At 49.0% G+C, this 121,896-nt stretch overlaps 6 protein-coding genes and 2 pseudogenes across 6 annotated transcripts; 7 read left to right on the forward strand and 1 right to left on the reverse strand.

The window, feature by feature from the left end:
- Positions 1-1,361: 1,361 nt before the first annotated feature.
- On the forward strand, positions 1,362-2,246 carry LOC136157693 (vomeronasal type-1 receptor 1-like). Its single transcript, XM_065919498.1, has one exon. The coding sequence runs from the start codon at positions 1,362-1,364 to the stop codon at positions 2,244-2,246; it is 885 nt and encodes a 294-aa protein (XP_065775570.1).
- A 7,400-nt stretch (positions 2,247-9,646) lies between these two features.
- Positions 9,647-10,555, forward strand: LOC136158983 (vomeronasal type-1 receptor 4-like). Its single transcript, XM_065920827.1, has one exon. The coding sequence runs from the start codon at positions 9,647-9,649 to the stop codon at positions 10,553-10,555; it is 909 nt and encodes a 302-aa protein (XP_065776899.1).
- A 10,483-nt stretch (positions 10,556-21,038) lies between these two features.
- On the forward strand, positions 21,039-21,884 carry LOC136158977 (vomeronasal type-1 receptor 3-like; annotated as a pseudogene).
- Positions 21,885-29,044: 7,160 nt separating this feature from the next.
- LOC136157694 (vomeronasal type-1 receptor 4-like) lies at positions 29,045-30,246 on the forward strand. Its single transcript, XM_065919499.1, has 2 exons — positions 29,045-29,072; positions 29,297-30,246. Exons 1-2 carry the CDS (start codon positions 29,045-29,047, stop codon positions 30,244-30,246), a joined length of 978 nt encoding a protein of 325 aa, XP_065775571.1.
- Positions 30,247-37,790: 7,544 nt separating this feature from the next.
- LOC136157695 (vomeronasal type-1 receptor 4-like) lies at positions 37,791-38,702 on the forward strand (annotated as a pseudogene).
- Positions 38,703-44,955: 6,253 nt separating this feature from the next.
- Positions 44,956-75,675, reverse strand: NLRP13 (NLR family pyrin domain containing 13). Its single transcript, XM_065919500.1, has 10 exons — positions 75,608-75,675; positions 70,474-70,814; positions 60,652-60,849; positions 55,351-56,938; positions 52,910-53,077; positions 50,714-50,881; positions 48,217-48,387; positions 47,006-47,176; positions 46,021-46,191; positions 44,956-45,130 (listed from the first exon to the last, which is right to left on the reverse strand). Exons 1-10 carry the CDS (start codon positions 75,673-75,675, stop codon positions 44,956-44,958), a joined length of 3,219 nt encoding a protein of 1,072 aa, XP_065775572.1.
- A 7,206-nt stretch (positions 75,676-82,881) lies between these two features.
- NLRP8 (NLR family pyrin domain containing 8) lies at positions 82,882-105,046 on the forward strand. The gene is made up of 13 exons (XM_065919501.1): positions 82,882-83,236; positions 83,900-83,974; positions 84,465-86,052; positions 88,153-88,323; positions 88,677-88,844; positions 90,432-90,587; positions 90,954-91,019; positions 92,303-92,473; positions 93,281-93,451; positions 96,521-96,691; positions 99,194-99,341; positions 104,178-104,364; positions 105,000-105,046. Exons 1-13 carry the CDS (start codon positions 82,882-82,884, stop codon positions 105,044-105,046), a joined length of 3,474 nt encoding a protein of 1,157 aa, XP_065775573.1.
- An 848-nt stretch (positions 105,047-105,894) lies between these two features.
- On the forward strand, positions 105,895-120,180 carry NLRP5 (NLR family pyrin domain containing 5). Its single transcript, XM_065920823.1, has 11 exons — positions 105,895-106,201; positions 108,450-108,527; positions 109,427-111,035; positions 112,777-112,944; positions 114,106-114,273; positions 115,411-115,581; positions 115,985-116,155; positions 117,227-117,397; positions 117,611-117,778; positions 119,358-119,528; positions 120,048-120,180. Exons 1-11 carry the CDS (start codon positions 105,913-105,915, stop codon positions 120,178-120,180), a joined length of 3,297 nt encoding a protein of 1,098 aa, XP_065776895.1. The 5' UTR covers positions 105,895-105,912.
- The last annotated feature ends 1,716 nt before the right edge of the window (positions 120,181-121,896 follow it).

A 121,896-nucleotide genomic window follows, 5' to 3' on the forward strand; every position in this document is an offset into this window, starting at 1 on the left:
AAAGAGACACATGTACCCTAATGTTTATCGCAGCACTGTTTACAATAGGTAGGACATGGAAGCAACCTAGATGTCCACTGGCAGATGAATGGATAAGAAAGTTGTGGGACAGACACAGAATAGAATGTTATTCAGCTATTAAAAAGAAAGCATTTGAATCAGTTCTAATGAGGTGGGTGAAACTGGAGCCTGTTACACAGAGTGAAGCAAGTCAGAAAGAAAAACACCAATACAGTATATTAACGCATATATATGGAATTTAGAAAGATGGTAATGATAACCCTACATGCAAGACAGCAAAAGAGACAGAGATATAAAGAACAGACTTTTGGACTCTGTGGGAGAAGGCAAGGATGGGATGATTTGAAAGAATAGCATTGAAACATGTATATGACCATATGTGAAACAGACGACCAGTCCAAGTTCAATGCACGAAACAGGGCACTCAAAGCCGGTGCACTGGGACAACCCAGAGGGATGGAGTGGGGAGGGACGTAGGATGGGGTTCAGGATGGGGGACACATGTACACCCGTAGCAGATTCATGTCAGTGTATGGCAAAAAAAACCCACCACAATATCGTAAAGTAATTAGCCTCCAATAAAAATAAATTAATAAAAAAAGTTAGGGTGCTGGTATGAGGTTCAGATCCTTGACAGAGAAGCAAGGCATTGGGGGTTTCATTGTGATTGGAAGGCACTGTGCTGGGGGTGGGGTTCATGGTGAGCAGGTGTCCCAGAATTTCCCACCCATTTTGACATGGGGATTTCTAACTCAGCTGATGTGTGCAAGTCATTCAATGTACAAGTCATTCTGCATTTCTCTCAAAGGAACTGATCCATGTGTGAGTCTTTTCGTTGTGTCCATGGGAGGAAGGAGCCTCCTGTGTTGCCAATTTGGTGACATCACCAAGACATCACCCGATGCATTCTTGTAATAAGCAAGATGATTGTGAATTCTAAAGGGGAAAAGTTTGTCTTTATCTCCTGTCACTTATTCATATACTTGTTATATATTTTAAAAATTATTATGGGTCAACAATGTTGTTGAACAAGACAGACATGGTCCCTACGTTCATGGACCTTACTCACACGCGTGTGGAGAACAGGAATACACGAATCAATAGGAGTAAATAAAAGTTTATGATGGTGAAAGGTATAGCTAATGTCAAATGTATGTTCTCTAGGTGAAACCATTTCTCTGGAGCATGACGGTGTCTTTTCTTCTCAAGAGAGCTGAAGAGTGAGACTCCCTTTCCTAGCTGGTTCTGTAAGAGGACTGCTGATGTCACCACAGCACAGCCTCTCCTCTGCTCCAGGCCCCTCTGACAGCCACTCTGCGTCTTTTGAGAAAGATGTCCATATGACCGCAAGCCAGGCAGCTCTGAAAACCATGTATCTTTTACAGATGGGAGTTGGGTCTCTGGCCAATGTCATCCCTTTTTTCTACCACATCTCTCCTATATTGTTTGGACATAAGAAGAGACCCACGGACACGATTCTCACGCACACGGCTGTGGCCAACCTTCTGGTTGTTCTCTCCTCGGGCATCCCCCATACGATGGCAGCTTTCACGTCAAGGAAGCCCCTGTCTACTCTCGGCTGCAAATTTGTGTACTATTTACAGAGGGTGGCTCACAGCACCACCCTGTGCTCCACCTGTGTCTTGAGCATCTACCAGTCCTTCATGCTCACCCCTGCAAGAGAAGGGAGGTCACTGCTCAGGGGAGGAGCCCCCAGGGTCACAGGCTCTTTCTGCTGCACCTGTTGGGTATTCAGTGTTTTAATGTACATCTATGTTCCTGTGAAAATCACTGCTTCACCGAACAGGCACAATTATATGGATATGCAGGGCAATTGGTTCTGCTCATCCTCAAGTCCCAGTGCAGGGATTGTCATCCTGTGGTCCTCCTCAGATGTCGTGTTTATTGGCCTCATGGTCTGGTCCAGTGGCTCCATGGTGCTTCTCCTGCACAGACACCACCAGCGAGTGCAGTATATTCACACCCGCACTGGGCACCGCAGATGCCCCTCGGAGACCAGAGCCGCCCACACCATCCTGATGCTGGTGGTCACCTTTGTCATCTTCTACGTGGCGACTTCTATTCTTGTTTTTTATATTACTGCCTTTTTCGATTTTCGACAATGGTTGATACAGACCTCTGATGTCTTGGTTTCCTGTTTTCCCACCATTTCTCCCTTCCTGTTGCTCCTCAGGGATCCTAGAACTGCTTGGATCTGCTCTTGAGTTGTTAGCAGGTGTGACTAAAGCTCTCACTTTAAATTTATTGTATTTAGCAGACAGCTTGAATTATAACAGAAATTATCCTGTAACTAATCAGTACCAAGTTTTTTAATTGAGTCATAATGAATAAGTAGCGTTACATTAGTCATAATGAATAAGTAATATTACACCATATAGATACTTGTATATGTTGCAAAATGATCACCACAATTCTCCTTACCAACTCTGCATCCCTCCCTACACATGGTAAAAACGCTTTCTTCTGATGAGAACTTAAAAGTTGAATCCCTCAGCATTTTCCAACAACGCAATGCAGTGTAATCAACTATAGTCACCATCCTGGACATCCCATTCCCATGACTTAATTATTTTGTAACTAGCTATAGATGCTTGTTGATATTTGTACGTAAAATTCAATGAACAAAGAAGGTTAATTTAATGCAGGTGCTAACTTGGGTATTTGAAAGTCAATCCATGAAATCTGCTCAGAAAAGACACAGGTTATTATTGAGGAAGCCATTCACCCTTGACTATGGCAACTTTCTGAAAGAACACTTCTTTCTTGTGGATCATTTCAAGAATTTCCACAAACTTTATCTCCATTAGTTGGGGGTAATACGTGGCATACATTGGCCCATGATTCAGCTATTGGTCTCATTAAATATTAATCCATGATGTGTGGAGATGTTATTTCATAGTGAAACAAGAAATCTGAAAAGTGAAGAAGGTCTTTTTCTACATTACCTTCTGCTTTAAACCTGGATTTTTTTTACATAGACAACCATCATTAAATTTTATTGTTTAGGCAGACACAATAATTGCAAGGACAGATTTGAGGCTTTCCTCTTCCTATTTGTCACCTGAATATTTCATTTTCATCCTTGCAAACAGCAACTTGGGATTTATTTTCTGTTTGTCCTATCTTACTATTCCTGTGTTTTATTTTGTCTTTTCTTTGGACATTGTGGTATTTGGTCTGTTCATATTTTCTATTTCTTCCTGGTTCAGTCTTGGAAAGTTGTACCTTTCAAAGGGTTTGTCCATTTCTTCCATGTTTTCCATTTTATAGACCTAAGTGGTTTCTTAAGATTTTTTTTTTATTTCTGGGGTGTTGGTTGTACTCTCTCATTTTTCTTTTTGGATTTTATTGATTGAGATCTCTCCCTTTTTTTCTTAACGAGTCTGGCTAAAGGTTAATCAATTTTGTTTTTCTTTTCAAGGAACCAGCTTTTAGGTTCATTGATCTCCTCTATCACTTATTTTCTCTCCATTTTATTTATTTCTGCTGTGATCTTTATGATTTCTTTCTTTTTAACTTTGGGTTTTGCTGTCCTTCTTTCTCAAGTTGCTTTAGGTGTAATACTAGGTTGCTTAGTTGTTGTTGTTTTTTTCTAGTTTTGTGGCTTGTATCTGTATAAACTTCCCTCTTAGAACTGCTTTTGCTGCATCCCATAGGTTTTGAATCATCATGCTTTCATTTTCATTTGTCTCTAGGATTTTTTATTTCTTCCTTGATTTCTTCAGCAAACCATTGGTTTTTCAGTAGCATGTTGTTTAGTCTCCACATGTTTGCTGTTATTTTTTTCAGGTTTTTCCTTTTAGTTGATTCTCGTCTCATAGCATTACAATTGGAAAAGACTTCTGAGATCATTTCAATTTTCTTAACTTTACTGAGGCTTGCTTTATGACCCAGCTTGTGAACCTCCTGTAGAACAACCTATGTGCCATTTAAGACATTGTGTATTCTGCTGCTTTTGTATGGATGCTCACTATTTATCAACTATAGACACTAAGGTCTAACGTGTTCCTTTCAGTCTGTGTTTTCTCCTTCATTTTCTGCCTGGGTGATCTATTTACTGATGTAAGTGGAAAGTTGAAATCCTCTCCTATGATTGTGTTTCTGTTGATTTCTTCTTTTATGTCTATCAATATTTGACTTATACTTTGCAGTGCTCCTGGGAAGAACTGATGCTCAAATTGTGGTGCTGGAGAAGACTCTTGAGAGTCCCTCTGACATCAGAGAGTGCAAACCAGTCAATCCTAAAGGAAATCAACCCTGAATATTCATCAGAAGGACTGATGCTGAAGCTGAAGGTACAATACTTTGTCCTCCTGATGGGAAGAGCCAACTCAATGGAAAAGACCCTGATGCTGCAAAAGATTGAGGGCAGGAGGAGAAGGGGACAACAGAGGATGAGACGACTGGATGACATCATCAACTCAATGGACATGAATTTGAGCAAACTCTGGGAGATATCAAAGGACAAGGAAGCCTGGTGTGCTGTAGTTCATAGGGTCGCAAAGAGTCAAACACTACTTAGCAACTGAACAACAACAAATGTTGGTGCATATATATTTAAAATTATTATATCTTTTTATTTAATTGGTTGCTTGTTCCTTGTTCATTGTGTGTGTTCTTCTTTGTCTCTTGACAAAGTCTATTTTATCTTCTATGCAACTCAAATGGCTCAGAACCTAGAGACAGGCTGGTGGTCCAATGAGAATCTCTAGGAGGGGGATCCATGGGTGACTTAGAACAAATTATAATCTCCTTCTAGAGTCACGTGGACGCGAGGGAGACTTGAGGACTGTGAGGAGGGAAACACTGGCTTCAAAGAAATTATTTTCCAGATTAAACAGACCAAGATCATATATAGAAAGTGTTGTGAAACTTAAATTCAGGGAAAAGACCAGCCTCCAGATCATGTGCAGACGATCAGTGAGAAAACACTTTGGAACAGTCTAGAAAAGTAAGACCATGAAGGAAAATGCCCAGCAGGAAACAGTGAAGGGAGCCCTGGTGCACTGTGAGTGTCCCTCCCCGTTATGACTTTCACTGTAAACTTGGGTTCTCCCACAGGGAACACAGAAAACTCTCCCTGCCCTCTGCTCAGCTGCCCATGTAGACCTTCTCAGTAATTGCCAGGAGTCGTCACTAGTCCCCAGACGTGGGTGAGGGTGATGAGCACTGGGGGTAAGATCTGCTCCTCCCTGGAGATGCCCCAGACTCTCCATGCAGACAGAGTCACCTCCACTCCAGATGACATGATAATGGCTCCTCTGTGGGGAGATCGGGCCCAGGGACCCTGTCCCTATAACTGGGGCCCGTCCTGACTGACACTTCCCTGCACAGAGTGTGGAGCCAAGTGCAGGCAGGTGAGTGCGCCCTTGTGTTCGGTCTCAGGGCAGGAAACGGGAGAGCACGCTCTCCAGCAGGAGAGGCGCTCAGAGCTGTGCTGTCAGCACCTTGGACAGGACAGGTGCTCCCCGGCCTCGTCCTGAGCTGCCCCGTCCGTGCCCTGGGTTGCAGGTGGAAGGTGGGAATGTGCTGGGGTTGTATCTGAGTGGGAGCAGAGTCACGGCAAATCCTGTGTCCTGGGGCCCCTGAGAATGAGGGGAAGAGGCAGAGGGTCACTGTGGAATCTGTGCCAAGTCCTGTGTGACCAGAGCCCCGGGCTTCTCAATCTTGTATAAAAGGTTCTAGTGACCTCCTCGAACCTAATTGATTAGTATTGGATGTGAGTAAGGTGAGATAAACTGATGTACAGAGTTTGGGTTAGAACTTGAAAGTCCTGAAATAAGATCCAGTGACAGACACATATACATACAAACAAACACAGAGAGAAAGGCTGTCCTGTAACAACCACCTTCACATTTTCCTTCACTGGATGCAGTCGGCTCAGGAGCTTCTGCCATGATATTTCACCGCGATTCTCTCTGCATTTGTGTCATGTATGCCAGCGCTGCTCACGTTTTCCTCTATCTAACTGAATGGCAAATGCCCTCAACCTTTTTAACTTGAGCAGCTGCTGTTACTGTTTAGTCGCTCAGTTGGGTCTGACTCGTTGCGACCCCATGGACTGCAGCCCGCCACGTTCCTCCATCCATGGGATTTCCCAGCAAAAATACTGCAGTGGGTTGCCATTTCCTTCTCCAACCCTGTGTATAAAATGACAAGGAGTGAGAAGCTTCTGAGAGCACAGGGAACTGTACTCAGTGCTCTGTGGTGGCCACACGGGGGGGGAATCTGATAGGAGTGGGTGAGTGTGTATGTAGAGCTGACGCACCCTGCCGTACAGGAGAAAGGAACTCGACATTATAAGGCAACAGAACTGGAATAAACACATATTCCACCGTGTAACGCACCACAGCTTCCTTATCAGCTCTTCCATCGGTAGACCCGTGGGTTTTTTCCATGTCTCGGCTGCTGTAATAATGTACCAGTGAACATGGAGGGCAGGTATCTCTTCCTGATCTTGATTTCCTTTCCTAGGATCTATCCTAGAAGCACGACTTCTGGCTGGTATGGTAGTTCTGGTTTTAACTTCTGAAGACTTTCCATAACGTCTTCCACGAGGATGTACCAGTTTGCATTCCCAACAGTGTGTAAAGTGCTTCTTTCTCTCAACCTCCTCACCAGCGTGTTGCCTCTTGGTTTTTGGAGAACAGACAGACTAACAGGTGAGAGATGCTATCTCACTGTAATTTTGATCTGATGACTAGAGATGCTGAACTCCTGTCCAAGTACCTTTTAACTCTTTGTATGTTTTCTTTGGAAAAATGTCTGTTCAGGTCCTTTGCCCATTTTTGGGGGGGCGGGGTGGGTGGATAGAGGAATTTTAATTCTTTTGTACTGACATTTGTACAATGATAATATATTCTATAATTAAACAATTTTTTAATTAAAAAAAAACTAACATATTTCCCACCCTTGCCCCAGCTATATTTCTTATGTCTGCCATCTTAGTGGTTGATGCCACCATCCCTCTAGCCTGGATTCTGGACCCCACACTTTGACTACTCATACGCCCTCATGCTCCCATCCAGTCTCCATGTCCCGCCCTTTCTACCTTCTGAAGGCATTCTTAGTCCATTTTTTTATACTGAGGAATACCTGATACATAACTGTGTTAGTTTCAAGTATACAACATAATAATTCAATACTTGTCCATGTTATGAAATGATCACTGCATAAGCCTAGTTAATATCTGTCACCATATACAATTACAAATTTTTTTTCTTCTGATGAGGATTTTGAAATCTACTTTCTCAGCAACCTTCAAATATGCAAAACAGTATTATTAACTATAGTCATCACGCTGTATATCACATCCCCCAGATTCAGTCCATCCTTTATCCCCATGTCTCTGCCACTGCTCTGGTAAGGACCACAGCTGCCTCCTGCCTCGTGGTTCCAGCATCTCCCCAGGTATCTCTGCCTCCCCACTCACCACCCACGTAGTCCCAAGTTCATGCTTTCCAATGTAGTATCTGATTGTGGCACTCCCTATGCCAGTAGAATTAAATTCCAGTCCTCGGAGCTCTTCATACTCTGCTCTTGGTGACTTCTTAAAATTTTCTCTCCCGTTCAGCCATCAACCAGACCCCTTTACATTTTCTTTAACCCTTCAAAAATATCTCCCAAAAAGAAAAGAAAAAAAAGATATAAAAATATCTTCCAAGAACTGACAGAAAAAAAGTAACTGGAAAGCTATAAATTCAATCTGAGATACTGTTAAAAAAAAAACCAAAAAAGTCCAGTTCTTAAAAGCATGTTTGAAGGCCTTGCTGTTAAAAAAAAAAAAAATCCATTCCATTCAACTGAGGTATTTAACTGAGGAAAAACTTAATTTATGGGCTTCATCAAATGGGAAAGTGTCCACATAAGAGAATGGGTGTCAGTGGTTTGACGTATAACCCTGGGGACAATAATGGAGCCCTTTTTAATTTTTAAAAATATTTGCTTATTCCTTTATTTCTGGCTGCACTGGGTCTTCGTTGCGGCATGCAGGCTTTCTCTAGCTGTGAGTGGGGGCGAGGCTACTCTCTAATTGCAGTGCCCAGGCTTCTCACTGCGGTGGCTTCTCTTGGTGCGGAGCGCGGGCTCTAGGGCGTGCGGGCTTTGGTAGTTCAGGCTCCTGGCTCTAGAGTGTGGGCTCAGAGTTGTGGCACTCGGGCTTAGTTGCCCCGGGGCATGTGGGATCCTCCTGAACCAGGGATCAAACCCTGCATTGTCAGGCAGATTCTTAACCGCTAGACCACCAAGGAAGTTTCATGGAGCACTCTTAAGAAAAGCCATGTCCCAAATGATCCCACGGGGATCCTCTGTCCATGTTTCGAGGCAAGAGTACTGGAGTGGGTTGCCCTTTCCTCCTCCAGGGGATCTTCCCGCACCAGGGATCGAAACTGTCTCCTGCAGCTCCTGCATTGCAGGTGAATTCTTTGCTGGTGAGCCATTAAATGACTACCGGGTGTAAACTCTGAGCCTTTAACCCTCCTTTGCCTGTTTTAAACTGGATTATTTGGGGATCTGCCCAAATTGGATAGTCACTCATTACCAGGTATGTGGTTTGCTAATATTGTCTATTGCGTAGCTGCCTTTTCATGATTTCCTTTGCTCTGAAGAGGCTCTTACATGGTACACTTCCGCTCCTTTACCTTTGTTTTTGTTGTCAAATCCAAACAATTATGACCAAGACCAATGTCAGGGAGCTTACTTCTTTCCTCTAGGAATTTCATGGTTTCAGATCTTACAACCAAATCTTAATCCAGTTCAGATCATTTTTGTGTGTGGTGTAAAATAGCGTCCAGCTTCTTTTTCAGTTTTTGAAATTGAGATGTAATTGACATGACGTTATGTCAGTTTTATGGGTACAAAATAATGATTCACTGTTTGTATATATTGCAGTTGATCACAGTGTGTCTCATTAACATCTATTATGTACAGAGTTACAATGTTTTTCTTCTGCTCAGAATTGCAAGGTCTAGTCTCTCACTTTTAATCTTCAGGTGTGGATTTCCAGTTTTCCAAACACCACTTATTAAAGAAACTATCCTTTTACAATTATATATCCTTAGTGCCTTTGTGAAAACTGATTAACCAGAGGCACATAGATTTATTTCTGCACTCTCTATTCTGTCGCATTGATCTGTTTTTATGCCTATACCATACTGCTTCTGTTACCATAGATTTGACATATAGTTTAAAGTGAGGGAGCTCGATGCTTTGTTCTCCTTTCACAAGATGTTTAGAGTATTTGAGAGTATTTTATGGTCGCATACAATTTTGGGATTTTTTTTTCTACTTATGTGAATAGTGACAAAAATGGGTGAACTAGACCAACAATGCTGTTGAGCATAATAAATGTAACCGTCACTTTGTAGACCCTGAATGGAGCTCGAACAGCAAGATGTAAAAGTAAATACAAAGCAAAACCGAATAAATAATGGTGGATGCTTTAACTGGTGTCTGGATTATGTTATCCTGGTAGAGTCATTCTCTAGACTGTGAGACTCTTCTTTTTCAGGACAAATAAAATGTGGGAATGCTTGTCCAGTGTTGGTTCTGTAAGAAGACAGCTGACGTCTTCTCTCTGCTCCAGTACACTCTTGACGTCCTCTCCATGTTTTTTCACAAAGATGCCCTGAGAACCACATGTCAGGCTGCTCTGAAAATCACATATCTTATACAGATAGTGACAGGGTCCCTGGTCAATGTCATCCTTTTCTTCCATAGCATCTCTCCAGTCTTGCTTGGCCACAGCCGGAGATCCACAGACATGATTCATACCCACATGGCGGTGGCCCATCTCTTGGTTCTTCTGGCCCCTGGGGTTCCCCACACAATGGCAGCTTTTATTCCAAGGAATCCCCTGTCCAGTCTTGGGTGTAAAATTGTGCATTATTTACAGAGGGTGGCTCACAACACCACCCTGTGCTCCACCTGTGTCCTGAGCACCTATCAGGCCTTCACTCTCACCCCCAGGAGAGCAGAGGGGGTGATGATCAGAGGAAGGGCCCCCACGGTCACTGGTCCTTCCTGCTGCACCTGTTGGATGCTCAGTCTCTTAATGTCCATCCTTGCTCCTCTGAAAATCACTGGTCCTCAGGACACACACAACTATACTGATACTTGGGGCAAGTGGTTCTGCTCAGTCTCAGGTAATGTCACAGGCTTAGGCTACTTGTGGTCCATCTCTGATGCTATGTTTCTTATCCTCATGGTCTGGTCCAGTGGCTCCATGGTGCTTCTCCTGCTCAGACACCACCAGAGGGTTCAGTATATTCACACCCGCTCTGGGCACCATGGATGCTCCCCGGAGACCAGAGCCGCCCGCACCGTCCTGATGCTGGTGGTCACCTTCGTCACCTTCTACTTGCTAAATTCTGTTCTGTCTTTTTATATTACAGCCTTCTTTGATATTCGTCTATGTTTGATACAGATCTCTAATGTATTGGGTTCCTGTTTTCCAACCATTTCCCCTTTCCTGCTGCTTCTTAGAGATCCTAGAACTCCTAGGTTCTGCTCTTGACTTGTTAGAATGTATGGTTAAAGTGCTAAATATCTAGTAGACACCTTCAATAATAATAACCATAATTATTCTGTAAGTACTCAGTATCCACTTTTTTGAGGTATGATTAACACCTAACCTTGCATTAGTTTCAGATAGACAACACAATAAATGGGCACTTGTTTATGTTGCAGAATGATCATAGTAAGTCTAGTCATGATCCCTGCACCTTCACAGACGATACAAATTTCTTTCTTGTGATATGAACTTTGCCATGCTTACTGATGTTATTCAGTTAGTTTTTGTTATTATTTGGCTGTGGGGCACGTGGGATCTTAGTTCCAAAACCAAGGATCAAATCAGCACCCCCTGCAGTGGAAGATCCTAACCACCAGGGAAGTCCCTGTGATGAGAACTTTGAAGGTTGACTCTCTTGCTGTTCTTCAGTCACTAAGTTGTATCCAACTCTTTGCAACCCCATGGCCTGCAGCACACCTGGCTCCCCTCTCCTTCACTATCTCCCAGAGTTTGCCCAATGTCCATTGAGTGCGATGCTATTAAACCATTGCATTCTCCATCACTCCTTCTCGTTTGCCTTCAGTCTTTCCCAGCATCAAGGTCTTTTCCAGTGAGTTGGCTCCTTGCATCAGGTACCAAAGTATTGGAGCTTCAGCTTCAATATCAGTCCTCCCAATGAATACTCAGGGTTGATTTCCTTTAGGATTGAATAATTAGATCCCCTTGCAGTTCAAGGGACTCTCAAGGGTCTTCTCCAACACCACAGTTCAAAAGCATCAATTCTTCATCCCTCAGCCTTCTTTTTGGTCTAACTCTCACATCCATACATGACCACTGGAAAAACCATAGTTTTCACTATCTGAACCTTTGTGAGCAAAGTGATGTGTCTGCTTTTTAATATACTCTCTAGACTTGTCATAGCTTTTCATCCAGTCTTTTCATTTCATGGCTGCAGTCACCATCCACAGTGATTTCAGAGCCCAAGAAAATAAAATCTGTCACTGTTTCCACTTTTCCCCTTCTATTTGCCATGAAGTGATGAAACCAGATGCCATGTTCTTAGTTTTTTGTAGTGTTTGACTCTCACACATGCCGGGCTCCCCAGGTGGTGCTATGGGTAAAGAACCCACCTGCCAATGCAGGAGACGTGGGATCAATCCCTGGGTCAGGAATATCCCCTGGAAGAGGGCACAGAAACCCAGTCCGGTATTCTTGCCTGAAGAATTAGAAGGACAGAGGAGCCTGGTAGGCTATGGTCCACAGGGTCACAAAGAGTTAGACATGACTGAAGTGACATATGCAATGAAATATAACTGATTATATTCACCATGTGTTTCATCACATCCCCTTGACTTGCTTATTTTATAACTAGAAGTTGATACCTTTTGATGCCTGTACTCAACACCAAATTTCTACATAATTTCCAATGAGCTGAGAAGGTTCATTTAATTCCAGAGATGCCTTAGGAGATCTGAAAGTCAATCCATGAATTATCAGCTTGAGAAATGTACAAACCATTACTAAGGAAACCATTTCACCATTGACCAACGCAGCTGTCTGAAGAAAATCTTTCTTTGTGAACATTTCAAGAGTCTTACCAAATTTTATCCCTGTGTGTTGCAGCTAATACTGGACACACACTGGCACATAATGCAATATTGATCTCCATAAATATGATTCTTGTGTGGGTGGAGATTTCATTTCTGAGATAAAGGTAACACACATGAAAATGGAGAATATGTTTTTCTATATTACCATGTAACTTTATTTCACTTCTATTTCTCCAATATACTGTAGTGTTACACAGAAAATCAGTGCTGTTCAACGGCTTGCTTCTCCTTTAAACCTGGATGGTTTACATGGTAGACCCTCAATAAATTTAGTCGATTAGATGGATGGTGTGAGCTGAAGGAAAGACTAGTATCTGCCTTTTTTATTTGTCACTTGAATATATAGTTTTCACGATTGCATTTTGTAAATGTTGAGATTTGTTTCTATTTGTCCAATTTTTTTCCTTTTTTTTTTTGCCTTCCTGTTAGTGTGTTATTTATAAAGTTCCATTTTAAAATTTAAGGTGTTAAAGTATAACTATCTTTCAGTGATAGTTTGGTCATCATGTAAGGATCCCCAAATAGTGTACCTATATACATTATTACTGACAAGTAATGCTATGGTTTTAGCTGTCATGAGATAGTTGTGCCTTATACAAAATAAGAAATGAAGAGAAAGTAGAGTTTATGCATGTGTCAATATGATTGCCTTTTCCAATGCTTGTAGTTCTTTTTTGTAAGTGTTTTTTCCTTAGGTACAATTTGTCTTCTGGGTGAAGAATTCCCTTTAACTTTTAAGGAGTTAGTTCTACTATGAGTGGATTGTTTCAATATCTATGTATCTAAAAATATCATAATTTTACTTCTTATTTTTCCTATTAAAGTGTATAAAAGGTAATAAAATGTGATCAATACAAGTATATTTAGTGATAGACTACCTCCTCTTAAACAATAAGGAATTAACTGCCTATGAATTATTTTTATCTTTAAAATAATTGAATACAAGTAACTTCAACTCTACTTCATTTTTCACACTACTATATATAAACCAGGTAACCTACTATGTGGCACAGAACTGGTGGCCCTCCTGCTTGTCGGGTACAGTAAGAATGGGGGTCTCTACAAGTGCTCGGGGCTGGTGCACTGGGAAGACCCAGAGGGATTGGGTGGAGAGGGAGGTGGGAGGGGGGCTCGGGATGGGGAATACATGTAAATCCGTGGTTGAATTCATGTCAATGTATGGCAAAAACCACTACAATACTGTAAAGTAATGAGCCTCCAACTAATAAAAATAAATGGAAAAAAATGGGGGTCTCTAAGGTGAGTCAGTTGAACTGAGGTGGATGAACCTAGAACTTGTTATACAGAGTGAAGTAAATCAGAAAGAGAACAACAAATATCATATATTAACGCACATATATGGAATGGAGAAAAATGGCATATGAACCTATTTGCCAGGAAGGCATAGAGACGCAGAGGTAGAGAACAGACTCACGGACACAGCGGGGGGAAGGCGAGCATGGGATGAAATGAAAGGGCAGCCCTGAAATACACACAACACCCTGCGTAAAACAGACAGCTAGTGGGAAGCTGCTACATACACAGGGAAGTCAACTCGGCGCTGTCTGAGGACCTAGAGGGGCGGGTGGGGTGGGCAGGGAGGCTCCAGACAGACGGGATGTATATAGACATACAGCTGATTCACCTTGTCATATGGCAGAAACCAACACAACATTTTTAAGCAATTATCCTCCAATTAAAAAATTTAAAAAATATTAATAATAAAAAGAGATGGCGGTCCAAGGGAAGGCCAGGCCAGGGCGTCTAGTGCACAAGAAGACCTGCACTACCGGTGCCTTTACACAAGCCAGCTTGGATGACAAGGCCGCTTCGGCTGAGCTGGTGGAAGCTGCCAGCACCTATTACAACAACAGATACCATGAGACCCACCATCACTGGGGAGGCCGTGTCCTGGCTCCCAAATCAGAGGCTCCCGTTGCCAAGGTAGAAAAGGCGATGGTCAAAGAACAGGCCACCAAACTGGGCTAAATGTACACTACTGAGCTTTCTGTACATGAGAGTAATAAATACTTTTTATACCAGAAAAAAATTTCTTTCGGCTGTTTGACATGTAGGAACTTGGTTCCCCAATCAGGGATCAAAACTGCACCCTCTGCATTAGAAGTGTGGAGTCCTAACCACTGGGCCTCCAAGGAGGGCACCCAAAATTTCTTAAATAAAGTCATAAGAATAATAGACTCGGGATTCCAGTGATGACGCTCATTATTTTTGAGACATGAAAATGCATTGAGTGTTATGTGGGAGGCTGAATGGGAGGGGAGTTTGGAGGAGAAGGGATACATATTCATGTACGGCTGAGTTCCTTTCCTGTCCACCCAGAAGAGTCACAACATTGTGAATTGGCTATAGTCCAATATAAAATATATAGTTTAATTGTAAGAATCTGAAAAAAGAAGAAAATAAAGGATTTGGGCTGCTTTCCAGGTTGATGAAAATTTCCTAAAATGAGTGTGGTAAAGACCACAGCAGGCTTCCTGGGCGGCACAGTGGTAAGGAATCCACCTGCTAAAGTAGGAGACATGGATTTATTCCTGGGTGGGGAAGATCCCCTGGAGAAGGAAATGGCAACCCACTCCAGGATTCTTGTCTGGGAAATCCCATGGACAGAAAGGCCTGGAGGGTTACAGCCAGTGGGGTGGCAAAGAGTCCAACAAGACGTAGAGACTAAACAACAGCAACAAAGACTGCTCTCTGAATAAAGTAAGATCTCTGAGTGGGACACTTTAAACGGGTGAGTTATATGGTATGTGAACTAAATCTCAAAGACACTGTGACCAAAACAGAATTGGTAAACACCTGCCTACATATAAAGAAAATACCTTGAGGAATAAGCCCAATTGGAAGTGTGGTAAAAGAAAAAAAAGCTCGATGCACCTTCAAGCGATAATATAGTACCTGATGACAACTTTGATTCTGAACTACCGTTTTCCACAGGGAATTCAGAAAAAGTTTTCTGCCAGCTATTTGGCTGCCCATTCGGATCTTTTCACTGACTGCCAAAAGGTGTCCTTACTCACCAAAGGAGGAAAATGATGATTTACACTGGGGATAAAATTTACTCCTCACTGGAAACGCCCCGGACTCCCCATGCAGTCAGTGTCACCCACACAGCAGGTGACATGATAATGGAATCTCTGCGGAGAGACCAAGGCTAGAAATACCGTCCTTGTAACCACGACCTCAGGTGCTCGGGGCTCATCCTGAGTGACACGTCCCTGCACAGAGCTCTGAAGCAAAGACCAGACAGGTGAGTGCTTCCTTCTGTTCAATCTCAGGGCAAAGACTGGGAGAGAGAGACGCTGCCTCCAGCAGGAGAGGGACTTAAGACTTAACTCACACTGGGCGGGACAGGGGCAACACCTGAGCATCCACATCCATGACCTGCTGGGCGGAGGGTGGCTGTGTGCCCGGGGGCATCTCAGGCAGGGAGCAGAGGCGGGTGGTCCACCACAGATCCCTGTGCCCTGGAGTCTCTAAGGATGAGAGAGGAGGGGTGGGGTCTCTGGAATGTGTGCCAAGCCTTGGATGATCCAGTCACTGAGCTCCTCCCTGTTGTTAACAAGGACTCCGCTCGTTGTAGCAGACCTCACAGATCTATGCTTGCAGGGGAAGGAGTCCCTCTGCCCCCTTTCTCAGTGTATCTCCACCCGGGACCTTATTCCAGGCTCCTTTAGTCCCGTTGCCCACAGCTCATGACGATGCCTGTAAGCAACTCATTCTCAGCATTCCCTCAGCACTGGGCTACACACCCCCTCTGATTTCAGGGCTCACAGGGGATGAGTTACACATTCCTGTCAACACAACAGAATTAACTCCTGCTGCTTCCACTGTATTGTAAGCATTTTTACTGACAGAAGTTAAAGAAAAAACCAAACGATACGAGAAAGCTAGTGTAGCAAGAAGTGCTCAGGAGCAAAAGAGAGACAGAACTGCCTTTAATGGTGTTTCATGAAAGAAGAGCCCTGCCAGCAGCTGCTGTGAGTTCGTTTCTGACTCTGGCTGTGGTGGTGCCCCCGTGTGTGACCGTGTGGGGCTGGGGGTCATGGACTGTGTGGGGGCAGGTGTGTCCTTCTGACCGTGACTGTGGATGTAAGGGAGGCACCTCACCTGTGAGGCTGATTTCTGTGTCTCCCAGGATATGTACATCCGGTAGGTTTGACCACATCTCCCAAGCTCCAGTAAATACCCAGCCTCACAGGAAGGTCATGGGCCATGTGTGTGGGAGGAGAGGTGCAAGAGGATGAGGGGACCGGCATGAACAGGAGTCACTGGGAGCCGTGGTGTAGGGAGACATGAGGGGGGGTTTCGGAGGATCCTATGAGGAGTTACTGTGCCTGAGATTCATGTCAGAGCGTCTGCGGATACAGTTCCATCGGATTCATGGAGCAGCCGCATTAGGAGGGCCAGGCTTAGGGCACCCCCAGGATGGGCCACCGCAGCCTGATGGAGGCTAGACAGGGCACAGCGCAGGTAGAAGTCGCCGTAGAGTCATGCAGGGCAGGACTCACAGTCCACTCACCTTTCCGGGGCCTTTCCTCAGGGGCTGCCCAGAGATCAGGGGAACACGTCCATCTCCTAGCCGCAGGAGCTACCGCGAGATCAGAGGTATCTGAACAGGCCTGTGCCTCTGGAACTGTCGCGAGAGTTGGAGCACGTGTCCAGGTCCTCTTTCCAGGAGCTGTCGCGAGAGCAGCGGTAAGAGTCTAGGAAATGTCGCGAGGGCAGGGGTAGGTGTCTAGGTCCTCGTTACGGTGAACTCTCGCGAGATCAGAGGTGGTGCCTGGAGATAGCAGCTCCAGCGGGACGAACTACTGCTGAGGGCGAGGCAGGCCAGGAGCCTCGGTGCTAGACGGGCGGCCGCTACTTTTGCCTGGAGAGTATTTCTTGTTTCTGAGAGTTCTCGATTTATCAGGAAGAGAGAGCAGAAAGGAGGAAATGAACAAAAAAGGTATAAATTTCATCTTGAGGTGAAGAGAGAGAGTCAGTCATGGTGACTGAGGGGGCTCCTGAGGTGATTCTGAGCAGGTGGAGCCAAGAGGCTGAGCCTGAAGGACGAGACTGTTGAAGTGGCGGGAAGAGGGGCTCTAGGAAGAGGGGCGACTAGGAGCTGGGAGGTGAGTCCAGGACGGGTGTCCTGCTTTGAGGGGAAGGAATGCCACTCTGGTGGGAATAGGAGCGAGGGCGGCCGTGGGGTTCGAAACGCCTTAGGTGTCCGACGTCGCTGTTCCCTCCTCACGTTCCTGCCGGTGCTCAGTGACAAGGGGAATGTTCATCTTTACAAATGCCAGCTCGTGGTTTCCTTGGTATTTTCTATTGTTTTTCTGGTCTTTATTTTATTTATTTTCACTCTGTTCTTTTTTATTTCCTTGTATCCATTAACTTTTCCTTTGTTTTGGGTTTGGTTTTGGGGGGCGGGGGAGGGGCTGGTGGTGGTATTTTGGTGGTTTTTTGGTTGCTATTGATCCTTGTGGTAAAAAGTTAGCTTGATTACTAGAATCTTTGTTCTTAATGTAGGCTTCTGTTGTGAAAACATCCCTCTTGGAGCAACTTGTGCTGAATCCTATAACCTTCTGTTTGCTATGTTTCCACTCACTCTTGTCTCAAGGTCTTTTATTTCCTTTTGGATTTTTCTTAGACCACTGTTTGCTCTAGAGGTGGTTGTTCATCTCCACATATCTGTGAATTTTCCGATTTTCCTGCAGTTATCGGCATCTAGTTTGAAGCAACTTAGCAGCAGCAGTTTCATATCATGGATGTTAGAAAAGATACTTCTTGGGATTTCAGTCTTAAATCTGTTAAGACTTGTTTGCGGGACTTTGCTGGTGATCCAGTTCAGATCATTTTTGTATAAGATAGTGTCCAACTTTTGTTTTTGCAGTTCGTAAAATTGGAATATAACTGATATAACATTATGTCAGTTTCATGGGTAATATAATGATTCAGTACTTGTGAGTAATACTATTAGTTTGACATGTGTACACTACGATGTGTAAAATAGATAACTAATGAGAACCTACTGTATAGCACAGGGAACTCTACTCAATGCTCAGTGGTGACCTAAAGGTGAAGAAAAGAGGGGCTAAGTATACATATAAGTGAATCATTTTGCTGTACAGCAGAAACCAAATAATATTGTAAAGCACACAGTGCAACACAACTATACTCCAATAAAAACATGTGTTACACCATTATAACACAACTATCCTCCAATGAGAAACAGCCCATTGTATAATACACCACAGCTTCTTTATCTATTTATTTATCAGTGGGCACTTAGATTATTTCCAGGTCTTGGATGGTGTAATAATTCAACAACAGTGTATCTGAGTGGGACCAAGGTGCTGAGTTCACTGCCAATCCCCATGCCCTGGGTTCCCTGACAATGAGGGAAAGGGAAGGGAGTCACTGTGGAATCTGTGTCAAGTTTGCATGACCAGAGCCACTGAGCTTCTCAACCATGTGTAAAGGGGTCTAGTGACTTCTCAGGACCTAACAAATTAGACTGTGGGCTATAATTTCTGCTAAGACATTCTGTCAGAGTTCTGGGTGTTTTTAAGTTGTGTGTATAGATATTGCTCATATTTATGTCTCTCTGATTGAATGGGAAAATGCCCCCCCTACTTTATTCTGGAGCAGAAGGAGAAAGGAAAAAAGACTTTGTAGTGAGATGAATCTAATGAATGTTCAACTCTGTGAAAACTGTGCAAATGCTAGAAAATAAGCAATGTATGCCCTTTTTAAAGAATTGGAAGTACTAAAATGGAAAACCAACAAATGATCTCCTGTATAGCACAGTGAACTCTGCTCAATTTGATCTGGCAGCCAGGATGGGAGGGGAGTTTGGTGGAGAATGGATACCTGTATATGTATAGCTGAGGCCCTTCACTGTTCAGCTGAAACCATCATAGCCTGGTCAATCGGCTATACCTCAATACAAAATAAAATATTTTTTTTAAATTGGTGATAGGATTAGAATAATACTGCCTGTAATAATTCAGTGCTGAATTTAATATTTTCAAATACAGTGAAATGTACCTGGAACCATGGGATTGAGTATTTCTGTCCCCAAATTCATATATTGATATCATAACCCCAAACATGATGGTGTTAGGATGTGGGCCTTTGGGCAGGTGGAGACCTCATGAACTATTTAAGTGCCCTTATCAAAGAGACCTCAGAGAGCTCCATGACTCTTTCCATCACCTGAGGACACAGTAAGAGGCACCAGTCACGAATCAATAGCACAGCTCTCCCTGGACGGGGACCATGCTGCAGCCTTGATCTTGGACTTCTAACCTCCAGAACTGTAAGCAGTAAATTTCTGCTGTTTATAATCCTCTGAGTGGGTGATGTTTTCTTGTAGTAGTTCAGACATTGTAAAGCCAGTATTGACAAGGACCCCAGGTGGTCGTCGTGGCTAAGACTGAGTGCCATCAGAGGCAATCTGTGAGAAAAGTCATAGTGATTCTGCACTGGACGCAACCTGCTCCACCTTCCCCAGTTTCCTGTGTCCCTCTGTCCACGGCCGAGGTCCCAACTCCTCTGTCCATGGTCCTGGACACATGACGAACTCTCTTAGCAGGACTTTCTCGTTCTCTTAGGAGGCCTGCACAGACCAGCCCTGACTTCTGTGCTGACCTGGGGTGAGGTGAGTTACACACTCCTCTGCTGATTCAGCGTCGCATTAATTATTGCTGCTTCCATTGGATTGTGTGCATGTTTAGTCACTGCAGATATAGAACGCCAAATGATCTGGTGGATTTCGCTGATATTAACTGAGGGAAATATCACCAGACTCACAGAACTGTGGGATGAGTGGTCCTCCTGGAGATTCTGTCGAATTCCTACATACCAAGTCCCCATCAATCCATAGATTATGATGCAGGATTTCCTATCCAGGGCTTGTTCCAGAGGGGTTTCTGCTTATGAATCTCTGCTCCAATATAATCTTGGTTTCTTCTCTTCACCTGCTGTCCCTTCCCTTGTGGAGGCAGTGATGTCCCCTGTCTCTCCCCTCTCTCACTGATTCAAGAATTTTCAGTCTATTTGGTGTTCTCCTTGTTAGGACAGAGAGGTGACTCCCAAGCTCCTTACATGAGGAACTAGAAAGTGGAGGTCCACAACTGATTTTTTAAGTTACACTGTGCATTCTAGTTCTGAAGAAATATGATTTTTAAGTGTGGATAACTGACTGTCTTGAAACTATATTAAAATCAGCTGGGCAGTCTTATAAGTTCACCAATACTTTTGCAATTTGCTATTTTTTTCTTACTGAATTCTTAAAATAGGCAGCAATGTCTCTAAGAGGTTTAGTGTATCTGCTTTTCTGTCTCCGGTCACATAGTCATATACACAGTACATATTTTGTAGTATCTATTATGCATCGACCATGTTGGTAAACAAAGATAAATGTGGTCATTTTAAAAAAATATGTATTTATCTATTTGGCTGCCTTGGGTCTTAGGTGCAGCATGCAGGCTTACTTGCTCCTCGGTATGTGGAACCTTGGTTCCCTGATACGTGTTTGATCCTCTGTCCTTGCATTGCAAGCCAGTTTCTTAACCCCTGGACCCCAGGGAAGTCCAGATGTAGTTCTTAACTTCATGGAACTTACATGCTGGTGGAGAATAAGAATATGCCAAATAGTAGAAATAAATATACTAATAGTGAAAAGTATAACTGATGTCATGCATGTGTCCTACAGGTTGAGCCCCACATGGGGAGTATGACAGTGTCTCCCTTCTCAGGAGAGGAAAAGATCAAGAATTCTTTCCCAATGTTGGTTCTGTAGGACAACTGCTGATGTCATCACCTGCACAGCCTCCTTTTACCTCCAGGACACTGATATCCTCTCCATGTCTGTTCACAGAGATGCCCTGAGAAACCCAGGGGAGGTGGTTCTGAAAACCATTTCTCTGTTACAGGTGGTGGTTGGGTCTCTGGGTGATGTCATCCTTTTCTTCCACAGCAGCTCTTCAATCTTGTTTGGCTGGAAAAAGAGACGCACACACATGATTCTCACACACTTGGCCCTGGCCAGTCTCCTAATCATTCTCTTCTCTGGGATTCCCCTTATAATGGCAGTTTTTGTTTTGAGAAACCCTCTGAACAGTCTTGGGTGTGAGTTTGTTTATTACATACAGAGAGTGGCTCGTGGCACCGCCCGGTGCTCCACCTGTGTCCTGAGCACCTGTCAGTCCTTCACTCTCACCCCCAGGAGAGCGGAGTGGGTGATGCTCAGAGGAAGGGCCCCCAGGGTCACTGGTCCTTCCCATTGCATCTGCTGGATGCTCAGTCTCTTAATGAATATCTGTGTTCCTTTGATTACTGGTCCAGAGAACGCAAGAAATGAACTGACAATCAAGGGAAGTGGTTCTGCTCACCCACAGCTCCTTACTCAGTGGCTCCATGGTGCTTCTCCTGCACAGACACCACCAGAGGATGCAGTATATTCACACCCGCACTGGGCACCACAGATGCCCCCCGGAGACCAGAGCCGCCCACACCATCCTGATGCTGGTGCTCACCGTTGTCATCTTCTATGTGCTGAATTCTATCTTTTTTTTTTTATATATCACTGCCTTTTTAGAGCTTGTCTATGGTTTATACAGACCTCTAGTGTCTTGGCTGCATGTTTTCCCACTGTTTCCCCCTTCCTGTTGCTCCTGAGGGATCCTAGAACTCCTAGGATCTACTCTTGAATTGTTAGAAAAAATGGTTAAATAGCTAAATATGTAATGCATCCATGTTCAATCTCTCAGTCTCATCTGACCCTTTGCAACCCCAGGCTCCTCTGTCCCTAGAATTTTCTAGGCAAGAATATTGGAGCAGGTTGCCATTTTCTCCTCTGGGGGATTTCCCTAAACCAGGGCTCTACCCATGTCTCCTTCATCCCCTGCATTGGCAGGCGGGGTCTACCACTGTGTCCCTGGAAAGCCCCTTAGATACGTAGTAGACAGCTTCAATAATAGCCAATTCCTTTCTTCTGTAATTATATTTTATACCCACTTTTACTGAAGCATAATTAATGTGACATTATATCACTTCAGGTCTTACAAGATTATGATTGAATATTTGTATATGTTACAGATGATCAGTCAAATAAGTCTAGTTAATATCTAGTGAATATCCAGTTCATATCTATCTACCTCCACATTGTTGTCAACGTTGTCATGTCCGATTCTTCACAATCACGTGAACTGCAGCATACCAGGCTTCCCTGTCCTTTACCATCTCCTGGAGTTTGCTCAAACACATGTCCATTGAGTTGGTGATGGCATCTAGTCATCTCATCTTCTGTTGCCCTCTTCTCCTCCTGCCCTCAGTCTCTGTCAGCATCAGGGTCTTTTCCAGTGAGTCAGTTCTTCAAATCGGGTGGTCAAAGCGTTTGAACTACAGCATCAGTCCTTCCAATGACTATTCAGGGTTGATTTCCTTTAGGATTGACGGGTTTCATCTCCTTGCTGTCGAAGAGACTCTCAAGAGGCTTCTCCAGCACCACAGTTTGAAGGCATCAGTTCTTCAGCACTCAGCCTTCATTACGGTCGAACTCTCACATCCATATATGACTACTGGAAAAACCATAGCTTTGATTATATGGACCTTTGTTGGCAAAGTGATGTTCTCTGCTTTTTAATACACTGTCTAGATTTGTCATAGCTTTTCATCCAAGGAGCAAGCGTATTTTAATTTCCTGGTTGCAATCACCGTCCGCAGTGCCTTTGGAGCCCAAAAAATAAAATCTGTCTCCATTTCCACCTCTTACGTACTACAAAAATTTTCTTGTGACAAGAACTTTGAAGGTTGACTCTCTTACCACTTTTTATTATGCAGTACAGTATTGTTAACTACTGTCTCCATGCTGTATGTTTATATACCCATGACTAATTTATTTTATAATTAGAAGTTGGTACCATTGATGTTTGTGCTCAATACAAATTTTTACCTGAAATCCAAACAACTTTGAAGGTCAAATAGATAAGTGCTTTTGCTGCCTTGGGAGGTCTGAAAGTGAATCCATGAGATTATCAACTTGAAAAAGATTCCAGCCATTACTGAGGAAACCAGTTTTCCCCTTGGCCAGTGCAGCTGCCTGAAAGAAACCTCCTTTCTTCAGGAACGTCTGAAGTGTTTTCACAAAGTTTATCTCCCTGTGGTGTAGCTCATAACCGATATACGCTTACACATAATCCAGTATTGCTCTACATTATGTTACTCCAGAGGGGGTGGAGGTTTTATTTTGTAGGTGAGGATAAGAATCCTGGGAAATGGAGAAGGTGTTATGTTTTTGTGTTGTTGTTTTTCACTCATATTTCTCTGATGTGCTGTAGTGTTACACAAAAATCAATGTTATTCAATGGGTTGTATCATTTTTCACATTGGATTTTCTTTACATGATTCAGTTCAGTCGCTCAGTCATGTCCAACTCTTTATGACCCTATGGACTGCAGCACGCCAGGCTTCCCTGTCCATCACCAACTCCCGGAGTTTGCTGAAACTCATATCCATTGAGTCAGTGATGCCATCCAACCATCTCATCCTCTCTTGTGCCCTTTTCCTCCTGCCTTCAATCTTTCCCAGCTTCAAAATCTTTTCCAGTGAGTCAGTTCTCTGTATCAGGTGGTCAAAGTATTGGAGTTTCAGCTTCAGCATCAGTCTTTCCAATGACTATTCAGGACTGATTTCCTTTAGGATGGACTGGTTTGATCTCCTTGCAGTCCGAGGGACTCTCAAGAATCTTCTTTAGCACCACAGTTCAAAAGCATCAATTCTTCGGTGCTCAGCTTTCTTTATAGTCCAAATCTCACATCCATACCTGACTACCGGAAAAACCATAGCTTTGACTGGATGAACTTTTGTCGGCAAAGTTATATCTCTGCTTTTTAATATGCTGTCTAGGTTGGTCATGGTTGACCATCAGTAAATTTGATTGATGAGACAGATGAAGTCATGATGGAGGGAAGAGAAGCTTCCCTTTCCATATTTTTCACTTAAACGTTTAGTCTTCGTCACCGAAACACAGAATATTGAGCCTTAGTTTTATATTTTATCCTAATCGCTGTTTTCTGTGTTGCTTTGTCATAATATGTTTTTCTGGGAAAATGTGGCACTTTTAATATTCCATTATAGAACTTAGTAGTGTTAATGTATAATTAATTGTATTTATTGCTGTACCCATTACATACGAGTTTCCAACTTTTCTTATATCCTCCTTAGAATTATTATGACTGTTTCAAATAATATGTCAGAATTGAAATGCTCCAACCAAAGGACACAGACAGGCTGATTAGGTAAACAGACCCATATACCTACTATTTACAAAACACTTTCCATCTAGAGACACACATAGGATGAAAGTGATGGAATGGAAAAGGTTATTCCACAGAAATCAAAACAAAGTCAGAGAAATACTTATTCAGACAAAATTGACGTGAACATAAAGATTGTTACAGGAGACAATAGCACTACATATTGACTGAAGGATCAATCCACGAAGATGTAACAATTGTAAATATATATGCACCCAACATAGGAGCACCTCAGTACAGAAGGCAGATCCAGTGTGTGTGTGACACCCTAGCCCCTCTCAGTCCAGATGAGCCCCTGTCAGGAGCTCATTGGCACCCTGGGACTGGTGCTTCCACACTGGACGGCTCAGAGCTGAATGCTTTCACCAGTTCAGCCACAAGTCTGGGGATGAGTCGTGGGTTTCAGATATCAAAACCTGAAGTGTTAGTGATTCTCTTTGTATCTTCATTACCTAGTTGAGGAATGGCACATAGTAGGTCCAAACTGTCTCTGTGTGTGTGTTGTGCAATGTCCGCATAGTGAATAATCATTCAATATATTAAAACCTTTATGCACATTGTCCCAGACAGAGGCCATGAATGTACAACTTTATAGGAGCAGTAGGACTTCCCTGGTGGTCCAGGGGTTAAGAATCCGCTTGCCAGTGCAGGGGACATGGTTCCATCTCTGGTCTGGGAGGATTCCACATGCCACAGAGCAGCTAAGCTTGTGCCCACAACTGCTGACCGCTGTGCCCTAGAGCCCGAGCTCTGCAGTAAGAGAAGTCCCAGTGAGAAGCCCAGGCACCGCAACTAGAGAGTCGCCCCCGCTCTCCACCATTAGAGGAAGGCTGTGCAGGGCCCCAGAAGCCTCCTGCAGCCAAAATAAATGCATTGTTAAAAGAAACGGTAGATGTTCCATCTACCAGGGTTATCTTGGAAACCTTGTTTATGAAATGCGGGCGTGTCTGCTGCCTTCATGCCCCAGTTCTCCAAAGAAGGCGCCTGATGGGGAGGGTGTATGGTGTCCCTTCTGTTCCGTGGCCCCCAGGAGAAACACCAGGCCGACTGCGCACCTAATGGATCAGGTTTCAAACGTCCAGTTATCAAGTTAAACTTCCAACTAGCAATTGATCATCCATGGATCGATTGAAAGAATTCTAACATTTTCTGCCTAATATAATTTTGATAAATTCTTTTCCCCAACCCCTGTCTGCATGTCCCGGAGTGCATCTTGCCAGGGCTAATGGACTGTAATGCAAGGGCAGGCTGGTGATCCAGTGACAGACTCAAAGAGGTGGTCTGTGGGTGACATGGAGCAAATGACAGAGTCCTTGCAGAGTCAGGCAGACACAAAGGAGACCTGAGGATTCTGGGGAGGGAGCTCCTGGCTTCAAAGGGGGAATTTCCAGATTAAACAGACCTGAGGTCATAAATAGAAAGGGTCTTGGAACTTAAACTGAGGAGAAAGACCAGCCTCTAGATACATGCTGATGATCAGTGTGAACACACTTTGGGAAACTTTGGAAAAGTGAGACCATGAAGGCAAATGCCCAGCAGGAAACAGTGAAGGGAGCCCTGGTGCACTGTGAGTGTCCCTCCCCGTTATGACTTTCACTCTAAACTTGGGATCTCCCACGGGGAACACAGAGAACTCTGCCTGCCCTCTGCTCAGCTGCCCTTGTGGACCTTCTCAGTAATTGCCAGGAGTCGTCACTAGTCCCCACGCGTGGGTGAGGGTGATGAGCACTGGGGGTAAGATCTGCTCCTCCCTGGAGACGCCCCAGACTCTCCATGCAGACAGTGTCACCTCCACTCCAGATGACATGATAATGGCCCCTCTGTGGGGAGATCGGGCCCAGGGACCCCGTCCCTATAACTGGGGCCCGTCCTGACTGACACTTCCCTGCACAGAGCGTGGAGCCAAGTGCAGGCAGGTGAGTGCACCCTTGTGTTCAGTCTCAGGGCAGGAAACGGGAGAGCAGGCTCTCCAGCAGGAGAGGCGCTCAGAGCTGTGCTGTCAGCACCTTGGACAGAACAGGTGCCCCCGGCCTCGCCCTGAGCTGCCCCGTCCGTGCCCTGGAAGGACGGGTGGGAGGTGGGAATGTGCTGGGGTGTGTATCTGAGTGGGACCAGAGCCGTGAGTTCACTGCAGACCCCTGGGCCTGGGGGTCCCTGACACTGAGGGGAAGAGGGAGGGGTGACTGTGGAATCTGTGCCAAGTCCTGTGTGACCAGAGCCACTGAGACCTTCAACCATGTTGAAAGGAAGTCTGTTGATATTCTCAGACCTAATAGATTAGGGTTGGTATGAATATATGCGGACATATTTTTGTGCTGAGTTCATTAGAGCTGAAAAACCCTACAGCATGAAGTAAACCCTGATGACGCAGACCCACACAGAAATACACAGAGAGAATTACACTGCTTAGTAATGACAGATACATTTTTCCTATTTTCAGTCCCTCTTCAGTTGGATGAAGGTTTTCACTAATTTCGGCAAAGATACTCTCTCCATTCTGTGTGGGTTTTGTGTTGTGTGTGATCCACATATTTTTCTCAAGAATATGGAAAAAATCCCAACTGTCCTTCCTTAACCTGAGGCATTATGGAAAGGGGAAAAAATTTGCAGTGAGATGAAATTCAGGTAATTTTCAAGTCTGCCAAGAGATGTGAGTGATGGAAAATAACCAATGTACACTTTTTTTTTTTTTTACTTAGAAATTAGAATATGACTGGCTTTTGTAACTTACAAAAGTGGGTGATACTTTTTTTTTTATTTAATAACACCTCATGCAGTCTAAAACAGGTGAATACAGAGAAGGACCCCAGGCGGCAGTCCTGGCTAAGACTGAGGACTTCCATCGAGGGGAGCTCTGAGACGAAGCTGAATGATTCTGCACTGGACGCGGCCTGCTCCGCCCTCCCCCGCTCCCCGTGTCCCTCTGTGCAGGGCCGAGCTCCCAACTCCTCTGTCCATGGCCCTGGGCACACGATGCACTCTCTTAGCAGGGCTTTCTTGTTCTCTTAGGAGGCCTGCATAGACCAGCCCCGATTTCTGTGCTGACCTGGGGTGAGGTGAGTCAAATTCTCCTCTGAAGGCTCAGCATCGCGTTAGCTCCCGCTGCTTCCACTGGCTTGCGTGTGCCTAGTCACAGCACATACGAAGTCCAGACAGTTTGATCATTCGCTCATTCCTGCCATGTCTGAATCTAAAGTTTGCTCTGTGTCTCCAAATTGTTCTCTGCCTTATAGTATGCCTAGGAGTTTTCCCTTGACACCTGGACATGATGTTCTGGGTAAAAGGAACTGTTAACCTTCAGTGATGTGGTGGTGAGGTGAGGGGAGAGGGGAGATCCTACATCCTACGATGAGGTCCCAGTCTCTCCGAGAGCCTGTGCCTCTGGACTGTGAACCTCACCAGCGTCTCTGCTTTTTTTCTCCTCAGTCAATTGGGCAGGATGGCTAGTGTGGGCTGGATGCTGGCTATTTCCCTTCCCAGGTCAGTCAGGCTCTGAGAAGACCCCGGTTAACAAACTCTAGTTAACAAACCTCTCCTAAAGGCAGATTAAGAAGAACCTCATGCTCTGATGTATTTCAAAATGGCTCTTCCCCTTCCAACCCCCACTGAAAGCACAAAGAGATTTTTCCACTGATTTTTTTTCGACTGATTTTTCCTCAAAGAAATATCACAAAACTCAGAACTGTAGGGATCTCCCTATGCCTTGGTCTTCCTGGAGTTTCTAATTACCAGACTTCTCCACATGGGGCCTCCAGCAACCCATGGAGCCTACATAAATCCATCGTAAATCCATTATAGTGCAGGGTTTTCTGCCCTGGGTCCGAGGTGTTTCCCTCATGAACCTGTGCTCCAAGAACCTCGATCCCCTCTATTCACTGTCCATCTCTCCAATCTTGGAAGCAGAGATTTCCCCTCTGTTCTCGCCTGTCTTAGGAATCCAAGAATTTACAGAGTATTCTGTGTTTTAGTTGTTGTTAGGACAGATTGTTGCCTTCCATGAGAGAGCAGAAGCCAAAACTGCATGACTGATGTTTTATTGTTCTTTTGTATTTCTGATGAGCTGTGAGTTCTCAAACGTGGACAACTGGTTCAGTGACAACTGTATTAAATTTAGTCAGACTCTCCTGTAATCTCAGTAATACTGTTTCATTTTTCAAAGTTAATATGTTACTATAATAGAATGATCATACATTCTAAAGGGGAAGAGTATATCACTGTTTTTCTCTGTCACCTGTAATACGTATATTCAGGACATATTATTTAACACCAATTATTGGTCAACCAGGGCTTCCCCAGTGGTGCTATTTGGTTAAAAAAAAAAAAAAAACCCACCTGCAATGCAGGAGACATAAGAGACTCGAGTTCGATCTCTGGGTCGGGAAGATCCACTGGGGAGGGCATGGCAACCCACTCCCAGTATTTTTCATGCAGAATCCCATGGACAGAGGAGCCCAGTTGACTACAGTCCACGGGGTCACTAAGAGTTGGATGCAGCTGAAACCTGGTGTGCACGGACGCGTGCATTGGTCAGTCATGTTATTGATCAGAGAGACATGGTTCTCAAGTTCCTGGACCTCACAGGCTAGTGGACCTTCAACTTATACAAATGAACAGAGATAAATACAAAATAGTAAGCGGGAAATTGTAACTGACACCATGCATATGTTCTCTAGGTTGAGACCCTCCTGTGGAGCATGACAATGTCTCCCTTCTCAGGAGACAGAAAATGCAAGAATCCTTTTGCACTTTGATTGTGTAAGAAAACTTCTGATATCATCACCAGCTCAGCCCCCTTTCCACTCCAGGACACTCTGACATCCTCTCCATGTCTGTTCACAGAGATGACCTGAGAAAGCCAGGGGAGGTGGTTCTGGAAATGATCTCTCTGTTACAGATGGTGGTTGGGGCTCTGGGTAATGTCATCCTTTTCTTCCACAGCATCTGGCCGATCTTGCTTGGCCGCAAGACGAGACCAACAGAAGTGATTCTCGCCCACATGGTTGTGGCCAACCTTTTGATTATTTTCTCTCCTGGGATTCCCCACATAATGGCTGCTTTTGTTTTGAGGAAGCCCCTGTCCGACCTTGGGTGTAAGTTTGTGTATTACATCCAGAGGGTGGCTCGCAGCACCACCCTATGCTCCACCTGCGTCCTGAGCACCTATCAGGCCTTCACTCTCACCCCCAGGAGAGCGGAGTGGGTGATGCTCAGAGGAGGGGCCCCCAAGGTCATTGGTCCTTCCTGCTGCACCTGCTGGATGTTCAGTTTCCTAATGAATATCTATGTTCCTGTGACAGTCACTGGTCCACAGGACACAAACAACTACACTGATAACCACGGCAAGTGGTTCTGCTCATCCTCAGCTGCTAAAGCATGCTTTCTGTACTTGTGGTCCGTCTCTGATGCCGTGTTTATCGGCCTCATGGCCTGGTCCAGTGGCTCCATGGTGCTTCTCCTGCTCAGACACCACCAGAGGGTGCAGTACATCCACACCCCCACTGGGCACCACAGATGCCCCCCGGAGACCAGAGCCGCCCGCACCGTCCTGATGCTGGTGGTCACCTTCGTCACCTTCTACGTGCTGGATTGCATTTTTGCTTTTCGCATTGCTGCATTTTTAGATTTTCATCTATCGTTACTTCATACTGCTAACATTTTGGCTTCATGTTTCCCCACTTTTTGCCCCCTACTGCTGCTCCTTAGGGATCCTAAAACTTACAGGTCCTGCCCTTGGGTTTTTAGGCGTCATGGCTGAAATAGTAAATGTGAAGAAGTTTAAATATTAGCTCCAAGTTCTCTATTTTATAACTGTTTACTGAGCACTATTTATTTTGAAGTATAATTAGCACACACCATTACAGAAGTTTTGGTTGTACAACAGAATAATACAGTATTTGTGTGTTGTAGTTCAGTTGCTAAATTGTATCTGACTCTTTGCAACCCTATGGACTGCTATGGAAGCATGCCAGGCTTCCCTGTCCTCCACTATCTCCCAGAGTTTGCTCAAATTCATGTCCATTGAATCGGTGATGGCATCCAATCATCTCATCCTCTGCCACCTTCTCCTTTTGCCTTCAATATTTCCCAGGATCAAGGTCTTTCTCAGTGAGTCGGCTCTTCACATCAGGTGCCCAAAGTACTGGAGCTTCAGTTTGAGCATCAGTCCTTCCAGTGAATGTCCAGGGTTGATTTCCTTTAGGATGGACAGGTTTGATTTCCTCACAGTTCAAGGGAGGAGACTCTCAAGAGGCTTCTCCAACACCACAATTCAAAAGCATTAATTCTTCGGTGCTCAGCCTTTTGCATGCTCCAACTCTCACGTCCGTGCATGACTACTGGAACAGCCATAGCTTTGACTATACGGTCCTTTGCTAGCAAAGTGATGTCTTTGCTTTTTAATATGCTGATCACGTTTGTCATTGCTTTTCTTCCCAGAAGAAAGCTGCAGTCCGTGGCTGCAGTCACCATCTGCAGTGATTTTGGAGCCCAAGAAAACAAAACCTGCTGCTGCTTCTACTTTTCCTCCTTCTAGTTGCCCTGAAGTGATGGGACTGGATGCCATGATTTTCATTTTCTGAATGTTGAGTTTTAGCCAGCTTTTTCACTCTCCTCTTTCACCCTCATCGAGAGGCCTTTTAGTTCCTCTTCACTTTCTGCCATTAGAGTGGTGTCATCTGCATATCTGAGACTGCTGATATTTCTCCCAGCAGTCCTGATACCAGCTTGTGACTCATCCAGCCCATCATTTCGCATGATGTTCTCTGCATATAAGTTAAATAAGCAGGGTGATAATATAGTCGTGACATACTTCTTTCCCAGTTTTGAACCAGGCTATTGTTCCTTGTAAGGTTCTAACTGTTGCACCTTGACATTCATACAGGTTTCTCAGGAGGCAGGTAAGGTGGTTTGGTATTCCCATCCCTTTAAGAATTTTCCAGTTTATTGTGATATAGCATAGTCAATAAAGCAGAAGCAGATGTTTTTCTGGAATTCCCTTGCTTTTTCTGTGATTCAGCAGACGTTGGCGATTTAATCTCTGGTTCCTCTGCCTTTTCTAAACCCTGCTTGTACATCTGGAAATTCTTGGTTCACATACTGCTGAAGCCTGACTTGAAGGATTTTGAATATAACCTTACCAGTGTGGGAAAAGAGCATAGTTGTCCAGTAGTGTGAGCATTCTTTGGCATTGCCCTTCTTTGGGTATTTGTATAGAATGCAAAACATCACAAGTCTAGTTAATATCATATCTGCATATAGTTAGGTTCGTCTTGTGGTGACAGCTTTTAAGATTGCTGTCTTAGCGACGTTCAGATATGCAATAGAGTATTGTTGTCACATCTTGTATACCACCTCTGCATAATTATTATTATTTATAAAGCAAAGTTTGTACCTTTTTTCTATTTACTAATTCTTTCCTTTCTTTTTAAAATTTTGAGCATGCGTGCAGGATCTAGTCCCTGACCAGGGATTAAACTTGTGCCCTGAGCAGTGAGAGCACCAGGTCCCCACCAGCGGGCAGCCAGCGAATTCCCTCTGCCTTCTGACATGTGTACTCTGTGCCGGATTTCTACATAAAATCCCATCAGCTTAGAAGGCAAATCAGCGTTGGCACTGCCTTGAGAGATCTGAAAGTCAAACCATGAAATAACAGCTCAAGGACTATTCGCAGAAACGTTGAGGAAATAAATCAGTTACCCTCTCGGACAGTGTAAGTCTCTGAAAGAACTGTCCTTTAATCGGTATCATTTGAAGTGTGTCCACACACTTGATTTCCATATTAGTTTGACTAACACCTGATGTACGTTGATTGGCACTTATTCCAATATTGGTCCCAATAAATATCACTCCTGAGTGGTGGGGAGATTTTATTTCATGATGATGCTATGAAACCTGGAAAATGGAGGTGATTTTCTACACTCTTTTGTGTCTTTGTTTCACTTATATTTCTTTAATATGCTGTAATGCCACACATAATTATCAATATTGTACAATGGATCGTTTTACCTTTAAACCTGGACTTTCTTTCTATATTTGACCCTCAGTAAATATCACTGATTTGATGGATGGAGTAACAGGAAGGAATAGTAGAAGGTGCCCACGCCTCTTTGTCACATAAACGTTTAGTTTTCATCACTGTTGTGCAGAATCTTCGGGCTTTGTTTTATGCTAATCGCTATTTTCTGAGTTCCTTTTCTCTAATACTGTCTTTTAGGGATGTGGCATATTTATTATTACATTTTTAAAATAGGTAGTCTTAATGTGTAACTCTTTGTATAGAATGCTCTAGTCATTACATAAAGGTTCACAAATTCTTATATTCTAGTTAGAACTACTGTGGTCATTTCAAAGAATGTGTAAGAATTGAAATGCTCCAACCATAATGGATAAAGAAACATACCATACACATGCTGTACAAAGCACTCACTTTCGATCTAAAGACACACAGACTGAAAGTAACAGGGTGGAAAGAGATATTCCTCACAAAGGAAAATCAAGAGAAAGTCAGAGTAGCAATACTTATTAAGACAAAATAGACTTTAAAATAAGGTTGTTATAAGAGACTAGGAAGGACACTGCATAATGACCAGAGGATCAGTCCAAGAAGAAGATGGAACAGTCGTAAATATATATGCACCCAACAGAAGCACCTCAGTACAGAAGGGAGATCCAGTGTGTGTGTGACACCCGAGCCTCTCTCAGTCTGGATGAGCCCATGTCAGCAGCTCAGTGGCCCCCTGGGACTGGAGCGTCCACCCTGGACGGCTCAGATCTGGATGCTTCCACCAGCTCAGCCAGAAGTCTGCTGATGAGTCGTGGGTTTCAAACATCAGGATCCAGGGTATTAGTAATTCTCTTTGTATCTTCATTACCTAGTCGAGGAATGGCACATAGTAGGTCCAAACTATCTCTACGTGTTTGTCTCAAGCAACATCCCCATGGTGAGTAGTCATTCAGCATGCTAGAATGATTATCAAGCACTCTGTCCCAGACAGGGGCCATGAATGTACAACTGTATAGAAGCAGTAGATGTCCTGTCTACCTGGGCTATCCTGGAAAACCCATGTTTCTGAAACGTGGACGTGTCTGCTGCCTTCATGCACCTATTCTCCACAGAAGGAGCCTGATGCAGAGCGTTGTGGTGCTCCTTCTCCTCCGTGCTCCCTCGGGAGAATGATCCCAGGCCTGCTGCGCATCTAACGGAGCAGGTTTCAAGGATCCAGATGCCAGTTTAAACTTTCAACTAGCAACTGATCATTACAGTGATCAATTCAAATAATTCTAAAGTCTAATATTGTCCTAATAAGTTCATCTTGCTAACCCCTGTGTGCACGTCTAGGAACGCATGTTACCAGGCTCATGGACTAGAACACAGGGACAGGCTGGACATTCAATTACAGACTCAAGGAGGGTGGTCTGTGGGTGACTTGAAACAAATGACAGAGTCCTTGCAGAGTCATGTGGATATGAGAGAGACCTGAGGATTCTGAGGAGGGAAACCCTGGCTTCAAAGGGGGCATTTTTCATATTAAACAGACCTGAGACCATAAATAGAAAGGGCTGTGGAACTTAAACTGAGGAGAAAGCCCAGCCTCCAGATCACATCCTGATGATCAGTGTGAACACACTTGGAACAGTTTGGAAAAGTGAGACCATGAAGGAAAATGGCCAACAGGAAACAGGGAAGGGAGCCCTGGTGCACTGTGAGTGTCCCTCCCCGTTATGACTTTCACTCTAAACTTGGGATCTCCCACAGGGAACACAGAAAACTCTCCCTGCCCTCTGCTCAGCTGCCCTTGTGGACCTTCTCAATAGTTGCCAGGAGTCGTCACTAGTCCCCAGACGTGGGTGAGGGTGATGAGCACTGGGGGTAAGATCTGCTCCTCCCTGGAGACGCCCCAGACTCTCCATGCAGACAGTGTCACCTCCACTCCAGATGACATGATAATGGCTCCTCTGTGGGGAGATCGGGCCCAGGGACCCCGTCCCTATAACTGGGGCCCGGCCTGACTGACACTTCCCTGCACAGAGCGTGGAGCCAAATGCAGGCAGGTGAGTGCGCCCTTGTGTTCAGTCTCAGGGCAGGAAACGGGAGAGCAGGCTCTCCAGCAGGAGAGGAGTTTGAAACTGAGACTGTGCAGGATACAGGCGGACTCTGCCTCACTCTGAGCGTCCACACCCAGGGTTGCAAACAGGTGGACACGACTGAAGCTTGGCACGCACGCAGGCAGCGTTGTTTCTCAAACCAGCGCAGCTGAGCACAGGCAACAGGGCGCAAAGGTCAGAGCCAAAGGAAGAGCTCCAATACGAGGTTAGGTCTGTTCTCTGTTACGACCGGGTCCATGGTGAAACGTAGCTTTCTAGGCAGGCCATGGAAGTTGCAGGTAATCATAACTCAAAGCAGAGATCAGAATCCATACGTCTTGTATTTCCTCCTCCTGTTGTTGGAGATGCTGTGGAATAGCAGCAGCTGATGCCCACGGGATGTTTAGTGTCCAGACACTGTGGGCAGAGAATCTATTAGTCAGCAAGGTGAGCCGTACTTGTTCCCGTACAACTCTCAGCGTATTGAAAGAGAAACTGTTGGTTGCTCAGTCGCGTCCGACTCTTTGCAACCCCATGGACTGTAGCCCACCGGGCTTCTCTGCCCATGGGATTCTACAGGCAAGAAGAGTGGGTTGCTACTCCCTTCTCCAGGGAATCTTCCTGACCCAGGGACTGACCACGAGTCTCCTGCATTGCAGGCAGATTCTTTACCATCAGAGCCACCAGAGAAGCCCAAAGAGAGAGGTGGAGTAAAAACAAAAGCAAAGAAAAAAGAAAACAAAACATAGATTTAGGGTTGTTGTTGTTTTTTTTTTTTAGTAAATGACATTTTATTATTCAAATTCTCTGATGTCAGTGTACAACAGGAAAATCACTTCCTCCTCATAGAGTGACTTTCATTTCAGCAGCAGCATCAGTGGGAGGTAGGTATAGGAACAGTGGAATGTTAAAGAAAGTTCATCTTCTTTCCAATGGAGCAAGAATTTCAGCTTCTTTCCCAAGGTAACATCTGCATTTACATCAATGATCTTAACCAGATTTGCTTCTTCTAGTATCTGAACTTCTCTTTCAAGTTTTCTTTTTGTTTGTTTATTATGTATTTTTTAATTGGAGGCTAATTACTTTACAACATTGTAGTGGTTTTTGTTATACATTGACATGAAGCAGCCATAGGTGTACATGCGTCCCCCATCCTGAACCCCTCTCCCACCTCCCTCCCCATCTCATCTTGAGACTGAGATAGCAAATCAGAAACTTTCATAGAGGATTATCATCAGGTGACTGTGAGCAAGTGAAACCAAGTGGACTGGAGTCTGAAGAAGCAAGACAGTTGAAGTAGTGGGAAGAAGGGAATTCCAGGAAAATGGAAGGATGTGAATTGTTGTGATAAAAGGAAAATGTGTTTCTTTTTTATTTTTTTAAGGGAAGTAAATTCAGCTGGACTCAGGACAAGAAACACTAGTACGATGGGAAATGCCTTATGCGCCTGACCTTGAATGTTATAATCATCCCTCACATTCCTACCGGGTGGAGAGTTTATCTTTTCAAAAAACCAGCTCTCTTCTTTGCTGATCTTTTATTTCTCTGGTCTGTATTTCATTTACTTCTGCTCTGGTTTTTGTTAATTCTTTCCTTCTGGTGGCATTGGGCTTAGTATTTTTTTTTTTCTTTTAGTTCCTGGATGTATACAGTTACATTGTTCCTTAAAATCTCTCTTTGGGGACTTGCCTGGCGGTCCAGTGGTTAAGACTTCCAATGCAGGGGGTACAGGATCCATCCCTGGTCCTGGAGCTAAGGCATCCCACATGCCTTGAGGTCAAAAAACCAAAACATAAAAACAGAAACAATTGTAACTAATTCAATAAAGACTTTAAAAATGGTCCACATCAAAAAAAAAAAAAAAAAAAACCTTAACAAAAAAAGACTAGTTATCATATTTGTTTCCAAGTTTAGCAGGATTCTCATTTTTACAAAAACAAAAACTAATGAAGATGTAAAGCAATCTGTCTGTGCATTGGGTCTAACAACCAAAGTATTTTATTAGCTTTCTGGTGACATAACTGACAAGCAAAAATTGTACTTATTGAAGGTGTACACCTGGATGTTTTGACTGAAGTGTTTATGTTTACATACGGCCTGAGGCAAGCTGGAGACTGCTCTGGAAAAATCTCTCCACAAATCTCTCCACTCTCCAGCAAGTCAAGACCTGCAAAATTATTAATGATTAAAATTCTTTGCAAACTAAGGTTATTTTCCATACTAAATAGATTATCTGAGGGACTGTCAGCAGCCTGTATAGTCAGAGTGCTACCAATTTTATGATGGGTGTTTTGTATGCTATCACATCAATGTAAAATTTAGATTTCTCCACCGTTGAAACTATATTCTCTGAAAGTCTTAATAAGTTCTGTAACCCTGTAATATGTATATTATTTTGCCTTTGTTTAATTTTCTTCATGCATGATAATGGTAGGGAGGATGAAAATGAATTATAAATATCATGCAGGCACAGACTCAACGGACATGAGTTTGAGCAAACTCTGGGAGACAGTGAAGGACAGGGAAGCCTGGCGTGCTTCAGTCCATGGGGTCAAAAGGGCCAGACGTGACTGAGCGACTGAAGAACAACAATGTATTTTTATTCTTGTCTCCATTCACTTATTTACCAACTACACGTTTATTAAATTTAATGTATTATTATGTGTCAATCATATATACATATTTTTTTTTTACCAACATAGGCATGGCTTCTAAACTCATGGGTTTTACATCTGTGTAGGGAGTCAGAATATAAAAGTAAACAGAAAGAAATACAAAGTAATAATGATAAAATGTGAAATAGGTGTCAATGGTATACTTCTGCAGGTTAAGTCCCTTCTGTGGAGTATGATAGTGTCTCTCTTTTCAGAATAGAAGGTGTAGGACCCGCGTACAAGGTCATATAAGAGTCCCCATGTCTGCACTAGCAAATCCTGCTCTTCACGCCAGGCTGCTCTGAAGCCCTCTCCGCGTGTGCTCAGAAGGATGTGAGAAAGCAAAAGTGCTAGCTGCTCGGTCGTGTCCGACTCTTTGTGACCCTGTGGGCTGTAGCCCACCAGGCTCCTCTGTCCATGGGATTCTCCAGGCAAGAATACTGGAGTGGGTTGCCATTCCCCTCTCCAGGGGATCTTCCCGACTCAGGGATCGAACCTGTGTGTCCTGCATTGCAGGCGGACTCTTTACTATCTGAGCCCAGAGAAACCCACGTTCAAAAAGATGCTACCCGCCCCCCCCCCCCCCCAGAAAGAATCAGGGGAAACATTTCTGAAAGCCCTGCTTCTGCTCCAGGTTGGTACCGGGGCTCTGGCCAACATCATTGTCTTCTTCTGTAACGTCTCCCCAGTCTTGCTTGGCCACAAACAGAGACCCCCGCAGACAGCTGTCACCCACTTGGCCATGGCCAACCTCCTTGGTTCTTCTCCCCGCTGGGGTTCCCCACACAATGACTGCTTTTGTTTTGAGGAAGCCCCTGTCCGACCTTGGGTGTAAGTTTGTGTATTACATCCAGAGGGTGGCTCGCGGCACCACCCTGTGCTCCACATGTGTCCTGAGCACCTATCAGGCCTTCACTCTCACCCCCAGGAGAGCGGAGTGGGTGATGATCAGAGGAGGGGCCCCCATGGTCACTGGTCCTTCCTGTTGGGTCTGCTGGATGCTCAGTCTCTTAATGAATTTCTGGATTCCTGTGAGCATCTCTGGTCCACAGGACGAGCACAACTATACTGATGCCCAAGGCAAGTGGTTCTGCTCACCCCCGGCTTCTAAAGCAGGGTTGGTCTACCTGTGGTCCATCTCTGATGCTATGTTTCTTACCCTCATGGTCTGGTCCAGTGGCTCCATGGTGCTTCTCCTGCTCAGACACCACCAGAGGGTGCAGTACATCCACACCCCACTGGGCACCACAGATGCCCCCCGGAGACCAGAGCCACCCGCACCATCCTGATGCTGGTGGTCACCTTCGTCATCTTCTACCTGCTGAATTCTGTTTTCACTTTGTATATCAGGGCCCGTGATGATTTTCACCTGTGGCTGATGCAGGTCTCAGATGTCTTGGCTTCATGTTTTCCCACTGTTTCCCCCTTCCTGTTGCTCCTTAGGGATCCTAGAACCCCCAGGTTCTGCTCCTGAATCTTGGCAAATATTTGGGGAAACAATGGAAACAGTGACAGACTTTTATTTTGGGGGGCTCCAAAGTCACTGCAGATGGTGACTACAGCCATGAAATTATAACACGCTTGCTCCTTGGAAGAAAAGCTATGACCAATCTAGACAGCATATTAAAAAGCAGAGACATTATTTGGTGAACAAAGGTCCATCTAGTCAAAGCTATGGTTTGTCCAGTAGTCGTGTATGGATGTGAGAGTTGGACCATAAAGAAAGTTGAATGCTGAAGAATTGATGCTTTTAAACTGTAGTTTTGAAGGAGACTCTTGAAAGACCCTTGGACTGCAAGGAGATCCAACCAGTCCATCCTAAGGGAAATCAGTCCTGAATATTCATTGGAAGGACTGATGCTGAAGCTGAAACTCCAATACTTTGGCCACCTGATGCAAAGAACTGACTCATTGGAAAAGGGCCTGATGATGGGAAAGACTGAAGGCGGGAGGAGAAGAGGACGACAGAGGATGAGATGGTTGGATGGCATCACCGATTCAATGGAGATGACTTTGAGCAAGCTCCAGGAGATAGTGAAGGACGATGTAGTCAAGGGAAGCCTGGCGTGCTGCAGTCCATGGGGTCACAGAGTTGGACACAACTGAACAAGAACTGCAATTAGTGAATATGTAGGGGTCAATAAAAGAAGAAACCACCGGCTGGACAGAAGATATATTTGTCTTCATCAGTAAACCTCCAAAAGGATATTTCCCTATTGATACTCTACTCATCCCAAGAAATCCGGCTTGAAACATCCAAGTCTAGCAACACCGATGTTCAATCAATCACTGTGTCCATTAAGCAGATCACTCTCCTGCTCCTGGACTTCTCCTTCCTTCCAACCCACTGCTTTCAGGACACAGAGCTTCTGTTTCACGGTTCCAGGGAGCCTGAAGTTTATCAAGCTTTGAGTAGACTATGGCATGGGACCAGATTTTGAGTCTGTAGTAAAGGGTCATGCAAATCCCTTTGATCCCATCACTTCTTTTCCTGAATCACCACTCATTCTCCAGGTAGGTAAACCTGCTTTTGATTCCCCAAGTCCAGATCATTAGAAATAACAGGTCCCAGCCCTCCCAGACTTCAGACACTACTACAAAGCTACAGCAATCAAAACAGCGTGGCACTGGCACAAAAGCAGAATCCGGATCAATGGAACAGAATGGAGCCCAGAAATAAGCCCATACACCTAGGTCAGTTCATCTTCAACAAAGGAAGCAAAAATATACAGTGGAGAAAATACAGGTGCTTCAGCATGTGGTGTTGGGAAAGCTAGACAGCCATGTATAAATCGATGAAGTTAGAACATTCTCTCACACAACACTCAATAATAAACTCAAAATGGCTTAAAGGCTTATAGAGATAAGACACCATAAATGCTTAGAAGATAGACAAAACGCTAACAACATAAATCGTACCAATGGTCTTTTAGGTCATTCTCCCAACGATAGAAATAAGAGCAGAAATAAATGGGACTGCATCAAACTTAACAAGCTTTTGCGCAGCAAAGAAAACCATAAACAAAAATACAAGCTACAGAGTGGGAGAAAATATCTGCAAATGACAGGACTGATAAGGACTGGACTTCTAAAGTATACAATTAACTCATACAATTCAGTAACAAAACACCCAATCAAAAAGTGGCAGAAGAGCTAAAGAAACATTTCTCCAAAAGAAGACACCAAGATGGCCAATAGGCACATGAAAAGATGCTCATCATCACTAATAATTAGAGAAATGCAAATCAAAACTACAATGAAGTACCACCACACATTTATCAGAATGACCACCACAAAAAGTCTACAATAATGCTGGAGAGGGTGTGGAAAAAAGGGAACCCTCCTACACTGTTGGTGGGCCTGCAAATTGGCCCAGCTACTATGGAAACCAGTATGGAGGTTGTTAAAAAACAAATTCCCATACGATCCAGCAATCCAACTCCTGGGCCAACATCCACACAAAACTGCACCCAGAAAAGATACATGCATCCCTCTATTCACAGCAGCACCGTTTACAATAGCCAAGACATGGAAGCAACCTTAATGTCCATCAACAGATGAATGGATGAAGAAGATATGATTACACACACACACACACACACATAGTCTGAGCCACTGGAACGCCAGGCAAGTCCCTAAAATAAAATTTTTAAACAAACATAAACATATCCCCATTCTAATTACTAGTAACCCAAAGTGATCTAAACCTTTGATTTTTTTTTTTTAAAGCATGTACCTTGACACTTCCCAGGTGGCACCAGTGGTGAAGACCCTGCCTGCCAAGGCAGGAGATGTTAGAGATATGGGTTCAATCCCTGGGTTGGGAAGATCCCCGGAGGAGGGCATGGCCATCCACTCCAGCATTCTTGCCTGGAGAATTTTGTGGACAGAGTAGCCTGGTGGGCTGCAGTCCATAGGATTGCAGAGCTGGACACAACTGAAGCCCTCGACACACAACCTGGACACTACATTCTCACTCAGTTCATCTATTCTCCCCAATGTCTCTATCACGGGTTTCATCTGCAAATAACAGGTAGATGGAGGTGCAGAAGGAAGAAAATGTTAAGGATTGAGTTTCATTTAATAGTGAGGGCACGTGGACAAAGGGTCATGGAATTCAACTTACCACAAGATCCCACTGGATCTTGTATGGATCTTGTAAGCCATGTTGGTTCTTTAAAAAGTAGAGTTGGATCACTAAAGCTCAGTTATTTGACTCATGTCCTCTGTGGTCTGTTCAAATCATATTCAGTACACTTGTGTTGAAATCAGTACAACAGGGATGTCCTACCTACAGGGTTTTGTGGATTCAGACACATTATGAAGGTCAGATAGCATTACCGACTCCATGGATATGAGTTTGAGCAAACTTTGGGAGACAGTGAAGGACAGGGAAGCCTGGCGTGCTGCAGTCCATGGGGTTGCAAAGAGTTGGACATGACTTAGCAACTGAACAAAAACAAAAAAATGAAGGTGTTTTATAAATCATTAAATTCAAAATAAAATCTCCAACTGTGCCCTGAGACCACCGGGAGCACTTGCTTATTGAAAAGGAGGATAAGAGAGAATCTTGGGTGTTAGGGAAAGGGAGAGAAAATGACCATTTCATAAGTTCCTACTGTTCATATACTTGTCATGCATGACACCATCGATGTCACGTCATATCCTGTGTGGGACCCACGTTAGATATTTTCAGATCGGTGGATTACGCTTTAGATGTAAACACAGCCTGGGATCTTTCACAACAAGAAGCAAAGGCCGAAACTGGGTCTATTTGCATATTAAGAATCAGTCTAGCCCACTTCCCCAGGAGTGTGGGATGGGCATGTACACACGGCTGTATTTAAAATGCATAACCAGCAAGGACCTACCGCGGGGCACAGGGATCTCTGCGCGGTGGTATGTGGCAGCCTGGATGCGGGGCGGGGTGGAGTTTGGGGGAGAGTGGGTACATGTGTATTATGGCTGTCCTCCTGAAATCATCACAACACTGTTAATCAGCTATCGTCCAATACAAAATAAAATGTTAAAAAATAAATAAATACAATTTGTAAAACAAAAAATCAGTGGAGGAGTCCATCAGGCTAATTTCATCACAGTATTATAATTGTGGAATTATAACTACATCTATCCCACCTCTCAATCCATGAGAAATGAAATTTTTTATTTCAAGACATTTTTTTATATCCTTTGCTTTATTTAATCCTCTTAATGGCCCCAAGAATTTAAATTATTACATCCATGAGGGGAAAAAAAAACTTACAGGTAAGCCAATGTAGGATCCTGGGCCAAATACAGACTTGGGTTAGGATTCTGGAGACTGGGCATTTGACATGCTGCCTGTCACAGACTGAAGGGGCATCTGGAGGCACTGGCTCATTCGTCTGCATGAACGGAAGTTCCTGAGCAACACACGCGTCCGGGAGGCTGTCCTCCCAGGTCGGGCCACGGTGAACCTGGGGTGTCTCCTCCCTGGGTCACCACCACCATCTCTCTTCAGGGTCATTAAAGTCCCACTGAGACGTGACTCTCAAAAAGCACCCCTTCTCGTGTAGTTTCTCCAAGTCGGCACTCACTACAGAGCACAAGTCTTTTCCGAGCCTGCAAACATAGAGACAAAGGAGAAGAGGTGGAGACAGAATGAGATGCTAAGATGGGTGTCCCAAAGAGAAGCCAACTTTTACCATCCCACGGATCTCTCTCTACCTCCAGCGTCACGCAGAGAGATTCCAAGGCACTAGAGCTCCTTTCCATGGAAACGCCCAGGCACAAAGGAGAGAGACGGGAAATCCCCAGGAAGGACGACGAAACAAACATAAGACGGTATTCCAGCGAAAAGCACAACCACTAAGGACATACACAGCATAGAAAACTATACTCAGAATTTTGTAATAACCCACAAGGGAAAAGAATGTGAATAGAAAAGAATAGATATTAGACACAGTATGCATAACTGAATCACTTTGCTTTACACCTGAAACCAGCACAATTACAAACCAGCCATACTTCCATTTTTAAAAACGTATGACTCAGCATCTGCAGAGATGTGGATGGGCGTAGAGACCAAACAGAGTGAAGTCAGTCAGGAAAACAAATATCATATATTAATGCAAATATGTGGAATCCGAAAACTACTGGTATACAATCTTATTTACAAAGCAGAAGTAGAGACAGACATTGAGAACAAACATAGACATAAAGGGGGGATGGTGGAGTGGGAAGAATTGGGAGATTGGAACTGACACATACATATTATTGATGCTAAGTATAAAATAGGTAACTAATGAGAATCTACTGCGCATCACAGGGAACTCTATTCAATACTCTGGCGACCTAAATCGGAAGGACATCCAAAACCGGGGATGTGGGGAACAGACAGCTGATACACTTTGCTGTGCGGGAGAACCTAACATCACGGTGAAACAACTGTCCTCCAATAAAATGCTTCATGTGCGTCTTAGTTATCAAGTTGACACTACGAAATCCTCAACGGACAGAGTTTGACCAACTTCTCACAGTGGGCAAGGTTCCCGGGTATTGAAGAGGATTCCTGCTAAAACGTGCTTAGTGTCAGGTCTTTCTCAAAAAAATAAATAGGTAAAACCACAGTTTATCTTTCTGACCTCATCTCCAGGATACTGAACAAGGTGGGAAGTGGTCTAATTCAATGCTCTTCTTTCAAACAAACTTACGGTTGCCAGTGGCGAGAAACTGGGAGAGTTTGGGACGGACATGTACGCACGGCTGTATTTAAAATGGACAACAAGGACCTACTGTAGACACAGGGAGCTGCTCCGAGTCATGTGGCAGGCTGGATGGGAGGGGAGTCTGGGGGAGAGTGGGTACGTGTATACGGACAGCTGAGTCCCTTCACTGCTCACCTGAAACTCTCACAACATTGTCCATCGGCTATACTCCAGTAGAAAATAAGAAGTTTAAAAAATCAAACGCTCTTCTTTCAATGCCCCCAAGGGTCACACAGAACTCGGTCCAACCTCGGGGCTCCGCACACATTTCTCTGACTTCCTCGGAGCACACGCCTCCCTCAGCTGCAGTCACTGTCCGTCTTCCCCGCCTGACACACGGTTCGTCCACCCAGCCTCGCCGGGACCCCCCACAGACACGACTTCCCTCACCACCCTGATCTCCACCACAACCCGAAGCTTCCCTCCCAGCATTCACGGCAGCTAACCCTGCTGTCACGGGTCTCAGATTTGTTATCTCCCAAAGACAAACACACCCCACGAGAAGGCCCAGGACCATGTATCACACCAACTGCCACGCCCTCGTGCTCGGCCAAGGTCAGCACTGGGAAGGAAGTCGCTGAGTGAACGTCTGAGTGAAACACAGTCGGCGCCAGAATCAGAAAAGTAGGGGACTCACTCCCAAAACACCCAAGTGCGTAGGACTGCGCCATCCAGTCTGGGGACCACCAGCCACACATGACTGGTTAATTCAGCCTAAAGATTAAAAAGTCAGCTTGTTCATCACAGGAACCACATTTCAAGTGTCCAGTACCTGTGCGTGGCCAGCGGCTCCTCTGCTGGACAACGTGGACACAGACCACCATGCATGACACTGGAAGCTCTGCTGGCCAGCACCGCCCTGGGAAACTGGCCACCCTGGGAAACTGGACGCCCTGGGAAACTGAACTGTAGGCTCGCTTTAGGACCTCGTCCCATTCATCCGCATCCCAACAGCCGCTTCCCCGTGTAGGAGTCGGGGGATTACCCGAGTTTCCGGAGCTTGCACGTCGACTTTCTCAAGGGTGTCCACAGCCTGTTGACTCCATCCGGCCCCAGGTCGTTTCCTAAAAGGTTCAGATTCTCCAGGCTTTTACTGCTTCCAAGAACAGCAGACAGAGGCCGGCAGCTAGCGGCCGTCAAACTGCATTTCTCCAGCCTAGGGGTGGTGGGACAGAAGCGTGAAAGATGGCCCTCCAAGATGGAGGAGCTACAGACAAAAGGGACTCGGGATTTAGGAGGAAACACTACTGAAGGGCTTCCCAGACGGCTCAGTGGTAAAGAATCCGCCTGCCAGTGAGGGAGACACAAGAGACGCGGGTTCAATCCCTGGGTCCGGAAGATCCCCTGGTGGAGGGAATGGCAACCCTCTCCAGTACTTTGCCTGGGAAATCCCATGGACAGAGGAGCCTGGCGGGCCACAGTCCACGGGGTCGCGAAGAGCTGGACATGACTGAAGACACGCACACAGCACACGTGCTACTGAAACAGACTGCTAACACACGCCAGACACTTTCCAAGTGTTGACAGGTAATGTTTAATCCACACACCAATCCATAAAAGGCAGGGGGTATCTTAAACCCCACCTGAAAGGTGAGGAAACTGAAGCTTAGCCTGCCCCAATATGAAAGAAATAATTTCAGTATAAAGTGGACGTGTTCATTTATAAGGCCCTTAAAAGGACAAAAGTAACATGATAACATTACACTTTTTCCATCTTATTTCTAAATTTCAAATACAAAATCTGAAAATACCTGCTAGCTACTAGGCATACAAAGGCAAAAGTGACAGAGGAGACGACACGCAAATGCATAGATAACAGACGTATACGCAGATGATAGATACACAGATACCTAGATGAGAGAGATTACAGATACGGAGAGATGGGAGAGGGGAGAGAGAGACTGCAGAATAAATCTTTCGGGCAGAATGTAAACTACCACTGAATCTTGTTCAAAGGTTAATGGCAATTCTTTGTACCCCTTTTGCACCTTTTCCGTAAATTCAGTGTATTACCAGAAGAAAAGGAAAGAAAAAGCACTGACTCACCCAAGTGTCTGCAACACACAACGCGGGCTCCTCAGGACGCCGCACAGCTCCTTCACCCCGCCATCCTGAACGGCATTGTTCCCGACGTCCAGGATCTTCAGGCGACCATTGCACTTGAGGGCGTGAGCAAGCGCCCAACAGCCCGCCACCGTGAGAGAACAGTGTGACAAGCTGCAAGAGGAAAGAAAGAAAATACAAATGAGGGAAAAGCAACCCTTGAACCCTTCCTCTCTACATGTTCCAGCCCGCCTTCTAAGGAAGAAAGCGACTCCAAAACCAGGCTTCTGCCAAGCCCTGGAAAGAGGAGGGTGCTGGGTAGGAGGTCTGAAAGCCTGGGCGCCCCACATACCCGTAATCGGAAGAAAGTATAAGGAACAGCCACGCAGCCCTCTCCCCGCCACCCTCAGGCCACCAACGGGCTTGTCTGTGTTCAGGACTTCTCTCTGCAACACTGACCCCCAGAGCACCCAGACTCTTTTTATTTATTATTATTATTATTTTTTTTTTTTTTTTTTTTTGGCTATCAAAGAATATTCCATCCTAAAGGAGATCAGTCCTGGGAGTTCATTGGAAGGACTGATGTTGAAGCTAAAACTCCAATACTTTGGCCACCTGATGTGAAGAGCTGACTCACTGGAAAAGACCCTGATGCTGGGAAAAATTGACGGCAGGAGGAGAAGGGGACGACAGAGGATGAGATGGTTGGATGGCAACACCGACTTCATGGACATGGTTTGGGTGAACTCCGGGAGTGGTGATGGACAGGGAGGCCTGGCATGCTGCGGTTCATGGGGTCGCAAAGAGTCAGACACGACTGAGCTACTAAACAACCACCAACACCCACCCGCACATTCCCACCTGCAACAAAACCAAGAGCCCTCTGGGGACTGGCTACTGGGCCCGGGCCTCAGACCCCAGCTGACCTCAAGCCGAGTCAGACGACCCTCCTCTCGGCCTCTGACCACGAGGAAGTGACGAAACTCACTTCAGGCTCTGCAGGGCGCAGTCTGCGTGGCCGAGGGCTACGCACAGAAGCTTCACTCCCCCGTCTCCCAGGTTGTTCCTCCTCAGGTTCAGGTGCGTCAGGCTCCGGCTCCGGAGGAGGGCGTCCGACAGGTGCCTACAGCTGGGCACGCCGAGCTGGCAGCACCAGAGCCTGTGTGACCAGAAGCGCAGAGATGGGCGCTCAGGACTGCAGCTCGGGCGAGGCACCCCCTCCCGGCCCCCTGGGGCCCCGAGGCCTGTCCAGGACACACCCGGGACCTGCCCCTGTGACCCTCTCTCAGCCCAGACTGATGCATCGAGCGCACCGAGGATGTGCCCGTCACTCATGGCTGGGTTCAAAAAAACATACGCATCTTTTGTCTTGCTTTTTTGAGCTTTATACAAATGTGTTAAGTCACTTCGGTCATGTCCGACTTTTGCGACCCCATGGACCATAGCCTGCCAGGCTCCTCTGTCCATGGGGATTCTCCAGGCAATAATACTGGAGTGGGTTGCCATGCCCTCCTGCAGGGGACCATCTTGACCCAGGGATCAAACCCACGGCTCTTAGGTCTCCTGCATTGGCAGGCGGGTTCTTTACCACTAGTGCCACCCGGGAAGCCCAAATATTAGACTGTATATAGCAACCTCCAATTTGTTTTTTCATTCCTACATTATGTTTCTGAATACCACCTGTTACTGTTTGGCTACGTTGCTTCATCTGCACTGCTGTACAGCGTTCCATTGTGAGACTATGTAAAAGTGTGGCAAGATTATTTCAGAGCAATGGAAGGACAAGCAGAAAGTTCAGGTGTCCTCATCTGGGGAGAAGCCCTGTGATGGAGGGGACCCGAGGCAAGTCTCAGCTATTGGTGCCCCATGGTTCTTGGAGCAGCATCGCCAGCAGTGTTCAGACTGTACAGTATGTGTGTGTGAGTTGCTCAGTCGTGTCTGACACTTTGGGACCCCGTGGACCGTAGCCCTCCATGCTCCTCTCCCCATGGGACTTCCCAGGCAAGAACACTGGAGTGGGTTGCCATTTCCTCTTCCAGGGGATCCTCCCGACCCAGGGATTGAACCCAGGTCTCCTGCACTGGCAGGCGGGTTCTTCACCACTGAGCCACCGGAAAGCCCAGTGATACAGAGAGGCCTGGGATAGAGCCGCCACCCCCAGGGGCCGCCCCCTGGGACCCGGAGCCAGGGGGGACTCACTCCAGTCTCTGCAGGACGCACTCGGGCCGAGTCAGGGGGCCGCACAGCAGCCGCGCGCCCTCGTCTCCGAGCGGGTTCAGTCCCAGGCACAGCCGAGTCAGGCGGGGGGTGCTGGCGAGAAGCGAGGCCAGGCCCTCACAGGCGGCCGCTGACAGGTTCCCCTTCTCCAGCCTGCAGGGGGGAGACGCCGGGTGAGCCCCGCCACGCCCGGCCCCCTTTCTCCTGCCCTCCTCTCCATCCTGGGGCCCAAGACCGTGCAAAGATCCAGTCAGATGAAGAAGAGAAGCACCAAGGAGGAGGGGGGGGTGGCGAAGGCACGACTTCTGCACCGCGTGACATTCCTCATACGTGAGGCCTGAAAAACGGCACAAACGATCTCACGGAACAGAGGGAGGCTCACAGAACTGCTTAAATCTTAATTATGTCGAATTGGTTCATCATGCTTTTCAGGTCCGCTATGTTCTTTTACTTCTCTGTACATTCACTCTAATTCCCGAGAGTTTGAAATTGAAACTCCAACTAAAAACCTTCATTTATCTACTTAAACAATTGTAATACATAATGGAACTATATGTAGCTTTGTTCTGTGTTTTCCAAACCTGTTTATCATATCTTCATAATTTAAACAATAAAAAAGATAAAATGTGTATCAGAAATCTTTTTAAATTTAAAAGGAAACTCTTGGACTCAGAGAATGAACTTGCTGGGGGGAGGCTGGGGGAAGGGATAGTTGGGGCGCTCGGGATGGACATGGACACACGGCTGTATTTAACATGGGGAACCAGCAAGGACCTGCTGGACAGCTCAGGGAACGCGGCTCTGGCGGCAGCCTGGGTGGGAGGGGCGTTTGGGGGAGAGTGGACACAGCTATTCGTTTGGCTCAGTCTCTTTCCTGTCCACTTCAAACGAACACAGCATTGTCTGCGAATCAGCTATACCCCAATACAAAACAAAACGTTTTTTAAAAAAATAAGATCTCTCCATCTCAGTCCTGCCGACCTTTGGGCCAGATGGTCCTTGACTGGGAGGCCCCTCCAAGGCTCCCTGGGTCTTCCCATGGGGCTCAGTGGTAAAGAATCCACCTGCCAACGCAGGAGACCCGGGTTCAATCCCTGGCTCAGGAAGATCCCCTGGAGGAGGAAATGGCCAACCCACTCCAGTATTCTCGCCTGGAGAATCCCACGGACAGAGGTCGCAAAGAGTGACCAAGGGTTGGACACGACTGAGCACGCACGCCCCAGGGCTCTGGAGGGTCTTGATCACAGCTGGTCTTGACCCACTAGATGCCAAGAGCAGACTCCCCTCCCCACAGGTGAAAGCCAAGCACTTGTCCAGGCACTGCCTCACGTCCCGGGCGGGGCAAAATCACCCCGGGTGAAAACCAGCCTGTTTACAGGAGGCTGGCGGAAGCCTGAGGAGGTTAGACGACAGAGACAGAAGCAGCTGATGGCCAAGATGCTGCTGCTGCTGCTAAGCCGCTTCAGTCGTGTCCGACTCTGTGCAACCCCATAAAAAGCAGCCCACCAGTCTCCCCCGTCCCTGGGAATCTCCAGGCAAGGACACTGGAGTGGGTTGCCATTTCCTTCTCCAATGCGTGAAAGTGAAAAGTAAAAGTGAAGTCGCTCAGTCGTGTCCGACTCTTTGTGACCCCATGGACTGCAGCATACCAGGCTCCTCCATCCATGGGATTTTCCAGGCAAGAGTACTGGAGTGGGGTGCCATGGTCAAGATAAGGTGAGAGCAAAGCTGGCTGAGATGGCCCCGAAGGGAGAGGTGGCCAGACGGAGCCCCGAGGGGGGGGTGCAGAGACGGGCCCGAGGGGAGGGGCGGGAAGCATGAGGGTGATGATACCCGTGCTGGGGGGAGGGAGACAACACAGGGGTCCCCGAGGCGCCTCAGACGCAGCCCCGCCAACACGCACACTCTGCCCCGTGATCCTGCAAGGAAGGGCTTTCTGCGGAAGTGGGGGTGACTTACGACAGCTCCTTCAGGGCACAGGCGGCTGTACCCGGGGGCTCCCGCAGTCTCTCCAGCTCAACATGGGAGAGTTCGTTGTCCGCCAGGCTGAGGAAGCTCAGACTCGAGTTCCTGCTGAGTTCCGTGAAGAGCTGATGGCACACCTCAGCGCTCAGGCCACAGGACTCCAACCTATCGGAGAGACCGGGGGCTTCCCTGGCGGCTCAGACGGTAAAGAACCCGCCTGCCAATGCGTTCGATCCTTGGGTCGGGAAGATGCCCTGGAGGAGGAAATGGCAACCCACTCCAGTATTCTTGCCTGGAGAATCCTCAGGGACAGAGGAGCCTGGCGGGTTACAGTCCACAGGGTCAGAAAGAATCGGACACAACCGAAGCGACTTAGCATGCATGCTCCACCCCCACGCATTCTCCCCCTCTGCTACCCTTCTCATCCGTTTCCTGCATGTTGACTCCAGCCCCCCCAGTGAGCCCTCAAACCCACGCGAGCTATCAGGGACAGACGTGGAACGCGGCAACTCACCACAGATACTTGAGGCTGCAGGCCGAGTGCCTCAGCATTCTGAACACGCCCGTGCACACAGCGGCGTCCAGGCTGTTGGAGCTGAGGTCCAGGTGAGTTAGGTGCTGGTTACCGCCAAGCACAATGCCAAGCTCCCTCAGAGCCTCCACGGGGGACACCGACTTCAAGCTGCGGACAGATGCAGGGCCGGAGCGCTGGAGAGGAGACGCTCCCGCGGCTCATCTTTCCAACACTGAACACACCCCCAACTGCCAGGACAAAGGATGTGATACAAGAGGAACCCAGACACTGGGGGGAGTCGCAGTGCTGAACTGTATTTGATTTTCATTTCTAATTGGAGGACAGTTGTTTTACAGTGGTGTGTTGGCCTCAGCCATACATCAACAGGAACCAGCCATGCGCGTGACAGGCTCCCTCCCTCTGAACCTCCCTCCCACCGCCCACCCTATCCCACCCCCAGGTCGGCAGAGCTCCAAGCTGAGCTCCCTCTGCTATGCAGCAGACTCCCACCAGCTGTCTGTTTTACATGGTTGGGTGTGTGTGTGGGCTCCCCACGTGGCTCCGTGGTAAAGAATCTGCCTGCCAATGCAGGAGATGCCGGTTCAATCCCTGGGTCAGGGAAGATCCCCTGGAGGGGGAAATGACAACCCAGTCCAGAATTCTTGCCTGGAGAATCTCATGGACACAGGAGCCTGGAGGGCTACAGCCCATGGGGTCTCAGAGAATCAGACAACTCTGAACAAGGGAAGACGGGGGTGGGGCTCCCCCATTTAAAAACACAAAACATCCTCTTCATGCCCGGAGCTGAGCTGAACTGGTTTCCTTCTGCTTTGGGAGAAGTCACCATCTCATAAACACCGAAGTCTGTTTGCCCAGGGACTTCCCTGGCGGCCCAGCATTTAAAGATGCCGTCTCTCAGTGCAACGGGTGTGGGTTCCATCCCTGCCTGGAGAGCTAAGATCCCACAGGCCTTCCAGCAAGAAAATTAAAAAAAAAAAAACAACAGAAGCAGTACTGCAACAAATTCAATAAAGACTTTAAAAATGGTCCACGCGCACACACACACACACACGCGCACACACAAATCTTTAAAATAAAAAGAGAACTTTGTTTCTCCGCCATAACGTAAGCTCCATGAAGGCAAGAAGTAACTGTTCTGGGACGTCCCTGGCGGTCCAGAGGTTAAGGATCTGCCCGCCAATATAGGGGACACAGGTTCTATCCCTGATCCAGGAGGACCCCACGCGCTGCAGGGCCTGGCGCCCGGGTGCCCTAGAGCTAAATTATTAAAGGGTCAGGTTCCCCCAGTGCAGCACTGTTTACAATAAGGACGCGGAAGCAACCTAGATGTCCAGCGACAGATGAATGGATAAGGAAGATGTGGTCCCTATATACAACAAAGTATCAGTCAGCTGTAAAAAACAATGCATGAGTCAGTTTTAGTGAAGTGGATGAACCTAGAGCCTGCTATACAAAGTCAGAAAGAGAAAAACAAATACTGCGTATCAATGCATATATATGGAATCTAGAAAGATGGTACGGATGAACCTATTTGTAGGCAGCGATGGAGATGCAGAGAATTGTGGACACAGCGGGGGAAGGAGAGGGAGGGGTGGATGGAGAGGAGCACCAACGTGTGCACATCATCTGTGTAAGGTTGGCGGTGGGGGGGGGCGGTGTGACAAGCTGCTCTGTGGCCCAGGGGAGCCCTGTCCGCGACAGGGGAAGGAGGAGGCAGGAGGTGGACGCATGTGTAATTACAGCTGATTCGCCTTGTCTGGCAGAAGCCAACACAATGTGGCAAAATTAAAAAAAACACACACACAAAGGTCAGACTCAAATAAACCAAGTAGAAATAAAGGGTGCCACATACAAGGGGATGCCACACACTAATTCTAGAGCCACAATTCATGACAGTAACTGGGCTGTTAATGGCTCTAAAGGAATCTGCTCTAGAAAGGTCCAGTCTCTCTGACCAGCTTGCCACTTCTTACTCCATCAGATGGCCATTTTTTAAAAAACTTCAGTCAACTCTGCCTAAGTACGAGTTTCATGACTCTAAGTCCCTTGATTTTATTCTCCTAAGCACCCAGCTCACTTTCAGGCTGATAGATACTTGTGACCGTCATCAAAAGATATAATTAGTTGGGTTATTCTCCGACTGCATTCTTCACACCATGAGTGTCTCACACTTACGTCAGCTTCTGAAGTCTGCACCGTGGGTCTCCCAGCTTGAGACAGAGTCTCATCACGGAGGCCGTACTAAGCTTGCTGTTACTCAGGTCCAGCTCGCGCAGGTTCCCGCTGCAAACCACCGAGCAAATATCCTCCCACTGATGCATCTGGAAATCGGCAACACTCATCCTTCGTGGGGGAAACGAGAGAGAATGCTGATGAGAGTCGGTGAAACCCAACCAGCACCCAGAATGAAGTACAGGATGCAGGAAGACACCCTCACAGACGATGCACTGGGGCCCTGAACACAGAAACGTGCAAAAAGCAGAGACGCCACTTTGCCGACAAAGGTCCGTCTGGTCAAGGCTACGGTGTTTCCAGTGGTCATGCATGCATGTGAGAGTTGGACTGTGAAGAAAGCTGAGCACTAAAGAATTGATGCTTTTGAACTGTGGTGTTAGAGGAGACTCTTGAGACTCTTGAGAGTCTGCAAGGAGATCCAACCAGTCCATCCTAAAGGACATCAGTCCTGAATATTCATTAGAAGGATGATGCTGAAGCTGAAACTCCAATACTTTGGCCACCTGATGAGAAGGGTCAACTCTTTGGAAGATACCCTGATGCTGGAAAAGATTGAAGGCAGGAGGAGAAGGGGACGACAGAGGATGAGATGGTTGGATGACATCACTGACTCGAAGGACATGAGTTTGAGTAAACTGGGAGATAGTCAAGGACAAGGAAGTCTGGTATGCTGCGGACCATGGGGTCGCAAAGAGTCGAACAGGCTATGACTTAGCAACTGAGCAACAGTAATACTGACACAGTGTTTAAAACCACTGAGGGAAAAAAGCCAGTAAGAAGCTGTGCTGTAGAGAAGCAAGAAATAATCTCAACACCAGAAGATCTTTACTTCAGGGAACGTCTGAAACTTCCTTACACCTTAGGATGATCACACATAACGTGAGGGATGATGTTGTGGGTGATAATTCTCATAATAAGTTGAGATTATTTTTGGAAAATCACCTGCAGTAAAAGCACTTACATGACCCAATACTGAACATCACCAAAACAGTCACCTATTGAAGGGATTCCAGGACAGGACAAATGATCACCAATAAGTATCAGTTCAGTTCAGTCACTCAGTCACACCCGACTCTTTGTGACCCCATGGACTGCAGCACGCCAGGCCTCCCTGTCCGTCACCAACTCCCAGAACTTTTTCAAACTCACGTCCATCAAGTTGGTGATACCATCCAACTGTCTCATTCTCTGCTGTCCCCTTCTCCTCCCGCCGTCACACCCCGAAACCAAGCATCTTACTGATATCACAGACAGGTGAACACAAAGAAATGAAGCTACTCAGCATTTCAACTTCTTCACTCAAAACTGAACTGGTGCTTCTGGAAAATCTGAGGGTTTGAGAACATATATAGCAACTCCTGTTTCAAGATAACAATTCAGAAAACATTTCTGGGACCTGAATTGAGAACAGCCAAGCTTCCTTACCGTCCAGCCGGGAAGCCAGAAATGTCAGGGACAGGATTAAAAAAAGGTCACAGGAGAAGAACCAGATGAAACTCAAGTATTTTAAAATACTATCCTTTCAGGAGGACAAAGGGACAAATTCAGAGAAAGCTTTAAGACCTTGGTGACACCACTGGCCCCGCTCTGGCTGCAACACGTGCTCAGAGGAGAGCCCCGGGGCATTTCAGGGGGGGTCTGGAGCTCTATTCTGAAACAGAGCTGGTCACTGGCCCCGGCAGGGCTGCTTCACAGCCACACGGACTGAGACCTGGGCGTTGACCCGCCAGTCTTCTCATCTCCGAGTGACAATACCAGACCCCCCTCCACCGAGCTTCGGGCACCAGTTTGACACAAGCAGATACCAGCTCATGATGCCTGGTACACAAGCCCGCAACATGCAGGGTCTGAGATACAGAAGTTACCCCTAAGTAGAGGAGTTAGGAACCCAGGGAATCCTACATAAAACCTAAAGGAAAACGTGCTCACAGACTGGAACTGATCTAGGGTGCTTGGTCCTTCCTAAAAGAAATCAACCCTGAATATTCACTGGAAGGACTGATGCTGAAGCTGAAGCTCCAACACTTTGGCCACCTGATGTGAAGAACTGACTCACTGGAAAAGCCCCTGGTGCTGGGAAAGATTGAAGGCAGGTAGAGAAGGGGATGACAGAGGATGAGATGGTTGGATGGCATCAGCAACTCAAAGGACATGAGTTTGAGCAAACTCAGGAAGAGAGTGAAGGACAGGGAAGCCTGGTGTGCCCCAATCCATGGGGTCGCAAAGAGCCAGACATGATTCAACAACCGAACATCGAAAAACAACAACAAACCGCGGATAACACAACAGACCAGACCCCCAGAGTTTCCTGGAAGAACGTGGGCAGAGCCTGCGAAGGGGAGCCAAAGTCAGTTAAGGATTGGGGCATCCGCAACACTCACTCTGGAGTCCCCACGTCGGAAGTCCATTTCTCTTCCAGGACCTGGCCGCTGACAGAGAGCCTCAACTTTCGTAACTTCTGACAGTGCTGGAGGCAAAAGGAAGAGACCCGGAGGTGTTCGCAGCCCTGAATGTCCAGATCGGCCTCCGGGAGGTGACTCAAAACCCTCCGGGCCAAGTCTTCGTCCTGGGCCTCATGCAGACACTGGAAGAGCCACAGGAAGTCAAAGTGCGCGGAGACGGCGCCGCACCTCTCCAGCTCCTCCGCCCAGTCCAGCACCACGTGCGCCACCCCAGGGGACATCCGGCAGCCCAAGGCGTCTTCCAGCTGCCTGGCCAGCTCTGTTCCTAAGAGACCGAAGAAAAAGCGCACCATCTGACGCCAGTAGGCGTTGGCGGCGGCGAAGGCGTCGTTCAGCCACCGCCTCATCTCCTGATGCCGGGGGACCCCGCCCAGCGAGCCTCGGGCCCCCCAGAGCACGTAGAACAAGGCCCCGAAGAACGCCTGGAAGCTCCGGTGAGCGAACGTCACGCAGCGCTCACAATCGCTGACCCTTCGGAGAATCTGCAGCCGCAGGAGGCCGTCGATGAAAGCGGCTTCCAGGCGCCGGCGCTCCAGCGCGTCTCCCGCAAAGGTGAAGGCGGCCAGCCACAGCCCCTCGGCGGCCAGCGAGCAGAGGGCCCTCCACTGTCCGGCCGCGCTGCCGGCCCGCAGACCCAGCTCCGCCCCCGCGAGGAGGCTGCAGAAGAGGCGGGCGTAGAGGCTGCTGGGGGTGGGCGCGCCCAGCGCCGAGGCCGGGCTGCCGGCCAGCTCCCGCCTGAGGCCGGCGCACACGGCCCAGCACGCCAGCGGCGCGGCACACGCGCCGACCAGGGTCTCCGACTCCCGCACCCGGCGCCAGGCCGCCTCGGCCACGGCCGGGTCCCCCAGGAACCTCCTGAGATACTCCCGGCGGTCCCCCTCGGTGAAGCCCGGGATGCTCACGCGGCGCGGGCTCAGCAGCAGCCTCCGGAGGGCGCGGCCCCCGGGGGGCCCGGCGGTGACCAGCAAGGTCGCCTCGGGGACCAGCTCCTTCTTCAGCAGGAGGACTAGGATGCTGGCCGCCGGGAGCTCCTGGTACCAGTCGGCGCCGGGCCGGCCGGCAGAGCCGTCGGAGCCCAGGGTCAGCTCTTCCGCGCCGTCGATGACGAACAGCAGCCGCTCCGGGTGCGCCCTGAACTCCTCCACGGGGGCCTGCGAGTCCGGCCAGTCCAGGGCCAGCAGGCCGGCGAGGCTGGTGTTGCCGAGCCCGGCCAGCCGGTGGCCGCTGAGGTAGAAGACGTAGGAGAAGCGGCCCCGGAAGAGCACGCCCTCCGCCCAGTGCAGCACCAGCTTGGTGGCCAGGGTGGTCTTGCCCACGCCGGCCGCGCCCTCCAGGAGCACGCTGAGCGGCGGCGCCCCGGCCCCGCGCGGGCGCAGGAGGCCCCGGAGCTCCGCGTGCTCCCGCTGCGCCACCTGCCGGAGGTAGATGTGGTCCTCGGGCCAGGGCGTGCGGGCCCACAGGGCCAGGATCCGCGTCCTCAGCCTCTGCCGGTATCCTCTTCCGTGGGCTGAAAGGGGAGGGAGGCGACACAGACGGCCCAGAGGCGCCTGAGACGATGCTCGATGCTCGGCATCACTAGGGACCAGAGAATGCAGGTCGGAGCTGCAGGGCGCGGGGAGCGAGGTTCGGGCGGAGAAGGGATGCAGGTCTAGGTGCGGCTGAGCGCCTCTGCGGCCGCCTGTTAATCCACTGCTGAGTCGTGTCTGGCTCTGCAACCCCGTGGACTGTCGCCCACCAGGCTCCTCTGTCCAGGGGATTCTCCAGCCAAGAACACTGGAGTGGGTTGCCATTTCCTTCTCCAGGGGATTGTCCCCACTGAGGGATCGAACCCAAGTCTCCTGCATCAGCAGGCAGATTCTTTACCCCTGAGCCAGTGGGGAAGCTGTGCTCGAATGTGAAATGAAAAGCTTAAAAAACAAAACCCAAAAACCCACAATGAGGTTATCACCTCACACTGCTCAGAATGGCCATCATAAAAAAGTCCATGAGAAATAAATGCTGGAGAGGGTGTGGAGAAAAGGGAGCCCTCACACGCTGTGGGTGGGGAATGGAAATTGGTGCAGCCGACTAAGGAGAGTGTGGAGGTTCCTTAAAAAAAAAAACTACTGCCTGCCCACATCTGGGCATATATCTGAAGAAAGCCACAGTCCAAAAAGATACATGCATCCCAGCGCTCACAGCAGCATATTTACAACAGCCAGGATGTGGAAGCAACCTGGATGTCCATCAACAGAAGAATGGGTAAGAAAGACCTAGAGTGTGTGTAGTGGAATATTACTCAGCTATAAGAAGAATGCAATAATGCCACCTGCAGCAATATGGAATGCACTTGGAGGCCATTATACTAAGTGAACTAAGTCAGACAAAGACCCACATACAGTATCATTCATATGTGACATCTAAAAAATTCAAACTAGTGACTATAACAGAGAAGAAAACTCAGACACAGAACAGGTTGCCCGTGGGGAGGGGGCAGGTGAGGGGCAATATAGAGGGTGGAGGTGGGGAGGTACAAGCTCCTGTTCCTAAGACAGGCTACAAGGATGTTGGGTACAACACGGGAATATCGCCGATATGTATTTTTTTAAACTGTAAATACCTGTTACAATTGTGTACAAAAATAAAATAAAATACAGCGCCCTATCACTGCAGCGCAAAGTCCAGAGAGGGACACTGTAGCTGAGCCCTTAGAGGGGCCCGGCGAGAGCGTCAGGTTAACGGCGGCCTGTTGCTCGTCCAGGCTTTATGGGAAGGTCAGATCGGCTAGTTTCTGGCAGACTATAACTGGAAGGCAATTTCAAGGGAGGGGTAAGAATAGAACGCATGGAATGAGCGTTCTGGGCAGCTTGTCTGCGATCATCGAAAAGTCTACAAACCCGTCTCTTCCAGCGTCTCTGGTTCTTCCTGGTTTGGATCTTGGAGTCTGCACCCCTCTGACATTTCTGAAATAAAACAGTGAGGGTGGGATGCTGAGATTCTGCCCGGCTGGAAAACAAGCTCAGAACCACGGGTGATCTCAGCAGAACCAACTGTTTCTCTGCCAGGCGTGGGACTAAAGAGACTGAGCGTCATACCTTCCAGCTCATCAACCTGACCACGCTGAAAACATGCTCCTTTGCGAAATCGCAGCTCCTGTTAAAAGCGCAGCCGTGTGGACACAGGGAGCGGGGAGGAGGGCATGATTGTGGAGACAGTAACGTGGAAACTCACAGGACCACGTGTGAAACAGCCAGCCAGCGGGAATCTGCCGTACGGCTCAGGAAACCCAAACAGGGGCTCTGAGTCAACCCATGGGGCGGGAGGGGGGGGTGGGAGGGAGGTTCAGGACGGAGGGGACATGTGTATCCCTATGACTGACTCATGTTGGGGTTTGACAGAAAGCAACAAAAGTCTGCAAAGCAATTATCCTTCAATTTAGAAATTTTTTTTTTAATTATTAAAAAAATAACCACTGCCTGGGGCCCTGGAAACAGCCAGCACCCCCACCCCGTCTGGAAGGCTCCCCCCACTCCCCACCCCACTTCTGCTTGGCTCACTCTGTCCCCTCGGAGTCTCTGCTCGCATCTTAGCGCCTGGTGACCTGGGAGGACCTACAGTGTGTTCGAGTGTGGTGAGTCAGAAAGAGAAATACACATACCGCATACGAATTCAATACATGTGGAGTCTGAAAAAAGTGGCAGAGATGATCTTCACTATAAACCAGGAATAGAAACACAGGAAGAGAAGAAAGGTGCGGACAGCAAGAGGGGAAGAGGGACTGGGAGGGCCGAGGAGGCCGAGATGGACGCACACTGCGGGTCTGTGTGAGCAGCGGCCTAACGAGAGCCCCCTGCCCAGCCCACGGCGCCCCGCTCAGCGCTCCGCGCCCACCGAAGGGAATCCGGGAGGGGGTGTGGGCGTACAGATGGCCGGCCCACTGCTGCACGGCGGGAGCTGACAGCGTGGTGAGGCAACTAGACGCCAAGAAAAGTGTTTTTAAAAAGAAAGTAAAAATACCTGGCCCCTACCAACTGCTGTAAAAGCAAAAACAAAGAAAAAAAAGGTAGTTGATGAGCCTGTTAAGACTGCATCACACGCCTTCCTCACCACACGGCTTCCTCGGTCCCCACTCACCCTCCCCTCCCCTCCCCTCCTTTCCTCTCCCCTGCATTGGTCACCATCTACCGGGTTCTGTAATGTACTGATTCATCACATCCATCTCCAGCTCCCTACACTGGAGCGGGAGACAGCTAAGCACCCACCGCACGTGTGACGCAGCCATCCCACACCCAAGCGTGGATCCCAAGAAAACCCGGACTTTAAAGGACGCCCGCACCACAAGGATCACGGCAGCGCTGGGTCCCACGGCCAAGGTGCAGAAGCAACCCGAGTGCAGAAGGCCAGAGGGGGGATAGAGGAGGTGGGGCCCACAGACACAGGCGGTATCACCCCGCCTCAAAGAGGGGTGAAAGATGCCGCGTTCAGCCTCGGGGAAACGAAGCGATGATCGCACGAAGTGAAGTCAGCGAGATGAGGAAAGACAGGTGTCACATAATACCGCTGAGAGCTGGAATCTAAACATGGATACACGTGAACCTGCTTAGGAAACAGAAGTAGCCTCACAGACTAAAGCAAGAAACCACAGCAAAAAGGAAAGGTGTGGGGCAGGGAGAAGTCGGCAGACAAGAGAACATAGACACACTACCATCTCTAAAGGAATCCACAAGGACCCACTGCGGAGCACAAGGAACCCTACTCAACACTCTGTAATAACCTAAATGGGAAGGACCAGAAAAGAGCACGTATATGTCTATGCATAAGTGAACGATGGAGAAGGCAATGGCAGCCCACTCCAGTCCTCTTGCCTGGAAAATCCCATGGACGGAGGAGCCTGGTGGGCTGCCCTCTATGGGGTCGCAAAGAATCAGACAGCTGAGCGAGCGACTTCACTTTCACTTTTCACTTTCATGCACTGGAGAAGGAAATGGCAACCCACTCCAGTGTTCTTGCCTGGAGAATCCCAGGGGCGGGGGAGCCTGGTGGGCTGCAGTCTACGGGGTCGCACAGGGTCGGACACGACTGAAGTGACTTAGCAGCAGCAGCAGCAGCATAAATGAACTAAGTTTCTGTACACCAAAAAAAAAAAAAAAAAAAAAACCCACGCCATTGTAACTCACCTATATTCTCCAAATGAAAATAAACATGGAGGGAGGGAGAGAAAAAGGCAGAAGAACCGCTGACCCTGTCCCCTCCGGCCTGGGGGCCCCGGGCTGGTGTCACGGCCCCGGGGCCTGAGCAGGCTCGGGTCCCCGCGGGACGGGGCTGAGGATGCTGAGCACGCTGCGCCCGCAGGGAGCCCCCGGACCTGGCCCTCCTGTTCCCCTCCGCCTGAGCCCACCGTCTGCAGACCCAGGGGTCTCTCCGGCAGCAGAGCCAACCCTAGCGCCCCCAAAGCACGGTGGGGTCTCAGGGCTCCGCGTGTCCTGGGGGTGGGGTTCCCACCTCCAGCCTCCTCCCTTGGGTCCCCGCCTGAGGACAGCTCCCTCTGCAGAGCGGTGCGGCAGGAACTGGGATGTGTCGGAGGATCGAGGGTATCCAGAAAGAAAGAAGGAAGGAGACCCAGGCCTGAGGTGTCTCCATCCTAATTACCACCCAGGAACAGGACGCCCTGAAGCTCTGGTTGCCCAGGTAACCGGAGTTGGGCAGGGAGAAATGCTGCCTCCCCGTGGCCATTCCCTGTAACAACCACTTGAAAACTGGCGCTGATGGGCCCAATAGTCACCAAGCCTCAGTTCAGTTCAGTTCAGTCGCTCAGTCGTGTCCGACTCTTTGCGACCCCATGAACTGCAGCACGCCAGGCCTCTCTGTCCATCACCAACTCCCGGAGTCCACCAAAACTCATGTCAACTGAGTCGGTGATGCCATCCAACCATCTCATCCTCTGTCGTCCCCTTCTCCTGCTCCCAATCCCTCCCAGCATCAGGGTCTGTTCCAATGAGTCAACTCTTCCCCTGAGGTGGCCAAAGTACTGGAGTTTCAGCTTCAGCATCAGTCCTTCCAGTGAATATTCAGGACTGATTTCCTTTAGGATGGACTGGTTGGATCTCCTTGCAGTCCAAGGGACTCTCAAGAGTCTTCTCCAACATCCCAGTTCAAAAGCATCAATTCTTTGCTTAGCTTTCTTTATAGTCCAACTCTCACATCGAAACATGACACCAGGCCTGCAGGGCTGGAAATGACACCTGCCCTCAAGAAATGCCCCAGGGTAAATCACCAGAAAAGAATTGCAACAGGACTGATTAGAAGATAAAAAGCCCAGGGAAAGAGACTCAGCATCTCTAATTATTCAAGCAATGCAAATCAAAACACCTGATGTTATCAGTCCCACCACTCAGAATGGCCATCCTCCAAAAGATTTTGAAAAGATTAAGTGCTGGGGAAGGCAAGGGAGCACAGACTCCTCCTGCACTGTGGGGTGGGATGTAAATTGCTGGGCAAAGCCAGAAAGGAAACAGTGCGGAGATGTCCCCTCATGACCTCCCAAGCCCACATCTTGGCTTAGATCCACAGAAAATCATAATTTGAAATGACACGTGCACCCCCATTTTCAGGGCAGCACTCTTCGTAATATCCTAGGCAGAGCATTCCCAAAATATCCATTGACAGAGAAATGAGTACGTGGTCCATCCACACACTGGAATACACTCAGCCATCAAAAAGAGCCGGGAAAAAAACGCCACAGTCAGCAGCATGGATGGACTGAGAGATGATCACAGTAAGTGAAGTCAGTAAGAGAGACAGACAAATATCAGATGCCATTACAGCTGAAATCTATAAATTCATACCAATGAACTCATTTATAAACAGAGAGACTCACAGACTCAGAAAACCAACTTATGATTATTAAGGGGAAAAAAGGGAGGGGAAGGGAGACATTAAGAGGTTGGGATTAACAGATATCCACTAGCTATTATCAGATACATAATCCAAAAGGACCTACTGACTAGCACTGGGAGGTCTACTCTGAAATCACACATATGGGAAGAGAACCTGAAAAAAAGATACACATCTGTGTACAACTGAGTCATGTTCCTGTTCGCCTAAAACAAACACAGCATCTGAAATCAACTCCACTCCCATAAAAATTGTATTACCAAAAGGAGAAAAAAGTTGCGCATGGAAAAATGCTGCCGCCTTGTGGTCACTTTTGGTAACTACAGCGGAAAAACCTGTGCTCATGGGCAGTTGGCCCTGATAGGTCAGCTGGTAAAGAATCTGCCTGCAATGCAGAATAACCCGGTTCGATTCCTGGGTCGGGAAGATCCGCTGGCGAAGTGGGCAGGCTACCCACGCCAGTATTCTTGGGCTTCCCTTGTGGCTCAGCTGGTAAAGAATCCGCCTGCAATGCGGGAGACCTGGATTTGATCCCTGGGTTGGGAAGATCCCCTGGAGAAGGGATAGGCTACCCACTCCAGTGTTCTTGGGCTTCCCCTGTGGCTCAGCTGGTAAAGAATCCGCCTGCAATGCGGGAGACCTGGATTTGATCCCTGGGTTGGGAAGATCCCCTGGAGAAGGGAAAGGCTACCCACTCCAGTATTCTGGCCTGGAGAATTCCATGGACTGTATAGTCCATGGGGTCACAAACAGTCAGGCACGACTGGGCGACTTCCACTTCACTTCATGGGCACTTAACATCACCAAACCTGCAGAGATGGATGGAGAGCAACACCTACCCCCAACAAATGTCCTTGGGTAGGTCCGGGAAAAGAATTCAAAACAGAGTGGACGTTTAATAGGCAAATTTCAAGAGGTTAGTTTTACTCACACTGTTTTTTTAAAAATCACATGAAAAAGCTTTCAACATCACTAAATCTTAAGAGAAATGCAAACCAAAACTCAAAGGAGGTTATGGCCTCACACTGGTCAGAATGGCCTTTGTCCAAAAGTCCATGAACAATAAACGCTGGAGAGGGTGTGGAGAAAAGGAAGCCTCCTACACTGACGCTGGGAAACTGGGAACGGCCAGGAGGGAGGACTAAGTGGACGGTCATTAAACAAGTGAAAAGAGAATGAAGTTAGGACACTTCCTAACGCCAGACAGAAAAAGAAACCCCAAATTGATTAAAGACCTCCATGGGGACGCGATTACTCTAAACCTCTTGGGCAAAATATAGGCAGAGCGAGTTTTCACATTAATCACGGGCAGTTCTTTTTGGGCCCAACTCTTAGAATAATGACAAAGAAAACTCAGTGAAAGGGAAAAGTATTTACACAGCTAGGAAAAGCCAGAAATTAAAGAAAAAGACAAGCCTCAGAATGAGAATAAAAACACCTTTGCAAATGAAGATACCCACAAAAAATTCATCTCTGAAACATCCAAACAGCTCATGCAGTGCAATATCAAAATATACAAACCAAGCAACCTAATGGAAAAATGAGCTAAAGATCTAAATGGACATTCCTCCAAGGAAGGCATCCAGATGGCCATAAAGCATGTGAAAAGATGCTCAGCATCACTGTTAGAGAAATGCCAATCAAAACGGCAATAAGGTATCAGCTCACCCCCCTGAGAATGGCCATCCTCCAAAGACCTACAAAGACATTGGCTGCGGAGGGCGGGGAAACAGGGACTCTTCCTACTCCTGGGCAGGAGGGAAGTGGGTGGGTGCGGCCAAGAAGGAAAGCAGCATGGAGATTCCTTAAAACACTAAACACAGACTAACCACCTGATCCGGCAACCCCACCCTCTGCCTTAGGTCCGGAGAAAAATCACAGTTTAAAACATGCAACTCTTATCTTTGCAAGACAGCATCAACCAGAAGGTCCGTCAGTAGAGAAAGGAAGAGTCACGGGTCCACCTACACCCTGGAATACACTCAGTCATCAAAAAGAACGAAAAATGCCAAGGCGGCAGCATGGATGGGCCGACAGATTCATCATACGGCGTGAAGTCAGAGCGGGAACAAGAAAGGCCGTACCGCTCACAGATAGAATCCGTAATTCATACTGATGAGCTCGTTTATGAACAGAAACAGACTCAGACTTAAAAAAATAATCCCAAGTTGCTTTTGTAAGTCCAGGGGGAGGGATACATTAAGAGGTTGGTTAGCAGATACACACTACTTATTGTCAAATAGATAACCCAAAAGGACCTCCTGAAGAGCACAGTGAAGTCTACTGATCACACTGTAGTAACCTCTATGGGAAGAGAACCGGGAAAAAAAGATACACATCGTGTAACGGAATCCAGTTCCTGTACACCTAAAACACACGCAACATCGGAAATCAGCTCTAGTCCAATCGAAAATAAAAATTAAATTGCCAAAAGAAAAAAAAGTTGCGCATGGAGAAATGCTGCCGCCTCGTGGTCGCTCTTGGTACAACACCTGAAAAGCCTGTGCTCGTGACCACTTAACGTTCACCCGTTCTTCAAGGATGTAAGGAAACGGTATCTGTCCTCAAAAAAATGTCCTGGGGTGGGTCCTGGAAAAATAATTGAAAAGAGAACAAACAGTGATGAAGGCAACCTCGAGAGGTCAGTTTTGCTCACACTGTTTAAAAAAAAATCACATGAAAAGCTTTCAACATAACAAAACGGAGGACGGATACGGTAAACCTCCTGAGGAAAGTAGGCAGCCAGGCTTTCACATTCATCGCAGGCAGCTCTCTTTGGATCCACCTCTTAAGAGTACTACAATTTTTCTTAAGTCAACAAACATGACCTCATTAACCTCACAAGCGTTTGCACAGCAAGGGAATTTATAAAGAAAAAGACAACCCTGAGAATGGGAAAAATATTTGCAAATGAAGAGGTTCATAGATATTCATCTCCAGAACATACAAACAGCTTGTACACCTCAATATTTTTTAAAATGCAGAAGAAAAATGGGCCAGAGATCTAAATGGGTATTTCATCAGAGCACACGAACACATGCTCAGCATCACTAATTACAGAGATGCCAATCAAAACTACAGTGGGGTTTCAGCTCACACTGGACCGAATGGACATCTCAAATATTCGACAACCACGAATGCTGGAGAGGGTGTGGAAAGAGGGGCACCCTCCTACACCGTGCGTGGGAATGGAAATCGGTGCATCCACTCTGGAGAGCAGTTCTCGAAGACACTCAAGTAGTACCGTGTGACCGAGCCATCCCAGGTCTGCGCACAGAGCCTCAGAAAACCAGGACTTTAAAGGACGCCCGCACCTTTAAAGGAGGATCACGGCAGCGCTGGGTCCCACGGCCAAGATGCAGGAGCAACCTGAGTGCAGAAGGCCAGAGGGGGATAGAGGAGGTGGGACACACGGAGTGTGACTCAGCCCCGAGAAGGATGAGATGAGGCCATCTGCAGCCAGGGGTGGAAACAGACGGGCTCATCCTAAGGGAAGTAGGTGAGATGCGGAAAGTCAAGTATCCCGTGATACCACCTCTAGCTGGAATCTAAACATGGATACACATGAACTTCTAACAGAACAGAAACAGCCTCACAGACTTGGAAAGGAAACTCAGGTTACAAAAAGGAAATGTGTGGGGCAGGGAGACATTAGCAGCTTGAGAATTACAGACACATTACCATTTATAAAAGAATCCACAAGACCCACCGCGGAGCATAGGGAGCCCTACTCAACCCTGTGATAACCGATATGGGAAAGACCCAGAAGAGAGCACGCACACGTCTATGGACAAATGAATTAAGTGTCTGCAGCTGACAGCCTAGACAGCGTATTAAAAAGCAGAGACATTACTTTGCCAACAAAGGTCCGTCTACTCAAGGCTATGGCTTTTCCAGTGGTCATGTATGGGTGTGCGAGTTGGATCATCAAGAAGGCTGAACACCAAAGAATGGATGCTTTCGAACTGTGGTGTTGGAGAAGACTCTTGAGAGTCCTTTGGACTGCAAGGAGATCCAACCAGTCCATCCTAAAGGAGATCAGTCCTGGGTGTTCATTGGAAGCACTGATGCTGAAGCTGAAACTCCAGTACTTTGGCCACCTGATGTGAAGAGTTGACTCACTGGAAAAGACCCTGATGCTGGGAGGGACTGGGGGCAGGAGGAGAAGGGACGACAGAGGATGAGATGCCTGGATGGCACCACCAACTCCATGGACATGGGTTTGAGTAAGCTCCGGGAGTTGGTGATGGACAGGGTGGCCTGGCGTGCTGCGATTCCTGGCGTCTCAAAGAGTCGGACACGACTGAGCGACTGAACTGCGTTGAACACCTGCCAAACACACCCACAGCCGTTGTAAATCGGCTGTACACGCCAGCTGAAAATAAAGACGGAAGGGAGGGGCAAAGGGAGGGAAAAGAGAGAGGGAAGGAACGCTGTCCTCCCCTCCGGCCTGGGGGACGCGGGCTGGTGTCACGGCCCCGGGGCCTGAGCAGGCTCGGTCCCCGCGGGACGGGGCTGAGCGCGCTGAGCACGCTGCGCCCGCAGGGAGCCCCCGGACCTGGCCCTCCTGTTCCCCTCCGCCTGAGCCCACCGTCTGCAGACCCAGGGGTCTCTCCGGCAGCAGAGCCAACCCTAGCGCCCCCAAAGCACGGTGGGTTCCCACCTCCAGCCTCCTCCCTCGGGTCCCCGCCTGAGGACAGCTCCCTCTGCAGAGCGGTGCGGCAGGAACTGGGGGGGGTCTGGGGATCGAGGGTAACGAGAAAGAAGGAAGGAGACCCAGGCCTGAGGTGTCTCCGTCCTAATTACCACCCAGGAACCCGACGCCCTGAGGCTCTGGTTGCCCAGGTAACCGGAGCTGGGCGGGAGGAAATGCTGCCGCCCCGTGGCCATTCCCTGTAACAACCGCTGAGAAACTGCGCTGACGGCGCTTATACTCAGAAGGCCGGCGGGGCTCCGACATCTGCGCTTAGAAAGCGCGCCCGGATATTACTCAGCCGTTAAAAAGAATTCATTTGAATCAGTTCTAATGAGATGGATGAAACTGGAGCCCATTATACAGAGTGAAGTAAGCCAGAAAGATAAAGAACATTACAGCATACTAACGCATATATATGGAATTTAGAAAGATGGTAACGATAATCCTATATGCAAAACAGAAAAAGACACAGAAGTACAGAACAGACTTTTGAACTCTGGGGGAGAACATGAGGGTGGGATGTTTTGAAAGAACAGCATGTATATTATCTATGGTGAAACAGATCACCAGCCCAGGTGGGATGCATGAGACAATTGCTCAGGCCTGGTGCACTGGGAGGACCCTGAGGAGTCGGGTGGAGAGGGAGGTGGGAGGGAGGATCGGGATGGGGAATACGTGTAACTCTATGGCTGATTCATGTCAATGTATGACAAAACCCACTGAAATGTTGTGAAGTGATTGGCCTCCAACTAATAAAATAATATTTAAAAAAAAAAAAAAAAGAAAGCGCGCCCGGGTGCAGAGAGGGGCGGGCGAGGGACACCGCGTACCTGTGGCTGATTCATGGGCTCCATGGCAGAAGCCAACACAACACTGCAATTATCCTCCAATTAAAAAAAGAGAACTGTCCTGGGGTGAATCACCAGAAAGGATTCAAAACAGGGCAGACTTTCAGTTAGCCCATCTCAAGAGGTAAACTGTACTCACACTGTAGAAGATAAAAACCCACGGGAAGAGACGCAGCCTCACCTGCTCCTAGACGAACTCCAGTCAAATCTACCAGGAGATCCGCTCACACCGCTCAGAAGGGCCATCCTCCAAAGACCTACAAAGGTTCAGCGCTGCCGAGGGCCGCGAGGGGAACAGGGGATGCTCCGACACCGTGGGCGGGGCGGTAAACGGGTGGGCGCGGCATGGAGCTTCCTTAAAACACTAAATATAGAGTAAAAACACGATCCCGCAGGCCTACTCCTTGCCTGAGATCCCAAGAAAATCACAATTTAAAAGGCCGCATGCACCGTTATTTGCAGGGCAGCACTGTTTATAATACTGAAGGCAGACAGTCAAACAAAATGTCCATTGATAGAGAAGTGAAGCATAACCATTGCATCTAGACACTAGAATACACCCGGCCTGAAGGAGGAAAATATGCCACTGAGCGATCATACTAAGTGGAGGAAGTCAGAGAGAGACAAACACGCTAAGATGTCACTGACAGGTGGAATCTATGAACCCACACAAATGAACTCATTTATAAACAGACACAGACGAAGAAAACCATCTTATGATTTTAAAAAAACTTGGGAGGGATACATTAAGAGGCTGGGGTTAATACACACCTGAGCCCCTTGCTAATGTGCTTCACTCGTCTCTGACGCTCTGCGACCCCACGGACTGTAGCCCACCAGGCTCCTTTGACTGTGGGATTCTCCAGGCAAGAATCCTGGAAGGGGTTGCCATGCCCTCCTCCAGGGGGTCTTCCCGACCCAGGGATCGCACCTGCATCTCTTACGTCTCCTGCATCGGCAGGAGGGTTCTTCACCACTGAGCCACCTGGGAAGTCCATATACACGCTGCTGCTGCTGCTAAGTCACTTCAGTCATGTCCGACTCTGTGCGACCCCATAGACAGCAGCCCACCAGGCTCTGCCATCCCTGGGATTCTCCAGGCAAGAACACTGGAGTGGGTTGCCACTGCCTTCTCCAGTATACACTCTCAGTTCGGTTCAGTCCAGTGGTTGTGTCCGACTTTTGCGACCCCATGAATCGCAGCACGCCAGGCCTCCCTGTCCATCACCAACTCCCGGAGTTTACTCAAACTCATGTCCATCGAGTCGGTGATGCCATCCAGCCATCTCATCCTCTGTCGTCCCCTTCTCCTCCTGCCCCCAATCCCTCCCTCTAGTATATAACAAATAGATAATTTTTAAAAACCTACTGAATAGCACAGGGAAGTCTATTGAACACACTGTGATAACCTAAATGGAAGACTCCTAGATGAATAGATAAACATCTAGGTAAAACTGAATCAGTTTCCTGTAAACCTAAAACAAACACAACATCGGAAATCAACTCGACTCCAACAGAAACTAAAAGCTAAATTATCAAGGAGCACGTGGAGAAATGCTGCCGCTTTGCGGCCACTTTTGATAACAACACCTGAGAAGCCTCTGCTGATGGGCCCTTGACATTCACCAGGCCTCCTGGATGTAAGGAAGAACCAGCCGGGCTCAACAAATGCCCTGGAATAAGTCCAGGAAAAAGAACTCAAAGCAGGGCAGACGGTCAAGAAGCCAATTTCCAAGTTTATTCCTACTGTTTTTTTAAAAGTACATTTTAACCTTGAAAGCAGTTATATTCCAATTAAAAAAAAAAAAAGACACTCCACTTTGCTAAATATTTGAGAAATTGTAGTCAAAACTACAGTGAGCTATCAGCTCACACCAGTCAGAATGGCTGTCGGAAAGTCTGCAAGGAATAAATGTTGGAGGGCGTGGAGGGAACAGGGAACTCTCTTACTGATGTGCGTGCTCAGTCGCTCAGTCGTTGCCGACTCTTTGCGACCCCACGGACTGTAGCCCGCCAGGCTCCTCCGTCTATGGGATTTCCCAGGCAAGAAATAGGGTAGGTTGCAATTTCCCTCTTCAGGGGATCTTCCCAGACTAGGGATCGAACCTGCATCTCCTGTGTCTCCTGCATTGGCAGGCGGATTCTTTGCCACTGAGCCACTGGGGAAACTCAAATAAATAAATAAATGAGCTTTAAAAAACACGAACACGCGGAGCTTCCCTGTGTGGTCCAGGGTCACAAATCTGCCTTGCAATGCAGGGGCCACCAGTTCAATCCCTGGGCCGGGAAGACCCCACACGCTGTGGAGCAAATAAACCCGTGCTCCTCAACTCCTGCCCTGGGCTCTGGGGCCCGCGTGCGCCTGGAGCCTCTGCTCGGGAACCAGAGGAAACCAGAGAAAACCCGGGCGCAGCCAAAAGTGGATAAAAAGTAAGTCTTTTTAAAACAGAAGCTGTCTAGTAACAGAGCTGAACTTTCAGTTCCCTCTTCTTGCTGCCTTTCCATCACCACCCCCTCCCGGGCTAGGGCGCCGGCCTCTCACGGGGAGGCGCCCGCTCAGGGGGGCGCAGCAATCGGGGGGCCCCCAGAAACGCCCAGCACCCCCACGCCGCCCCCTCCGCTCACCGGCCAGCTCCGCTCGCATCCGCTCGCAGAGCGGGATCAGCCGCAGGTCCTCGAAGACGCGGAGGGCCGCCTCCCACGCGCGCCTCCCGGGGAAGCGCTCCTCCAGCAGGCAGAGCAGGCCGGCGGGGCCCGCGGCTCTCAGGTCTGCCCAGGGGACGCTGCGGGCGCCCTCCGGCAGCAGCTCGGGGCACAGCAGGCCGAGCTTGAAGTCCTCCAGCTGCCCGGCCTCCAAGCCCCTCAGCTGGGACAGCAGCGGGTCACGGGCCCCGTCGCGCCCAGCAGCGCCGGCAGCGGAGGCCATCGGCCCGGAGCGAGGCCTGCAGCCGCAGCAGGAGCAGCGCCTGCGGAGACAGACAGCGGAGACCGCACCGCGAGCTTCGCCCCCGCCGCGGCAGCCTGCCCGCCCCCGCGCTGGCTTCCCGCAGCACGCCCGCCTTCTCTTTATGCGCTCACTCACCTCTGCCGCAAGCAGGGCTTCCCAGGGCGCTCAGCGGGAAGGAACCCGCCTCCCCAGGCAGGAGACCCGGGTTTGATCCCTGGGCCGGGAAGATCTCCTGGAGGAGGAAATGGCAACCCGCTCCAGTATTCTTGCGGGAAATCCCATGGCCAGAGGAGCCTGGCGGGCTGCAGTCCGTGGGGTCGCAGAGTCAGAAACGGCCGAGCAACTGACACTTTCACTCTTTCCTTCCTCTTTAAGGCTAAGATCCTGTTGGATTACTGTGTCTCCCACGGTGCAAATGCAAGTTATGCAGGAGGAATTAGTTTGGGGGATTGCCCTACAGAAAAGGGCCCCCGTCATCAATACGCTTTTGTACGCCGAAAAATGTAAGAGGGTCAGCCTCATGCTAAATGTTCCCACCACACACACAGACCCTGCAAAGAAACTTCTGGAGGTTCTGGCTACATCTCCCCTTGTCTGTGTCCACACTCATTAGGCTGCATGTTAAATGTCTGCAGTGTTTTCTTTTTTTTTCTATTTAATTATACCTCAATATAGCTGGGTTTTTTCCCCCTTACCTTTAAACCCATCACAACAAAGCTGTTTAAAAAGGAAAAGAAAGAAAAAGCCAGAGAAAGGAAAAGTTTGGAGCAGAGTAAGGAGACCTCACTCACCAAGCTGTCTTCTAAGCTCTGAGTTTCCAGAACGCGGACGCCGAACCAAAGCGGTCGGCCCACCCCTCCCCAGCCGGCGACTGGCCCGGGGCCCCTGCAGCTCCTATCAGGTCTGTCCGCGGGTGTCCCGCCCCCTCCGTCGGAGAAGCCCCCGGCCACAGGTGGTCCTGGAGTCCTTCTCTTCCAGGTGTAAATTGTCCCCGGCTAGGAGAGGGATGCAGAGATGGGCTTCTAATTAAAGCCCAGCTGATGTAAATGAAATCTCCCACATCAGCCGGAGGCCACTGGTGTGAATACCTGTCCTAGAGTGGGGCCATAAAGAAGGCTGAGCACGAAGAATTGGTGCTTTTGAACTGTGGTGTTGGAGAAGACTCTTGAGAGTCCCTTGGACTGCAAGGAGATCCCACCAGTCCATCCTAAAGGAGATCAGGCCTGGGTGTTCATTAGAAGCACTGATGCTGAAGCTGAAACTCCAATACTTGGGCCACCTCATGCGAAGAGTTGACTCATTGGAAAAGACCCTGATGCTGGGAGGGACTGGGGGCAGGAGGAGAAGGGGACAACGGAGGATGAGATGGCTGGATGGCATCACTGACTCGATGGGCATGAGTTTGATTAAACTCCAGGAATTGGTGCTGGACAGGGAGCCTGGCGTGCTGCGATTCATGGGGTCGCAAAGAGTCGGACACGACTTAGCAGCTGAAAAGCACCAACCGTCTTCGGGGTGGGGGTGGGGTGGGGTGCGGAGGTCTTAATACGATGACGAAAGACGAGACGAACAAAGAGTCTCTAGGCTTCCGACACAGGGAACGGACTGGTGGTCGCCAGGGGAGAGGCGGGGAGGTCTGGGTCTTCGGATTAGCAGATGCGGACGATTGTAGAGGAGGGATAAGGTCCTCCTGCGGAGTCCAGGGGACTGTGTCCACCTTCCCGGGATAGCCCGTCACGGAAAAGAGAGTTTAGAAGGATGTGTGTGTCTGCGGGTACCTGAATCACTTTGCGAACGGGAGAAATGAACACAGCGTTGTATACCGACTATGCTTCAATAAAATTAAAAACAGAATAAAGGGTCCTTGAGGTCTGAAAATCACAACCACGTCTGGAACCATGTCTTCTCCCGATGCCAGGAAAACCATCCGTGAACGCATTCCATCAGAAACACGGAGGCTTTGCCACTGAAGTCAGGATGAAGACAGCTTAATCTTCACACCACCATTTACTATTGTATTGCCAATTAAATTAGTGATTTTAACTAACAATTTTAAGTCATTTAACTCACCCCTGGAGGGAAGTAGCCGTCTTGACTCCTTCCTGTCATAAACGTATCCCAAAGCAGAAAGAAAATACACTCGGTCCTCCCCACCATCCACCTTTTTTCTCCCCCCTTTTTACTTTTTAAAGTATGAAAGTAGGATAGCACATTTACAGGAGACTCGGAAAACATAGAACAAAGTTACATATAATTCCACCATCTATTGCAATTATTTTTTAAGTAGATAAATTAGCACTTTTAGTTGGGGTTTCAATAATAAACTCTCAGAAATCAATAGAATGAATAGACAGAAACATAGAAAGATATGCATGTGTGTGCTAAGTCGCTCAGTCATGTCTGACTCTCTGCAACCCTACGGACTGTAGCCTGGAAGGCCCCTCTGTCCATGGGGTTCTCCAGGCAAGAATACTGGAGGCGGTTGCCATTTCCTACTCAAGGGGATCGTCCCAACCCGGGGATCGAAACTGCATCACCTGCAACTCCTGCATTGCAGACAGATTCTTTACTGAGCCACTGAGAAAGCCCATAGCAGGGTATTGTACATCTAAAAAGCACTATGAACCAATTCAACAATTCAGATTTATACGGTTTTCACACAACAGCAGGGAATAAATTCTATTAAAGGTCCCATAGAGTACACACTAGGAGACACTGAAACATGTTGTTCAGTAGCTCAGTCATGTCTGACTCTTTGTGACCCCACTGACTGCAGCTCGTCAGGCCTCCCTGTCCATCACCAACTCCCAGAGTTTGCTCCAAATCATATCCATTGAGTCGGTGATGCCATCCAACCATCTCATCCTCTGTCGTCCCCTTCTCCTCCCGCCTTCAATCTTTGCCAGCATCAGGGTCTTTCCCGATGAGTCAGCTCTTCGCATCAGGTGGCCAAAGTGTTGGAGTTTCAACTTTAGTCCTTCCAACGAATATTCAGGGTTGATTTCCTCTAGGATTGAACATATCCAGGGAGATAAACAAGGTGAAGAAATTTCATGGTCTGAAGGTTTTGGAAGCATACAAAGTCTGTTCTCCTGTCACCGTGGAGTTATGTTAGTAATCCATACCAAAGGATAACTGAGAATAACCCACAGTGTGCCCTGCCTTCCGCCTTTAATAGACTGAGGATCCAGGCACTCGACAGTTGTGATTAGTTTTAAATTTAGCAATGAGGAAGCAATTAGAGCAAGATGTAAGGCCTGGAAAAGAACAGGTAAAGCTGTATATGCAGATTCTTGATTACATATTGGAAAACCCAACAGACTTTGTGGAAAAGCTGTGACCAAGATGTGTGTGTGTGATTTTCCGACATGCCCTGTCTCTGGGTGCCGGGGTCCTGCCCAAGCAGGATCCAGGGGAACCCTCAGGATGAACGGCGTCGGGGAGAGAGAGAGGAGAGAGACAGAGGGACCAGACCGGGATGTGCAGCAGAGTCTGACGGTTGCTTTATTTTTCACCATCACCTTTATACCCTAAGTTGGTACATTTCTAAGGGGGAGATAACCACACAGACTTAGTTTAACATTACATCAGCTTGTCCTTCACGAAACCAGGTGTGCTCTGTATATTTTTTGTTCATGAGAGTCTTTTCCATAGATTTTTTGTACATTATCTTCTGGCCTTGACCTTAGCAGAAAACAGAAAAGTGGCAGTCTCATGATACAGCAAGTCGCAACATAAGAGAAATACAATCCTGTTAACACAGAAGTCAGTCTTTTTGCAGAAGTTCTCAGCTAAATTTATCTAAAAAGCTTGACCACACAAAGGCTGCGGCTCCAGTGAGGCAGCCTCTGTTTAGCACTCCTAGTTAAAATTAACAATTATCTTCTTGTTTTCACACTAGGGCTAAACTCTTATTTTTCTAAAGCCTTAACTGTAACCACTTTTAGAATAATATTTCTGTGTTCTGTAATAGGGCTTCCTCGCCCCACGAAGGGCTCTGTGCCTATTAGGGCCTTTTTTATGGTTAATCTCTATGTATGATATCTTTTGGCCTTCAGGCCTGTGGACATTTATGGCTTGCACCTGGTGGAAGTTTAAGCAACTTCAGTAGCCAACTCTGTCTTTTTTGTGCTTATTCTATTTTCTTTCTATTAGGCATCATCTCCATGGGAACTAGATAGGATTGCATTTTTACAGAACAGAAATGCAAAGGATTGCAAAAACAGCAGATATGGCACAAAACAGGCTCTTAGTCTAAAAGTCAATTACCTGCAAGAAGTCACCAGCTAATCTCTATCTAAAGTATTTTCTATTAGGCACATTTGTGGCTATTTTATTTGTGGTGATTTTCTCACCCTGCTGAGGGACCTATGGTTAATGGTTTCTTTTGTTAGCGTACTGTGCTTATGATATTTAGAACAATCATGAGCATTTTTTGCAATGGGAGCACACATTTATCAAACAAGCCAGAATGCCAGCAAAAGGGTTTGAATTGAAACATTTCCTTCATCCCTGGCCCCTTCATAGGATACCAGCATCCAGGAGATTCATTAGTTAGGGTTTTTTTTTTTTTTTTTTTTCTATTTTGAAAGAATTATATTTTCTTTTTTTTAATTATTATTATTATTATTAGTTGCAGTAGTTAGGGTTTTAAGTTGGTCCTCATTCAGTGAAAGAGGAGCACGAGCGCTCTTGGCAGGCAACACAAGAATCTCCAGCAGGACGGACAAGAACAACAGCAGAAAAGGGGGGAGGATACAGGGTGGGGTAGAGGCCGGGGCCAACCCGGAGGGTCCCTTGTGGCCTGAATACCCTTGCACGTCAGGTCTTTTCCTCATGACCTCGTCATGGGTGGGATCTCCCACAACGGCTCCCGGCATCTCCCCCTTGTTTATTTTTTAAAACAGCCTGATGAATTTCATTTGCAAGCTTCTGAGTGCTCTGCCGAAGAGCTCTGACGATACAAGGGAGGACAACAGTAATAATAAGGATCAGTGCTATTACAGCAACGTAACTGAGACTAGTAGACAAAATATTTTTGGCAGAGATAAAGTTGGAGAAGGTTTCAAAGAAGTCACTGGCAGTTCCAGCGGCAGTAAAATCCAATCGGGAATGCTCTATCGTTCTAATCTGTCCATGCAATCTGTCTAAATCTAAACTTATGCTAGAGCTATTCCATACCCATGAAATATGATTTTTAATTTTTTTCCCAATTGTAATCAGTCTCATTAACCTTTAAGGGTGTTACACAAACCCACCGGTAGTCTGAGTGGCAGAACAATGCTAACTTGTACTTTTAGGGCTTGCAGTTCTGTTCCGATATGCATCACCGCTTCCTCCAGAGCATCCACCTTCATCTCCAGTCCTCTGGCCACGACCTCTCGAGCAGCCAAAGCCAAGGAGACACCCTTTGACATAGTATCAACATACTGTGCAGTATGCGCCCGCCGGGTTAATGCAACTGCCGCTGGCAAGACAGTAAAGCGAGCATAGCAATAAAAACCCTTTTAGGAGAGGCTGAAGATCCCTGTAGAGAAGCTATTCTCTGCTCGATGGCAAAGCGACTCATTTTGTCCCCATGTGGGTATGGAGGCTTGCTGAATTGCCCGCATAGGACGTCCTGGTTGCAGGTCTTGAGGGATCCGATCTTCATCCAAAGATAGATTACTGAGATAAGCTTTAGAAACAGACTTAGGGTGTCTTTTTTAATAACTTAATTAAATCTGTTAGCAATGTAACATAACCACAAGGAATTATCTCAGAAGTGAGTCTTAGTAAACACTAAACCTTAACTAACAAAACTAGAAGCTTAGCTTAACAATTTACAAAACTTAAAATTCAGTGATTTTTTTCATTATGGAGGCATTAACCCTGTAGCCGTGGAAGGCTTTAACCCATCAAATAAAAATGAGGTTTGTCAGGGAGCTGGGAAAAGCCAAGCAGCCGTCTTGGATTTCCCATAGCCCCGACTCTTTGATTTTCAGCTATTGTTCACCCATTTTTAATTACCCAATTTAGGAGTAGACTGTTGCCATGTTTTAAGGACATTAGGATAGCACAAGTCTAACAGTGAGGGGTTATTTTTGGTAGAAGCAGAATGAGCTTTTACATGTACCATAATCTTAAATAGCACTTACTTACCTTACTAAAGTAACAAAAAATTTTAAAAACAAATGTAAATCACTTAAAGGCAAAGAAATTTATAATCTGTTATTGAAAGATTTATTTTAAGAAAACTTCATTCTCTTAACATAGAGAGTAGACTAAATTTCAGTCTGTTACCAATTTACCAGATAGCAAACAAACAAAATTTTTCAGTTAATCTTAGAAAAGTCTTTTTTATAAATCTTGAAGAACTAGCAGTATTTTTTAAAGGCATGAGAGTGAAACCATACAAGCCATTTTTTTAAAATCTAATTAAATTGTAATTAACAAAGTAGCCTGGTCATTGCTGTGACTTGTAACACTTTAACATGATAACTAAAATTATAACTGACAACATTTTACCAGGACATATCAGACTTTTATGAATTTCATATAATTTTTAGGATATCTATATAAGTAACATCAACCATACAATATAACCTGAGGAGATTTGTCACTCCTCCAACAATACTTCCCATGCAATTTAACATGTCAAATGAACTCAGGTAGTTTAATAGCTCTTTGGGATATCTCAGGGGCCCTCTAAAGCATCCCAAAGTCAGCTAAAAGTCAAGCTACTTAGGCAGTTTCATCAATAAATATCAAAAGGGTTTATAGTACTCTGTCAGGTAGAATCATATAGATCACTGTGAAATAATATATTTACTTAGCCAAAGTATAAAAGAAGATTTTAAAGGTAAACATAGAACAGATCACTTCAGAGGTAAAGAAACTTAAAATCCATTATCAAAGGCAGTTCAACATCTCAAGAAAACTTTCATTTATACACAAAACTCTTCCCTTGGGGTCTAGTTTCCATAAAACCTTTTTATCACTTTTTGTACCCATTCGTTCTCCCATCCTGGAACAGCCACCTGTAAGTCAGACCTACTTCCTTTTTTCTTCATAAAATGCAACTTCATTTTTCATACTTTCTTTACTGAACACACACATCTTACTTTTTTTAAGCAAGCAAAAATTGACTTTTCTATTAGCATTTTATAGATTGGTGAACATAAATACCAGTGATAATTTTTTTTAAAAAATTCTTGCAAACATCTCAGGGTGGCATTAAACATTATTCATTTGTAGCCTCAAATCTCTTTAGTTTTTCTGTAAAAGAAAATCAGTGTTTAGCAGTAAATGTTTAAAAATCTTATTTTATTTGGAAATGACCTAATTATTTAAAAGACTTTCAATACTTAGTTTAGTACAACCCTTAGAAATTTAAGTTACGCCAATCTGGAGAGACTATTGTAGACAGATATTTTTAAAGAATAATTATTTTTAACAGTTTATATACAAACTCATATCTCATTTACATTTTTTAGAAATTTTTTTAGTCGAGGTAATTTCTTTGTTGACAAACCTGTAACAGATATAATATTTAATTTATATTAAACCTAGGTACAATGAAAATATTTTACTTGATGTTAATTACTCTAAGACATGTCTATATTAGATAAGTCAACAAACAAACATTAATATCAGGTATTTAATACTGAATATTTCCCAGTTTACCTGAACCTGTAATTCACTGTTTAATTTAGAATTATTTGGCTTGTAAGAACTGCTGTCTTCTGGAAACCAAGGACATTGCTCTTGGACAAATGTAAAAAGGACTGAACACTGGTTTTTTTAACTTTATTTCCTCTATGGTTAAGGAGTTGCATTATGACTCCAATAAAAAACTGCCTTTCTTTTGACTCAGTGTTGCCCATTTTTGTTAGTAATTAGAAAAAGGAAAAGGAGAGGATGTTAATCTTAGAAAAGAAGGAAGCTGAAACCTACCCACCTTTAACCCTACCTTTCTTATGTAGGGGGGCCTGGAGCGCCCGAGTGGGGTCCTGCCCACCCTCCTTACCCTACCCACCCCCCTGTCTTATGCGGGGGGTCGCGACGCGCTGGTGGGGTCCTAGCCGTCCCGAAAACTGGACAATGAGAGGCTTACCTTTGGGTCCCTGTTTGGGCGCCTCTTGCCGGGGTCCAGCCCCAGCAGGACCCAGGGGAACCCTCAGGATGAACGGGGTCGGCGAGTGAGAGAGAGAGAGAGAGAGAGAGAGAGAGAGAGAGAGAGACCAGACCGGGATGTGCAGCAGTCTGGCCCCGCTTTCTTTTTCACCGTAGCCTTTATGCCCTAAGTTGGTACATTTCTAAACAAGCCCACAGACTTAGTTTAACATGACATCAGCTTGTCCTTCACGAAACCAGATGTTCTCTGTACACTTAGTTTATGAGAGTCTTTTTCCATAGATTTTTTTTGTAATTATCTTTTGGCCTTGAGCTTAGCAGAAAGCAGAAAAGCGGCAGTCTCATGGTACAGCAGGTTGGAACATAGTAGAAATGCAATCCCTTTAACACAAAGGTCAGTCCTTTTGCAGAAGTTACAGCTAAATGTATCTAAAAAGTTTGACCACACAAAGATTCTGGGGCTCTGGTGAGGCAGCCTCTGTTTAGCACTCCTAGTTAAAATTAACAATTACCTTCTTGTTTTTACACTAGGGCTAAACTCTTATTTTTCTAAAACCTTAACTGTAACCACTTTTAGAATAATATTTTTGTGTTCTGTAATAGGGCTTCCTCACCCCCTGGAGGGCTCTGTGCCTATTAGGGCCCTTTTTATGGTTAATCTCTTTGTATGATATCTTTTGGCCTTCAGGCCTGTTGACTTGCACCTGGTGGAAGTTTAAGCAACTTCAGTAGCCAACTCTGTCTTTTTTGTGCTTAATCTATTTTCTTTCTATTAGGCATCATCTCCATGGGAACTAGATAGGATTGCATTTTTACAGAACAGAAATGTAAAGGATTGCAAAAACAGCAGATATGGCACAAAACAGGCTCTTAGTCTAAAAGTCAATTACCTGCAAGAAGTCGCCAGCTAATCTCTATCTAAACTATTTTCTATTAGGCACATTTGTGGCTATTTTATTTGTGGAGCTTTTCTCACCCCGCGGAGGGACCTATGCTTAATGGTTTCTTTTCTTAGCGTACCATGCTTAGGATGTTTAGAACAATCTTGAGCGTTTTTTGCAATGGGAGCACACATTTATCAAACAAGCCAGAATGCCAGCAGAAGGGTTTGAATTGAAGCATTTCCTTCATCCCTGGCCCCTTCATAGGGTACCAGCATCCAGGAGATTCATTAGTTAGGGTTTTAAGTTGGTCCTCATTCAGTGAAAGAGGAGCAGGAGAGCTCTCAGCTGGCAACACAAGAATCTGCAGCAGGGCGAACAAGAACAACAGAAAAAGGCGGGAGGATACAGGGTGGGGTAGAGGCCGAGGCCAACCCAGAGGGTCCCCTGTGTCCTGAACGCCCTTGCGCGTCAGGTCTTTTCCTCATGACCTCGTCATGGGTGGGGTCTCCCACAACGACTCCCAGCATCTGGGTCTCCCTCTGAGAGGGCCTGTTTTGGGGAGACCCACATTAGGTCCTGCTGATACCAAAACCTTCCTTTTGCTCAGTGAAATCACATTCCAAACAGGGGTGATGCTCATGGGAACAAGATCATCCGGTTAATGGCTCTAGAGGTTTATTGCTGGACGCAGCATCTTTGGGCTGAGGACAGGCATTTTGCCCTCTACGAGTCCGGGGAATTCCCCAAACCTGTAATTTTCTAAAGTTGCTTGTTCTTCTGAATTGAAGAGGCAGGGGCACAGGTCCTTCCCAAATTGGGAGCACCCGTCAGGACAAGCCTTGCCGCCCAGGGGCTCCCACCCAGGATGCTAAGAACTTTCCAGCTTGCGCGGTGAAGAGGGCGGTGACGCGCCAGCCGCAGCCAATGCGAAGCGAGGGCGGGAGATGAGCGCGCCCAGAGCTTATAAAGGTGGAAGGCGGGCCGGTCCAGCGCCTTCTCTTTCTGCCTTTGGGAGATGTCTGTGACAAGAAGGAGCCAGGAAGCCTAGCTCCCTTCGGGGTGAGTGGGTTGTTTTCCTCTTCTACGCCCTGGTCCTCCACAGCACTTTCTCAGTTACTGGGTCAGGCCCATGCATTCACCAGGCCAGGGAGGCTGAGTTTGCGCTTCTCTTTCTAGCTCCTTGAGGTGTGAAGTTCGGTTGTTATATTTAAGATCTTTCCTTTTTCTTAACCTGGGCTGCTTCTTTTTGTTCAAATAGCAGAATAATGGAGTCAAGAGTGGATAAGTCAAGTCTTATCCACAGGGAGCTTGCAATTATCCAAAACCACTGCAGCAAGGGGAAAGAGAGATAACTTTGAGTCAGCGCCCAACACAGGATGATTTAGGCGGCCAGGAAGTTCCGGGATGAGGGCATGATCGCTGAACGATGATAAGGAAAGATGATTCAGGGGCTTCCCTGGTGATCCAGCGGTTGAGACCCCACCGTCAGCTTCGGGGCGGGAGAGGGCAGGTTCCATCTGTGGTCTGGGGGCTAAGATCCCACGTGTCTTGTGGCCCAAAACCCAAAATATGAAACAGAAGCAACATGGTAACAAATTCAATAAAGACTTTAAAAATGGTCCACATCCAAAACTCTTTAAAAAAAAAAAAAAAACCCAGGGACGCAATAGGGGGAGCAGTGGGTAGACCAAGACAAAAGCCCCTTTCCTGTTAATGATTTCATTCTCTCTCCCTCCACATTCCGCTCTTTACACACAATAAATCTGATGCAAGACGTGGAAAGAAGGATGTGATGTGGAGAAGATAGGTAGCAGGGAATAACATACACACCTTTAAAAAAAATTTACATTAATTCTTTAATACCATCTATTATCAAATCCATATTCAAATTTCCCCAGCTGTCCTAAGACTATTTCATACAGCTGTTTTATTTAACCTAGGAGCACAGCTTTCAACTGCTTCTTACAGGGTTTGGGCTTCCCAGGTGGCACTGGTGTAAAGAAACTGCCTGCCAATTCAGGAGACGTAAGAGACACAGGTTCGATCCCTGGGTCGGGAAGATGCCCTGGAGAAGGAAATGGCAACCCACTCCAGTATTTTTGCCTGGAGAATCCCATGCACAGGGAGCCTGGCGGGCTGCAGTCCATGGGGTCACAAAGAGTCAAACAGGACTGAAACGACTTAGCATGCACGCATTACGGCTTTTCAAACTTTTATTCTAGAACTTCCCTCCCCTCCCCACCCTTTTGACTTTGGGTCTTTTTTTTTAATTGTGGTAAAAGTCAGACAATATAAAACCTACTATATTAACCGTATTTAACTGTACAGTTCAGTGGCGCTAAGTACATTCCCATTGTCATGCAAGTCTCCACATCGTCCCTCTCCCGAATGTTTCACCTTCCTAAACGGAGACGTTGATTCCAGGTGCTTTTTGTAAACACTCAGTGGGTCTTTAAAATAAGCATGGTATAGAAGGAAGCCCTGAGTCACTGCTCACTCTGAGGCACCAGGCACTGTCTGAAATGTACCTGTGGGTGTGCCTCTCTGAGAACCGTCCCCGGCACCTATGATAAGATTCCCGCCATCAAAGGTGAGAAGAGGGGCGCAGAGAGAATAAACACCAGAGTGGATCTGAGCCTAAATGCTGAGCCCCCAGCACCGGATGGGCCCCAGGTCTGTCCACAGGGCAGAGAATTTCCCGGGAAGGGAGGAAAGAGAAAATCCAGCACGTGACAGGCTTATCACTGGGTCGTATCCCACCCTTTCGTGACCCCGTGGACTGCAGCCCGCCAGGCTCCTCCGCCCACGAGATTCTCCAGGCAAGGATACTGCAGTGGGTTGCCATTCCCCGCTCCAGGGGCTCTTCCCCACCCCAGGGTGGAACCTGGGTCTCCGGCACTGCAGGCGGGTTCTTTAGGTCTGAACCACCAGGGAAGCCACCAGGTTCCATCAAGTCTAGATTGAGTAGATCTTCCCAGGGGGTGCTCTCACGTTCTGTAACCTCGTGTCTCCGCAGGCTGCCTCTGTCTTCTCTTCCAGCTGGTCCCCTCTGCCCGCCGGCGCTGCGGTTCCCAACCCTGAGTGACCATGGGCGACGTGAAGTTGAACCCTGACCCCTCCTGCTCGTCCTCCCCTCTGTTCTCCCCTCCCTCGCCGGCGTCCTCCTCCTCCTCCCTCCCCTACAGAAACGGAGTCATGCCTTTCCTGCTCTCTGTCGGCGCGGAGCATCTGCAGAGGTTCAAGCAGCTTTTACTGGAGGAGAACCCCAGCCCCGACTGCTCCCCGCTCACCTGGGACCAGCTGAAGTCAGCCCGCTGTGGGGAGGTGATCCATCTGCTGACCGAGTACTTCCCGGGACGGCGCGCCTGGGAGGTGGCTCGTGACATCTTCGCCAAGATGAACCAGACGGAGCTTTGTGTTCAGATACAGAGGGAGCTGAACGGTGAGAGGGGAATCTAGAACAGAGCGGGGGGCGGGCTTGGGGGTTGGAGAACTCAGCGCTCTCCCAGCCGCTCCTGTGGGCCAGCTGAACAAGGGCAAGTGGTGGAGTGTATCTATGGGCTTCCCTGGCAGCTCAGTGGTGAAGAACTCACCTGCAATGCAGGAGGCCTGGGTTCCATCCCTGGGTCAGGGAGATCCCCTGGATGAGGAAATGGCAACCCACTCCAGTGTTCTTGCCTGGAGAATCCCATGCACAGAGGAGCCTGGCGGGCTGCAGTCCATGGGGTTGCAGAGTCCGACAGGACTGAAGCACCTTAGCATGCACGCATTACAGCTTTTAAAGCACTTTTATTCTAGAACTTCCCTCCCCTCCCCACGCTTTTGACATTGGCTTTACTTTACGACTGAGCGACCAAACACACACACACAAACACCCTCCCCGGAACCGTCTGCCTCCGCACCGTCCTCACCTCCCAACGTGGTGATGGAAGCGCAGGTATTTTCCTCTCCCTGCACTAAGCAGGTGAGGGGATGAGAGTCGTGAATGGCCTGGCCGCCACTCTTTTAAAGGCCCTGTTGCCTCTGGGCGGCTCTGTCTTTCTGTCCATCTTGTCATGCCTATGAGACAGCCTCCTTTTCTTTTTTTTTTTTTCATCTTTTCCAGAAATTTTACCTAACTTGGAACCCGAGGCCTTGAACCAGAGAAAGAGGGAGCTGACTTTGGAGGAAGATGAGTCTGGTACGTGTGGGCCCTGCGTGGACCCTGGCGGACGAAAGTTGGGGGGTCGGGATGAGATGCTGGCTTCCTGAGGCGCGGCGGGCTGCAAACGGGTGTGCCCAGCGTCCCCTCTGTGAACCAGAACTTCAGAGAAAGGAGTGATTGTGGACTCATCTCAGGAGGGAATCCAGCCACCGTCCTTCTCTCTCCCTCATTCAATTGGATTCAGTCTTTTTTTTCTTAAAAAAATTTTTTTTTTTTTAATTTGTTTTTGGCTGTGCCAGGTTTTAATGGTGGCGTGTGGGGTCTAGTTTCCTGCAGGGATAGAACCCGGGCCCCCTGCACTGGGAGCGTGGAGCCTCAGCTCCTGGACCACCAGGGCTTGCAGGAAAAGTGCCCGATGGGTGCGCCTGTGTCGGGGTAGACACGGAGGCTTGTTTTCCGGTGGATCGCTTAGTCCTCACGGACAGCTGATGCTGGGCCCTGCGTCTCCCCCGTCCTGTTCCTGCAGATAAAATTCGGGAGTACAAGGCACGTGTGATGAGTGAGCACTCAGCCCTGTGGGACAGGACATCTTGGCCTGGGAACAACGTGGACTTCTTTTACCAAGAGCCCTGGGGAGAGGACACCCTCCTGCAGTGTCTTCTCCTGCCCAGAAAACCCCAAGGAAGACAGCCCAAGACCGTGGTCCTTCTGGGAGACGCTGCCGTCGGGAAGACCACCGTGGCCAAAAAAGTGATGCTGGAGTGGGCAGAGGACAAGTTCTACGCCCACAAGGTCCGGTTCGCCTTCTACCTCCGCTGCCAGGAGATGGACGGGCTGGAGGAGCGGAGCTTCTCCGAGCTGATCGCCTGCAAATTGTCCGGGTCTCTGCCTCTCGCGTCCAGGATCCTCTCCCACCCGGAACACCTCATTCTCCTGCTGGATGGCTTCGAGGAGCTAACCTTGACCCTCATAAACAGGCCGGAGGACCTGAGCCAAGACTGGGACCAGAAGATGCCCGGGCCCGTCCTCCTGACCTCTCTGTTGAGCAAAACGATGCTCCCTGATGCCACGATCATCGTCTTCCTGAGGTTCAACTTGTGGAAGACCGTGAGCCCCTTTCTGAAAGGCCCCTCTCTGATCACCCTGACGGGCTTCAGCACGCCGGAGCGATCCAGGTATTTCAGGTCGTACTTCAAACACGGGCGCGATGCCGACGCGGCCCTGCGCTTCGCCACGGGCAACGCCGCCCTCTTCTCCATGTGCCGGGCCCCCGTCACCTGCTGGCTGGTCTGCTCCTGTCTGAAGCAGCAGATGGAGAGGGGTAGCAGCCTGCCGCAGGCATTCCCCAACGCCGCGGCCGTCTTCGTCCACTACCTCTCCAGCCTGCTGCCAACCCAGGTGCGGCACGCTGTCAGCGAGACCCACCAGGAGCAGCTGAAACACCTGTGCTCCCTGGCCGCGGAGGGCATGTGGAAGAACCAGTGGGTGTTCGGCGAGACGGACTGCAGCCTGGCCAGACTGGACGAGCGGGACGTGCAGCTGTTTCTCAGGGTGAGGGTCCTCCGGAGGGTGGCGGCCGACAGGGACCTCGTCGCCTTCACCCACCCGAGCTTCCAGGAGTTCTTTGCCGCCCTGCTCTTCGTCCTCTGCTTCCCGCAGCGGCTCAGGAATTTCGAAGCGTTGGACAGCTTCCGCGTCTTACAGCTGCTGGCTCATCCCGGGAGACGGAGAAACCCCCTGGCCGGAATGGCGCTCTTCCTGTTTGGCCTGTTGAATGACACGAGCACCCTGTCGGTGGAGCAGTTGCTTGGATGCAAAGTGTCCCCGGGGAATAAGAGGAAACTGCTGAAGATCGCCGCCCTGCCGCCCGACGGCGACCCCCCGGCCCCGCACCACAGGCTCCCCCAGCTCTTCTACTATCTGCACGAGATCCGGGAGGAGGTCTTCGTGGGTCAGGCCCTCCATGAGTGCCGCAAGGCGCTGCTGGTCATCAGCAAGATCAGGGAACTGCAGGTCTCCGCTTTCTGCCTCAAGTTCTGCCGACGTCTGCAGGAGCTGGAACTGACCGTCGCCAAAACGACCAGCCTCTCGCCAGGCCCTCTTCCTTCTCCCCGGTAAGTGCTCGGGTCTCTCCTTCGCTGGGATTCGAGGTCCTGCCGGGGAACCTTGTCTAGCATCTCCTGGGCCTCAAGGGTGACCACCTGTCCTGAGTGGATCCCTTGCACACGGGAGTCTGTCTTATAAACAGTCTGTCCCGGTTTAACAACAACAAAAAAAAGAATTGGTAGTGGTGAGCTCATTGGTGACTTCATTATCTCAGCCCCAGAGACCATCAGTGAACTAGAGAAACTTTGTATATTTTTCTCCTCTCTCATGCAACTAAAGGAAGTGCCTGGGTTAAATGTTGTGCAGAGCATGTGGTTAGTCATATTCCGAGTAATTCTGCTTGAAACAATGTCTTTGTTGAAAATAGGAGCAGGAAACGTGTTTGTGTCTCAGCTGAGGGTTGTCGTGAACGTTTGGTCCAGTTTCACTGAACAAGTGTCTAAGGGAGTGTGACACTCTAAACTTCCCGTTGTGGTGGTTTCGTCCCTAAGTCGTGTCTGATTCTTTGCAACCCCAGGAACTGTAGCCCGCCAGGCTCCTCTGTCCATGGGAATCTCCAGCAAGAATACTGGAGTGGGTTGCCCGTTCCTTCTCCAGGGGGTCTTCCTGACCCAGAGATGGAACCCGTGTCTCTTACATCTCCTGCATTGGCAGGCAAGTTCTTTACAGCTGACCCACCAGGGAAGCCCCAAGCTGCTGGTGGAAAAGCATAAAAGGGAAGAGAAAGTAATTCCTAAGCTAGGGGGAAAATAACAGGACAGACAGCATTCCGGGGTGCTGATTTCCACTGAAACGGAGAAAATCCTGGGGAAAAAAAGAAGATCCTTCCTGCCATGCTGCGCGCCCTCCCTCCACGCACCTGCGGCTCCCTTCCATCGATCACCCCTCACTCTGCACACGGTAATGTTTTCAGTCTATAGGCACTTGCTGTCCAGTGGGGTCTCTGTGACGGGGAAGAGAGAAGGCGAAAACCTGAGCCGAACCACCGAACGCGCTGCTCTTGGGAGAGAGTTTAGATTCTGTGCTCACTGTGCCTTAGTGATAATAATCATACTTTCCCCTTATTCTGTCCCTTTATAGAGTTTTTAGTCTTCCTTTTTAAAACTTTTTATTTTATGTTGCTGCGTAGCCGATTAACGATGTTGTGATGGTTTCGGTTGAACAGTGAAGGGACTCGGCCTTGCATGCACACGCACCCGCTCTCCCCCAAGCCCCCTCCGATCCGGGCTGCCACGTAGCCCTGAGCAGGCTTCCCTGTGCTACAGAAGGTCCTGGTTGTTCTCCGTTTCGAATACAGCCGTGTGTGCGTGTCCATCCCACACTCCCTAACCATCCCTTGCCCCCATCCTTCCCCTCTGCTAACCATAAGCTCCCAAAGAGTTGGACATGACTGAGTGACGGAACTGAACTGAACCATGAGTTGGTTCTCCAAGTCTGTGCGTCTCTTTCTGTTTCCTAAGTTCATTTGCATCATTTCTCTCTAGATCCCACATACGAGGGGTGTCAGAGGATCCTTCTCCTTCTCTGTCTGACTTGCTTCAAGGCATTTTTCCTTGATAACAATTTCATAAGCACAGGGCAAGAATACGGTTTCTATCTTTTGACCTGCTTCCTGCCCACATATAAATTGTGATTGCTCGCAAAGCAGCTCTCATTCCCTCAGCCACGAATCTTCCTGGAATGGAATGAGAAATCTCAGAACGGTCCCGCCGGGCGACTTTGTACTTCTTTTTTAATGTGTTATGCGTTTGGCTGTGGGGGTCCGGGTGGGGGTGGCGGCATCGTGTGGGATCTCCCCTCGCAGCACAGACCCCAGTTGTGACTCCTGGGCTCAGCGGCTGTATCTCGAGGGTTCGCCGCTCTGCAGGCATGCGGGATCTTAGTTCCCACCAGGGATCGAACCCATGCCCCCTGCATTGAGAGGCAGATTCTTAATCATTGGACCACCAGGGAAGTCCCCTGGGCCACTTTCTAAATGAGGGCATCTCAGGAAAGCCCCAAAGGGAGCCACGATCATAAGCAAGTCATGGGTTTGCTGGTAGGTTTTCTCGAGCTTAATCACCAACGATGAGCCATTTTTTCTGTTTTGTTTTTTTTCTCCCACACAGACCAGAAGGCAGTGACAGGAATTCTCTCTGGTGGCAAGAGTTCTGCTCTGTGTTTAGGACACACGAGAGCTTGGAAGTCCTGACCGTGAAAGACAGTGCGATGGACACCGAGACCGTGGAGATTCTTGCCGCAGCACTGAGGCATCCACACTGTAACCTCCGAAAGCTGATGTGAGTATGGCCTGACACCTGACGTCGGTGTCCCGCTCCGTCATGTCTGACTCTCTGTGACCCCACGGACTGCAGCACGCCGGGCCTCCCTGTCCATCACCATCTCCCGGAGTCTACCCAAACTCGCATCCATTGAGCCGGTGATGCCATCCAGCCATCTCATCCTCTGCCGTCCCCTTCTCCTCCTGCCCTCAATCTTTCCCAGCATCAGGGTCTTTTCCAGTGAGTCAGCTCTTCCCATCAGGTGGCCAAAGGATTGGAGCTTCAGCTTCCGCATCCGTCCTTCCAGTGGGTGTTCAGGGTTGACGGGCTGGTGGGACGCTGCGTTAAGCGAACGCTGCTTGCCTCTTCAGCTTTAGGCGCGTGGGCTCCCTCGTGGTGAGTGAGGGCATCCTCAGAGTTCTGGTGGAGAACCCGCACCTGAGACACTTGGAAATAGAAGACACGAAGTTGAGACGCCAAGTAACAGAGGCCCTCTGCAGCACCCTGAGACACCCGCGGTGCTTTCTGCAGACCCTCAGGTGAGGCCGGAGGCGCGGCGGGGAGGGGACGCCGGGCACGGCCCCATCTGCCTGGCGTCTCGCTGTGGTGCGGTCGCCGCGCGTTTCACCCAGCTCTCTTCTATCAGAGTGTTGTCAGAGTGGTTCGGCTCCGCAGACAGATTTCTCCAGTCTTTTCCACGACAGGTCACTGTGAGATGCTGAAGGCAGTTCCCTGCGCCATGCTGAGCTGCGCTCCGTCGCTCAGTCGTGTCCAACTCTCTGTGGCCCCGTGGCCCGTAGCCCGCCAGGCTCCTCTGTCCATGGGCATTCTCCAGGCAAGGATACTGGAGCGGGTTGCAGGGCCCTCCTCCAGGGGATCTTCCCGACCCAGGGACGGGACTGGCGTCTCCTGCTTGGCAGGCGGGTCCCTAACCCGGGAAGCCCTATCGTTCCCTGTGCTACAGAGGAAACGCTTGTTGCTTCATCTGCTTTCTTAACTGGACTATAGTTGCCTTACAGCCTCATGTCCGTCTCTGCTGTACAACATCACGATGTGTTCTGGACACAGTCTATTCTGTACATATATCTGTTCACCCCGGACTCCTGATTCCTCCCTCTCCCCACCCCTTCCCGCTTTGGTAAACTATGCGTTTGTCTCCGATGTTTGTGAGTCTGTTTCTCTTCTGTAAATTAATTCCTTCATGTTATGCTTCAGATTCCATGTATATGTGATACCAAAATGTCTGTCTGTGACTCACTTCGTGCAGTATGATCATCTCTGGGGCCTTCTCTGTTGCTGCAAAAGGCAGTATTTCATTCCCATTTGTGACCGTTCACTCGGCTTTTTTTAAAAAGTATGACGGTCTCATACATGCACACACCGTGCACCGCTCATCATCATCAGGCTAATTAACCCCCTGGCCGGCTCACAAAGCCGCCGTTTGAACACGAGATCAGCTCTGTTACAGCCCCGTGAGTGCACAGGGCCCTCGTGTTAGCCGCCGTCAGCAGACTGGACCAGAGACCTCCAGAGTTTACTCACCTTATAGCTGGGGCTTGCGCCCTTTAACCATCCCTTCCTCCACCCCGCCCCGACCCCGGCAGCCCTCACTCTGTCCTGGTTCTTCATCCTGAAGGTGGTTTGGCGGATAAGTGTGGAAAGGCGTACTCAAGTGCAGGCGGAGTCCCCGCCAAGAGCTACCCCACGCCAGTTCATCACGGCCCCTAATGTGTGTTATTTTCTGTCATGCTAGTGACAGTCGCTCAGTCGTGTCTGATCCTTTGTGACCCCGTGGACTGTCTACAGTCCATGGGATTCTCCAGGCCAGCATCCTGGAGTGGGTAGCCCTTCCCTTCTCCAGAGGATCTTCCCGACCCTGGGACTGACCAGGTCTCCCGCATGGCCGGCGGATTCTTCACCAGCTGAGCCACAGGGAAGCCCGTTTTCCACTGGTGACACGCAGCTCAGATGCTGAGTGGATGCAGGCTCACTCGGGGAGGATGGGAACCCCCTCCCGCAGCTCTCGGGGGAGGGCCGAGGGCCGAGGCAGACGCGAGGTCGGTCAGGGCGGCTGGGGGCACCCCCACCCCGGGAGCTCAGGGCTGCTGTCTCTGTGACTCCCGCAGGCTGGACGGTTGCCCGTTCGACCCCACCAGCGGGGCTGACCTCGCCAGGAGTCTCAGGAAGAACATCCACCTGAAGACCCTGATGCTGAGACGCGGCTGCCTGGAGAGGGACGAGCCGTGCGCCCCCGTGTTGGCGCCCCAGCTGGAGAAGCTGTCGTGAGTTACAGGGGTGCCGCGCTGCGCCTCAGAAAAGCAGAGAACGGGGGGAGTGCATCTCGGAGCAAAGCGAAGTCCCCTGATTGTTAATGGTGTGGGAGGGGCAGTGCAGGGTTGAGACAGAGAGACAGACAGAGGGACAGACAGACAGACAGAGCTCTAAGCCAGCACGTGTCCACACCTGCTGTCCCGGGAGGTAGAAGCTCAGAGATCCTGATGCGTCGTTGTCCCGCCTTCGCCCTGGAAGCTCGCTGGCACCGATTCCCTCCTCACGGTGACCCGGCCCCAGGACCCCCGCCCGCCCCCTCTGGAGGTGGGGCTCAGGGGCCCCGCAGCGGCCTCGGCGACCATGTGGGCTCTTCCCAGGCGACTGACATGGCAGCCGGCCGCTGTGTCGTGGTTTCTGCCGCGGCTCCTCCCGGGCGCCGAACGGTAACGCGTGTGAACATGCAACGGTCTAAGTGTCTGTCTGATCTGCCCCCGAGGCCTGAGCTGTCCCTGAAGGCCTGCTTTATATCTTCAGGGCATCTTTCCAATTTTCTGTAACTTTATGAGATGTTGTCTCTTCCCACGTCACCTCCACACACACACACACACACGTGCACATGCACGTGTAGAACGGCACGTGATGGAGCGCGCTCATCTTCAGGATTACCAGCCTCCTGTCCAGACTACACGTACCAAATTTGCAGTCCCACCATTTGCGTGTGAAAATCCCCCCACGCCAAATTCTCATCAGACTCTTGTGACTGTGACAGCTTTGGCCCATCTGTTGAGCAGAAAATGACCTGTTGCTGTCTATGTGTAACTCAAGCACTGGATTATTTTTTAACTGAAGTATAACTGACTCACAGCCTTTCGTGGGTTTCTGGTGGGGGAGCAATCGTCACGGTAGGTCCAAGGATCAGCTGTCACCACACCGAGTAATGGCAACATTGGATACTTTCTTTCCTTCATTCTATTTTTTTAACGGTTAATTTTTTAATTTTTATTTTACATGCTTGAGCTGGTCTTTGCTGCCACAGGTGGGATCGACGTCCCTGACCGGGGATCGAACCTGAGCCCCTGCACTGGGGACATGCAGGCTGAGCCCCTGGATCGCCAGAGAGGTCCCGACAGCAGATACTTTCTTATTTCCATCTGCCCTCCCTCGCTGGGGGTGGAAACGCTTTCAGAACCATCCTCTCCACCTTAGTTGTGGGTTTTGTTTTTTTTTTCTGCTTTTTGGCTACACAGCATGCGGGAGGTTAGTTCTCCCACCCGGATCAAACCCATGCCCCTCAGTGGAAGCGCAGCGTCATAACCAGCCGACCTCCAAGGAAGCCTCTGCATCTTAGTTTCTCTAACATGACGGCCTGCTTTATATCTTCAGGGCATATTTCCAATTTTCTGTAACTTTCTGAGATGTTGTCTCTTCCCACGTCACCTCCAGAAATGTCTTCACTCTTAAGAGTCCCTGCTGGTCGCTTTTTCCTCCCTCTTCGTTCCTCTCTATAACTGTTTTCTTGATCCACAATTCCTTCTCACGTCACAACCCCCAGTCCTCTCCTTTAAACCCGGGAAGCCCTAAGAGCCGGTCACAGAAGTGGGATGAGACGTCTGCCTTTAGGACGAAAGCCCCAGTGGAAATCGTCAAGGCTCAGCAGGAGACCGGGAAAAATCTGGTCAAGGGCACGAATTAAGCTCCATCCCGACTGTGAGTGTCTCGCCCACAGGCTGGAGAATTGTGACCTCACGTCGCTTTCCTACAGAAGCCTTGCCTTTTCTCTCGTGAGTAACCGGAGTCTGACCCACCTGAGCCTGGCAGAAAACGCCCTGCAGGATGATGGGGCGAAGGAGCTCTGGAACATCTTACGAAACTTTCAATTTCCTCTGCAGAGGCTGGTGTGAGTCCCCAGACACCGCTGTCTGGAACGCCCTGGGGAGGAATCAGGCGGTGGGGAGAGGCTACCATGTGTATGTTATATGTTCCTTTATGCCACAGATTGGTCAAGCGCCTACTGCACGCACGGCATTGTGCGGACTCTGGAAGAAAGCGTAGCAGAGAGGAGGGTGGCAGGGCTTTCAGTTTCAGGGGCAAACTAGCTAGGAGCAGAGTTGGCAGACTGTGTGCCGGGCGACCCGGCGGGGAATCAGAGGGTCAGAGATGCTGACATCTTTTCACTGCCGCAGGAACTATTAGCTTGAGGCCGTTCCAACACCAGATCATGGTAAACTCCTTTCAGCGATGCTGTGCATGTATGCTAACTCACTTCAGTCGTGTCTGACTCCTTGCAACCCCATCAACTGCAGCACGCCAGGCTTCCCTGTCCTTCACTGTCTCCCGGCGTTTGCTCAAACCCATGTCCATTGAGCCAGTGATGCCATCCAACCACCTCATCCTCTGTCGCCCCCTTCTCCTCCTGCCCTCAGTCTTTCCCAGCATCAGGGTCTTTTACAGTGAATCTTCTCTTCGCATCAGGTGGTCAAAGTATTATTGGAGCTTCAGCTTCAGCATCACCAACGAATATTCAGGGTGACTTCCTTTAGGATTCACTGGTTTGATCTTGCTGTCCAAGGGACCCTCAAGAGTCTTCTCTAGCACCACAGTTCGAAAGCATCAGTTATTATATTTAGGTAAAGCTGTCCTACAAAAAAAAATACAAAAGGCAGAAAAGAAGCTTAAAGGCGTTTTGATTGGTGTTTCTTTGCAGGCTGAGGAGTTGCGCCCTGACCTCCGAGTGCTGTCAAGATATAGTGTCTGTTCTTGATAAGAATAAAAACCTGACAAGCCTGGACCTTGGCTGTAACAGCCTGAGGGACGCCGGCGTGATCGTGCTGTGTCAGCACCTGTTGAAGCCTGACTCTGGCCTCCAAGTTCTCGAGTAAGCTGTCCCCATTGCTTTCTTTGGGACCTGGGGTCTGTAAAATTCTCTCAGGGTAGAAAGTGGGGTCATGGTTTGCATTTCTGGGGTTTGCCATCCTTTTGGGTAGAGGACTTGGAAGCTTCAGAGCAGCGGTTCTGAGTGAGGTCCTCAAACATTGTTGTTCAGTTGCTCGGTCATGTCCGACTCTGTGACCCCGTGGGCTGTGTGTGTTCAGTTGCTGCCTGACTCTGCAGCCCCCGTGGCTCGTAGCCTGCCAGGCTCCTCTGTGCATGGAATTCTCCAGGCAAGAACACTAGAGTGGGTGGTCCTTCTCTTCTCCAGGGGATCTTTCTGACACAAGGATCGAATCTACAGCTCCTGCATGGGCAGGTGGTCTATTACCCTGTGAACCACCTGGCAAGTGGCTCAGGCTGTGAATGTTTCTGTCTGAAGTGGTTAGAAAGGCAAATTCTTGCATCCTTTGTCTGTCTGTGTCTGGTCTATCTCACTGAGCATCATGCCCTCAAGGGCCTCCCAAGTTGTCACAAACGGCAGGGTCTCCTACTTCGTGGCTGCGGGGTGATGCGTCGTGGGTGTGTGCCACGCCTTGCTCTTCGTGGCTGCATGGTATTCCATGGTGTGAGTGCCACACCTTCTTATGCATTCATCTGTCGATGACATCTAGGCTGCTGCCATATCTTGGCTGCTGTAAGCAGCGCTACTGTGACGTGCGGTGCAGATAACTCTATCTGATAATCTGATTTCGATCTCCTGGGCCCATATCCAGACACAGGGCTGCTGGATCCTGCGGGCCCTGCACAGTCCGTGTCTCACAAACACCTCCCGTGGTTCCATGATTACTAGAGTTTAAGGACCATCGTTCCGGGAAAAATTCTTCCATTCAGGGAAACATCAAGAAAAGTGTGTTTGTTTTAGACTGATACCTTAGATGGAGTCTTCTGAAATCAGCATTTATGCTTAGGGACTCTGTTTTCTGCATATAAATTTTCCTTCTATTACAAGGTCTCTATGCCAACATCATACCAGCCAGTGACTTAGAAGGATTTAAGTCAATTATCCCATTTCTAATTGTTATAGTGTTGTTTAATTGTTGTTAATTGTTTAATTGTTATAGTGTTATTGTTACTCCAGATATTTAGGGAATATTTGGAAACATCTCTTCTCCAATAACAAAGGTTGAAACTTTTTTAGTTATTTTTTATTTATTTTTAGTTTTGTATTGGGATTGATGGACAATGTTCTGCTAGTTTCAGGTGTAGAGCAAAGTGATTCAGTTATGCATAGACACCTTTTTTTTTTTGCCTCTTTCCTACCCGCATTTTCTGTTCACTGTTGGTATGATCTGGGTTCTAAGTCTAGGTCTTTTCTTCACTCAGATAGGTGAGCTTTTATTTTTTTATTGAAGTACAGTTGCTTATCATATTATACTAGTTTGAGGCATACACCATAGTGATTCAGTATTTTTACAGATTCTACCCCATTAAACACTATTACAAAATAATGACTATAATTCCCTGTGTTGTACAATACATCCTTGTTACTTATTTATTTTACACTTAATAGTTTGTATCTCAGTTCAATTAGTTTAATTTGCCCTGTCTTTTTTCCATCTCCTCATTAACACTAGTTTGTTTTCTATGTGTGAAATTTCTTCTGTTTTGCATATTTACTCGTACGATTTCTTATATTCCACATATAAGTGACATCAGTTAAGTCTAGATCATATGTCTTTAATTCCTAGGATTAATCCTTATAATGGATTTCATTTTTGTTGATAATTAACTACTCAAAGAAAATTCATTGGAGGTCACAATTCTTTTACTCCAGAAGTTTAGTCTTGGGATTTAAATTTTGATTTATCTCATAGGTTGAGTGAAGTATATTTGCAAGTATGAAATACATTTCCAGGTGACTATAAGTGAAAAGAATATATATATATACGTATATTTGAATCATTTTGCAGGACCGTGGAAATTAACACAACATGGTAAATCAACTACATGTTTAATAAGTAATCTACTTCATTTTTAACTTTTTTATTTTGTATTAAGGTATAGCTGGAGAAGGAAATGGCAACCCACTCCAGTGTTCTTGCCCGGAAAATCCCAGTGAAGGCAGAGCCTGGTGGGCTGCCGTCTATGGGGTCGCACAGAGTCGGACACGACTGAAGCGACTTAGCAGCAACGGCAGCATAGCTAATCAACAGTGTTGAGATAGTTTCAGGTGAAGAGGGGAGGGACTTGGCCATAACACATATATACACGTATCTGTTCTCTCCCAAACTCCCGTCCTAACCAGGCTAACACACAGCATGGACCAGAGTTCCCCGTGCTCTGCGGTAGTTTGATTTTTTAAGACTGCTGCTATATATAAAACGGGTAACCAGCAAGGACTGGTTATTGAGAGAACTCTGCTCAATACTCTATAATAACCTAAACGGGAGAAAAATTTTAAGGAAAAGATACATATATATGTACAAGGGAATCTCTTTGCTGAACACCTACAACTAACACAACACTGTCAACCAACTATGCTCCAATATAAAAAAATAATTTTTTTTAAAGGAAAATAAAACTTTTGTTATCGTTGTTGAGTCGCTCAGCCGTGTCCGACTCTTTGCGACCCCACGGACGGCAGCACGCCAGGCCTCCCTGTCCATCGCAAACTCCCAGAGTTTACTCAAACTCGTGTCCATTGAGTCGGTGATGCCATCCAGCCATCTCATCCTCTGTCGTCCGCTTCTCCTCCCGCCTTCAATCTTTCCCAGCATCAGGGTCTTTTCCAATGAGTTGGCTCTCCACATCAGGTGGCCAAGGCATTGGCGCTTCAGCATCGGTCCTTCCAGTGGGTATTCAGGACTGATCTCCTTTAGGAGGGACTGGCTGGGTCTCCCTTCTGCCCAAAGGGACTCTGCAGTCTTCTCCATCACCTCTTTTCGAAAGCAGACGATTCAGAAGGAAGTGAGGTGTTCCGGCCGCAGGGTGCCTTCTGGGCTGTGAACAGCTCGGCTGGCCGGGCGCTCAGATGCCAGACGCGCGGTCAGTCTCGGCCTTCTTCCTCCCGCAGGCTGGGGGAGTGCCAGTTCACCTCCTTCTGCTGCCCGGTCCTGACCTCCGTGCTCCTCCACAACTGTACCCTGCGGCACCTGGACCTCAGCGGAAACAGCATCGGGCTCCGGGGCGCCAAGCTCCTGCAAAACGCCGCCCTGACGAGGGTGCTCGGCCCCAGGGTCGTCCTGTAAGTCCCCGCCGCTTCTGGTGCGGCGGCCACAGCCCTGGGGGGGCAGCCCTGGGGGGGCATCAGGAGGGCGACCCTGGGAGAGGCTGCTGGCGGAGGCGGCCCCATCCTGCGCCCCTTTCCTGGGGCTCTGCAGTTCCCTCACGGGGCTGCCACACCCCAACTCCTGCTGGTCTGATGAGAAAGTGGACCTGGATACTCCCGTCTGCTCTTTTGTCTTTTTTGCATTTTAAGTTTTTATTTTTTTTTACAATAGGTCCTGTTGGTTATCTATTTTATTTTTTTAATATTTACTTATTTGGCTGCTCAGGATCTTGCTTGTGGCATGTGGGATCTAGTTCCCTGAGCGGGAACTGAACCTGGGCCCCCTGCGCTGGGAGCAGGGAGTCGCAGCTGCTAGACACCACCCGGGAAGCCTGGTTATCTATTTTAAACATAGTTGTGTGTGCGTGTCCACCTCTGCCTGGGTGGCTCAGTGGTAAAGAATCCGCCTGCATTGCAGGAGACCTGGGTTTGATCCCTGGGTCAGGAAGATCCCCTGGAGAAGGGAATGGCAACCCACTCCAGTACTCTTGCCTGGAGAATCCCATAGACAGGGAGCCTGGTGGGCTACAGTCCCTGGGGTCACAAAGAGTCGGACGTGACTTAGCACGTGCATGGGAAGTTGGAAGACTCTGGGCTCACTGAAATCATTCCTTTGATGTGCACCTCAGCTCTCTGGGGCCAGGATCCAGTGTTTTCAGCTGCCGAGTTCCCTCGGGGCTCACCGTGGGAAGTGGCTGGAGGCTGATGGCTGCTGGAGGCAGCTGTTCCTTCCTAAGTCCCCTCAGGGCTCGCCAGCTCACCTTTGGCTGTACCTGCAACCCCTGATGACTGTGACATCCTTTATTTACTGATCTGACAGGCAGTATTCCATGTATCCATCTCCTGGGTGGTAAAGTTGTATTCTAGAGGCTTTATGTATTTTTCCAGGACTGCAAAAAAAAAAAAAAAAAAGAAAGAAAGAAAAGCATACATTGATTCTTATCTTTCACAGGAAGAAGAAACAGAGCAATGGAATGGACATGATGAGAAGACTGGAGGGCCCGGTGGTGAACAAGGACGTCCTGAAGATAGTTCAGGACTGGAAAGACGAGTTCTGTGATCAGGCCGCAGGGATGGTGTGATCTCGTGACCCTCCTGCCCCAGATATAGTTGTGTTTTTTTTTTCCTGATGAAAATTGGGAATCAGTTACCTTGTCTGTGGGCCATTCTCAATCTGGGATGGCACAGTTAGTTCTGGGAGATGCTGTGGAGCGTGACCTGCAAATAGCCCCCTGGGAGATACTGAAGGTCGTGTGTCCAGCAGAGGTTAGTCATGGAACTGGGGTCACCATGGTAAGGGGCGTTCCAGCTGACTTCTCCTCCTGGCTTCTGGATGTCTTTGAATATGTCCTATTCACATTGTCACTGACTCACCTCCTGGGGTGCTGCAAGAATTGAATTAAAATTGTGCATGAATGCAATCAGAACATGTTTCAAGTGTTTATTTACAATTAGACTTGCAAGTCAACTGTTATGAAGAAAGACATCTTGCCTCGAAAGAGGGTTTAGATCTAGAGAGCGTCATACTGAGTGAAGTGAGTCAGACAGAGAAGGGGAACTATCGTATGACATCCCTTGTGTGTGGAATGAAAAGAGATGATACCAAAGGACTTGCTTACACAACAGAGACTCACAGACTTAGAGAACGGACTTACGGTTGCCCTGGGGGAAGGGGGGGGGAGGAACAGTTAGGGAGTGTGGGATGGACAAGCACACACGGCTGTGTTCAAAATGCAGAACCAAGAGGACCCACTGGTAGCGCCCGGAGCTCTGCTCTGGGTTATGTGGCAGCCTGGATGGTTGGGGAGTGTGGGGGAGAGTGGATGTGTGTCTGTGTATGGCTGAGTCCTTCTGCTCTTCACCTGAAAATATCATAACATTGCTAATCAGCTATACCCCACACAAAATAAAAATCTTAAAGTTTGGGGGGAAAAATATCCAAGGAAGATAATATAGCAAGCGATGGAAAAGGGAAATTACCTCATGTTTAGGAACTCTTTTTAAAAGGTGAAACACGGACCTCCCGGGAGGCCCGGTGGTAAAGAATCTGCCTGCCGATCAGGAGACAGGGGTTCAATCCCTGGTCCGTTAAGATTCCACGGGTTGTGCAGCAACTAAGCCAGTGAGCTGAAAACAACAACAGCAACAAAAGTGAAGTGTGACTCTCAACTTTCTTAAGGAGTTTAGCCCATTAACAGAGTAAAGCAAAGGGGATTTCCCTGTGACTTACACGAGGATGCGCCTGGGCCCAGACTGGGGGTCTAGAGGGTGGGCTCCTGAATTCTGCCTCCACAGGTATCACCCTAGGGCCTTAAGAAGTCGTACAATGTGCAGGTGGCTTCCTGTGCAGCCTCGGGGAGGGACTGCACCGCCCAGGACAGACGTGGCTCTGGCCTTTTCCATCCACCCTGCTTGCAGGGTCTCAGCTCCCGACCAGAGACCGAGCCCCAGGCTCTCCGCAGTGCAGGCGCGGAGTCCCACCCCGGGACCAGCTGGGAGTTCCCCAGACTGCGGGCTCTTGGGGGGTTCTAGCCATCTAACCCAGGAGTTTCCTGGGGGCTCAGTGGTAAGGAATCAAACTGCCGGTGCCGGAGACGAGGGTTCGATCCCTGGGTCGGGAAGATCCCCTGGAGGAGGGGATGGCAACCCGCTCCAGTATTCTTGCCTGGAGAATCCCATGGACAGAGGCGCCTGGGGTTGGACACGAGTGAGCATAGTACAGCAAACACAGCTATCTAACACACACCGGGATAAAAGCTGGGACAGCATTTAGAACTCAAAGACCGCGAAAGCAGTCACACAGTCATTTTCTCTCTGTTAGCATGAGTTCATGTGCCCAATGCAGAGTGACGCAAAACAAACGGAAACGTCGGAGTTTGTAGCGGAGAAAGGTTTACTGCAGGGCGGGTCGAAGGGACGAGTGGCTCATGCCCCCAAAAAACCCCGAGATCCCCAAAGCGTTTCAGCAAACCATTTTTAAAAGCTAGGTGGAAGAGGATACAAGTGGAAGAGGATACTTTAAGTCAGAAAAACATCATGTACTAACGCATATAGCCTCATTCTGGGAAAGATTTAGGACAGGAGAAGGGGGCGGCAGAGGATGAGACGGTTGGATGGCATCAATGGTCAGAGTTTGAGCAAGTTCCGGGAGACAGTAGAGGACGGGGAGGCCTGGCATGCTGCAGCCCCTGGGGTCACAATGAGTCAGACACGACTTAGCAACAAGAACGCATATGCACGGAATCTAGAAAAATGGTACAGGTGTGCCTATTTGCAGGGCGGGAATAGATGCAGATGAACGGACTTGTGGGCACAGTGTGGGAAGGAGAGGGAGGCAAGAGCTGAGAGCTGCGTGGAAACCCCCGTTACCATGAGCACAACGCGGGGCTCGGCCGGCGCTCTGGGGCGATCCAGAGGGTGGGGCGGCGGCGGGGAGGGGGCTCAGAGGGGGGACACGTGTATACCCGCGGCGGACTCATGTGGATGTGTGGCGGAGACCAGCACAACACCGTGGGAAGCAGCTGTCCTCCAGTTAAAGATAAACAGAAGCGAGGTTGGGCGGAGGGTGGTCACAGGTCTGAGCTCAGCTCACGCACGGTTCTCTGGCTGCCTGAGGATCAGGGAACAGGATTCACTTAGGCTCCGAGCGGCCTGGGGCTATGAGCTCAGGGTCATCTTCTGTTCGGTGGCGGGAGGGGGGTTCACATCTCCGAAGCAACTCAGGAAATGTGCACCCAGCAGGTCTCTCTGGGTGCTTCAGAGGGGAGTGCAGCAGACGCTGGGGGGGAAGGCCTGGCCCCTCCCCACACGAGACCCCCGAGGGGTCCTGCGCTCTTACATTTTTTTTTGTAAATATGAAACATAAATACACATGATTCTATAACATATATACATGAATAAATAAATGTGGGAGAAGAGCCAAGACGTCCACACAGAATTCCAAATAACTTACATGAATACTCTGCCGTCAAAAGAAGGGGTGAACCCCCCCGACTCCTTAAGAGTGTGCCATGCCTCGTGACCCCCACCGGAAAACTGAAGGGTGGGAAGGTAGGGAAAATCGGGGTAGTTTACAGCAGAGAAGCCCGACAAACACATCAGCCAACTAATCAACGTGAACATTGACGCTGATAAATTGTGCTGTATTGATATTTATTCTTGACGTGATGTGATTAAAAATGGCACTTGACCTCTCCCCAAATCCCAAAACTGTATGTTAATTATGAAAAACACATCAAGGCAAATAGCAATAGAAGTGTATCCTACAAAAACGCCTGTGTGTTCGTGGCTTCAGTCACGTCCAACTCTTGTGACCCCAAGGACTGTAGCCCACCAGGCTCCTCTGTCCATGGGATTCTCCAGGCAAAAATACTGGAGTGGCTTGTCATGCCCTCCTCCAGGGGATCTTCCCGACCCAGAGATCGAACGTGCATCTCCTGCATTGCAGGCAGATTCTCTACCTTCTGGGCCACCAGGGAAACTGACAAGTGCTCAAAAATCGTCAAGGTCGTCAAAGCCAGCTAAAGTCTAAGAACTATCAGAGCCGGCTTGGGTACATTCTGAAACAGTCATCTTGGTCTACACAAAGTGACGACCAGCTGTGACCTGCGTCAGCTTCTTACCCTACAAAGGGGCTCTGGTGCAAACGTCAAAGCAGTTGGGACCCTCAACGGCCGCCCCCAACCCCCGCTCCACTCTTAAGGGGTCAGACGGAAATAAAGGTCCGTCCGAAGTCAGACTCTAAAGTGAGAATTGGCTTTAGCTTGTTCTCCAAAGCCCAGAGCTTGACGTGTCACACACTGCTGGGAAGATTCACGGTGAATGAGGAGTGGCTGCCCCCAAAATGCTTTCCCTGGGGTCAGAAAGCTGGGAGGTGGACAGCTTAAATCCAGAGAACACCCCCCCCACTGACACTGAGGTCCCTAGGAGGACCTCAGAGACCGCCACTCGGCTAAACAAAGCAAGGAGGGACAACGCCTTGGGGTGAACCATCTTTGGGGCTCACCGTATTACACGGCCTCCTTAAAGATACCGTGGAGGGCTTCCCAGGTGGCTTCGTGGTAAAGAACCCGCCCGCCAATGCGGGAGACGCGGGTTCGATTCCTGGGTCGGGAAGATCCCCTGCAGAAGGGAATGGCAATCCGCTCCAGAATTCTTGCCTGGAGACTCTCAGGGACAGAGGAGTCTGCCATCCTGCAGCCCCTGGGGTCGCAAAAGAGTCAGACGCAACCTGGCAACTAAACAACACGACAGCCCCGCCCCAGACATCCTGTCTTAAACGAAATGGGTGTGGCCTGAGGCTCAGGGATTTTAAAAGTTCCTCCAAGTGATTCCAACCTGCAGAGAAATTTGGGAATTACTGGGGTAGGACAGATCATTACTGTGATAAACATTTTGCAATATATGTGCATGAAATCAACACATTATACACCTTAAACCTACACAGGGTTGATGATTCTCTTTAAAAAAAAAAGCTGGGGAAAAACAGAAAGAAATGCTTTGGGAGAGAACCATTCACGTAGAGGCTCAAGGCACAAAAGAGCTGGTCTTACTATTAACCGAGACAGGCATTCTTTTAATTTTTATTTTTTATACAGTTTTCAAGGGTCCCATTTCATTTACAGTTATTACAAAACATTGGCTGTAAATTCCCTGTGTTGTGGACAACATCCCTGTAACCCAATAGCTGATATCTCCCCCGCCCCTAAATCACCCCTCTGCACCAGCTGCTGGCAACCAGTATATTCTCTGCGTGTGTCTGCTTCTCTTATGTTATATTCAGGAGTTTGTTGCCGTTTTAGATTCCAGATATCAGTGGTAAGATACAGTATTTGTCTTTCTCTGTCTGGCTTATTTCACTTTAGCATGGGCAATGCTTGGTTGCTCAGTCATATCCGAGTCTCTGTGACTCAGCGGACTGGAGCCCGCCAGGCTCCTCTGTCCATGGGATTCTCCAGGCAAGAATGCAGAAGGGGGTTGCCATGCCCTCCTCCAGGGGATCGTCCCAACCCAGAGATTAAACCCAGATCTCCCACATTGCAGGCAGATTCTTTACTGTCTGAGCACGGGGAAGCCTAAGAATACCGGAGTGGGTAGCTTATCCCTTCTCCAGCAGAACTTCCCAACCCAGGAATTGAACCAGGGTCTCCTGCATTGCAGGCAGATCTTTTACCAGCTGAGCTATCAGGGAGCCCTCACTTTAGCATCATACCATCCAATTGTAACCATGTTGCTGCAAATGGCCAATTTTTGCTCTTTTTATGCCTAAGTAATATTCCACTGTATCAACGCATCACATCTTTATCCATTCATCTGTTGGTAGACACATAGGCTGCTCACATATCTTGGCTGTTGTCATAGAGGTACAGGTATCTTTTCAATGAGAGCTTTTGTTTTTATCCAGATATATACCCAAGAGTGGACTTGTTGGATGATATGGTAGTTTTATTTTATTTTATTTTTGGTGGTTTTATTTTTACATACTTGTTCTTTTTTTCTCTTTCTCATTTTTTAAATTATGAAAGTATAAAACACATTTACAGGAGACTTGGAAAATACAGAAATAAGTTACATATAGTTCCACTATACAATTATGTTTAAGTAGATCAATTATGGGCTTTGGAGTTTCAATATCAAAGGAGTTTTTAGTTTTTTGAGAAACCTCCATTATGCCTTCCACAGTGACTGCACCCATTTACATTCCCATCGACAGTGTAAGAGGCTGTCCTTTTCTCCACATCCGAGCCAACATTTCTCATTCGTGTTCTTTTTGATGGTGGCTATTCTGATGGTGATTAACTTTAGAACACTGGAGAAGATCGGGGGGAGAGGGAGGTGGGAGGGGGGATCAGGATGGGGAACACCTGTAACCTCGTGGCTGATTCATGTCAATGTATGACAAAACCCACTGCAATATTGTAAAGTAATTAGCCTCCAACTAATAAAAATAAATGAAAAATAAACAACTTTAAAACACTGGAGAAGATTCGTTTGGTAACAAACAGGTGTATATACTATGGGGCTTCCCAGGTGATGCTAGTGGTACAGAACCCGCCTGCCACTGCAGGAAACACAGGAGACGTGGGTTTGATCCTCGGGTTGGGAGGATACCATGGAGGAGGGCATGGCAACCCACTCCAGCACTCTTGCCTGGAGAATCCCATGGACAGAGGAGCCTGGTGCAAAGAGGGAGACACGCCTGAGCAGCAGAGCATGTAAATACTGTGAATTCACTGGAACCCAGATAAGAGGGTGTCATGGAGAAAGTCAACTGAACAAGCAACAGCAGCCTCCTTAGAGGGTGGCCAGTGCGTGCCAGGTCGAGTAAAATTAACACACACACACCCCGTTGCTCTGGGCCCCCCAGGTGAGGGCTGTACCCGCCCGCGGGTCTTCCCCACAGGTGAACCGAGGCCGACAGAGCATCGTCACCGCAAAGGTGGGGTGGGCAGGTGCGGAGAGCCGCTGCTCCGCGTCTGCCCTGGGTGTGCCCGGCGCAGCGAAGCAGCCAATAGGCAGCAAGAACGTCACCGCGCGGATCCCCCAAAGGCCATCACCATGTGCTTGCGGGCTGGGATCCCGTCCTAGAGGTGAGGAGTCAGGGCGGTGGGCGTCTTCTCCTGCCTTCTCCCCGGGATCTTCCTCTCCGTGTTCTTCTCCCTTCCTGCTTGGAACCTACTCTCTGCTCCCACTCTCCAGCTAGACTGGTCAGAGCCCAGGGGCCAAAGATACCCTCAGCGAGAAGGAGGTGTCCCATTGCTCTGCTTTGGTGAAAAAGTCCACCCACAAGACACATCTGTTTGGGGTATTTCGGCACATCTCTCGGCTCTTCCCAGCCTCGAGGCCTGAAGTTGTTTAGCTGCTGAGTTATGTCTGTCTCTTTGCGACCCCATGGACTGTAGCCCGCTCGGCTCCTCTGTCCATGGGGTTTCCCAGGCAAGAGTACCGGAATGGGTTGCCTTTCCTCTTCCAGAGGATCTTCGAGACCCAGGGATTGAACCCGGGTCTCCTGCATTGGCAGGCGGATTCTTTACCCCCTGGCCAGCCCCTTGGTCTAAAGCAGAGGAGGAAATTGGGGTGCTCTGACTCGGAGGTCAGGGCCAGCTGATGTGTGTCCGTGTCTTAAAGGAGCCTGGGGGTGTTATTGTGTTAAGTCTGCTCACTCACCGTGTTAATACACTCACTGTGGCGTATGGTCATCAACGCGCTCTACGACACCCCGCAGTCCTGAGGGCGCTCTTTGTCGAGGGAGGAAACCGACTTACTGAGTGAAACGCCTTTGCCTGGGGGCACCGAGACTCGATATCCTAACGGGGTCTGATTTCAGGCCCTGTAATCCTAACAGCTTCCGTGGGATCACTCAAGACCCCGTGCAGCAAATGAACTTATCTCCGAGACAAAATGCACGCAGAGAGAGAGAACGCAAACGTAGAGAACGCGTTTCTCCAGCTGCTGCCCGAGGGCTCCGAGTGGACGCTAGTCCCTCGCTGCAGAGCAGGGTCTCAGGGCCCTCGAGCATCGGGAGCTGAGGCTCCCGGCCCCGGAGCTCTGCCGCATGGGCTCAGCTGCCCTCGGCATGGGGGACCCTCCCGGGATCGATCCCACGTCCCTGGCATTGGCAGGCAGACGCTTAGCCACTGTACTCCCAGGGAAGTCCTCGGAATACTTTTATATCAAAAGTCTTCACTGTGTGCAGCTGGAGGTTACGTTAACAAGCGCAGCCGGAAACAACTGATCTGAAAAGCCTGTGACTGATTTCCAGTAAGTGACGGGAACCTATTTGTCAGTTCCGCCGAGCCTAGCCTGTTAGCCAGCATCACTCACTGGCAAGTGTTTTCAGTCTTATTCTATGACTTCCCCGAGGGCTCAGCAGGTGAAGAATCTGCCTGCAATGCAGGAGACCTGGGTTCAATCCCTGGGTCGGAAAGATGCCCTGGAGGCGGAAACAGCCGCCCACTCCAGTATTCCCACCTGGAGACCCCCATGGACAGAGGAGCCTGGTGGGCTATAGTCCCTGGGGTCGCAAACAGCCAAACACATCTGAGCAACCAACTCTTCACTCTTCCAACAGGTCCCACTGGCTTTGTTTACCAAAGACTACTTTTCCACTCTAGCTGAGCGCTCAGCCTTGCATCAACATGAGAGAGGCCAAAATAGCCCCCTTCTCCAACTACGGACTGCAGTGGTGTCTGGAGCAGCTGGGCAAAGAGGAGTTCCAGACGTTTAAGGCCCTCCTGAAGGAGCGCGCGTCAGAACCGGCAGCCTGGTCCCTGCCGCTGGCCCAGGTGGACACGGCCGATGCGGAGTCCCTCGCCTCCCTCATGCACGAGCATTGCAGAGCCCCTCTCGCCTGGAAGACCTCCATCGACGTCTTTGAAAAGATGAGCCTGTCGGCACTGTCTGAGATGGCAAGGGACGAGATGAAAAGTGAGTGAGATCGGGGCAGACCTCGGGGGTAGGGGAAACGGGGGGTGACCTCAGGTTCCCAGGGGATGGGGAAGGTACCGTTGGTTCCTCAGGGGTGGCTGGGGGGAGTCCATCTCTACCGCAGGACTCTGAACTAGAACTCACTCACTGCTCAGCCTGCCTCGCTGGAAACCCGAGTCATCTCCAGCCTGTGAAACAATGAAAGAGAAGACAGGTCTGCCCAGTGGGTTCAAGGTAGCAGACGGGACGTGGAGTCAAAACTGCCAAGCCAGGGCTCTGGTGCCCCCGACATGCGTGACTTCTGGCAAATCCTCTCCTCCTCTACATCTGGGGAACAGTAATCGCACCGCTTATATGCGCTGTTGCCAAGCTTCAATAAGAAAGTGAATCTTCATCTTGTTTTTCCTTGTTAATTTTCTGTCTGGAAGATCTGTCCTTCGGTGTGAGTGGGGTATGGAAGTCCCCCACTACTCTCTTGTTGCTGTCCATTTCCCCTCTGATAGTTGCTAGGACTTGCCTCCTGCATTGAGGTTCTGCTATGCTGGGTGCCTGTATCTTTATAATTCTTACATCTTCGCCTTGGACAGACCCCTCAGTCATTATGGCGTGGCCTCCTTGTCTCTCGTGTTGTGTATGGGCTCAGTCGTGTCTGGCTCTTTGCAGCCCCAGGGACTGCAGCCTGCCAGGCCCCTCTGTCCATCTTCCTGGAGTTTTCCAGGCAAGAATATAGGAGAGGGTTGCCGTTGCCTCCTCCAAGGGCTCTTGCTGACCCAGGGATCAAACCCAAGTCTCTTATGTCTCCTGCGATGGCAATCAGATTCTTTACCACCAGCACCACCTGGGGAGTGCCTTATGCTAAAGTCTGTTCTGTCTAATATGAGTATTGCTACTCCTGCTTCTTTTGACTTCCGCTTGCATGGGATATCTTCTTCCAGCCCTTTCAGTCTGTGTGTGTCCCTAGGTCTGAGGCATTTCTAAGAACAGTAACAGCTGTACAATGGGTGTCTCCCTTATTTCTTGCCTTAGATTTAGAGACCAGGGTTCAAGGAACTTCTCTAAGGGTTGCCCTCCCTCGTAATGTTGGTACCCATATTCCAGCATGCGGATTCTAGCATATCCATATTCTAACCAAAATTCTGTGGTTATCTTAAGGTATTTAGGAGAAGGCGTAGAGAAAAAAATTAGCTCTCCTTTATCAGGAGGAAATCTCTCCTTCAACTGTGGACAAAACCTTAGAGTCCCGAGTGTGAGCATCCAGATTGGCTCTGAAGACTCACAGTTAGCACACGCCTGGATGGAGCTCATCCGCTGTGGCTGTAAAGGGCTTGAATGGAAGTTCTTCCCTATGAGCCTCAAAATAAATCCCTGGTGGAAAACATGTTAGTAGTATTCACAGGAAATTGTTGTTCAGTTGCTCGGGCATGTCTGACTTTGCAACCCCATGGACTGCAGCGCGCCAGGCCTCCCTGTCCATCACCAACTCCCGGAGCTTGGTCAGACTCATGCCCACTGAGTCAGTGATGCCATCCAACCATCTCACACTCTATCGTCCCCTTCTCCTCCTGCCTTCAATCTTCCCCAGCATCAGGGTCTTTTCCAATGAGTCAGCTCTTTGCATCAGGTGGCCAAAATATTGGAGTTTCAGCTTCAGCACCAGTCCTTCCAATGAACACCCAGGACTGGTCTCCTTTAGGATGGACTGGTTGGATCTCCTTGCAGTCCAAGGGACTCTCAAGAGTCTTCTCCAACACCACAGTTCAAAAGCATCAATTCTTCGGTGCTCAACCTTTTTTATGGTGCAGCTCTCACATCCATACATGACCACTGGAAAAACCATGGCTCTGACTGTAAGGACCTCTGTCAGCAAAGTGAACTCTCTGCTTTTTAATGTATTGTCTAGGTTTGTCATAGCTGTCCTTCCAGGGAGCAAGTGTCTTCTAATTTCATGGCTGCAGTAACTGTCTGCAGTGACTTTGGAGCCCAGGATAATAAAATCTGTCCCTGTAGGAAATGAGGGTTACAAAATCAAAATAAGAGTGGATGTTTGCTGATCAGTACCCCAGCCGAGCCGCCGTGCTGAGACTGTCACCGGCCCTGTGTCTCCATCTTCCTTGCTGCAGACGAATCGGGGAATAAACTGAGATGTGTGGGTTCCCTTCAGTATTTTGGGCCGGGGATGCTTTCACCCCTGATGAGGGTAGCTGCCGTGACATTATTGAGACACTCTCTCACCTGTCCTTGGTTGCAGAGTATCTACTGGCTGAAATATCAGAAGATTCTGCACCAACAAAGATGGATCAAGGTCCAAGCGTGAAAGAACTGCCCGGTTAGTTGGGGATCGCGGGGAGGGAAGAAGTGGTGGAGAAATGGATGTGTGTGAATTATGCTGCTCTTAACACTTATATTCAAGGATGTGATTATGGGAAGAAGTTTTTTTTTATGTGGACCGTTTTTAAAGTCTGTATTGAATTTGTTGTAGTATTGCTTCTGCTTTATATGTTTTTGTTTTTTGGCCGTGAAGTTTTAGGTCCCTGACCAGGGATCAAACCCACAACCCCCGAATTAGAAGGTGAAGTCTTAACCACTGGACCACCTGGGAAGTCCTGGAAGTGATAACTAAGATATTAGTGGGGCTTCCCAGGTGGTTCAGCAGTAAAGAATCTACCAGGCAATGCAGGAAACCTGGATCTGATCCCGGGATCAGGAAGATCCCCTGGAGGAGGAAATGGCAACAAGGACTGTAGCCCGCCAGGCTCCTCAGTCCATGGGGATTCTCCAGGCAAGAATACTGGAGTGGGTTGTCATTTCCTCCTCCAGGGGATCTTCCCCAGCCAGTGGTTGAACCCTCATCTCCTGCGTCTTCTGCATTGTAGGCAGATTCTTTACCCGGAAGATGCAGTACCAAGCAGCAAAGCCTCTGGCAGTCTACAGTGGGGAGACAGAGAAACAGGCAAAACCTCGGGTGTGAAGTGCGGGAAAGAGAGGTTCAGTTAAGGGGACACAGATCTATTTCCCAGGACGTCCGTCTGCTCTGGGGAAGTGATCTTAGGGACAGAGATCCTTATATGCACATTGCTAGGAAGAAACGAAAGCGCCCCAGAGGCAGGCTGGCTGTCTTCTCATCCACTAGGTCTGCGGTCTTTGTTTTACATCTCTGCTTGTTTCTCGATAAAACCCTCTCTTCACACCCAGTCCTATTCTTCCCCTCTCTTCCGTCCCACACAGGCCCCAGAGGGGACCCACAGGACTCCCGGGGATACAGGATCCACGTGATGACGACATTCTCCACCAGGCTGGACACACCCCAGCACTTTGAAGAGTTTGCCTCCGAGTGTCTGGACCCGCGCGTGCTGTCGGGAGCATTTAACCCAGACCCCCGGGGGGGCTTCCGGCCTCTCACTGTGGTTCTGCATGGACCCCCGGGGGTCGGGAAGTCCACGCTGGCCAGGAGGCTCCTGCTGTTCTGGGCGCAAGGCGACCTCTACCAGGACTTGTTCTCCTACGTCTTCCTTCTCCGCGCCAGAGACCTCCAGGGGTCCAGGGAGACCAGCCTCGCGGAGCTCATCTCCAGGGAGTGGCCGGACGCCCCGGTGCCAGTGGAGAAGGTCCTGTGCCAGCCCGAAAGGCTCTTGATCGTGGTGGACGGACTCGAGGCGCTGGAGCTCACCTTCGGAGACCAGGACTCCAGCCTGTCGTCCGACTGGGCAGAGAGGCAGCCCGCGGCCCTCCTGGCGCATAGCCTGCTGAAGAAAGTCCTGCTCCCCGAGTGCGCCCTCCTCCTCACCATGCGGGACGCAGGCGTCCAGAGGCTCCAAGCCCTGCTCCGGTCTCCCCGTTACCTGTGGGTCGGGGGCCTCCCAGTGGAACACAGGATGCGGTTGCTCCTCCGTGGCGGGAAGCACGGCCGTCGGGAGACGCGAGCGTGGCACTCGGGGGCAGACCTCCAGGAGGTGCTTGACCAGTGTCAGGTACCCGTGGTGTGCGCCCTGATCCGGGAGGCCCTCGAGCTGCAGGGGGAGCCAAGGCAAGGCCTTCCCACCTCCAGCCAGACCCTCACGGGCTTGTACGCCACCTTCGTGTTCCATCGGCTGACTCCCAAAGACGCCGGCCGGCGCGCACTGAGCCAGGAAGAACGCATCGCCCTGAAGGGCTTGTGCCGGCTGGCCGCAGACGGCGTGTGGAACGCGAAGTTCGTGTTTGACACCGACGACCTGGGCGTCCACGGGCTGCAGGGGCCCGAGCTCTCCGCTCTGCAGCAGGCGAGCATCCTTCTCCCTGATGACCGCTGCGGAAGGGGCTATGCGTTCTCCCACCTCCGCCTCCAGGAGTTCTTTGCGGCCTTGTTCTACGTCCTGCGAGGCGTCGAGGGAGACGGGGAGGGCCGCCCTCTGTTCCCACAGAGCACCAAGAGCCTGACGGAGCTCAGGCAAGTCGACCTCAACGCCCACCTGGTGCAGATGAAGAGGTTCCTGTTTGGCCTCGTGAGCAGGGAGGCGACGCGGGCCCTGGAAACCCTCCTGTGCTGTCCCGTCGCCCCTGTGGCTAAGCAGCAACTTCTGCGCTGGATCTGCCTGCTGGGTCAGCATCCCGCTGCCGCCGCCCCCCCAGACTTGCTCGAGGCCTTCTACTGCCTTTTCGAGACGCAGGACGACGAGTTTGTTCGCTTGGCCTTGAACGGCTTCCGAGAAGTGTGGCTGCAGTTGAACCGGCCGATGGACTTAGCGGTGTCTTCCTTCTGTCTCCGGCGTTGCCAGCAATTACGGAAAGTTCGACTGGATGTCAGAGAGACGCCAAAGGATGAGTTTGCCGAGGCATGGCCCGGGGCTCCCCAAGGGTGAGTGCCCCACCTCTGCCGTTCCCGTTCTTGTATTTCTTTCCAACACGAGAGAGGTATAACTGACCGAAACTGCAAGTATGTAAGGTGTATGACTTGGTGTTTTGACGTACGTGAAATAATCGCCGTCAAGCTAGTCAGCACACCCATCTCCTCATATAGTTACGATTTTCTTTGTGTGTGAAAACACCTAAAGACTATACCCCTGGGTCTGCACCATTGTGTTAACACAGTAGATCTCCAGAATGCATTCATCTGGATAACTGCAACTTCATACCCTCAGGCCGGCATCTCCCAGTTCCCCACCCCCAGCCCCCGGCAACCACCGCTCCACGCTTGGCTTCCCTGAATTTGACTGCTTTATAATCTTAAGTGAGACTGGTCACGTCTCTCCGTGACTGGCTTATTTCACTTGGCACAATGTCCTCTAGCTCGCCTCTATTATGGCCAATGGCAGCGCCTCCTTCTTTTTTCAGGGCCGAATAATCTTCCATGGTGTGTGTGTATACCACATTTTCTCTTTTTACGTATGTACTTTTAATTGGAGGACAATCGCGTCACAGTTTTGTACTGGTTTCTGCCATAATGCACATGAATCATGAGGAATGCTTGTGTCCCCGCCTCTGAACCTCCCTCCCATCCCCACCCCATCTCACCCCTCCTGGTCATTGCAGAGCGCCGGGCTGAGCTCCCAGCGTCCTACGGCACATTCCCACCACCTGTTTTACGTATGCTGATGTCCATGTTTCAGGGCTACTCGCTGAACTGAGCCCAGCCTCTCCGTCCCCCACTGCATCCACAAGTCTGTTCTCTAGCTCTGTGTCTCTATTCCTGCCCTGCTAATAGATGCATCAGTACCACCTTTCTAGATTCCATATATATGTGTTAACATGCGATATTTGTTTTTATCGTTCTGACTTACGTCACCCTGTATGGTAGGCTCTGGGTTCATCTATGACATTGGAACTGGCTCCGTTTCATTCCTTTTTGTGGCTGAGAAATATCCCACTGAGTATGTATGTATCACACCTTCTTCATCCACCCCTCTATCTGGGGACACCGAGGTTGCTTCTGGTTATTCTGGACACCAGTGTTCTGGTTATTATAAACAGTACTGCTATGAACACCACATTTTCTTTACCCACCGATGGACACTTAGGTTGCTCTGTATCTTCACTGTCGTAAATAATGTACAAATACCTCTCTGGGATCCTGACTCCAATTCTCTTGGATACATCCCCCAAAGTGGAATTTCTGGATCATACGGTAGAGGGTGAGATGGTTGGATGGCATCCCTGTTTCAATGGACACGAACTTGGGGGCAAACTCTGGGAAATGGTGCAGGACGGGGAAGGCTGGCATGTTCCAGTCCGTGGAGTCACAGAGTCGGACGTGACTTGGCGACTGAACAAGAACAACAAATGGTGGTTCTAGGTTTAATTTTGGGGGAATTTCCACACTGTTTTCCATAGTGGCTACACTTTGATGTTGAAGAGGGAGCTAGAACTCAAGCACAGATGTTACTTGAGAGCTGGCGGTCTGCACTGTGGGTATGGAAATGTTCAGGAAGCAGTTTGCTTATGACAACACTCTTCCAGACCATGAGATCAGATCCACTCGGAGCCTCTGAGAGCATCCCTATCCTAACAACCTGACTTCTGTCCTTGGGCACGGATGAGGCAGTTGCTCACGTCAGAATCCATCCCATGTGAACAAATGTTGGTTTCCTTCCCTGCTATAGGCTGAAGATGAAGACCCACCATGAGCGCTGGCAAGACCTCTGCTCCATGCTCAGCATGCACCCAAACCTACGACAGCTCGACCTGAGCGGCAGTGTCTTGACCGAGGAGGCCATGAAGACCCTCTGTGCCAAGCTGCGGCAGGCAGACTGTAAAATGCAGAACCTGATGTGAGGCTTCCCGACCCCGTACATCCCCCTTTGCGTGGCTGTGTCGTGGCTCTCCTCTCCTACCTACTGATCTATAGAATGTATTGGTAGGGAATAAGGGCTGTGGAAGGTGTAGGAACCAAGTTCCCAAAAGTACAGGTGGGGAATGACTAAGGATCTTGTGAAGGGATTACTAAGGTGGGTTCATTTACTCAGGGTTTTGAAGGATGAATAGGAGCTGGTTAGTGGGCAGGGGGAGTGAGGGCAGCTCATTTCAGCACTGTATTCATCGATACCAGAAATTTACGTTGTCGGTCTGAATCATGTGTCATCAGTGCTGTGACACAAAACACTTTAGGTATCATATGTATAACCTACATATGTGTCTATACATACGTGTAACACTGGACATCGAAAATGAAAATACAATGTAAAAAAGAAAACCATAAATATAGGTATAATGATTCACACTTGAGAATGAAGAAGCATCAATAAGGTTGCTTCATGGATTCCTGGGTAGGAAAGAGCCCCTGGAGAAGGAAATAGCAACCCACTCCAGTCTTCTTGCCTGCAGAATCCCATGGACAGAGGAGCCTGGCGGGTCACAGTCCACGGGGTCCCAAAAGAGTCAGACTTGACTTTGCAACTAAGCCACAACACACGGTAGCCCTGCCAAGACACTGATGAATGAATCGTTACAAGATTTGTATGGCATTCATATTACGGTCATAATCGTATTACAATATTGGAAACATTGCTATATTTTAAAAAAACTCACCTTTAATGATTGGCTGACAGGCTGTTTCTCTGGTTATAAGAGAGAAAAGCATTCTGTACAGTAATGTAATTCTTTGAAAGCAAAGTTCTAAAATAGTAAGAAAACAAGCACATCGTTGATTTTTATACTGAATACCACTCACCTTATTCTTGTGTATGGATAAGCTGTCCACTTCAATACCAGTTTTACGTACTGTGGTCTATATGGGTGTTTTTATATTTATTGAAAAAAACCCACACACAGGTGAACTGGTGTGGTTTAAACCTGTGCTGTTCGAGGAGCAACTGTAAATGCAAATAATGAAAGATCACAGTCGAAATGGGAAAAGAGTGAGAAGGACAGATGAGGATACAATGAAACGCCGCCCTGACGTCTTAACTCGTGTTCCCTTTTCTCTTCTGTAGATTTAAGGGGGCTCGGGTTACCCCTGGTCTCCGTCACCTCTGGATGGCTCTGATTATCAACCGAAGCATTAAGCGCCTGGACCTGACGGGCTCCAGCCTGAGAGAGGAGGACGTTCTGATGGCGTGTGAGGCCCTCAGGCACCCGCTCTGCGCCCTGGAGTCTCTGAGGCGAGTCACGCGCTGGGGACGGCTTCTGCTTCCTGGGGTTCAGGGCCTTACTGTTTCACTTTTTATTTTGACATGTGCTTTTGCAGAAAGCTGCTGAGGTTTGACAAAGGTTTGGGAGTCTGGGTATGGTTGGCGGGGGTGAATGCACAATCGCGTGTATGTGACAAACGCCGCCAAGCCGTGCACCGAGAAAGGGTGAAGACGGTACGTTTTGTGTCGTGTGTATCTCACAGTAAAAAGCAAGTTCCGGGGGCGTCCCTGGAGGTGCAGCGGCTGAGACTGCGCGCCTCCAACGCAGGGCGCCCAGGTGCGACCCCTGGCCAGGGAACGAGACCCCGCGTGCCGCCACTAAAATCCCAGCGCGCGTGCCGCACGCGGAACTCTGCTCGGGGTCCTGCGGCAGCCTGGACAGGGGGCGTCGGGGGCAGAGTGGGGCTGACCGAGCCCCCCCCACACACACGGTGATTCGGGCGTGCACAGTTAGTGTCGCCGTTCACCATCCCAGAGACGGGCCAGTTACTGCCGTTTCTGATGTCCTGGCTAGATTCGCTGGGGCTAAAAACCAGGGCTGCTCGGTGCTTCAGAGAAACATGAGGTCTGTTCAGCTTTATTGACTGACATTCCTCGATCCTGTATTATAAACACCAAAATTGCTGAAAGGCTACATCTTAATGATTCCTACTGAAAAACAAAAAGATCCTGTGTGACGTGATAAGAGATGTCAGCTGATGCTACCTTGCCAGTCATACCGTAAAGTATCAACATATCACGTCAGCCCGCTGACACCCTGAACTCACAGTGTTATGGGTCAGATAAACGTACAAAGCATCAGCTGGTGATCACTGCTGTGAGTAAAGTAATATGGGGACAAGAGGATGAGGCAGAGGAGGGCGGGCAGGCAAGGTAGGGAAGGTGGTGAGACCAACTTACTCGGACGAGGTGGCATCCCCGAGGGTGAACGGAAAACTGAACCACAAAACGATCTGAGGCTGCGAAGAGGCACAGCAAATGCTGGGACCCTCGGGCCAGAGCAGAGAGCGCCCGGGAACCAGCCAAAGGGACGGGGCGGCTGATGGGGGAAGGTGGGCTGCTTCTGGGGAGAGGTGGGGACGTGCGTCACGTCGCCTGTCTCTGCAGGTTGGATCACTGTGGATTAACCCAAGCCTCCTGTCGGGCGATCTCCCAAGTGCTTGCTACATCCGTCAGCCTGAAATCCCTCAGCCTCACGGGAAATAAGGTGGCGGACCAGGGCGTGAAGTCTCTCTCTGACGCCCTGAAGGTCGCGCCTTGCACCCTGCAGAAGCTGATGTGAGTGGTGCTTCTGTGCACCAGACCTGCCTTCCCTTGCGATCATCCAAGTCGCTGGGGTGGGGTGGGGCGGGGAAGGGAGGGGAGCTGGCTGATGCGTAAGCTGAGGGTTAGAACCGGGAGGGAGGACCTCCTGTGGGGAGCTCTTTGTGGGAGTTTCTTTATTTCTGTTTTAATCACTGAGTCGCGTCCGACTCTTCTGCGACCCCATAGACGGTAGCCCGCCAGGCTCCTCTGTCCACGGGACTCTCCAGGCAAGCATACTGGAGGGGGTTGCCGTGCCCTCCTCCAGGGGATCCTCCCGACCCAGGGATGGAACTCACGACCCTGGGGTCTCCTGCACTGGCAGGCGGGTTCTTCACCGGCTGAGCCGTCCTCTCCCTTCTGGCCTCTCTCCTCGCAGCCTGGGGAGCTGCGGGCTCACAGCCGCCGCCTGTCAGGACCTGGCCTCCGCTCTCATCGAGAACCAGAGCTTGACCCACCTGTGCCTGTCGGGCGACGAACTGGGGAGCGAAGGGGTGAGCCTGCTGTGTCGGGCCGTGAAGCTCCCCGGCTGCGGTCTGCAGAAGCTGGCGTGAGTCCACCCCGCGGCCCCCAGAGCATCCACAGCTCTGTCACAGCAAGCGCAGAGCAGTGGGGAGACGGTCAGGACGCGGGGAGCTGAGAGGGGCGCGTCCTGCCCCCTCCCGACAGCTCCTACCCTGGAAAGTTCCACCTCTGCCCCTGCGTTTCCTTCGAGCGGGAAGTCCTCATCCACCCAAACACAGCCGCGTCTCTTTACTCCCGGCAGTCCTGTTCTGTAACGTTGCCGTGAGTTCGGGACGGGTGAACACAGGATGAGTGACTCCTGGGAGAATACAGGCTTAGGTTCCTGGGCGCCTCTGGGCACAGCGTTTTTTTAAAAATTTCTTTTACTGAAGTAGAGTTGATTTAGCATGTTGTGTTAATTTCCGTTAATTGCGCAAGTGACGCAATTCTTTTTCAAAACGCTTCTCCATTACGGCTTGTCACGGGATATTGAATATGCTCCCTGTGCTGTGTGGTAGGACGCTGCTGTTTACCCGTCCTGCATGGAATAGCTCACGTCTGCTGACCCCAGACTCCCAGTCCTTCCGCCCCCAACACCCCTGCCCTTGGCCACCACGTCTGTGGGTCTTTCTGGGTTTCAGAGAAAAGTTCATTTGTGCTGTACTTTCTCCAGTCAATGCATAACCTTGTCTTGTGTGTTTCTGTTTACAGACACCTTATGTAATACGTATTATTGAATCATTAACATTGAACGCAGGCTTCCCTGGGGACTCAGTGGTAAAGAATCTGCCTGCCAATGTAGGAGATTCCTCCCTGGGTGGGGAAGATCCCCTGGAGGAGGAAATGGCAACCCACTCCAGTATTCTTGCCTGGAGAATCCCATGGCCAGAGGAGCCTGGCGGGCTACAGTCCGTGGGGTTGCCAAGAGTCGGATGCGACTGAGCGACTAAACGGCAAACGTGGAACTCACGGCCCACAGCAGGAAGCTAGGGAGCACACACGCTTTCCCTAAGGCACCTTCCAGCCTCTGTACGCTCATCGCCGTCCCCGGGGGCCATCTGAAAGGCCGAGGCCACACTGAGGCGCACACGTGACCGTCCCCTGTGCGTGCCCGCAGACTACACGCGTGCAGCCTGGACGTGGCTGGCTGTGGCTTCCTCGGCTTTGCGCTCATGGGCAACAGACATCTGACACACCTGAGCCTCAGCATGAACCGCCTGGAAGATCCCGGGGTGAACCTTCTGTGCGAGGTCATGATGGAGCCGTCCTGTCCGCTCCGGGACCTGGAGTAAGCTTCCCCGCTTGTCAGAGATCGAGTCTACCATGCGGGGGCCTGAGGCTGTAGATGGTCGGAAGAGAGGGCACCCCCAGTTAGTTCTAGGGCCCGCCTCTGCACCCCCATCTTGCTCTCCCTCCCCCCACCTCCAGCTCTCCCCGGCTCTCCCTACACCCCCCTCCAGCTCTCCCCGGCTCTCCCCCCACCCCTTCCCGCCTCTCGCAGTTTGGTGAAGTGCCACCTCACCGCCGCCTGCTGCAAGAGCCTGTCCCACGTCATCACGAGGAGTCAGCGCCTGAGAAGCCTGGATCTGGCCGCCAACGCCCTGGGTGACGAGGGGATTGCAGCGCTGTGCGAGGGACTGAAGCAGAAGAGCCCCCTGACAAGGCTCGGGTACGGTCCTGGGACCACCTCCCAGAGGGCTGGGTGCAGCGGGAGGGGAGCCCAGACGTGACGTCGCCCCCACAAAGACCGGCTCCTGTTCACTGTCCCATCGAGCGAGAGCCCAGCCTCGGCAGAGGGGCAGACTGAGGCGTCCAGTCCCACGGGGCCCCCCCTGTATGTGCATGAATGAAATAGCGAATGCCGGAGAACATGGTCCGGAGGTGGTAAGAACTAAGTAGATAAGTGATTGCTGGACTCGGTGCCAGACGGGGGCGGGGTACAGGCCCTGGCGCTGCCGGCCTAGTGAGAAGGACGGATCAAACAGCAAATGAGGACACAGGTGGAGCCCACGCTCTCGACAGCATCAGAATCGCCTGAGGCATGTTAGAGCAGTGTTCCGGCACCTGCAGTGGACTATCACGCAGCCCTGAAAAGGGATGAGCTAATGCCATCTGCAGCAGTGTGGACGGACCCAGAGAGGGTTACACCGCATGGAGTGAGTCGGGTCGAGAAGGACAGATGCCACATGATGTCACCTGAACGTGGGGTCTTGAGAAGCGGTCCAGCGAGCTTGCTTATGAAACAGACTGACAGACAGGAGACAGACTAACGGCGAGCAGAGGGGCTGGGGAGGTGGAGAGGGATGAGTGAGGAGCTGGGGATTAACATACACAAAGCACTGCGTATGAAATAAATAACCGGCAGGGACCTACTGCAGAGCCCGGGGAAGTCTGCTCAGTATTCTGTAATAGCCTCTGTGGGGGAAGAATCTGAAAACAGTGGAGTTACGCATGGTGTCACTGAGTCGCTTTGGTGCACGCCTGCAGCTAACGCGTTATAAATCAACCAGTCGGACACGACCGAGCGGCTGAACTGAGCTGAATTGACACTCCCGTAAAAAACGTTCAACAATTAAAAAAGACCTCCCCACTGATAGCCACTACTTTGTTCTCTGTATCCGTGACTCTCTTTCTGCCTTCTTCATTCATTCACTTTATTTTTTAGATCCCACACTTAAGTAGGAACATACAGTGTCTGTCTTTCTCGGGCTTCCTTCACCACGCATGATACCCTCCAGGTCCAGCCATGTTGTTGCAAATGGCAAGATTTTGTTCTTTTCTTATAGCTGAATAGTATTCCATGGCACTTTTAAAATTGCAGGAGGGCAATTCCCTGGGGGTCCAGTGGTTTGGACTCTGTGCTTCCAACGTGGGGGGCGTGGGCTCTATCCCTTGTTGGGGGAACTAAGATCCCGCATGCCGTGTGGCACAGCCAAATAATAATGATGATAATAATAAGAGATATCTCTTTAAAATAAAATTTTAAAAATGTTGTATAGGCAAGAATACCGGAGTGGGTTGCCATTCCCTTCTCCAGGGCATCTTCACGACCCCGGGATCGAACCTGGGTCTCCTGCATTGGCAGGCAGATTCTTTACCATCTGAGTGCACCAGGGGAGCCCAAATAATGATAATAAATAAGAGACAGCTATCTAAAACAAATAAAAAAGACTGTAGTGGAAGTCAAATACCGGTTGGAGGGAGGCTCCTAGATGGCGGGGTCTGTCTTGGCTGTGCCGACCCTGCAGGTTGGAGGCGTGTGGACTGACCTCCGAAGGCTGCAAGGCCCTCTCCGCCGCCCTCACCTGCAGCCAGCACCTGGCCAGCCTGAACCTGATGCACAACGACCTCGGTCTCAGAGGAATGACGACGCTGTGTTCGGCCTTCATGCATCCCTCATCTAAGCTACAGACCATCGGGTGAGTCCCCAGAGATGGCTTCTGAAATGCAAACATACAAACGAAATGTTTGCTATCTTCCAAAAAAAACCAGGAGAATTGCTGCAGGGTCCGGCCATCCCACTTGTGGTCTTGGTGGCAGTCTGGATGCTAAGTCATGTCTGACTCTATTGTGAGCCCATGGACTGTAGCTCGCCAGGCTCCTCTGTCCATGGGGATTCTCTAGGCAAGAACACTGGAGTGGGTTGTTAGTCCCTTCTCCAGGGATCTTCCTGACCCAGGGATGGAACTCGGGTCTCCTACATTGCAGGCAGATTCTTTACCATCTGAGCCACCTTGGAAGCCCTAAAAGATACAGAATTTGACTTTTTAAACAGGGTGGGGGCTGAGTTTTATTCTGTGGGGGAGGCACTTGCTGTCCGCAACAGTGCAAGAGGTTTCAGGCCCTTGGGCGGGGTGGTGTCCAGCAGTGCTGAGAAAGGGAGAGGTGTCAGAAGCAAATTCCCAGAGTAAGGAGGCCCCTTTCTGCCCCCTCCCCAGGCTGTGGAAAGAGCAGTACCCGGCCCGAGTAAGAAGGCTGCTGGAGCAGGTGCAGAGACTAAAGCCCCACGTGGTTATCAGTGGCGCCTGGTACTCAGAGGAGGAGGAGGACCGGCGTTGGTGGAGATCCTGAAGCCGGGAGGACCCTCCGCCCACCCCCACTCTGCTGGGGACCCTTCAGGAAACGGATGACGACTCCTGAGCCTCACAAAGCCTCACTGGTGGTGGTTCCCGAGTATCCACTTCAGCCAGGTTGTTGGTGTCTGCCTCTGACGTCCTGGGACCTCAGCTATCTGTGAAGCGTGTACCCTACCTGAATACACGGGGAGGACTGAATAAACACTGAGCATTTGGAAGAAGCATCCAGTGCCTTCTTGATCGATGGGGGTGTGACCCCAGAGCAGACGAGGGAGGACTTGGGTCTTTAAAAAAGTCACACCTCTTGATGTTTTAAAAAAAATTTTTTTAAGTGCATATCTGAATTTCAAAGGAGGATGTGACTATCACTGAACATCAGAGATATAAACACAATGTTGAATTTATCACTTAGTAAAGAACTGGTCTGCCAGAGTCTCCTCCTCAAAGCAACCAAGAGGTAGGTATTATTTTTCCTGTTTTACAGAGAAGGAAACAAAGACCGATGGATGTTGACATTGGTCTGGTGTCACAGAAAGTCATTTAGTCATCCAGAGAAAACTCTGTAATTTGAAAAAAAAAAAAAAAAAAAACACCTGCACCCCAGTATTCTTAGGAGCACTGTTTACAATAACCAAAGACAACAACAACCTAAGTGTCCATTGAGAGATGAACGGATAAAGAAGACATACAATGGAATATTCCTCGGCCATTAAAAGGATGAAATCTTGCCACTTGCAGCGACACGGGTGGACCCAGAGATGATCACACTAAATCCATCAGAAAGAGAAAGGCAGATGCCGTGTGGTTGTCATTCCACGTGGATTCTAAAATACGATGCACAGTTACGTGCACGTTTACTTCTATATTTGCACCAGGGAAAGGCAGGGCAAGAGGTCAGGGGTCCATCCCCTCTTTGCCACCCCATGGACTGCAGCTCACCAGGCCCCCCTGTCCATGGGACTCTCCAGGCAAGAATCCTGGAGGGGCTTGCCGTTTCCTCCACCAGGGGATCTTCCCGTCTGCATTGGCAGGCGGATTCTTTACCACTGAGCCACCAGGGAAGCCCTGGAGGGTGACCCTTTGCAAACCCAGGGGCATCGCCCCGACCACCCCAGTACGTCTGGCCGTGGTGGGGCTGGGGCCCTGGGGAGGGGCATCCGCACTGCGTCCTAGATGACTCTGTGCTCTTCCCTTGTCATTTTCTCCAGGTGGATGAAGTCGGGTGTGTGTGGGGCGGGGGGGGGGGGGGGGGGAGTGTGAAGCCATGTCAGCTGGTCCTCTAAGCCACAAGTCCCCGAACGCCTGGCCGGGGTCGCTGTGTAGAACCTCCCCCGTTCACTGGGGGACGAGTCGGTGGGTGAGGGAGTCCAGGTTTAATCCCGCGGCCCCAGCCCACCTCCCTGCGCTCCCCCTGGTGTCCGCGAGGCGGCGGCAGAGCGTCACCTTTCTCAACACACGCGGGAGCAGGAAGGATGGAGGGGGTCCCTGGGGCCAGTGTCTCCCCAGCACCGCCGGCCTCCGGGCGGGATAACCCTTTGGGGGCGGGAGCCCCCGCCCGTGCATGGCAGGACAGCAGCAGCAGCCCTGGCCTTTCCCCCACTAGATGCGAGGTGCACCCACGCACGCCTCCTCTTCTGTCCTGGGAACTCCGGGGCACAGTCGCCCCAGCTGAGAACCGCCGCTCCACTGGAGACAGGAAACCCTCTCCTGG

This window comes from Muntiacus reevesi, chromosome 2 (genome assembly GCF_963930625.1).
Source record: "Muntiacus reevesi chromosome 2, mMunRee1.1, whole genome shotgun sequence".
Lineage (NCBI taxonomy): Eukaryota > Metazoa > Chordata > Mammalia > Artiodactyla > Cervidae > Muntiacus > Muntiacus reevesi.

Bases quoted from the DNA above. Each gene is read 5' to 3' on its own strand.
- LOC136157693 (XM_065919498.1), top strand. From the start codon at position 1,362: ATGACCGCAAGCCAGGCAGCTCTGAAAACCATGTATCTTTTACAGATG.
- NLRP8 (XM_065919501.1), top strand. From the start codon at position 82,882: ATGGGCGACGTGAAGTTGAACCCTGACCCCTCCTGCTCGTCCTCCCCT. The intron at 83,237-83,899 runs GTGAGAGGGGAA...CATCTTTTCCAG, and splicing joins GATACAGAGGGAGCTGAACG to AAATTTTACCTAACTTGGAA. The intron at 93,452-96,520 runs GTAAGCTGTCCC...TTCCTCCCGCAG, and splicing joins TCTGGCCTCCAAGTTCTCGA to GCTGGGGGAGTGCCAGTTCA.
- NLRP5 (XM_065920823.1), top strand. From the start codon at position 105,913: ATGAGAGAGGCCAAAATAGCCCCCTTCTCCAACTACGGACTGCAGTGG. The intron at 106,202-108,449 runs GTGAGTGAGATC...CCTTGGTTGCAG, and splicing joins GGCAAGGGACGAGATGAAAA to AGTATCTACTGGCTGAAATA. The intron at 116,156-117,226 runs GTGAGTCCACCC...GCGTGCCCGCAG, and splicing joins TGCGGTCTGCAGAAGCTGGC to ACTACACGCGTGCAGCCTGG.
- LOC136158983 (XM_065920827.1), top strand. From the start codon at position 9,647: ATGTTTTTTCACAAAGATGCCCTGAGAACCACATGTCAGGCTGCTCTG.
- NLRP13 (XM_065919500.1), bottom strand. From the start codon at position 75,675: ATGCCGGGAGCCGTTGTGGGAGATCCCACCCATGACGAGGTCATGAGG. The intron at 60,850-70,473 runs GTGAGCGGAGGG...TGGGGGCGCTAG, and splicing joins GATGCGAGCGGAGCTGGCCG to GGTTGGCTCTGCTGCCGGAG. The intron at 46,192-47,005 runs GTGAGTTTCGTC...TTCCTCTTGCAG, and splicing joins TGCGCCCTGCAGAGCCTGAA to CTTGTCACACTGTTCTCTCA.
- LOC136157694 (XM_065919499.1), top strand. From the start codon at position 29,045: ATGGTTCTCAAGTTCCTGGACCTCACAG. The intron at 29,073-29,296 runs GCTAGTGGACCT...TTTCCACTCCAG, and splicing joins CAAGTTCCTGGACCTCACAG to GACACTCTGACATCCTCTCC.